This window comes from Drosophila grimshawi, unplaced genomic scaffold (genome assembly GCF_018153295.1).
Source record: "Drosophila grimshawi isolate 15287-2541.00 unplaced genomic scaffold, ASM1815329v1 contig_131, whole genome shotgun sequence".
Lineage (NCBI taxonomy): Eukaryota > Metazoa > Arthropoda > Insecta > Diptera > Drosophilidae > Drosophila > Drosophila grimshawi.
In genome coordinates, this window is record NW_025062826.1 from 263671 (window position 1) to 407849 (window position 144179).

A 144179-nucleotide genomic window follows, 5' to 3' on the forward strand; every position below is an offset into this window, starting at 1 on the left:
CAACATGTGTGTTATAAATGTTATAATGTTATATTACAGAAATAAAATCTAAATACTTAGAGTAGCAGTGTTGCAAAACATTATTTGCTTTATTCAATCAGAAAAAAAACGTTATAAGATTCATTAAGTGAAGGTATTTCGAAAGAATAACTGATGGCAAGGAACAAAATAATTTGCAACATAATATAATGTTAAGCACAAGAAGCTTTAAAAAGTAAAAGCAGTAGTGTTGAAGAACCTTAAAGTTTTATTCATGCCAAGCCAAGGGCATTCAAGCGTCGTTTAACATTTCAAGCAATCTAATTGAGTTTTGATGCAAAAAACGAAACAAATCACAGCTAACAACACGCTTCGGCCAATTGGCGCAGCCAGTGGCAATTAGTGTCTAAATAATGTCAACGCGATCTTCTTGTTTTGCTTTGTGTTTACTTTTGTCTTTGTGCTTGCTCTCTTCTTCTTTGGCCACATGCAAATTAGTTGTCAGGCTGTGGGGCGTATAACGGTTAGCGAGCTTAATCGCTCTAAATGTTAGTTAACAGCGGCAGCGCAGCGCTCAAAAGCTTGCTATAGAATAGACAAGCACAGGCTGAGCACACAAAATGGCTACGTTTGCCAACAGAACGCGTTTGAGACTCGAGCGAAGCGCACGTGCCGTGGAGCAGAGCAGCGTCAGCAGCAGCGAAAAGAGCGAGAATCAGATAAGAAAAAAAAGTAAAAGTCCCCTACAACAGCTAACAAAAATAAATAAATAAAACGGGGCCAACAACAAGTGTGTGTAATAATAAGAAAAGAGAGCAACAGCGAGAGCGCGCTCTCTCTCCCTCTTCATCTGTGTGTGTTCGTGTTAAACTCACCACACTGTGTTAAGTTAAGGGGACACACTCTGCGCTGTCTGTGTGATGTTTTACAGTGTGCAAAAAATATTTGCACACTGAGAACGTCTTGGCGAGAACGCAAAGCCAGTTGCTCCTTGAGTGCGAGTGAGCGAGCATCGCTGCGAGTGCGAGTGAGTCCGAGTGCGTTAAAAAAAAAGTAAACAAACGTGTGAAACCACAAAACTAAAACGACGCCAAACGACAAATGACAATTTAACCACTGTCACCAAATACAAATAAATCAAAACAAAGCAAAATAAGAGAGCAGAAATCAACTTTTTTGTTTTGTAACTGTTGCGTGTACACACACACAAACACAAACGCACATACACATATGTACAACATGTTATCGACTTGCACATGTTAAGATATTTATCTAGACGCCCGCAAATTCAATGGAAATTATAACGGGGAGAATAACTGTTAGCTTTCAGCTTGAGAGAAATGGGAAAAGGGGGAGAGGGACAACAGCTATTTACCGTCGGAAATGACGGAACGTGTCCAAAACCAAATTTGGCAATGCAAAAATTTAAATTCAAATAAAAAATCATTAAAAAAAAACTTTGAATTGCAAATATAAAAAAAGTAGCAAACGTCGTAAAATCAAAACGCTCTTTTTTGCACGCGCCACAAAAATTTCAATAAATGCAAATTATAACTGTTTTTAATCATTTGCGATAAAAACAATAATAAAATCGACACAAAAGAAATAACTAATGCCTTTTCTATGGTAGTGATATTATATACGGCACACCGATGTTGATTATTATTGTTGTAAAGAACATTAAAAAGTGATGACAAATAAATTGGGTTTTTGGGTAAACAAAAAAAAGTTATTCTTTGAAGAAGTCATCTATCAAACAATTATTAGTACGCTAACTATTTGATGTATTGATGAGATCTGACAGCCAAATATCTATATCAACACGACAAGAATATCCTTTATAAAGAAATAATATTGCCTAAAATCAAATATTTAATTTTTTATTTGAGTGGAATGTGAAAAATTCACGCGTACATTTTTTAAATTAATATCCATTTCTTGACGAATATCGAAAACCTGTCCACAAATATTTAAGATTATAAGTTATGCATATTTTTATTTGTGTGCGGCTTTTTTTCTCCCATTGGAACAAACTTGACTAAACCGAAATTTTGCATTTTAATCAGTTGGAAAAAAAAAATAATAAAAAAATTAAATTGTGTCTCCAGTTGCTGGCAGGTTTTTTTTTTTTTAAATCAATAAAACCAAAACAATAAAAAAGACAGCACAGCAAAAGTCAAGAAAAGAAAAATAACAAAAGGACGGCAGATAAAATTATCAAATGAAGCAGCAACAACAACAACAAATGCAACGCAACTAAAAGCAACAACAACAACAAAATTAATAACCAGTGCAGTTTGTAAACGCAGAAAACTAAACCAAACCAAACCTAACCTACAAACAACAACAACAAATCAAAAATAACAATTACTAAGCCAACAAAAACAGCAAGAACAACAACAAAATGTCGGAGAACAGCGACAACAATGGTGACCAGCAAAGCCAGGGCCAGGGGGCGGAGGGGGAGGCGCAGGGCGAGAACAAAATGAAGTCGCGTCTGCGCAAAGGAGCCTTGAAGAAGAAGAATGTGTTCAACGTGAAGGATCATTGCTTCATCGCCCGTTTCTTCAAACAGCCCACATTCTGTTCCCACTGCAAGGACTTTATCTGGTAAGCGAGTAACGGTATTATTTTATAGTAGTAAATAAAATGTAAATTAGTAGTATATTTGTATATATATATAGTGAGAAATCCCTTGGCCATATTACATTCAATTGAGCTAATAAAATAATAACTGCTTTTCCAATCGATCCAAACAGTCTCATAAATATGCTTGAGTAGTTGAAAGGCTTTTCCAATCAATCCAACCAATCGTATAAACATGCTTAAGTTATTGGTAAACATTGCTTAAGTAGAAAACTTTAACCTGAAGGATAAACTGAATTATAAGAGAAAAGAAAAATTAGAAAATTAGTTTTATTTTTGCCTTATTATTCCCTTTACAAAATACATTAAATGAAGCTCAAAACTCAGTTATAATCTCAGTTTCTTAAATATATAAAGCATAAAAACAAATTTAAACTATAAAATTAAAAACCGACAGTATTTTCCTATCAAATCTTTAGAAGCATAACAGAACGAATAAAAATGAGATTAATTAAGATAATTTGTTAAACAAAACAGTTATTCATAATATATTATTTTTTCTATATATATCTTGTATATATACTTTGTGGCATCGGAGATGTCTCCTCCCCAACTTCACGAAAAAAAATGATATTACCCTCTATAAGGATGTATGAAATCAAGACTTAGCATTTTCGCCATCTCTGTTAATTAATATATTTGGTTATTTCATAAAACAATCCGAAATTAAATTCGAACAAAATTAACTGTTTGGAAAGACAAACAAAGATAATTGTGTAGCCCTTCTCTCTCTCTCTTCATCTGCCTGTCTCTGTCTCTCTCTGTTAAAAAGGAAAGCGTTAAGATTTGTACTCATCATAAAAAGACATAGCAAATTCAAACAAAACTTTGAGCAGACAAATCTAACACTTGAAAAGTTTCCAAAGCACTTTCAGTTCATAATGTAAATATTATTCTTATTAATATTATTTATCAAGCTATACCACAAATTATAGAAACAATTTTGAAACATCCAATAAAGAAATTTTTCTACTGTGAACTATTTAGACTTTAGCTATTTTTCTCTCTTGGTTTGCTTTTCTCTGTTGCATTTTTGTTGCTGTTGTTTGTAAATTCCATGTGATATTCTTGAATTTATGTTTCATGTGGCACGCGGCCTGTGGCACTTGTGGGTCTACGTCGTGACAGCAAAATCGGCCACATAACTAAGCAGCGACGACGTAAATCGATATTTTGTCTATCGACAACAACAGCAACAATAGCCACAAATTAAAGCCAAGCTAACGACATTGCAATGGAACTTAACTTGACAAGCACAAAAAGCTAGCATTAACAACAACAAAAAATACAAAGTAGTCCTGTGTATTAATTTAAATTTAGGCAAAGCCCGCTCCTCAAATCTAGCTTATTCAATTGTTGTGCAATGTTATGTTAAGCCAAATAATAATTTTTTGGCAACATTTTGAGTTCAACTTGTGGCTTATAAAACAATCTCATGCGCATTAAGTAGGAGGTACATTTTTTTTTTGTACGCCTGCCATCCAAACCCCAAACAAGCTTAGATTTGGCCGACCTTGGCAAATATTTGCGTACTGTGCCAGTAAAAATGATAACAACAGCATTTTGGCCGAAAACACTTTATATGAAAAAATATTGTTCTTTGTTCTTACAGCGGCTATCAATCGGGATATGCATGGATGTAGGTATTTTTTATTTAATGACTAATGCGCAGTACATAAAAGTCTAAAGTCATTTATACACATTTTATTGCTAGTTGGGGATTGGGAATTATGGATTGGGCTATTCATTTGAAGATTGCAGAGAAGAATATCTAAACATAACCGTCGTGTCATTATGTCTATTCATTTGAATATCAACAAATCATGGTGTCATAACCGGAACAGGAGTAAAATTCTCTCATGCCATATAAAACAAGGAGTCTGTCCTTAACAACTTTAAGTGAAACCAAATTAGTTAAATTAAAGAAGTATGAACTTGTCTGAGAACTTCACAAAGTAATACTATCAGAAATATGATCTATGTACGTATTAGTACTATGTTAATTAATTAATAATATATTTTTGTAGTGGTGCACGAAAGTTATTTATTAAGCAGATGTTAAAGTAGAAACAATGAAATAAATAAAAATGAAAGAGTAATTGATTGGAATTTTACATTTGTCATTCATAGTTTATTTAATAGATGTTAAAGGAGAACAATGTCATTCAATAATTAAATATAACAAATATAAGTCAAATGCAGGATGAATAATGAAATAGTTATTAATTGAAATTATACATTTGATATTCATAGTTCAGCCTAAAAATCACTAAAAAGTGCTTCGTCAAGAGTTTGAGTTTCGGATTCGGTTTCGGTTGCGGTTTTGCCCATTTCCGTTAGCATTTTAATTAATTCACAATTAAATATTCAGAATGAGTGGGCGATAACGTACTCTCAAATGTCAGATGCCTCATCATGGAGTTGACAGCTGAAAAACCTGCAAAATGAAAATGACAAGAAAATTAATTAGAACATTTTTGACTATAGTCAAATTGCCGAGCGACATGTTAACAATACCAACAACAACAACAACAACGAAGTCTGTTGGTAGAGCACTTTGGGGCGTGACGTTAATCATTATTATTATCTGTGTTCTCGCTTAGCTAATTGGTGTACAAGATTAAGGCAATAATTAAATGAATGTCTGTTTAAAATGCGACTCTAATGTTCGATCTATGACCGAAAAAGGAAACAAAGCGCGTAGCTGAGCCATGTGAAACTGATACCCAAAAAGGCCAACAAGCTAGAAGATACATTTCAAGATACTTTGTTGTTGCTGTTGTCCACGTTTTGCTGTTCTTCTCGCCACATTGTGTATACGCCTAGTGTTTTTTGTTGGCTAGCTAATTGACAACTTGAGTTACAATTTTCAACAGACGCGTTTCGGCCAGGTTCAGGAGCTGTTTCGGCTTTTAATTAATAGTGTTGGCTCTTTACCTGCACACGTCCAAAAAGGCATTGCAGCCACGTACACAGAATGTAGCAGCACGGGTAGCAGGGGCAGCAGGGGTGGTTGCCTTGTGCTTTATGCGCCCCAGGTGGCTAACTGGTTTTTTTTTTTTGGATTTTGGGGGCAAGTGAAAATTACCGGCGTGCTTATGCCACGTTATTTGCATAACAGCAGCAGCAGCAGTAGCGCCCTGAGCACAAAATAAGTTGCACTTCAAATACTTTCTCAACTAGAATGAAAACAAAAAAGGTGCTGTTTTATGTTGTTCAGCATCAGCATCAGCATCAGATTGCACAAGTGTTTTGTCTGCGCTGCTTTCAAATTGTTATATTTGTTATAAATAGATAGATGCAGGAATAGTTATCTCTGAAAATGCAAGCTTTTATCTCTAGCAAACAATTGTTGTTTAGCTGCCTGTTAAGAAGTTGATGAATGGGCTTATGCAAACAATGTCAGAGTACATATGAGAGCAAATAATATTATAACAGTTATTGATTGTGCTCAAATAGGCGACAATGACACTAGTTGAAAGTGGAATGCTTGCTGATATTAATTGTAGTAAAATATAGATATAGGTTTAGCTAAACAAAATTTGCGTTTATTATTCGATCTTAGCGTATATTACATACCAATGATAAGGTGATATCTTAACAGTTCTGTTATTGAATACCGTAGAAAATCGATTTATACCGATATTCGAGAAACACTTGGCAGTTATCGATAAAAGATTAAACAAACTTAATCAGCCTTCTGCCCGTTACATACTTCTGCACACACTCACACGCACACAGAATGTCTTTACACATTCAGGGCATAAAAAGCATTTTGCAAAATTTTTCTGTTGAGAATCCTTTTGATTAAAAACTTATTAAGCCACACTGTTAATTCTATATCATATTCTATATTTCGTGGTTCAAATTTATGCTTTATTTAAAATGCTAGTCACGGACTCGTATTTTATCTACGTAATTTTTTAACTCAATCTTAAATCTCTTGCGTGCACTTTAACTTTTTCGCTTGCGTGTGAAATTAACTCGCATAGCAAACCATATATTTTTTGTATTTTATTTTCAATTTTTTTTTTTTAATTTGCTGCGCAATTTTTTCTCCTCTTTTTCTCTAATTTTTTTGTGGATAGCGTGCTTGCTGCTGAAAAGACCGGAGCCGAAAAAATGTGCTTAATTAAAAATTGAAAAAATTCAACAAATAAAAAAGAAGAAATAACTAGGCAATGCAGTTGCAGATAGTGAAGAGCGTAACTGCGGATGCAGCGAGTAGAATGTGAATTTTAATTTCATTTGTTGCGCAAACACACAAAACTGACGAAAAAGCCAAACAAAAAAGAGAAAAAAAAGACAACAGAGCTAGCGAAGCGACAAACAATGCGCAAATATATGAAATGTAATTAAACTTAATTTTACGAATATTTAAAACGCAAAATTAACAAACCCGACAGACGATTGGGCATTGTTCGTTTGCCTATCTCAGAGACTGTAAGAGCTACAATTTGGAATATAAATAGTTGTATTACAGGTGCAGATCAAGATTACTTTATTTTATTGATTAGTGTAATCGATTTCCAACAATCCATATGTGAGTTTCTTATCCCGAATCTTGTTGCTTAAATATAATATTGGTAATCCATAAAAATTAATCAAAATCGTTTGAGAAATATGAACAAAAATTATATATTCGGTTTTATCAAATTACATATCTGGCAGGATGCTGCCCAGTCGAGCTCTCTAGACCAGAACATAACGACCGTTCGCAGTAGCAGGCCTGAAAAACCACACAATAATTTGGCATTAACTAAAATGCATTTAAATTCAAATTGAAAATGATGTTTGCCGTTGTTTGTGCACAAAAAATGCAAATGACCACAATATACACAATAAATATATAATAATATTAATATATATTTATATATATATAATACATGTATGAGAATACATAAACAGTCTTTTTGGTGGGGTTAAAAAGTAAAACATACACACACATAGTCGATAAGCGGCTTGTGGTCAAGGCACTTATAGCTTATGGAATCTGGGTAAAGCGAGCACTAGTTATATTTTGCCTGCTTTGCTGCTTGACAGGCACGTAAACACCAACACAGCCACAAGCTGGAACCCAGAACGTAACGCTTAAGCTGAAAAGTAGTCAATGCACACACACACATACAAACACAAATGTGTGTGTGCGTGCAGGCTTTTAAAAGTCAGTGGCAACATGTCAGCAGCAAGCAAATATTAAATCTTCACCTTTTACATTGCAAATTTGTAATCAACTTTTAATCTCACAGTTGTAACAAGCTTGATTAAAAATGAATTACAAGTTGCAGATAGTACCCGCAACATAATTAATTCTGAAAGCCGTAAAATAACATACCCTGAAGACAACTATTTATCTTAGAAATTGAAACTACGTCGATGAAAAATACGCACTTAGGTGTGGGTGTGAAAATGAGTATACAGAAAATGGTTGGGCTTCTTACTGTGCAATTTGAAAAATATGAAAACTTAAATCAAATTAGAATTTTCTTCAGTGGCTCTCAACTGATCTTGTTGAAATTTTTATTTTTTTATGATGAATAGTATATAAAGTTATCCAAATAGATTAGAAAGATATTTTTGTAAATATGTTTATGACTATATATAATCAATATTTGTGGATATTTGCGGATATATAAAAACTTATATTCTTTAGTGTTGATAGATCGGCATTTATACAAAGAGACAGAAGAACGGATAGACAGACATACAGACAGACTTGTTGAATACCTAACCAACTTGGGTTTTGATACCGATCAAGAATACATATACCTTTTGGGATTGAAAAAGCTTCCTTCTGCCTGTTACATTTCATTTAACAATATCAATATACCTTTTTTAAGCACTCTTATTGAATTCAGCGTATACAAATATGTTATTCAACATTTCAGAACTAATACCCAATGCTAATATGGACGCTGTTTATCTAACAAACCCAAAAGGCTTAACCTTTGACCTGTTCACCCAACCATAATAATTATATTGATTGAATTTGGTTGCAAATGAGGTGTCGTAAATTGCCTTGGAAAAATTAGCATATTGATTAATAAATATTTGCTGTGTTGGCAAATTAAATATTTATGCAATGTGAACAACACCCACACACACACACTCACGCACACAGAAGATCAATTCAATTAGTAGAAAATTAGTAGAAACCGCATTTCACATGTAATTTAAGCAAAAAAAAACAACTAATTTCATATTTGACCTTCTTGCAGGGGTTTCGGCAAACAGGGATTCCAGTGTCAAGGTATGTAAATCAGATGGGAACTCAACTAAACTCATCAAATTGAACCGTTGCAGTCTGCTCGTATGTGGTGCACAAGCGTTGTCATGAATACGTCACCTTCATCTGCCCCGGCAAGGATAAGGGAATTGATTCCGTAAGTGCCTTGTATGCCTTGTCTATCCAAATACAAAATATTAAATACTACAAAAACGCATACTAACAATAGCCAAGTTTAACTTAGTAAGCAACTCAATATTTAGATTTAGCCTTAAGAACTTTTGCGCAGCATTTTTATGTGTGAAAAGCGGAGATACATTCCTAAATATATATATAAATATAATTCTGTGTGCACATATATATATATATATATATTTGCTTTTCATTTATATGTTTTACTGTCAAATTAAAGTGTCACTTTGGGATTCTTTTTACGTTTGCAGCGGGTATTTTAATTTACTTGTAAAGTTTGTTAGAAGACGCCCTATGAAAATATATATTCTTATTCAGCTTCGTAGTTTTGTTGTAAGCAGTACATAAGTCGAGGTCAGCTGAATCTGTTCATTATATCACATAGCTGTGGAACTTTTATGATTACCAAGTTTTTTTAACCACACATATTCAGTACTAATTTTATAATGATTCTAACTTTCAGACAAAGAATCATCATTCTTTCATAGGACTTTCTATTATTGGCTTGGTTGCTTGTTAGGGTATAGACCCTTTCTTGTTACTGTTGTGTTATTTGCGTTGGCTCTAAAAATTCCTGGCAATACTGTCTCGAATGTCCTGTCTAATGTTGCTGCTGTTACTGCGTTTGATACTCGTTTAACAACGTGGCATTTTGAGAATACAGCCAAATTCATATTTGTTATGACAGTCGTCGGCTGACTTCAACCAGCCAAAAGCTTGCCCCAAGTGTCCAAAAGCTTCAGCTGGGATTTCATGTCACACAGTGCACACAAAATAGCGAGATTTTAGATAAAGTCCGCGTTGAGTTCATTTAAGTCATACAGCATGAGCAGTATATTAACTACATTTTGTATGAGAGCAGATTAGCAGATTAGGGAAGTTTCTAAATTATACACATTTTTCTTTTTAAAGTGATATAAAATTTAATTTGTAACTATTAATAACACTTCTCTCACATGAAAATGCTGTTAGATTGCACTAAAATAAAATGACAGCTTTTTGTTAAGTTAAGCAGCTAATCAAACTATGTAGTATGCAACTGAATTTAGTTAAAACATTGGAAAAAAAAAACCATCTGAAAAAAAAAGAGTTTATACTAACCACAATTTAGTGTTAAAGTTAGTACTGCTTATTGTGCCATTGTTCAGCAATGTTTAATTGTCATCGTGCTCTGTTTATTTACCATAAATTTGTATTTGTATTTGTATTTTCATGAACCAATCAAAAACAAAACAATTATTTGTCAAAAAAATCACATCGCTCACACAAAAAAATTTTTTTTTTTAAATTAAACCAAAACAATACAATACAATAAATATATAAAACAAAAATTTCAAACTGTGGCACCGTTACACGCATTAAACAATCAAACAATACAAAAACTGAATAAAGGACTCACCAAAAACTCAGCACCATTTCGAACCATTCACATACGCAGGACCCACGTTCTGTGATCATTGTGGTTCTCTACTCTATGGCATATACCATCAGGGTCTCAAATGTTCAGGTAATGTCAAAAAATAAAATAAAAAAATACTTTTCTTCTATCTGCTCCCAAAACTTCCGCCAAAAACTCTGTCTCTGTCTCCATCTCTTTCTGTCGCTCATTTCCAAACTATCTTCTGCTGTCTCTAAAGTCTTCTATCCTATCGCTCTACATTTCTACTCCTAAGACGCTGTTAACGCGCTGTTAACTTACTGTTAGGTTTGCTAATCGCTTTTAGCTTTCTACTTTTCTCCCTTTCCACCTACTATGTGTGAGTGTGTGCGTGTGTGCGAGTGTGTATTTGTATATATACTGTAGAGTGTTCAACTTTACCGATTCAAATTTAAAACCACAATTGAAACTCAACATTTTATTAAAGAAGAAAATATATGAAACAATATTTTTATTATATAATGGAATCGAATATCGACAAAAAATGTGAGCCAGAACCTGAAATATGATTCAGTTTAATAGCCTAATATATTGCTATTCAATTTTGAGTCAAGTTGTGCCATCAAATGTTATTGTACATATCTATGCATAGCATATCCACTTAGCTAACCAAACTTTATATAATACCCAACCCAAATACCTAATTTTTAAATATAAGGTATATAAAATCTGTACATAGATTATGATTGTAACTGTTATCAATTTATAAACTTTTTTGTGTGTGTGTGTTTTCTTTTGGCACGTGTCCAGAGTTCGTAAACCTGTTCAATCGGTAGACATCCCGATGTGCAGGACATTCATTTACATAATTATGCACAGGACAGCACAGAATGTACAAACTCTATATGTTTGCATATATCTATATATATATTCTTAAGAGTTTTCGTGTAATCTAATTAAAAATTGTAATGTGGGCCTGCCAGCTATGCAGACAGATACTAAAAATTCAGATAAAAGCATTGTTAAAATATGCACGAGAGCACACCAAACATTAGGAGTAATGGGCTTACCTCCCAGGAGGATACCAGAGTTAGGACGGGGAGTTGAGTGGTTAGCTGTTGTATCTTTTTGTTGTTGTGCAAATATTTAATGCACTTGCAGCATGAATGCAATGTTGCAAACTTTGCCCGAGAGCTCAGCAACTATTGTCCTTTGTGGCATCTTGCATGTATATATTGTTATGCGCGGGTGTGTGTATGTGTGTGTGTAGGCGGGGGATATTGCTAAGTGGGTGCTTGTGTGTGTGGGTGTGGGTTTGCGTACTTCGGCCAGAGAAATAACTAAAGTTTAATTCAAAAGAACAAATGCTAAACATTTTTCGTTTCGTTATGCCTCTCTTCTCCTTTATATTTGGCTCTTGCTCTTTGTGCCTCAATCTTACACGATTTATCCATCTTATGACTTTGATTTAGGATTGAAATTGTTCAAATTATTCGAGTTCAGCTGACGTAACGATAAGTTTAAATATGAATTAAGTAAATTTTTGTTCAAAATGGGAATACGTCTTGGTTAACAAAGTTCTTAATATGAACCTATTGAAATATGTCAAATTTATCAATAATACATCACGGAACAATTGTGTCCTTTATTGCTATGGGTAATCGATTTATATCGTTATCGATAAAATGTAATAAATTGGATCTAAAATCTAAAATCTAAATCAACTCGGTTGTTAATCTTAATTATGAATATATATAGATACTTCCTTCTGTCTGTTACATACTTTTCCCTATTTATAAAAGACTTCTTCGAAACTTAGCCAAATTGTATCAAAATTAACTTTTAGTTCTCTAATTAAACTAAACAGTTTATGCCGCTATGCAAAGCACTCAAATGGGCTGCGGTAAAGAGCCAACAAGCAGTCTGTTAGTTGGAAATTAAGCCAGCCAAAGTCAAGTATGTTGCACACACAGCTCTCTGCAGAATGCTCAATTGTGAGAGAGAGGCGCGAAAATCGATGGGGCAACAAAACGTTGCGAGACGTCATGGCAACTATTTGGAGGGGGCTAGTGAGGGGCGTAGCAGGGGCAGGCATGTAAATTGTATGCCATTTCATCATACATTTAACTAACACTTGCAACACGTGCGCCCAGCAAAAAGAAGATAGAGGAGAGCAAAGACAGCTATGCGGCTTCCCTCACAATGCTCACACAATGTTATCAATTATGTGTAGCCTACTTCAGAGCCCCACCCACTGTGGAATAGAATCCAATCCAAGTGTTTAAGCATTGCCTTTGAATCGTTTCTTGGATTGCAGACAAGCGTTGACAACTTTGTTGCTTGCCACATGAAGTTCTACTTGATGTTGTCGTTGTCCAAGTACGAGTTTCTTTTCTATTGTTGTGGTTGTTGTCGTTGTTGTTGTTGCAAATCGGATCAAATATATTTTGTAAGCAGACCAAACACAGACGGGCAGACAGACTGGCAGACAGACAGACAGACAGAAAGACAGACAGGCGGACAGAAGGCGACAGTTTGATAAATATAGCAATCAATTTATCAATGGTCGAACGCTCAGGTTTTATATTTCTTTTACTCTACCTCCACCTGTTGGTCCTTTCGATTTTTATACCCTTGGGCAGAGAGAACGTGTGTTTATTTATTTTATTTTGTTTCTTTTTTTTTGATTTGTCAGCAAGTGTGTCAGACTTATTTAAGGAGAATATATACTGTAATCGAATAAAAGTTATCTTTTCTTTATACTAATTTCTTAACAAAGCCGTATAGAGAAGTCTATAGATGGCAGATGATTTATAGTTCCTGATAATATTTATTTATTATATTTATTTTTGACGATTACTCAATTTATTTATTTTGTTAAATATTTAAACATTTAAATGTTTGTAAACAACATTTTTTTAAACTCAACTTACCGCAATTTATGGTACTTAAAGTAGGTTGACGAACCTGATCAGGAATCGGAAAAGCAACAATTCAAAACCAGAAGCAAACTTAAACATTATTGTAAGACCCAGTTACGGATATCGATATTATTATTCGATATTGTAGCAAAACGGAACCAAATACAGGAAACGGCCGATTAAAATTTGTTGTTGACAAAGTTCAATTTGAGACATTTAAACACAACAAATTTTGTTACAGCTATGTTATCCCCCAATAAGCAGTCAGCCGCAATTGACATTATAGAGTATTAAATATTTGGCTAATATACAACTCAACACAATAACTTGCTGTTCATGTTTCTTGCCGAAGTTTTCTATTTCGCAATCATTTCCCAATTTAATCAAATTGAATGCAGGTGGCCGATGTTCGTGGGCTTTGGGTAGAAAATGTTCTGCTTATTGTTTGTGGGGCAAGTCAATTTGTGCATTTTATTGCCTACGACACACACACACACGTGTGTGGGGTATACTGTGTGTGTGTGTGTGTGAGTGTTAATTTGTGTCCGTTTGCCGAGCGGAAATTGAAAACGAATCTAGTTTGCAGCTGTTTGATTTGCTTGATTGGTTTTTTGCCTCAGCTGCCAGCCAAGTCCCATGTGTGGCTGCTTGAGTTTGTGTACATGTGTAATATGGCGGTGTGTTGGTGTGAGCGTGGCGAGGTACTAACAGCGATACCGCTCCCTTATCAAGCACGCTGTCATAATAAATGACATGGCAATTTATAAATGCAATCCAAAACACTAAGTTAAAAACTTGCCAGCAATTTTATCAGGACACCAGTGCTTAATAGGCTTCCACTTCTGTATCTATATATATGTATATATGTATAAATATGTGTGTGTGTGTGTGTTTGTTTGTTGAGGTACATCTTTGAATTACTGGAAAATAAGCGCTCACACAATTGAAGTTGGGCAATTTTTTGGATGGCAGCCAGAGATATAAAATGCCAGATAGCGCACGAAACAGGACAGACATCAGGGAATGGTTTGGGCAGGAAAGAGGGAGGGCATGCAGTGGCATGCAATAAACAGGCAGCTAAATTTGTTAAGTGACAACCGAAAATGTACAGCAAAAGAAAAAACTTAACAACAACAAAACTTTCGAAAATAAAAAGGAACGCTTGATAAATTGTTGCAAATATTTTGTGTTTAAAATTGTTGAGCGTGGCACGTGGCAAACGAGGCAGCCGCAATGTGCGCCCCCCTCCCCTCCCCCTACACCGAGCTGCCCTCAATGTTATCTAATAAAATTGTGCTTAATATTTCGCAAACCCTGCCACTGCAAATGTGACAGATTGTTGTGGTTGTGCATGTGTGTGTGTGTGTGTGTGTGTGTGTGTGTGTGTGTGTGTGTACGCGCCGCAAGTGGTAACTGACCTGTGCCACATGCGATAAACAAATGAAGTGCTACATACCTCATTATGCATTTTTTTTTTTTTTTTTTTTATTTTTTTTTATTTTTTAAGAAGAAAAAAAAAAAAAAAAAAAAATATTATAAAAAAAAAAAATAAAAAAAAAAAAAAAATAAAATTAAAAAATTTTAATTTAAAAAAAAAAAAAAAAAAAAAAAATATTTTTAAAAAAAAAAAAAAAAAAAAAAAAAAAAAAAAAAAAAAAAAAAAAAAAAAAAAAAAAAAAAAAAAAAAAAAATTTTTTTTTTATTAAAAAAATAAATCAACTGAAACATAAATTTTCTTAACCCAAAAAGTATTTTCATTTTGAACAAACTGTCATAAAATATTAAATTTATTTTAGCCAAGCCATGCCTCATGGTATTAAGCATCTACTACTCCATAAGGAATCTCGCAAATACACATTGGTCTTCTTGATCTGGGCGACTTAAAGAGTTAGTGCACATAAAACGTGCTTAGATGTTGCATCAGAACTATTCCCATTTTTGCTGCAAGGTTAAGTTGCCTTCCATGCTTACTTTTCTTTTCCACCCAATAACTTTCGAGCACTGCCCGGCGCAGCTTGTCGAATCTTGCCCCAAAAAATATAAAATGGCACTTAACACCACCTGTCGCTTTTTTTGGAGAAAGTTGTGCAGCAAGTTTATAGCCAAGGTTGCACAGCAGTTGCAACGAGCAATTCAATTTCACCTTCAAGCAAGTTGCATACAACTGTATTTAATGCAAAATACAATACAAAATACAGTTGCAGTTATGGCCACACACACACACAGTGATGAAGACAGCCTTGGGCGCCCGCCAAAGTATGCAACACTTTTTGTGTGCCAGCCGTAACAAGGCCAAAAACAGCTCGTGCCCCACCCCGTGTGCACCCCTTGTGGTTAAGAGTGTGTATATGTGTGTGTGTGTATTTGCGCTTTGAGCTTTGCACTTGAATCGGCTCCACTTTGTTTGTCCTGCGAGTAGAAGCTGTTATCTGCAAGCAGTTGAGCCCTGCAACAACAACAACAACCACAATAGAATGGCCCAAAATGCGCTTCTAGTTTTGAAGCTGATGCTCATGTATGCGCATAATAATATCATATATGTCCTTGCCTACTTTTAAGAAGACAACTTGAAGGCAAAAACAAAAACCAAAAAGAAACAGAACACAACTAAACACAACAAGCCACAATACTTGTGTGTGTGTGTGTGGGTGTGTGTGTTTGTGTGTGTTTGTGTGTGTGTGTGTGTGTGGCTTTGGCGTTGATGAGTTCATGGCTCTGAGATTGCTCTAAGCTCAAAATAATACGATGCTAGATTACAAGCCGCAAATTATTAAACTCATAGATACCCTGTACTTCATAAGCAATATCCTCAATGGAATAAAGCTTTCATGAATGCAGATTTAAATATCATTTGGTATAAGGTTCTTGCTATGAGCTGACTTTAATTTTCCTAAATTCCACATCTAAAATACCCTGTAATTAGTACTTCATGGCTTTGATATTGTTCCGAGCACAACATAATTATAACTTAACGCATAGATAGTCTGTGCGTGCTCAGCCAACGAACTTCATAAACAAAATCCTTTACATATAAAATATATATTCCTTAATATGCTATAAGTCGACTTTAACGTTTCTAAATGCCACTTATAAAATACCCTGTAGCAATGAACGAGCAAACGAACATAAGAAATGAATGGAAAAGTTCAACATATTCTCTATGTAATCGGATTTAATGTGTATTAAACACATAAAATACCCTAACAAAATAAAAAATATCAGATCGATAACACTTATGCCTGATAAGACAGCTGAAACAGGGTATCCGAAAAATAATAATAAATAATAAAAATAACTATAGTTACTTATGAAAGTAGAGCAAACGCTCTGGGTAATACTTGTGATCTATATGCTTGATAAAACGGTAGCTATAGGTATAAAATTGATTGTAGTTACTTCTGTTCTTGCTAAATTCTAAAATATCGAAAATAGCTTATAAGGGGTCATTCATTTAATTCTGAGCGATCAGTGAATCCTCTGAGAAATATAAGATCATTGCAGTTAGTTATTTGAAAGAAGCTTCACAACAGTTCACAACAGAGTTCAATGTTAAGATTGCCTAGTTGACCCAAAAAAGCAATATACCCGCTAATCTTAGAGCTAAAATTGGCAATAAGCAGGCTTTACCCCATCGTCATTGTCTTTGCCAGGAGCACTTTGTATGCCAGTGTGTGTGTAGGTGTGTGTGTTTGTGTGTGTTCGTGTGTGTAGGTGAGTGTGTATTTTCTTTTGAGTGTCTTTTTTTATGTGGCAGCTTGTTCTTGGAACGGATTAGGCAACAATTGTCTGTCGTTTTGCCATTTGAGGATTTCAGCAGAATTCGGTCGACAGCAAAAGCAAAAAATAAAAACCATAAAAGTACCAAACACAAAAATATATAAATTGTTTTTCATAGATGTTTTTCTACCCAATGGAGTAGAAAAGGAAATGCTATTAAGGCGTTTTATTCTAGCCTTCGATAAGCACTACACAATAATCTCACTCATTGTTTGGCAAAACTTTTGAGTATTTGAAAAACAACTTTAAATTTCCGCTTTTGTTCTTTTCTTAAGAACTCATATTTTTGTTGAGCTAATTTGAGCTTGTAGTTCCAAAAGCACTGTACCCAGAACCCCAAGAACCAAGTATCCATATATAATCCATACATAATCCATAACCATCCGCACAACTCCCACAACTGTCCACCTAATCCATCTATATCTGTATGTTTTAATAATTGTTGCATTTTGAATTCTATTCCTCATCCAAACGTATTTCTGTTTTTTTTTTTAAGTTTTGGCTGTAAGTTTTATTTGTTTGTGCGTTGATTGGTTTTTGATTGTTATTAATGCAAATGCTTTTGGTATTAAATGTTGAACGTTGCGTTTATAGCGAAAAACCTGCGTTCATTTTCCATTAGCTCTCTCCAACTGTTCCAATTCTCAGGCACACCAGATGCCACACAAATGGCACAACGTTGCCTTCCTCTCGCCGATGTTTTGCGATCATTGCGGCTCGCTGTTGCATGGTATCACCCACAAGGGTCTCAAGTGTCGAGGTAATGTCCAACTGAATGCCCAGAGAGACAGAGAGATAGAGAGAGATGTGATGACTTACCCTACTGATTTCTCTCGCTCTCTCTCTGGTTCCTGGTCAGCTTTTGTGTGTGTCTTGTCTTTTAGAGATGTGCGTCTGTCACGCTTATTTATTTGTATACCTTAAACACTTCAAACATAATGTAAAAGGGCCCAATGCAGTTGTTTAAAAAGTATGTATCAGGCAGAAGCAAGCATTTTCGATTCCATAAAGTTTATATATATTCTTGATCAGCATGAACAGTCAAGCCGAGTTAGCCATGTCCGTTTGTATGTCTAAATGAACAAGAGACTATTGGAGTTAACACTTCAAATTTGGAATATCGAAATGTTTATATTTACCGTTTGAAATTCAGAATCCGAATTGGAATCAGAACATATATGTAAAATATTCATAAAACTCAGATATCGTAATTAGTATTATTTTACTTAATTAGAGTTTTCACACTGAATATAATAAAAAAGTTTGGGAAGTTTGCGAACCAGATTCAAAATCAGAAACCAAATTCGTTGAGGCAGATAAAGCTTATTTCACTTCATCGATAAATGCGATAGTTTCTGCGAATAAAGATACAAATCGATTTCCGATAACAATAAAAGATACAATTTTAAAGGTAATTAATTAATATATTATGTAAATATCTGATTAAAAGCAGATTTTGTTAACCAAAAGTTATCAACAATCCTACATTCTATTTACCAGCTTTGGCTTCAGGGTATCTCCTAGTCGAGCTCTCGCGACTAGAACACTTAAACTTGCATAACGTTGTTTTGTTACTTTTCATGTTTTCTTTGTCGTGTCACGCGCACATCTCTGATGACATCTTTTTTTAGCATCTAAGAAAATAACTTCGGGCCTGCTGCTGGTGCTGGCTCAGCTCTCACTTTTTGGATTGCTGCAATTTACAATTAGGAGCGCTTTGTTGCGACTCAAGTGCACACTTGCCACACACTCTCTATATATGTACATGTATGTGTTTGTGTGTGTGTGTGGAGCGCACTTGAGTTGCTGTTGATGTTATTGTTATTGTCCCCATTGCGCTTGTTGTTGTTGTTGAGAAATTTACGTTTGCCACGCCCACACTTACGCCCACGCCCACGTCATATGCCATATGCCATATACCGTTTGTTTGCATACACTCAACAGTTAGTTAAGCACATTTGTTCCTACAATTTGCGGCTGCATGTGAAAATTAATATTGCGTTAATTCTTCTGGCAGCTTATTAGCGCCCGGAGTCTGAAATGCTCTTTGAATCTTAATCATCATACTTATTTTTGCTAGGCATTTTATTGGTTACCCCAAAAAAGATAAATAAAATTATAAATAAGAAGAAAACTGCGCAAAAATTTTCCAAGTCATTTGTTGGACGGCACAAATTGCCGCCTTAATATCCGGCATGGCCCCTTGGCAAACAAATAATTTACTTACGCCTCATTGCCCCGTTCCGGGCAAACAACTACAACAGCAACAACAACAAAAACGACAACAACATTTAGCAACAATAGATAAACAGGCCATTCTACACACACAAACACACACAGATATAGTGGAAACAGGCCCAAACAAACAGATTGCGAATGAGAATGGAAATGTAAATGTGGCAATAGTTAAATCCTCGACAACAATAAGCCGCAGCCATCGCCGGAAATGCCTGTGTGTATGTGTGTGCGCGAGTGTGTGTGCGTAAACATGTGATAGTCATTATCGAGCGCCAGTTGTCTGTGTGTGTTATATGTGTGTTATTTCAACAGTTCAATATCGTTTGTAACTCTATTGCAATAGTGTGTTTTGTGATTTTAGTTTTCGCATGATTTGTTCGTCGTTTGCATTACTGAGTATTTTTTCCAACATTTACAACACTGAATATTCATAAAATTGTTCTTACTAATAAACTAAATCAATCAGGCATATAAGTGGATGATCACATTTCCAATTAATATCTGGCATTATTCTTTAGGTGAAACCATAATCAAAAAAGGTGTTGTTCTTGTAAATCGGTTGAGTTTTGAAATGTAAAAATGTAAGCAGATGCCACAAGCACTTTTTTGGAAAAGAATGTGAACATGAATTTTGGGACAGATTTGTATTTTCATATTTGAATATTGTTTTAATCCAGAGTTCAAACTAAGTTTAAAAAGCCCGGGCTTATGATAATGGCATTGTTATTATTATGTTATTGCATTGAATAATTCCCAAAGACCTATTTTGTTAGTATAAATTTAACATAAATTTCTAAATATGCATTCTTAGTCTAGCGATCAATCCATAATGAAACCGTTGCAAAGTCAATTTTTTGTTTGAGATTGAGAATGATATATGTTGATCATATGTTTAAAATAAGGCTTCTTCATAAATATATTATCATTATTTACATCAACCTATTACATATTGCATATTCAGCCTATCCCTTTGGGCCCATAGGGCATATTAAGTATATATATATGTATACATGAGCCTGCATACGTAGCTACAAAAATAAATAAATAATTTTACGCAAAAAACATCACACACAAAACTGGGGCACATTATGAACACACACACACACACACACTCACACACACATACACACACCTTACGCTAGTACTGTTATTGTTGATGTTTTTTTGTGGCACGCAAAGGGAAACCCATTTTTTTTTATTTTTGTGTTATTTGTTCTGTTATTTGTTTGCCTTTTTGCCGTATTGTTTTTGTTTTTTTAATGCTGTGTGCTGCGAAACAAAAAACTCTTTCATATTTTCATTAAACACTGCCCAACTGACCAGCCGCCTGCCACACCCACAGCCAACAGCCAACCGCCCACCCAGCACATTGCCATCAAAAAATGATTACTTTCCATGCGGCCCGAGCAACAAGCGAAAGTTTCCAAAAGGGAGCAGAAAGAGCAGTAAAAAGAATAAAAAACAAAGAAAAAAATACTTATACGCCACGTGCGCCTCACGCGCCAAATGACGTTGATGCAGGCGCCCAATGGCGCATACTTTTCGCAGCGGGTGTAAGCGGATGAAATGCCCAAAGTAATTTTACACATGACCAAAGCGGCAAAAGAAAAAGGAAACGAAAAAAAAGCAAGCATCGACAACAAAAACAACAACAACAGAAAAGAGACCAACAGCCAATGATGCAGCGCCCCAAGGACCAAAAAGGATGACAACCATAAGGATATAAGTTTTTATATGCTGATGAACCTGCTTATCATAATGACCGGTAGCTGTACTCTTATCATTATTAAAAAGTATAAAGAATAAGGGCAAACTGTTGAACTAAAGAACAACCCAAATGTTGGAATATTTTCAAAATATTGCAAGATTATTTAAATCGAATAACGCAATTTTGAAGCATTTCTGGTTTCAATAAATAAATCCTTTTACATAAGTTATAATATTATTATAAAAACTTTATACAGCAGTTCCATTTTGCAGTTTTTAAAATGTAAACTGCATCGAATCCTCCTTAAAAATATTGTACATTCAATGTTTGTATTATGAAATATTTTTATGAAAATGTTATAAAACAGCATAGACTAACTATATCCTTATTCCTTTAGCAACAAATATTGCAGGCTATTTAAAATCCTTATTGTCATTTCAAACAGTCTTTTAAAAGTTTCTGCCACTGGGGTAAACTTGCATCCGCCCCACAGCCCCATATTTGCATTGTATTTAAAATCACATTTACAAATTGACAACTTTGACGAGTTGATTTTACCAACCAAAATGAATTACAAATCCATTTGCAATTATTTCCAATTGAATGCTATTCGAGTACTATGCACAACCCAGCACAACTCGGGTGCTGCTTCTGGTCGGCTTTGGCTCTGGCATCATCTGGCATCCTCTTCGGGCTCTTCACTCACATCCTTGCAACTTGAGCGATATGTGCGCGCCACAAACTATGCAACCGTTTTTTTTATTCCTTCATACACCATTGCTGTTTGCCAAATTGATTGCGATTGCAGTCGAACTCACAAATTGGCGTTGATTTTGTATCTACTGAGCATTGTGGGCTTATGGGCGTGGCACGGTAGATGAGTTTTTTTTTTATTGGATTGCCACACTGATTGATAACTGGGCGCAGCTGCTTTGCCTACGAGACCATTATTTTTTTTTAGTTTTCTCTCTCAATTTGTCATTTATTTGCACATGGAGTCTGTGGGGTAAGTACTTGAGCCCATATCAAAACTCACTTTGTATGCGTGTCCTGTCTATTTGTGTGTGCGTATGTGCGTATGTGCGTGTGTTTGTGTGTCTGCCTCCTGTTGCTATATATTCCTGTACCGCAAACCTGCAAGAGATACAAAAAAAAAAAGAAAAACGAAATCACTTTCAATCTATTCTGAAACTTTCTCCTGACCGAGCTGACCATCTATTTCAATATGTTTTGCCAAGTGGCCACTAACAAGCGACTTATCTTTATTCCACTACGTGACCTATAACCTGCTCATCATGCTGGATGTGTATTCTATTGCTTTAGCATGCGATATGAACGTTCATGCCCGATGCAAGGAGAACGTGCCCAGTTTGTGCGGCTGCGATCACACGGAGCGACGTGGACGCATCTATCTCGAGATAAATGTCAAAGAGAATCTACTCACCGTTCACAGTAAGTATACGCCTCCGGTTGGCCCTCAAGTTGTCACCAACAACTTACAGCTTGTAAAGCGCTTATGCTTTTAACCAATTATGGATCCACGCCAAGTTACCCATAAGCCTGCCAAGTTTACAAACGCCCAGATCAAAACAAAAATGGAATAAAAAAAAATTATATTATGCAAAGCAGCTGGGAAAGTTTCTGGTTCTTTTTTATGTGGTTGTTTCGATTTTTAAGTTTCTCCTTCTTCCCAAAACTTGGGACCAATTATATTTTAGGTCTGACTTAGCTTTGAGATTTAGAGTCCCGACACAATTATTATTATTATTACGATTTCTACAGCTCTGACTTTTATTAAAATTCTTGTTTATAGTTGGGAGACCTTTTTTTATACTTGTATATGTAAATATGTCTTCGCTGGTTTCTCTTATACACCCATATATTTCAAATCAAGTCTGAATTCGCCGATAAAATTACACAAAAAATGATATTATATGTTTTCAGTTTTGTTAATATTTTAAATTTATTTCCAAAAAATGTCGCATACTTTAAATTCTATAAATGCCATAAATTCCCAGAACGAATTTAAAATTCAAGCGTTGTCATTGCCTTGGGGCAGCGGCTCCTGTCCGTCCCCCACAGTTGAGGGATGCTGGCAAATTGCTTATGATTTGCATTAATTCATTATGAAGCCAAGTCGCCACACAATATGCCACATAATGAATACTAAAAATGCAGTTTGCTAAACAATAGCCTGATAAAGATATGCAAAGCCAGCAGGGGAAGTAGAAAAAGTAGTATGAGGAGGAATGCCACAGAGAAAATGCTTACAACAATGGCTAGAACAATGTCTTGACTTATTTAATACAATTTCTTAATGGCAGTCAAAGAGGGTCGCAATTTAATTCCCATGGATCCCAATGGCTTGAGCGATCCGTATGTGAAGGTCAAACTGATACCCGATGACAAGGATCAGTCCAAGAAGAAGACGCGCACCATTAAGGCGTGCCTGAATCCCATGTGGAACGAGACACTTAGCTAGTGAGATTAAATACATAACTTATTTATTATGTATATATTTATTAATATTAACATATATTTATGCAGCGATCTGAAGCCAGAGGATAAGGATCGACGCATATTGATTGAGGTTTGGGATTGGGATCGCACTTCGCGGAATGATTTCATGGGCGCTTTATCGTTTGGCATATCGGAGATTATCAAGAATCCTACAAATGGTTGGTTCAAGCTGCTCACCCAGGACGAGGGTGAATATTATAATGTACCGTGTGCGGATGATCAGCAGGATTTGCTCAAACTAAAGCAGAAGCCCTCACAAAAGAAGCAGCCAATGATGCGCTGCGACACTCACACACATTCACAGTCCAAAAAGGATATGATTCGAGCCACAGACTTCAATTTCATTAAAGTGCTGGGCAAGGGCTCCTTTGGCAAGGTGAAACAAAACACACAATTGATAAAAGATTATATCTTAAACGTTATTGGAAACAGGTGTTGTTGGCGGAGCGCAAGGGCAGCGAGGAGCTGTATGCGATTAAGATTCTCAAGAAGGATGTGATTATACAGGACGATGATGTCGAGTGCACCATGATTGAGAAGCGTGTCCTGGCACTGGGCGAGAAGCCACCGTTCCTTGTCCAGCTGCATTCCTGTTTCCAAACCTTGGTGCGTATACTTTCTACTTTACTTACACTTTATTTATAAATTATTATTATATTATATATTTAACCCAAACAGGACCGTCTGTTTTTTGTCATGGAGTATGTGAACGGCGGCGATTTAATGTTTCAAATACAACAATTTGGCAAGTTCAAGGAGCCAGTTGCCGTGTAAGTTATCTCTCTCTCTCTATTTCTCTCTCTCTCTCTCTCTCTCTTACACTCCCTCTATCTCTCTCTTCTTGCCTGCCTTAGCTTCTATGCTGCAGAAATAGCAGCCGGTCTCTTCTTTCTGCACACCAAGGGCATTTTGTATCGCGATCTGAAGCTGGACAATGTCCTGCTGGATGCCGATGGACATGTGAAAATCGCTGATTTTGGCATGTGCAAAGAGAACATTGTGGGCGAGAAGACGACCAAAACATTCTGTGGCACACCCGACTACATAGCGCCAGAGGTGAGTTCCCAAACCTTTAAAATTTTAACTATACCAATAAATCACTTTTTGGGAGTATTGTTTAAGCATAAGAATCGAGACAGAAACACGTTTCCACATTTATTTTGGAGGTAAACCAGGATTGAGATCTGTTATTTGAAAATCGGTTGAGTTAAGACAAAGACATGACATTGAAAAGTTTAAATCGTTCCCTGGAAGCACTTTTGAGAGTATAATTTAAACTTAAATATTAAGTCAAATCGCGTTTTCAACTTAAAAAGTAGTTTTAATTTAGCGGTCAAATGTAGTTTTAATCTAAAGGCCAAACAAAGTGAAAAAGCTCTGGTTTTCTTGCAAATTCGATCGTCTTTGACAAAGTTTAAAAATTAACCATTTCTAAATGTGATTTTTAGACCAATACTAATCTCATTTAAGGCAAGAAGTCTCATTTTAAATTTGTACAACTATTTAGATAATACTCTATCAGCCGTATTGCAAGTCTGTGGATTGGTGGGCCTATGGAGTGCTGCTCTACGAGATGCTGGTCGGTCAGCCGCCGTTCGATGGCGAGGATGAGGAGGAGCTGTTTGCTGCGATAACCGATCACAATGTATCCTACCCCAAGAGTCTCAGCAAGGAGGCCAAAGAGGCGTGCAAGGGCGTAAGTCACAAAAAAATAAAAATAAAAATTACGGGGAAACCGATATTGACCATTTAATAAATATATGCTGCTCAATTGCTGTAGTTTTTGACCAAGCAGCCCAGCAAACGATTGGGTTGTGGCAACACTGGTGAGGAGGATGTGCGTCTGCATCCATTTTTCCGGCGCATCGACTGGGAGAAAATTGAGAATCGCGAGGTGCAGCCCCCATTCAAGCCGAAAATTGTAAGTAAATCAAAGCAAAACACAGTCTTAAGCATTACTTACCACAATTTCCAAAAATGAAATTCTTTAGAAACACCGCAAGGATGTGTCCAATTTCGATAAGCAATTCACATCAGAGAAAACAGACTTGACGCCCACGGATAAAGTATTTATGATGAATCTGGATCAATCGGAATTTGTTGGCTTCTCCTACGTGAATTCCGAATACATTGTGAGCCCATAAGCAGCTAGCTAAAAGTTGATAGAAACAACAACAAAATAATACACCGTAAACGGATTAATGGAACCACCCAGAGAGTTGTGTCATCAGTTGATATTAATTGTTATTTAAAAGACATCATTTGTTTTCATTTCATTTGTATTCATAATTGTTATGCTAAGCAAAAGCAATAATTTTGTGTGTTGTCTTAAGTTGTTTATTTATTGCTTAGTTAAATCTTTGACTAATTGTTAGGCACTCATGAGTATTCTAAGTTAACATTCACAACACATATATATACATATTCGTTTAGCTGTATAATCATTGTTGATCAAACTGCAACTCGAAACCAAAAACAAAAAAAAAAAAAAGTAACAAATCATGTGCAATAAAAACTATATTTAATTTAACTACCGTTACCCATACGCTTTTCTCTGCTCGAAAAAGACAATACTGCATCAACTTTCTCGCAGTCACATTTTCATATTTCAATTTTCCTGAGACGAAAGTGCTCCCTTTTCAAAAGTTTCTTAAATTTAGTAAAGTATTAAAGTTGAGCTAAATTTTTTCAAATATATTTAAATATGGTATATATAATGGTTAATCAAACGTCTTATTAGCAAGCATCTGGATGTTAACACACCACAAATTAACACACATATATATATATACATATATATATATATATAAACTTCTATATAGTTCTCTCTTTATCTTTGTTTAGCATTATTCCAGCAAATAAGAGAAGGATACTTAAACGATTCGGGTCAGAAAGTTTTAAACGTTGTTCGATTATAATGTTGGCCCCTGCATTATAATCAAATCGAAATGTGCGTTTAAACAAAATTTTGAAATGAAACAAAAAAAAAAACAACAATATTCACAATCAACTACAGCAATACAAAAAAATACACAATTTCGATTCATTTTACTATTTTTGAGCATAGAATAAATATATCATTGCATACTTACGAGCGTATTTCTTATTTGTGTGTGTTTTTAAATATGAATATTAAATTTCATTTTTATAGCGTATGTATAAGCCGTAGATATATATATATATATATATATATATATATATATATAAACGGCATAGAGTCTCAATGTACCATAAAATAAAAAAAAGATGGCAAACAAATTGCATAGCAATAAGTTAAAGCTAAAATCAAGTTTAAGTTTAGTCTACTACTAAGAATACAAAATCTGTTGCTGTAGCTTTCCAAAGTGTAACTATAGGTGGGATAATATATATATGATATATATATATATATTTATATATATTTATATATATATATATATATATATATTTATATATATATTATCATTGGGTTAAAACTTTAGTACCTATCTCAACAAAAATCTAGCTGCTAAAAATCTACTATTTAACTATGAGAAAAGACAATCTACTATAAGCTTAAAACATATCCATTTATGTGGATATCAAGTGGATGAACTTGAGTTATTAGTCTAAAAAGAATAGAAAAAGAAATGTTTAATTTAATACGAAATATAATTGAATATTTAACATTTTTGTGTAGAGCAACCTAAGCTAAGCTTTTGTGCCTCTCGTTGCTCTCTTTCGTTTCTAACAATGTAAGCAGAAGAAATATACACTACCAAAAATATATTTTAAAAAATCGAGCTCGAATAGAAAATTGATCATATGATAAACTCAGTAGCCAAGCTATGTGCTTAAAGCTAGGGCACAAAAACTAAACTAAAACTAAAGTAGCTTGAATTTAAAATAAAATAAAATATTCGATTAAAATCTAAAGTAATTTATATATAAATATATAATGTATAACTCCGAACTTAAAGCATTTAAAAACGTTTATTTTACAATAATACCAGTCAAAATATATATATATATATATATGCAAAGGCATATATGAATATTATTATAATTGGAGATCAACTGATATTTGTGTGGTTATAATGACTATGACGAGTACCACTTAAAGTTCAAGTTCAACAACAAAATGTACTCTACACGTAAATTTGCTCGTATATTAAATATAATAATATACTTTACATATTTAAATAAATATAGCTAAAACGTATATACTATATATGTATATTTGTCTGTATATTCAGTACGAAACTTAAGATGATTGATTACTTTAATGAATTTCATGGCAACAAAACAAAATTTCCAAGTCTGTTCAAATATTGAAAATATAACTGTAAAATTAACGCTAACATTAACGTTAACGTTTAGATTTAGTTAAATTTACTATTGAATCTATACATATATAATAATTATATATATATATACATATTTATTGTTAGTCTTCATGAATTTTTTAATTTATAGTCAACGTTTTTACAACAAAACATATTTCAATGATTTTTCAAGTATTTTTGAACAACTCATTCGTAAATGTATGTGTTTTTTTAATCGTATATTTAATTATAAACAAAAGCATTAATTTAGTACAAATTCAACTACAAAATACAAATATATAATATATGCATATATACATATATATATCAAATCAAATACCAATCTCGATGTTTGCCGTAAGCATACTACTATATAAACAACAAATACATAAATTCAACTCAATAAATTACTTCAAAAATAAACCTAAACACGATGTTGAAACTATTTGAACGGGTTTTGCGCTTTGTTTTACCACTAAACTAAAACTAATTATTATATCTACAAACATAAAAATAATTGTGTGTGTGTGTGTGTGTGTATGGTGTGCACACATCGTCTATAAACCATATAAAGCTAGGTAGAATATTGTAATCGAGGGAGCTAGACTGTGAGATACCCTGCTTACAGCTTTTGAGTATATTCATTCTTTTTAAAATCAGATTCTACTTGTATTGCCAATTTCTCTGTTCCTTATTCGATCTTCATAAAATTTTTACACCTGATCAATAATATGTCAGCGTATATTATGTGTGGTGTATCTTTACAATTGAAATCTTTTATTTATTTAGAGATCTTGTATTCAAAATTTTAAGTCCCCATAATGGCTAAATCGACTGGACTTTTAATGCTGATCAAGAATATATATACTTTATGTTATCGGCATGCTTATTTCTGCCTGGTATTAAAATATATTATGAAATTAGCACTGAATGAAGTGTTTTATTTGGTGGAGTTAAAGAATCTATAATATTTAATAGAGCTACCCCAAAAACCTGGTCATCCTCCAGAAACGTAGTCGATGCTTTTTTATCACTTTGATTGCGTACAAATTAACATTACGTGTGCGTTAACGATAGATAATCTTATCTGGTCTGAATTTGCAAACAATTAGATAAACAAGCAGCGAACTCATCCAGTAAGTCAGCAATCAGTCAGTCATTCAGTTAGTTAGTCAGTTTGGTTAGTCAGCCATGTTTGGTTCCGATGTCCTCAATTTTATTGGTAGCACCATTACCCGGCCGTCCTCCAATAGCACCAGCCATGGATCCGATGTGCACACAAAGGATGTGTGCATGTTCCAGAGGACAACGCCCAGCGTATCCATATTTCTCGTCTATGGATTGGCAGTGCCCACATTGGCCTCGTTCGGACTGTGCGCCAATTTGATAAATGCTGTAGTTTTCATGCGTCCCAAGATGACACCATCTGCATTCACTTACCTCGCCGCCTTGTCCTGCCTTGATAGTGTTTCGTGTTTGCTCATATTGCTGACGGCGCTGGCTCGCAGCTATTTCTATAGGAGCGGCATGTGGATCGCCTTCGATTATCAGTGGCAGACGCCGCTCTTTGGCATTAGCACAGGTGCTGCGAATCTGATCCTCGCCTGCGTCAGTCTAGATCGTTTCATCTATTTGTGGCGCTTTAAGAGCAGCAGATGTGCTCCGCATTTCTGTCGTCGCAAAATCGCTCGGCTTATGATCAGTGCGGTTTTATTGATATCGGTGCTGACCAATCTACCTTATTTCTTTTGCTTCGTGGTGAATTTGGAGACCGGCACGTGCCACGTCACCGATTTCTACTACTCCAAGTGAGTGGGATCAACTAATTTTGTTTTAATAAAATTCCAAGTCTGTTCAAATATTGAAAACATAACTGTAACATTGACACATAATTAAATTAATGTAACTATTGAATCTTTACAAAATGATTGTATATATTTTTATTATATACATATAAATATACATATATGTATGCATATATGTATACATAAATATATACATTTTAATTATTTTTGAACAACTCATTCGTAAATGAGTGTGTTATTTTTATACTTGTTCAAAATAGAAATCTATAATCTTACACATAATATATATATTATATATACAAAAAGAGCTTGTCGATATCCGTACTGAGGTCCGTTTACTATATACTTTTGTAGATACTATCAGATACACAACTGGTTCTCGTTTGCCCTGTTGGCCCTGCTGCCGGCTGTGTTTCTGCTGATCGGGAATATGGCCATCATTGTAGCCTTTCGTCGCTGGACAAAACAGGGCAAGACTTGCCAGCAAAGCTGTGCCGGTAATAATAATGCGCGCACAACCCAAAAACGCTTTCAGGTAAGACACGTTCTTATATATATCCTCTTTTATATATATATTCTCAACTCATCGGCAGCATCAAATGAAGCTAACAATTAGCATACTGATTGTCATCACTTTGTATATGGTGGGTGAGCTGCCGGCGCATATGACCTCGAGGAAGAGTTCGCTGAACTTGCTCTTTGGCGGCGACACGAGTAAGATGGATGAGGAGATGATGGAGCATCTGGAAGTCATATTTATAACACTGAATGCCCTACAGCTGAGCATGAATATTGTCGTCTATGCGGTGATCAATCCAAGTTTTATGCCCGAGTTTTTTCTCTGTTTGCGTGGCGCTTCCGATTTTTGCTTTCATCTCTGCTGCCTGCCACATATGGCGTTGGCCTGCAAACGTTGTTGCACCAACTGGCGGCAGCATCCAATTGCCGAGGAGTGTGTGGTGAGCAGTGTGGAGCCAGCACAGCTGCCAGCGGATGAGGCACCACACTGTGGCTGCGAAAGTTGGAGCAGCGATTCAGCTTGCCTTGAACCCAGCCACACCAAAGCCAATTTGGAAGGAACTTTCGCTTTTGTCGCGGATGGTGCGGAACAGTGGACGGAGGAGGAGGAGCAGCAGATCGAATCTAAGAGACAGTCGGAGCCAGAAATATTTGCCACCAAGGAGAGCGGCTGCATGCAGCTGGCTGTGCAGCAGAAGCCCGTTGAAGATGCTACTCATCTCAGTGGCACCATCAATATGTGATCTTAGTAGCGTGTGTGTGATTTTTATTTATTTTCAATAAATTAATGGAGTCTGTTGAAATGTAGAGTATTTTATGGTGTGTGTGTGAAATGCATTTTTTTTTGAGTGGATACGGTGGTCGCTCATTAAAGTGATTTTTTTGGTATACCCCTCAAAAATGGTAAGTCTTTTAACATATTATAATTAATAAGGTTCAAAAAAGAATTTTATTTTAGACGAAACTAAAAACAGCAAGTCTTTTGTGTACAGGGTATCTAGCAGTCCAGCACTCTCAACTAGATCACATGGCAACTTTTTTTACTTACATTAAATATGATTTTCTATTGCAAGTGAAACCAAATTCCAAATCAAAAATCAAGCTTGTTACATTATATTGATTTTCATTTTATATTTCAAGCTAAAATTTTTTTTTTATATGTAAATATCCCCATTTATCTCCAGAACAGGCAACTGCAAACATATCCAAGGAATATACGAAACAACAGCTCCAAATAATATTACACTCTATTTACAACTTGCTCTATAACTTATAACTAGACTTATTTACATTTATTTATTATTTTATTAGAGTAATGTGTTTTTCTTAGGTACTTTTGAAAAATCAGTTAAGGATCAGGTTTTACTGTACCATGCTGCAATACTTTCGGGTGTGTGTGTTCTTAGATCTCAGTCTCAGTGAGTGCAAAATCCAAATTGATCCAAATAGAACACTTGACAATTAATGAAGTTCAAATTAGCTTAGCTTTAAGCGATTATTTGCCCTGCAACTTGGACAGGAAATCCATGAGAAATTGATGACGTGTGCGCAGCTCGAGCTCGTTCCGATTGCGAAGAATGTCGCCCATCCGCTTGATGAGATGCTCACGATCCCTCGCCCCCCGCTTCATCTCAATGAGTATCACCTTGTCCTCCTCCCGTGTCCAAGCAGCAGAAGAATCACCGGCAGCAGCTGGCTCGATTGCATTGATGCTTGGACTTGTGTATGCAACGGATGCCACCTGTATATCCTGTTCCACAGAGCAATTGGCCAGCGAGGCGACCACATCCAATTTACAATCCTCATCGCTATCGAATTGTGTGGTGATCACATGCGTTGGCAACAGCTCCGCTTCCACATCCATTTTAATGGCAGCAAACGGCAACAATTCATCCTCTGGATCATGTTTCAGTTTAGCAATCTCTGTGCCGGGATTATGTTTCGCTTGCGCTATGATTTTAATGTTCATCTTTTTGTCTGCTGATTCCTCGGGTGCTGATTCTTTGGGCGTTGACTCTTCGGGCGTCGAGTCCTTAGGCGCAATCTCCTCGAAAGTCGACTCCTCGTGTGTCGATTCCTCGCGCGCTGACTCTTCTAGTGCAATCTCCTCCAGCGCCGTCTCCTCGAGCGCCGACTCCTGCGTCGTCACCTCGAGTTCCATCTCCTCGAGCGCCACCTCCCCGTTCGCCAGCGACTCTTCTTCGCCGATCAGCGTGCGCAGCCGCTTGGCAAACTCAATGGCCGGCGAGGCACGTGCAGCTGTCGCCCCCTGGATAACCACCATGGGCTGCAGATTGTAGCGTGGACGTGCCAACGGACCACCACTAGCAGCACCAGCTGACTGCGGAGAGCGCACCTTCTTGTTGGGTGACTTGCGTTTGTCCGACGGCTGCGGCGAGAGACCAGCAGCAGCGGGCAACGGACTCAGACCCGAAAGCGGTGATAGATTCGAGCTGGTTTGTCGACGTGGCGATATTTCGCCAAAATTAATTGCCGTCTTCTTTGCACTCGGATGATGCGGTGCATGATGATGCTGATGATGATGATAGTGGGTCATGTGGGGTGTGCTGGTGGCAGCATTGTTAAAGCTGCTATTGTAATAGCTGCCATTTAGACGGATGGCATGAGCACGCAATGCAGCATCATCACAGGTGTCCACGGAGGAGCCACAGTTCTCATCCTCGCCCGTTGTAGTCGTCATTGTCGTCGGTGTCGTAGTCGTTGTGTCGATAACCAGGGAGCGACTTGCATCATCTTCCTCGCTGCGATCTGCGGCATCATCGCTGTCCACAGCGGCCGCTGCACTAATCAGCTTCTCGCCGAGCACACGGACTCCGCCGTGGGCACAGCTCAAGGGATCACCGGTCAATAAATCATGGCACTGCTCGTTGTAGATGCTAGCGGCACGAAATGATAGCTTGGCTGGCAGCATTATCTTGGAGCCGTAGAAGATGCGTCCGTTGAGATAACGCAGCTGACACGCAGGTGCTTTTCCCTGCACGGGCGTCTCATCAGGCACATCGTGGAGCGTTTCCGCAAATTCACCGCTGGTGTTGGCCAACATCTCGTGCAGATTCGTTTTCTCCGCCGGGGGCAGCAGTCTGGCAAAAGGAATGGGAAATAAGGATATAAAAAGGTTTTAAAATTAATTATGTTGTACATCTAAGTTAATATTCAGTATCATTTAAGGAAACAAAAAGGAAACACTTGATTGTTCTTAGCTTATCTTAAGCAAATAGATTGCAAAATCGACTCTTATATTCTCTCTAAAACATATCATTTTAGTTACCAAAACAAACATAAATTCAAGTACAATAATCTAGTACAGTTCCGTTCACACAATGATATTCACTTACAGCTGCGGTGGCTTTGCCTGCGGAAACTGCTGAACGAACCAATCACACAGGAATTGATTACCCTTGAGGAGTGGCAATATCCTCGCCTCGACCTTCTTCATGCTGACGCTGGGCAGCTCGGCCAGCTCGCTGAGGCAGGCATAGATTTTGCGTATTTGCGCTGGCTGTTTGCTAAAGTAGACATTCAGCTTGTTGATGAAATTGCTCGCATTCGTAATCATAAAGTACTCAAAGAATTTGCCAAGTTCCGCGGCTTCGGCAGGTAGTAGAAAATTGAGAAATACCTCAGCGAGCTCAGGATAATCGGGCAGTAGCAGTTTTTCCACTTTCTAGGCAGATATAGATATGGGATTGAGAATGAGCGATTGAATATAGCACAAAGTATAGCACTTACCAAATACAAATCACTGACTTTATCCTGCTTGGGATCAAACGTTTGTAGCAGCTGATTGAATCTGTGGCAGTCCTCGAGGCGATCGGACATCAAGAGCGCCTCCTCCACTTTCTCATAAAAGTTGTACGCAAAGGCTGTGAACAAATTTTGATATTTAAATTAGATTCTACTAATGAGGACTGCTCATTTTATGGCCATCAAAAGTTGCGCAAACAATCCGAAAGATTAGCTGCGGATGACAGCTAGAAGAGATGCCACTTGATTGATAGATTCAAGTAAATTACTTGGTTTACTTTTCTTGAGCATAAATTAAAATTTGATAGTCATATTAAACAAAACCTTTCAATTCAATTACAATATTTGTAACATAAAGAATTCAATTTTAAGTGTCGTGTCTCGTGAATAACATTTGGGGCATCCTAATTCGTACTAAATATTTTCTGATTGGATCTGATTGGGTTTTATTCTGGGCTTTCTTCTATACATGCAAATGTTGCACTATTTTTCATTTGAATAACCCCACAAATCTTATGTTTATTTATTTAATACCTTATAATTAAAATTTAAATATATTAAATAAATACATCAATTACTTACTGGCATCCTTGCGATTTCGCTCCTCGGGACTATCCGGCTGCAGCATGTGTCGAAGCATCTCCTCCTGGCGATTGGCTCGCCGATTCCTTGCTTCATCCTCGCAACGCTGTCGCTTCTGCTGTTGTGGTGAACCCGACGAGGAGGATTGGCTAGGCGATTGACTTGTCTGATGACTGTCACAAAACATTCTCAGATCCACAAGCAGCTGCGTGTACAGCTCGAGTCCAAGGAATCCTCTATGATAATGCTGCACAGCTGGGCAATTAGAGTATTTCTTTCGCTGCTGGTGCAGGTAGCTGCCGTAGCAGGTGATTAGTTGCAGGCAACGCAAAGATGGTGCTGATCTTGATGTAGATGATGTGGATAATGATGATTTTAAGCGACAACGTCGCTGAAATTTCTTGCTTCGCTTGTAGATGTAACAATGTGGCCTGCTGCGCTTTTTGCGCTGGCCTGCAGGAGGAGCACTCTTTGTCTTGGTCCGCTCCGCAGACTTTTGGAGCTGCTCCTCGGCTGCTGGCAACAGTTTCCCCGATGCCGGATCAAAGCTATAATTTATTGCTGGCTCGCTGCTTCTCAATTGCCAGCTACGATTCAAATTGACCACATTTTGCGCATAACTCTGTTGGGGTCGAAAGGGCGCCGAGATGCCAGCAGCAACTGTAGAATTGGCGCCAATTTCACCGCCAAAAACGTAATTCACATTGATAATCAGCGATTGATTTGACTCTTTGAAGGATTTGTTGCCACTGCGACGCGGCTTGCTACTGGCTTTTGTAGGTGATCTTCTCTTGTTGGTGTCCCACTGTGTCCCTGATCCTGTAGCGCTGCCATGGGGTGCTGCTGCCTCGCCCACCGCGTCGGGTAATATTAATACTTCGCCCACCGCTTCGCGCACAAATTCCAAATACGACGCACTTGCTGCTGTTGAGGCCCGGCTTTGCAGCTCCTTTTTTGTGCGACGCACGCGTTTCTTGTTGCACCAGTTTTTCTGCAATAATTCAAATTACGTTTTAACGCAAATCAATTATTTAGCGTATATTTTCAATTTCTGCATTTTGTAAACATTTGGATTGTTATTGTGTTATCGATAGCACGATTAAGCAAAAAAATACCAACCATCGCAAACAGTGTTGCGATAGCACTTGCTTTTTGAGAGAACAAAAACATTAGATAAAAATTAGAGAAAAAAAAACAAAAATTACGCTTTAGTGCAACAATTTGTTTAGCGTATAATTAAAATTTTTGCATTTTATAAAAATAAAATATTTATCGATAGCACGGGTAAACAAAAATACCAACAATAACTATTAACAGTGTTGATGGTTATCGATAGCACGAGCTGCTGTAGGGCATACAAAACAAAATATAAGAACAATCGTTCTAAACAGTTGCATGCTTAGCGGTCTTGGCAGTAAATTTAGTTATGATTTGTATACACATTTGAATATCAGCGACATATTTAGAGATAAAAAAAAATATCAATACACCTTATTTGCAGCTATTATGTTGCATATTCAGCTACAATTTAATTCACATTTTAGACACACATACATTCCGCTATTTTTAGCCGTTTTTGCTCGTGAGTACAGCCGCAGCTACAAAAATAAAACAGTACTGGCTTCAACTTCTATCGATAACAAACACATTACACGATACATTGCGTGCTTGTTTTTGCATATCGCAAAGCGTAAGTGCCAAAAAGAAATTAAATTTGTTTTCCTCAATTAAAATAGAAATAACTAATTAATGTTAACTTTTTATGTGCCACTGGGTGCAGCAGTAAGCAGAGTAAAGAGAGAATAAAGAGAGGAGCGACAACAGCAGCAGCAGCAGCAATAACAGCTGGCGGAAATAGCAACAAAAAGAAAACTGACCACGTCACAGAAAATTTGCATTCCGGATATAAGAAAAAAAGCGAAAAAATGAGCAAAGTAACATTTAAAATAACGCTAACATCGGATCCCAAGCTGCCGTTTAAGGTGCTTAGCGTGCCGGAGGCGACGCCATTCACAGCCGTACTCAAATTCGCCTCAGAGGAGTTCAAAGTGCCCCCAGAAACGAGTGCAATAATCACAGACGATGGAATCGGGATTAGTCCGCAACAAACGGCGGGAAATGTGTTCCTCAAGCATGGCTCCGAACTCAGGCTGATACCCAGAGATCGTGTTGGCCATTAGCTAAATTCATTTACCACTTAGCACGAGATTTAATCAGGAAAACAATGAAAAATATGCTAAAAAAAAAAAAATCTTGAACTCACCTCAATGTAATATTTCCAGGCACTGGGCAGGATTTCGGGCTGTTCCCGCGGCGTGCGCACCAGTCCGCCCTCGAAGCCCCACAGGATTTGCTTGATGGGCGGTGCACGTCCATGCTCAAAATAATATTTGACGGGATTGTATGTCGCCATATCGCAGAGTTCTTTCACTTTGACGAACAACCTTCTCGGTTGCTTGCCGTGGAGCAGATCCTTGGCCATGCGCTTGCAGGCCAGGCACACGGGATCTGCACCCTTGCGTAGTGGTTGCCCGCTTGCCTTGATCGCATTCAGATGCTTCTCCAAGCCCATGGCAATCAGTTGATACTCAGCCGGAGCATAAACTGTAAATTGTAAACGCCTTGGCTGGAAGGCTATCCTGGGCAGATATTGTGGGTACATAAAGACCTGGCTATCCAGCATCAGATCCATAATGCGTGGCGGCAGGCGTGGCACCTGACGTGCATGTCCTTCCGTTAAATCCGTTTCCTTATTGATGAACTGCATCATGGTCTTATTTTGTTCCTCGAACTCATCACTATTGAGATCCCGTTCCCATTTCTGGATGAGTTCAACGGCTGTACTTAGATTCCAGCAGCGGAAACTGGCATCCTGCGTTGATCTGTGTTGCAGCTCAAGCAGCATCTGCTTGGGTTGCTCGGCAAAGGAGTAGAGCAATGGATGCGAATAGGTTTGCAGGAAGGATTGGGTTAACATTTGGGTGTGAATGCGTAGCTGTTGCTGGAGCAGATCATGCTGCTCCAGGGTGAAGCCTTTGACAGGGCTACTTGGTGTTGGGCCAGCTGGTGGAGGCTTCAAGTGACGTAGTTGCTCAAATTGTTGCTCGTATTCTGCAAAAAAGTGTTTGCTTATGGAAAGATATTTCCAGCTGAAGTTGGTGTCATAGGGTTCCAAGGCAGGAGCGGGAAGAGGAACAGGAGGAGGAGGAGCAGGTGTTGGAGCTGTAGGAGGAGCAGTCAGCTCATAGTCAGGATGAGCAGTAATTGCCTGCGTTGGAATATTCGCAAAAAACTGTTGCTCCTGGCTGAGATTGGGCAACAGTGGCTGTTGCACAGCATCCAAGTTCGTATTGAATCGCATAGCCGATACTTCCAGCAGCTGTGCCCGCTCCGTCTCCAGTTCAACCTGGCTGAGAAACTTTTGCGGCGTCTCCAGCTCAATGGAGTCTAGGGAGATGCCCTCCTGCAGCAGGCCAGCAAATAGTTCCGAGACCAAATCGGTTAGCTCCTTCTTAGAGATGTTCACATCGCGCAGCTCCTCGGCATCCACCGGCACCACCTCCCCGGCGACATATTCCGGATCATTAATCGGATCATCATCGTCGCCCAAAAAACTATTATCTAAAATATATAAATTAGATATAGATAAAGATATAGATGTATCTTTATATAAGTTTACTCAGTGGCTTGGCAAAGTCGTTGAGGAACTGCATCCACTCGGCATCATTGGCTGTCATATCATATTCGAGGACATCGCTCTGTTCCACATCTGGTGGTACAAATTCCGATTGCAGATCTTCGATTGTTGTCTGCTGCAGGCACAATTTGGAGCGTGTCCTCGTCGCTATGCGTGGATCCTCCGTATTCTTATCCGGCGGCAGTTTGAAGCAACCATCCGAAGAGAACTTGATGGGCGACTCATCGTTGGCGGTGAGCGGTGTTTGTGGCGTGCAAGGATTCGAATCCAAATCGGATGCTGTCGTATTCGGATCATCATCGGACTAAGCAGAGAGATGAGAGGAATGGGAATTTTCGATTTTATCGATTATCTTGCCTAAATAAAAATTTATTTCTCGCTCCACTCACATGGAAATCCTCATTGGTAAATGTGTACTCCTCGTCGTCCTCATCGGAGTGCAGATCCTCGCGTATCAGCGCCTCAATCTCATTTGTAAACGGTTTCTCATTTAAGGGGGGGAAATTTAAGCCTGGATTTCGATTCAATTCTCGCGCCTTTGCACGCGTCAATTTGCCAACAGATGGCGTTTCTGTAATGATGATGGCGCCACGCTGCGGCTGCTGCTGCGACTGTTGTTGCTGCTGCAGCTGTTCCACTTTGGCTGCTTCGTGTCGCTCGCGCGCCATCTCGTCCTCGGCTTTGAGTGTGACCAGCGCGAGCACATGCTCGTTGCGGACGACTTGTCTAACAACCCTGTGCATGTCTTCGCTGCTGATGCAATTCGCTCGGGCAACTTGCCGCAGCCGGCGATCGATCTCCTTGGCGTCTTCAATATTGCACTCGCCAAGCTGCTGCTGCAGCTGCTGTTGTCCTTGTCCATTATCTTTTTCCTTGTCGATGCGTCGTTTTTTGCGCGGCTGCCGGCGAAAAGTTGGTGTCGAGTTGCCGCTGCTGCTGCTATTGTTGTTATTGTTTGTTGCTGGCTTACGTGCGGGCGTTTTTAGGTCGGTTGCATCCGACTTGCGAACACTGTTCGGCATGCTGCACACACATTGAAATTGTAATTTTAACTATTTTCACAATCGGACAGAGTATCAAAACAAAAGCGCAGTCAGTGTGACCACAAATAATATAATAAAAAAAATGTTTGTTGGTGTTGAACTGGAGTTGTTGGCCACAAAATGCCGCCACAGAAATTGAACCAGGGCTGGCAAGTAATATCGATATTTTCACAGATTTTGATATATCGATGGGGACAGTTAAGACGCAGCTGTTCAATTTAAATGCCAATATTAAATGCTTTATTGTAAATAATTAGAGCTATAATTTGTTAATAATTCAATCAACTGCAACTACAAAATGCATTTATTCCCAATACATTGAAATTTGCAAAAACAAAGTCTCCCCGCTTTAATAAAAGTGCAGACTGTTAAGTAACAGTAAGCGAAAAACATATGTTTTTCGCAGCTGTTTTAGTTAACAGATAACTTTATTTGTGCATTTTGTGTTTGTTTCTATTAATTTTTTGTGTAATATCAACTGGATGTGAAGGAAACAATTGCAATAAATGTGAAAAATGCGCATTTGCATGGTTTCTGACTTCTTCTACCCGAGCATTGGCGGCGTCGAGGAACATGTATACAATTTATCCCAAATGCTGCTCGCACTTGGCCACAAGGTGAAAACTAACTAAAAATAGAAAATAAATCTTTGCTAATTTAATTTGTTTAGGTTATTGTGTTAACTCACGCATATGGCGACTGCAGCGGCGTCCGCTATTTGACGCACGGCCTCAAAGTTTATTATCTGCCGATTAGGGTCTGTTACAATCAGTGCATTCTGCCAACAGCCGTTTGTAATGTGCCCATGCTGCGTGCAGTTCTGCTGCGTGAGCGCATCGACGTTGTGCATGGTCACTCTGCGTTCAGCGCCTTGGCGCATGAGGCACTAATGGTGGGCGCTCTGCTCGGAATGAAGGTGAGCGTGAGAGGGACAGAGCGAGAGAGAGAATAAATAATATTAAGATAGTAGAGTGTTTAACATCACTCTGCAGTCTGCAATGTATTAAGCGGGTGCTTGAAGTTGACAGTTGAGGAGAGCGAGCGAGATAGGGTGCTGTACAAAAATTAACGTTAATTGAAATGTTTATTTTTTTTCGGTTTTTTTCATATATTTTTTAATGAAAATTGTTTATTATTTCAGCTCAAAATAATACAACGTTATTATATTTATTAGTTACTTTAAAAACCAAATTGAAAAAAAAAACGAAAACAAGAGAGATGCGAGTGAATATTTAGCTGCAGGGAGAGAGAGAGAGCTGTTAACGCTGGCAGTTTGCAGTTACTAGTACACATAGTCTGCAAATATAATTGCATTAACATTATGCCGTGCTGGGCGTCAAATTAAAGTATCCAAAAGCAATTTAAAATTAAAAGTTTCTTCTGCTATATTTTATATTTTGCACTATGAGCAAGAGAGAGGGACAGAGAGTAGCTCTGTTAAAGTTTGTCTTATGCTAAGCGGTTTTGCCCGTGTGCAAAAACAAAATGTTAAGTGTATTTCTTGTATATGATTGATTTATAACAATAAATTATATTAATATTAATAATGCATTGTCCCATCAACCATTTCTATATCCCAGACAGTCTTCACGGATCATAGTTTGTTTGGCTTTGCGGATTTGTCGGCGGCTTTGACGAATAAACTCCTGGAGATCACTCTAAGCATGGTGAACCATGCGATTTGTGTGTCGCACATTGGCAAGGAGAACACCGTTCTGCGAGCACGTGTGGCCAAGAAACGTGTTTCGGTGATTCCCAACGCAGTGGACACCGCCCTCTTCACTCCCGATCCCTGTCGTCGTCCGGCGGATGGAATTATTAATATTGTGATCGCTTCACGGCTTGTTTATCGCAAGGGCATTGATCTGTTGGCTGGGGTCATTCCACGCTTTAGGAGCACACCCAACGTACACTTCATCATTGTCGGCGATGGCCCGAAACGGGATCTGCTCGAGGAGATCAGGGAGAAGACAAATATGCAGGACCGTGTGCAGATCTTGGGCGCTGTGGAGCATGCTCAGGTGCGGGAGGTCCTTGTGCGTGGCCATATATTTGTAAATACCTCGTTGACGGAGGCCTACTGTATGGCCATTGTGGAGGCGGCCTCCTGTGGCCTCCAAGTCGTTTCCACCAGCGTTGGCGGCATACCAGAAGTGCTTCCGAGTAGTTTAATCCTGCTCGTGGAGCCGGAAATTGAAGCCATCTATTCAGCCATCTTGGTGGCCATCGATAGGCATGTGAATCGTGTAGACAATCCGCCGGAGATGCGCTCCAAGCAGCGACGAGGTCGACGCAAAAAGCATCTAAAGCAGAAGGAGGAGTTAAAGGAGGATGAGGAATCCCAGCCACGTCCAGTTGCAGCTGGTAATTCTGAGGAACCCGTCCTCTGCCCACATCGTTGTAATGAGCTCGTGGAGACGCTGTACAACTGGGAGGATGTTGCCCGGCGTACGGTTAAAGTCTACGAACGAGTGAAAAGGGAACCAGCTTTTACCCTCAGCGAGTTGATCTTTGCCGTTTATCAATGTGGAGCTTGGTTTCTGGCCTTCCTCGTTGTGGGACACTTTACGCTGCTCCTGCTGGAACGTTGGCGTCCTCGCCGCCGCATCGAGGTTGCCCATGAACCGGACAGACAGTTGGATTAGTAATAGTTTCAAATGTATTCCATTTGGGCTTCCAAACATGCCCCAAAAAAAGAAAGAAAATAACTGCCATTTTTATAGTTGGACAATTTTATCAATTATTTAATTAAATATATATATATGACACCTTATTATTTATAAATTGAACCACACATTTAAAATTAATTTAAACCAAAGGTTATTTATTTAAATGCTTTCCGATTTCCATCACTATTTAAATTTTAATTAACTTAACAGCCCGCCAACTGATCTGCTAGCTAACATTACTGCCGCACATAGCGTGCAGTGCTAACGCAATAAGCTTAACATTGTGTTGGCTGTGGACATTTGCGTTAAGTGAAGTTGGCTGCACGTGCGCGCATGAAATCGATATATGCTGCAATGCAAATCGATACATTCAGTTTAAAAACAAACGAGCTGCGGTAAGGTTGTGTGCACGTAAAACGGCAGCGGTGCAAGCAGAAAAAAGACACGATTGTTTTTTTGAAAATTGGCAGCAGCGGGCAACGCGACAACAGCAAATAACATTGCATATCTCAATTCAATGGAGTTTTCGAAATTCCGTGTAAACCCTAAGAGCGCAAAATATTCATAAGTTGTCCCAACTTCCAAGATAAATATAGTGTAACGGTTAAATCCTAAAAATTGGCCAATTATAATAGGAATTGTGTACAGCATCCTTCTTCCTCTTCTTGTTATATATGACATCATTTACGCGCTAATTTTCATGTCCAGTGTGAAGGGGAGCTTAGTGTGTGTGTCAAGCAGAACTTTGTGTGTGTGTGTGCGTGTGTGTGTTTGCTCTCATTGGAATTATTACGCATTGCACTTGTAGCTGAGCTAAAGCTTCCACCTCCCCCTCCCTTCCCATTCTCCATCGCTCGCAAGGCCACGGCGGCCTTTTTTGTAATAACTGTAATATGCGTGCTTTTCCTACTTTTCTCATTCTCCTTTTCGTTGCATTCTTCTTCATTGAGAGCAGATCAAAGCTTTACAAATTACTGAGTGAATTTTAACGGTGTTATTTTGTGTTTCGTTTTTCTTCCCACAATTTTAGCCGCATCAAAAAAAAAAAAAATCAAATTAAAACTCCAATTTTGCACTTACAAACAAACAAATAATTAAACAAAGGCAAATACAATTCAGGTGAGTTGAAGTTTGTGTGGTTTAAAATGATAAACTTAGTTTGGGGCTCAGGTTTCTTCATAACTTTATTTGGAAATGCATTTTTAATGCGCCAAGAAAGTCTCCTAAAAAGGAGTGAGTGTGCGCAGGGGTGGGGAAGTAAGAAACCACGAAAATTCCGCAACAGCAAGATGAAGAAAGTAAAACACATAAATTTAACGGCGAATTACAAAAAAAAAAAAAGCAAAAAAGCGTTTTTTTTTTGCCACGTTGGGAAATCTGTAAATAATGAAACAGCAGACAAGCGCCAGACTGCACAACAACAGAAATAGGGGGAAGGGAGGGAGACACACACACATATACATAAAAAAAAAGTTGCAGTCGCCTCAAAGGAATATGAGGACATCATAATCAAAGGCTTTTATTGCGCCCCAACAAATAAAACCAGAAAACTGTTAACTCAAGGATGGGCGAGGGGGAGTTGTGCGACGCGGGAGGTAGGGGGTAAGTGAGAGTTGCCCTTTTTTTTGTGGTTGGCTCTTGTTATTAGGCCAGGCTAGAAGAACGGCAGGCAAAGCGGCAGAAGAGGGCTAACCGGAAAGGAAACCGGCCTTCAGACCAGACCAGACCAGAATTTGAGTAGGCACGTTCGACCTAATAAAGTAGAGGAAGGGGGTGTTCCAAGGGGATGGAGAGGGGAGGGTGGAAGGTAAGGGCAGCAGCTAGTTTTGGAGTAGTGTTTCGTGTTGGAGGCCAAATCGATTTTTATTGATATTCAAGTTGAATGCACTCTGAATTCGTTTAAGATTTGGTTGTAGGGGAGGGGTTGAAGTAGCTTCACAATTTGAGGGGGTGGCTTAAGCACGGCCCCCACCCTTCCAAAAGCTTATGTCAACCAGCGATAATGCTTAAAGATTAGATTTAAATATAACCATAAATTCTTAAGACATAATTTAATTGAATAATGCCCTGTTTTTTTTCTCCATGTGTATAAGGATATTAAATTGAACACCGAAGAGATTAAACTTAATATTTTTCCCTAATTCATTTTTTAAAAGTAAACAGACAGTTTTTTCTCAAAGTTGGCAAAAGGCAAAAGCCAAAAAATAGAAGGAATAACAAAAGTGTTTTTTTCTTTGCGCTTTGACACGCACTTTCTTGATATTTGATAAGCTGAGCCTGATATGCGTTTTTTCTTTTTTCTCGCCTTCCAATTATTGCCTTTTCGTGATGCTCCTCTCTCTCTCGCTCTTGCTCGCTCTGCTCGGCGTCTCTTCAGTTCTGCTTTTGCAGTCTCATTTTTTTTTGGCTTGAAAACTTGTTTAGCTTTATTTTTTTATATTTCTTTTATATCTTTTTTTTGCTCTATTTATATTTTATTCGTGTTTTATTTGTTTGCGTCTAACACTTTTGACATTCGGTTGTTGTTTTTCTTCTGCTTGTTTTTGGTCTGGTTTTTAAACTTGAACTCTTTATATGCCCATGTCTCTCCCTCCCTCGCTCTGCAAGGTACAAACAATGGACGCTTGATGGCGCCACCAGCAAATGATTTTCTGCTTGTTGAGCCCTTGGTCGAAAGTTAAGTGATTTTGGGTCGAGAGAGCGACAGATAAGCCGCTTTTGGCTTTTTAAAGCTGTTGATGGGTTTCCCTGCAATTTGAACTTATCTCGAGTCTCGAATCCGAATCTAGATCCAGATTTGTTGCCTAGTCTATTATTTATTTTATTTTATCATTCAATCAGGCATTGGAAAGTGAAAAAAATTTAACTTGGGCTCTCAGTAATTAGATTTATATATCAATAGGTTAATTACCATATATGTGTGGGTGAGAAGGTTAATTACAGTTGTGAGCTCAAAATCTCTTTCTTTCTACAATATTTTGTATTAAATTAAGTTTCTTCAGTCTCGGAGTAGAGGTTTCTGCAGAAATAATTATAGCCAGTTCATGGTATAAGTAATGAAGGCAGAAGAGGAAGCATCTGCATTATATGCTCTTGATTAGCTCTAACAGCCAGGTCCAATCTATATCTCCGTATAAGTAGGCTGATCTCAGAGACTAAGATCTATAGACTGCAATACTGTAAAATTTGCATTAATATTGTATAACAACACTAATTTTCTTAACCAAAATATGTTTTCATAATGAACAAACTACTGTCCTTTTACGCTTCCTGTTCTTCTAAACAGAATGTGACAAATCACAATATAAATCACCATATATTTATCAAACCACCCAACTATAAAACTTTGCCCTCTTGTTTGAATATATCACCAAATCATCATCATCACACACACATACATATATAAATATAAATATATATTTATATACATATATTACGACAATTCTCTCTCGCCCACAAATTTGACCTTTAACAACTGAACACGCTTACACCCCTACCAGACCTTTACTCCCCTCCTTTCACGCCTTTTGACGTTCATCAAATTAGTTCATCGATTTGATATTTGGATATAGGAGGAGGACACGTTGATGTCTCCACAAAAAGGTCCTTAAACTCAAAATGCACATTTCCTTTTTGTTGCGCCCAGCGACAAGAACTTATCTCGACTCACAACTGGCGCCACATTTAAAAGGCCATTAAACAAAAACCTACCACAAGCTGAAATATATATATGTGTATAGTATATATATAGTATGAGTATCTGTTAATGTGGGGCAGGCATCGCGGAATCGCGTGCTCGACGCAACTTAATTGAGCTCCAAATGAAATTTCATAATCAACAAAGGCAAAAAAAAACTAAAAAAAACAAAAGCAATGGACAAATTTACGAGTTTTTGGGACACCCGCTTGGAGCCGGCGCGACTATAAAAGTTTATATATATATGTGTATATATATTCGCCTTGTTTCTAGGATGACTCATGTCGCAGGACGGCCTTCACAAGGATTCACCATTGATGAGACAGCAACAAACAACATGAAATTAGCTCTCAACTTTATTCAAATGCTTGTTTTTTTGTTTTTATTTTGTTGTGTTTTGTTACCAGCAATTGTTATTTTTTTTGTCTCGGTTTTAGCTGCTTTGCTCAGCTCAGCTGTTTGGCGCAAATAAGTCTCATATCCTTGACAGCTTATTCAAACATATCCTTGCACCCTCACCTCCTTCATTTTCACATTCAGAGTCAGACAGGCGAAAGGACAAGCAGCTGGTTGGGGCCACTCACAAAGGACACACAAAAATTACGGACATAAAGGGGGTAGAGGATAGTTGGAAGGATATTGCATACTGACTGTTATGTGTCTTAAATATCATGTGATAAGCACTTGGAATCAAGGAGTTGTATCTGTAAGAAGTTAATTGAACTTTCTCGGTTGGAGGAGTTTAAATATTGAATATCAAAATGAATTCTAAAAACAAGAAAAACTATCATAATAATTAGTTGTGAATACATTTCGCTCTGCTGAACATAATTTTCGAACATTCTTCTTAGGTTTTATTCTTTTTACACAGTAGCTGAAATAGATTTAGTTTTAGTATCTCTCTTTTTTGGGTGTATTGACTAAATGTGTGATGTCATCAATTGAGAGACTTTTTTTGTAGTTTTTATGCAAATATGCTCAAGACTCAAGACTGAAGACCTTGAAGCCGACTCGACTTGCTATCGTCATCAACAGAAATGTGCTTCTTATTATGAGTCACTCATTGATTTTATTTCTCATATGATTTGAACTTCTGTTCCATTGAAAATTAGTTTCTTGAAGTTTATTCAAGATTTAAAGTTCAAGTGATTAGTCATTATAAAAATGTGGCAAGTTTTGTGCTTATTGGTTGATTAATACTTGCAATACATTTCCATGCCACCAAAGATGAAACATCATCTATGCCCCAAACTGTGATGACTAATGAGCAAAAAGTTTTTAATCAGATACGATGATTGAGCTATTCTCGGTTTAAATTTAACTTAAATCAAGCAACATTTTTTGGTTTCTATTTAATTTTTTGCTTTTCTATTTATATTTTTTTTGGCGGTGAATTTGATGGGCTGCTGTTGATAATCATATTTGATATGAAGCTCAAGTCAAATTTTTGTCGAAGCATGAATCACTCAATGTGGCAGCAGCTACTATTACTTTGTGGCATGCATCATGTGTATGGAGTTTCCAGGACCTGCCTGCCCTACCTCCATTGGAATGGGCGCGCGTGAGTTTGGCCCTGTGACGCAGATTCAGACGGAGACAAGTACGCAAAAAAAAAAGTAAATGCCTGCAAGCAAACTAACAACTGCCACAGACTGAGGCAGCTGCTGCTGCTGCTTCTTCTACTTCTGGTGGCATTGTCCTTGCTACTGCTGTCATCTGCGAGGGGTGGTTTATACTCGACGTTGTCTGCGCCGCGTTGTTGCTACACTCGAAGAAATTGAGGTAAATATTTTTGTACTGAAAACATGTGAGAGTGTTCGACTAGGAGCTTCCCTGTATTCAGTTGTAGACCAACTTTGCCATACCCTTTTTTCCACTTTAATATGTTCAGGGTATAGAAAAATTTCACTTCTCAAATTAAGAACGAAAACTTTTGAATCAAGCTGATAAAGTGAGCGCTCATATCAAGCTTGACTAAACTTCAGATTGGGTTCTGATCTATTATTGATATTATTTATATATATTTTGAGCTTATTCCAGTATTGATTACTGAAATTTGGGTAATTACAATGAACACTAAACATATTGGTTTAGTTTTAGAACTAGGCTAAAATTACATCAGTTGGTCTTTGTGTAATCCTATATAGTCTTGTACTTGCTCTGAACATAAATATTATTTATATTTGTTTTGAGATTATATCAGTATTTAGCACTTAAAATAAGCACTCACCGTATTGGTTTACTGTGGGAAAGAACTTAAAATGGGCGCCTTATCTATCTTTTATTGACATTAAGACTTATTCGCTGGTCATAGGACTTGTGATTTTTTCTAAGTGCATCATTTACGCATTTCTTCTCATGCCCGGCACTCTCATTCTCCCTCTCTCTATCTCCCTGTCCTCTCCCTTGTCGCTATTGCTGTTGCTGTTGCTTGTTGCCACTCGCAGAAATCATCGTTGCTTCTATTTTTTGGGCAGACAACAGCAACATCAACGAGGCTCTCATCCTTCGGAGCAGAGCTCGGAAATTGGGGGTTGGCAAGCGGCAAGCGGCCTGCGCTTATATTTTATTATTTATTTTCTATTTCATTCTCTATTATGCTTTGTGCGGCATTTCTTCCAATTTACGTTTCTGTTGTGTTCGCCTGTTCGCAGAGTGTTTTTGGATTTCGTCTTTGGGGGCGACAGTCGAGTCCCTTCTTACGAGCTTTGAGTGAAAATTCGCAGTGCTGTCTCAAATATTGAGCATGGCACGCGTGAGTTTTGGGCTTTTGATTGGTGTCGCTTAAGGGTTAACCTTTACTTTTGCCAGATACTTGTAATGTGTGATTAAAATGTGACTTGAAAATAGGTTTTTATTATTGGGTTATATTTATAACCATTTCATGTATTTATATTCTATATTAAAATATATTATTTAAATTATTGAATTTAAGTTTTTAATGAAGATTCAATTCATGATCAGTTAGAAATTTCTTTTTACTGAAGTGCTGAATTTATAATAAATTTCTTTTAAAAATCGCTTAAGTGAGTGTTCAAATCATGATATATTAGAATGAGTTGAGAAAGTTATTATTGCTGTGAAAAATTGAGAAGAAGCCCTAAATGCAATTATATATTATTTTCTCATTTTATCTCATTACTTACTTATTACTCTCACCCACTTAAGCTCCATCCTTAACTCCTTCAAAATTGACTCCAAATGAGCAATTTAGGTGAAAAATTTAAATTGAATATCTTTATTTCGAAATCATAAAAGAAATTGAGCTGCATTTCCGACGCTTGTGGAAAAATATGAAATTTCCGCTCTGTATTTGTGCAAGTTGCAAGTGCCAAAAAAAGAAAAAGCAGATTTTTGGATGCTGGTTGGGTTGTTTGTCTTTGTATATATCTTTGTGTGTGTGCATTTGGCCACCCATTACGAACTGGCTCCATTTTCGGGTTTGTTGACTTTTGCCTGTTGCGATTCCCAGAAGGCAGGACGCAGAACTCAGCACCGCAGGCGCCATTTGTGAATGTTGAAAACCGCACGCGTCGCCAACAATTGATACGGTCTGGTCGTGTGTCCTGATCCCAGATCCTCATCCAGATATCATAGAACGGCGTCAACGCCAACCAATTACTTCACGTTCTGTAAACAAACAAAAACAAACAAACAGCGTACGAGGCACATAAAAATTAATTTCTCGGCGACGAAATTGTTATTTTGCGTGAAATTTCACGACACCGTTCCTAATATCAAATGCGGTATAATATCCTGCGGTGCACGAATGTCCTGCCTGCAACTGCATTTGCTGCCTGCCTGCACAGTGTCTGCCAATAAAAACCACCCTTCAAAAAGGCGCTGTCCGTTCTGCTGCCTACCCTCAAAACCAACTCGACTCAGGCTACCTTTTGTTTTTGCGATAAATTTATACGAAAATTACCCACATTGGCTCTCTTTTTGTTCTTTGTTTTAATTTATTATTATTTTTAGAGCATGGAATTGGGCATAAAGTTGTGGGAAAGTATGTAACAGCCAGAAGAAGGAAGCATCTACGAACCCATCAGATATATAGTGCATATTCTTGATTCATGATAATAGTCAGCTCTCCTATAAATTTGAAATATCGTAGGCATGTTAGGTATATTTAATTTTATTGATAACTGCAACCGTTTTTTAAATAAATCGATTTCCATATCCATACCGTCGATTCTAATTAATGTATAATATATCCATATATACATATTATTCATGAACAAATCACTATCAGCAAGTATTTAACAGCTAAATACAGGGTATCTCCTAGTCTAGTTCTCTTGCATTTTGTTTGTCGGATTATTAGCTGCTTTTTCGGGGGCGTCTGCCTTGCGTGACTGGCTTGGCTTTGTTTGTTTCCCCTTTGGGTTGATCCTGTTTCGCTTTCGTATGTCACATCGCTTGCATTCTTGCAATTAACATACTCGACACTCCATCTACCCTCCCTCCCCCCCCCCACTCTCTAAACAAAGTGCTTGAGTGTTTGACATGGCTTTGAAATTGTTTTTCTTGTTGTTTCAAGTTTACTTTTTAAAAAGCGTAAACAGTTTAGCTTGACGAGCATCGTAAAATCGTAACTCAAATGGAAATAATTGCTTTGTTTTGTCTTGGTTTTTGTGGGCTGAGTTTTTTCTAGAAGTGAGGAGGGCTCTGTTGAAAATTGCATTGAAAGATAATTGGCTGATTGTTTTTTCATGTATTATTTATTTAATTTATATCAAAACAGTGCAAAAGTGAATAAAATCAAGATGTAAAACTAAATTTAAATTTAATATTAAAGTTACAAATATTAAGTTAAAATAAAATAATATATAGTTATAAATTAAAATTGCGAATAAAGATTGTTCTATTGAATGCTATTTTTCCTTATTTAAAGTCTCGTCTTTCCCCACATACCACAAATTTAACCAACTGCCTAACCGCGCCTCATAAAACACCACCAACATTCCCACACCCTCACCCATAAGCACACTCGCACACACACATAAATCAATAGCACTCACAATTGCAGTGACCCAGTCCATTAGTCCAGTATCCATTATCCATTAGCCAGCAACAGAATTGACCACAACTAAATTATAGAGCCTGAGCAGCATTCTGCTGTGTTTCTAGCCTGGCTCGGGTTTCTATTTCCCAATTATGAATACTTAGTGAGAGAGGTTCTCGGTTCTGTTGCGCTACTTTTGTTTTCCATACAACACAATTGTTGCTCAGCCACATGGAAAATTGGCCATCGTGTTCGGATCTAATAATATTGTGGACTACAACACATTTTCTAATAGCAATTTTAGATGGATGCCGCTTTTGTAGCCAGCACATTTAATTTGCGACGACAGGCAGCCAGTATTCACTTTACAACCAAGCCTGCCATGTCAAGTGCCAGGTTAGCAAAAAAATCGAATAATAAAAAAAATATGTAAGCAGTCACAAGCATAGAAAACAGACTTTGAAGTGACGAAGTTGAAATACACTTGCTTGGGTTTTTAAGTGGTAGGATATGCTTGAATTCTTGTCAGAAATGTTTAGAAATATAAAATATATCTTTAATCAGGCTCCGAAAGTTTCTCTGGTTTCTTTGAATTATTTTATGTTCATCAGCCCTGTATTTAGAACTGCGGAGTATATCTGTAATATGTAATACGTAAGTTGAAATCATACATTTCTACATGGTGACATAATAAAATAAAGAGTATGTTCAAAAATAAAAGAGTATCTTTAAAAACGTGTTTATTGTTCGGTTTCCTATTTTTAAAGCTTAAATATTTTTTCTGTATGAATGTTGGAATACGGAATACTTGTAGCTGTTTTATCGGACGGTATATTTTTACAAAACTTGAACTGGAGTTATATGATATTAATAGTGAGAAAAAGTCGAATATATGCCCAGATTCATGAAGATAGATTTAAAACTGATGGACTAGTTTGTAAAGCAACAGACAAACGGAAAGAGAAGAAAAAGAATATATGTACTTTAGGGGCTTGTAGACGTCTCCTTACCGTTTCACGCTGCACAAAAAAGTTATGATACTCTGCAAGGATATAGAGAACAAAAGAGAGCAAAGGAGAACCGGAGGCGCCACAACATGTGGTATGAATACATGTACTCTTGCTCATGACATGTGGACATGAGGCATGGCGCCAACAGTCGAGTGTCCAGTTTAGAGTCCGGGCGCCACTCAAATTGCGTAGAATCGAGTTCCTGTTTGCCCATATTCCGTCCCCTCCTTCCCGCCGTGTCCAGCTGAAGTGTTGCAGCAATTCGAGTTGCTATGTTGGCTTTTCTAGTATTGATTTGGCGAGCATTGTTTTGCATATGGCGGAGGAGGCTTCGTCTTGGAACACTTGACTCAAGAAAGGGGAGCAGAAGAACTGAGAAGTGAGGGGGAAACTTGTGTATCAGCAAAGCAAAACAGAGAATTCAAGGCCTAAAATTGGCTTATCAGCAGATGCAAGCCTTGGCCCTGACTGATTGCAAACGAAGTTCAGGTTTTTGAGATCTGTGTTGGCTTTGGGTTGGGTCTGGGTATACTTGGGGCATTCGTAAATCCCAATTGGTTGGCAGCAATTGCAATCGTTTGCGGTCTGCAATTCAGCATAAATGTAAAATATGGGTGGGTTGGGGCATAAAGAGGGGGAGTCATATCGAATTCTCTGCCTGCCGCCAGTTGTGGAAACAGCTGTGCACACACACAATACACACCTTGATGATGGTTTCTGTTTAGAGTCCTACCCTCTTTTTCTTTTTGCCTTTGTGTACTTTAAATTTAGCGTGAACTTTTTTGCCGGCAAAAAGAGGAAATCGCTCGCTTCTAGGCGCTAGGAAAGTGAAAAATCTACACAAGTTTTTTTTTTTTTTTGTATTTACGTCTTTTATATTTGTCAGATTGTGTGGGACTCTCAGCTCGATGCTGGAAATAATCGCAGTGAATGTCGAGTTGAATGTGCCACACAGTGTGTTGTATTGAAGAGTTGCAGCAACTTGTCGAAAGAAAGAAGGTGTTTGGGGTTGCAAAGGGAGCAATATTAAATTGGTTTTTGTTTGACGCGTTCAACATATGATAAAGCTTTATTCAATACAAAGCATTGGCAGACATCAGTTCCAAGTGAAAACATATTAGAAGGGTCTTTATTGAGTTTGGACAGTTGGCAAAAGACATTTGGAAACAAAAGAAATTTACGAAAATATAGATATAATAAAATCTGTAAATAACTTAAGGAAAACTTTGTGAAGTTTAACTCAGTTGTAAAAAAAATTTAAAGGCACATGGAAAATTTAAATTCAAATGAAAAAGGCGTCTGAAAAATGTTTGTTAATTGTAGAATATACACAATAAAATATTTCAGTTATGTGCAGCTCTTGAGTTGCTAAAATGCTTATAATCGATTACAGCAGAAGTTCTCAAATACTTCAAATCGATTACAGAGGAAGTTCTCCTTTTAGCTGCATCTGTCATTTGCAGTCAAGGCTTTGGATGTCATGTTCTACAAAGCCACAAAATAAAGCTATTATTATCTGCTAAGCAAACCACACGAGTTGTCAGCTAACCACAACAATGTCCAACAGCAACAACAACGACAAAAACTATGTCCCAGGATCTTAGCTCATACTTCAATTGTCGCACACACGCACCCCGCGCGCACACACACACACGACCCGCTTCAAAAGACAAATGCCAATTGGAGCTCAAAATGTGAGCTCATGTTTCGGGTATTTTGTTATGCTGATAAATATCTCAATATATATATATGTATATATATAGATAACAGTGCTTCTTGGTCAGCTGACAGAAACAGAGCACACAGCAAAGCATACACACACCCACACACACAGCTCAATTAAAATGACGTTTGCCAAGCTAAAAACGAGCTTCCGTTTTTATCAAGCACAGTGCAAGCAAAAAGTATGACGCCAAGCAATCAAAATGAGGATGACAATTTAACAGATACATCTCTGGCTGCGTAGTCGTCGCAGCAATTATGTAAGATTCCAAGTAAATAAACTTGCACCCTTCCTTTTCCCCTTTCCAGACTTCATTTACAAGAATTAGAAAACAAGCCTTTTATTAAAGGCTAATATATTTTTTTGGGCGCGTCACGTGATAATATTTTAGATATATCCGTTTATCTGTTTTGAAACATAAGTTCTCGTACACATTACGTACATCGGGTCAATTTGGTATAAGGTATAAGCCAAATATAAATTTATATTTAATATTTGTAGTCGCGATTTAAACACATTAATTATTGGAATTTGTGTCATATATAAATATTTTATTGACAGGACTCGTTTCCGTCCTTTCCTCAATGCGTCAATCCTTTTTGAATGGATCCCCACGCGAAAATGATGAACTTTTCACACCTTAATGGGGACTGGACTGGTCGGACAACAGTCCCCAGTTGGCTTTTAGGCTGGGTCTCATTTATAACGGTTAACGGTTTACGTTTCTCTTGTTTTTGACGTCGTCCACCTGCAATGCCATAAAATTTTATAGTCCCTGACCATAAAAGAGAGACATTTGCTTGCCTTGCCACCCATAATTAATTAGCAAATATGTTTTATGGCATTTTATGAGCAAAGTCGTTAATTAACAACAACAGCAGCAACAGCAACAAAAGAGTGGTGTACTTATTTATTAAGTTGAAAAAAAGCCAACAATGCTAAGCGCATTGTTTCAATTTTTATTGAAATTCTTTAGGAATAATGTATGAATAATAAAGAGAGAGAGAGGGTACAACCCCGCTTATTAAATTGGGTTATACTTGTGTGCGTTGTTTCTTGTTGTTATTGTTAGTGTTATTGTTATTGCTCTTGCGCGATTATAATTATTATGCAGTTAGCCAAGCTGATTATGGCTTACTGAGTAGGAATGTTCATTACCAATGTTTCATAACATTCTTAGGCCCTCTTTAAAATATATGAGGGCATAATTAACTTGTGCAAAAGTATAAGGTGTATATATGTTAGATGAGCTTCAAGCTATTGAGCTGGCTGCATAAGCAAGACGATCTCAGAGAAGAACTAGTGCTAAGTTATCGTAACTCGTAAATCGATTATAACAAAAGTCTCAATTTTAGAGATACAAAATTTCTTATATTGTTTGGGCATATCTCGATATAATATTGATCATCTGTGAAAATTTCATCAAAATCGGCTGAGAAACAAGGCAGAAAATCGTATCGTTTTACAACAACAAGCAACATACGAGATGTGTTCAAAAAGTATCGCGAATTTGGAATTTTCGCGGGTTACGTATATTCGAATTTAGATTTTTTTGTAGCGTTATGTTGGTACTCATGTCTCTCACTTATGCCGACAAGCTCGGCCATTTTGAATGTTGACAGCTGCTTTGCTTGCACGTGTTTTGGATCGTCTTCGATTTTTACCTATTCAAAAAAATGGATCAAAGAACCTGTATCAAATTTTGTGTGAAAAACGAAATTAAGTGCGCGGATGCATTCCGAATGTTGATTGTGGCATACGGAGAAGCTACCTTGGACCGAAGCAACGTTTATCGGTGGTACAAAATGTTCTCAGAAGGCCGAGAAGATGTGAACGACGAAGAGCATGCCGGACGCCCGAGCACTTCAACAACAGACGAAAAAATTAATGGAGTGGAGAAAATGGTATTGGCCAATCGTCGAATCACCGTTAGAGAAGTTGCTGAGGAGCTAGACATATCGATTGGCTCATGCCATTCGATTTTTATCAATGATTTGGGCATGAGACGGGTCGCCGCGAAATTCGTACCAAAATTGCTCAATTACGACCAAAAACAGCATCGCATGAACATTGCTAATGAGATGTTGAACTCTGTCCGCGACGACCCAAATTTGCTCCAGAGGGTCATAACTGGTGACGAATCGTGGGTTTATGGTTACGACGTGGAAACCAAAGCTCAATCATCTCAATGGAAGCTGCCGCACGAACCAAGACCGAAAAAAGCGCGCCAAGTTCGGTCGAATGTGAAAGTTTTGCTGACAGTTTTCTTCGATTGCAGGGGCGTGGTGCATCATGAGTTCTTGCCACAGGGTAGAACGGTCAATAAGGAATATTACCTGCAAGTTATGCGCAATTTGCGCGAAGCAATCCGCCAGAAACGCCCGGATTTGTGGAAGAACAAAAATTGGCTTTTGCACCACGATAACGCCCCTGCTCACACATCGTTGCTTGTGCGCGACTTTTTGGCCAAAAACAACACACTAATGATGCCGCAGCCACCGTATTCCCCAGATCTGGCCCCCTGTGACTTTTTCTTGTTCCCTAAACTGAAGAGGCCCATGAAAGGACGACGTTACGCTACGCTTGACGAGATAAAGACGGGATCGAAGGAGGAGCTGAACAAGATAAAAAAAAAAGATTTTTTGAAGTGCTTCGAAGATTGGAAAAACCGTTGGCACAAGTGTATAATATCTCATGGGGATTACTTTGAAGGGGACAAAATAGATATTCATGAATAAATAAATAATATCTGAAAAAACACAAAATTCGCGATACTTTTTGAACACAACTCGTATACTCAAGCTCAGACTCATTCATATACTCATATTCATATCACAGAAATATCCCACACACTAGTACTTAAATATATGTATAAACCAAATGAAATGGGGCATTGCCCATGAAATTCAATTGTTTAATTGAATGCTGCCATCCTTATATAGTTGATAATAAGATAATGCCTCAATGTCAATTTCAATTTCACAGTCAATCGCGCAATCCCAATTGATTTCTAGGTTTCTTTCTATTATGTTTGGCCTTCCGTCCGCTCTCTATGTTTTATTAAAACTAAACCGATTTGCTTGGCGAACCTTTCTCCTTCAACTGACTTCTTGGTTTTAACGTATGGAGCTCCAATTTCCTTCCACTGGGCGGCTCACTTTGTTCTAGCGGCTTTTAATGATGGTCTTGGTCTTGGCCCCAGCTTATTGTGTAGTTGGCCACGTGCAGAGCTGTTGCGCTAGTTGGTGGCAAGCAGGCAAACTCTGGTAAACGGGTTTCAAGTCTTGCCACATAGCCACCACGTATGCCACCACAACGCAATTGCAATTAGTCTGGGTAAAGTCGTGCCTAACGGTAAAATGTTACCCAGCAATATCTGTGCCACTGCCACACGTATGCCTATCTACCTACCTTATGCAACCTATACCTCATAATCGCATCTCACAAAAAGAAGGAAAAAACAGTTCGTGAGATTTACAACGATAATGTCGGCTCAACTGATAGATTACAAGGCCAGTTTTTTTTTTGGCCTGGCCTAATCCAAACTCAGCTTGAAATTTTTTCAGTTGGGAATCAGAAATGGATTCTTTATGTTTTGATTGCTTGTTTTTGTACTGATAAATATTTTTAATCGCTTCTTTTTTCTTCCTGCTTATTTGCAGATTAATTGAATTTGGCTGCTTTGAACAATCGATTGGTGAGTAAACACATATATCTATATATTTAACATTTCAGATTTTTTAATCAGTTGCTATTTAGTGGATTGCGTCCATTGCAATTTTGGTTGAGTTTATCATTAATAAACTTGTTAAAAAAAAAAACTAAAGTTTCACAGTATTACTTTTAAGGTTATTTCCTTCTATATATAAAATATCTTTTATGGCTTACAACTCAATCAACCTGCCACAAGTTGAAGTCGCACCTTTTTAAGACTGTTTGTGGCGGTTCCATTTTTGGTTAGTTCCATATTTGTATACCCTTGCAGAGGGTATTATGATTGCTATGAGGCTTGTAATGCATATTGTTGATCAGCATTAAACGTATGAGTCTCTTGTGGCTTCGTCTGTCCGTCTTTCCATATCTATAGGAAGGAGTCCTTCGATTTTGAAGTCCCTCAATGTATATTTATTTATTATTTATATTTCCATACCGGCAATATCGGATTTCTATTTCATATAGCAGTCATATGAAATATGCGTCGAAAGATGAGCTCTTATATCTAAAACTTTTTTGTTTTTCCAGCTGTCTGAATTAAACTCAACATATTTTTATATTCTATATAATTAAATTTAATATATATTTATATTTAATATATATTTATATTATATATATTTAGATTTCGACACATTAACTTCGTTCTTCTGCAAGGGTATCTAATATTCGGCTTGCCTAAGCTCCACACATTTCACTTATGTTTCTCACAGATCTGGTTGACTATATCGCGATATTGTTGGCTTCATTCTCTCTGCTGTGTGGCTTACATCATTTTATTCGCATTTGAAAAAGACTTCATCATTAACATCAATCTTAATTGAATAATCATTTACGCTTATTCGCTGGCTGCATTATAAGTTCAGCGAGAAGTTGCCAAGGGATTTCTCACACTCGTCTTTTTCTTTCTCTCGCTCTCTCTCTCTCTCTTCACTACCCTCTCCTCTGCTGATCCCTGTGCCATTTATTGCTTATTATTTCCGTCGTGTGTCAAGTTGACCGTGCAACAAAACTTAAGTAGCATGAATTATGCGCCAGTCTAAAGTAGTAGCAGCTACAACTGTTATATCTGTATCTGCATCGCTGTCTGTCTCTTTTTGTGTATATTTTTATCTGCATCTCTGCAGCAGTAGTCAGTGTTGAGCAAATTGTGGGCAATCATTGTCAATTTACAATGCATACACAAACGCTTGCCTTCTATTTGTGTAAGAAAGTAGGCAGCTACAGTGGAGACTGCCGCAGTTAAAGCCACTGTGAGACTAGAGTATTTTGTAGATGACCGGATAGTTAAAGTTAAATATATATTGTACAATTTAGAAAAAATATGTCTGGTAAATTACTACTTTTTTTTTATAAATGCATTTCTGAATAATAGAATGTATACATAAAAAGTAAAAAAAACTTAAATATTTTGATATAATCGATTTAGCACAAGCCTTTCTAATTTTAAGAAAAATGTTTTCTTATATTTTGAAATTATTTCCAAAAACAAGAAAAAGTTAATTATTTTTGCGGTGATTTTCATTCCCAGTCTGATTCGAGTCGAGCTTCGCTGTGCTCGCACAGCTGTAGTCGCCTGTGGCTGAGCTGAAAGCACCTTGAACTACAAGCGAAGCTCTCAATGTGCAGTTCAAAGCATGTCGCTAACGGTGACGTTGCAGCGCTAGCTCTTGGATAGAGGGAGGGTGCTTTTTAAGGGGCACAGGTGAGGAACTTGCTTATCCAAGCGCTGAGATCAGAGACAGACTACAGTTGTTGTCGTTGTTGTTTGTATATGAACACTCGCTGTTGGGGGATCAAGCGCTTTTATTTACCTTGTCTGCCTTTATTTTTTCTTTCTTTCTCTGTCTGTTTGTCCATTTATTTTTGTCACTTTGGCTTTTAACTTGCAGTTTTGCACTTTGTTTTATTTTCGTTCATTTCTTTTCTTTTTTTTTGTTCTAAGGCAAATTTGTATGTTTTGTGCGTTTGCTTTGCAACAGCGTTTTATTGCTCACATTTATGCATAAATAAATATAAATGAATGGCAATTTGTTTTTTGTTTTTCGGGACGATCATAAATCCAATTGCTTGAATAAACAGTAGAACCTAATGGGAGTAGAGGGGAGGGGTGTGAGTAGCCCAAGCGGGGTGATGAACCTCAAAAATTGTTGACAGCTGTTGTGTTGTGGCTGCCAGTGATTAATTTTCATGTGGCGACACTTTACACACAATTTTCAACAAAATTTACGGGCACAATTGTATTTGTTGTTTGTTGTTGATCGTGTTGCACGATATTTCCATGAATACACACATTGAATTGACGAAATGCTTGTGGCATTAAATTTTAGTGCGAGAGGATTGAAAGGAATTGAGCTGCAAGGTTAAATTTGGTAATTCGTGATAATTCCGCAAGAAACATACACGAATACTCTTATTTATAGCACATACGTAATATTATTTTATTATGGTTTTACTGTTTAGTTCAGCCATAGCAATATATATAGAAAAAATCGGACAATGTATTTGAAAGGTAATACACTTTTTGTATAATTCAATCTTTTTATACGCATTATCATTAACAAGTTATGCGGCGCTTTTTAATTCTAAACCATTCAAAATACTTTCTATTTTTTCTGGCTTCGTTTTAACCCAAAGCACATCTTTAGTCTTGTAATTTGATGTATGCCCCATAACTTAACCCACTTACCCACTGACTAGCGGGCAAGTGAAGTAGAAGCGGCAGACGAGGAGGAGGAAGGAAGAAGCACAATGCATGCCACTTGATAGTAAGAAACGAATGGATAAATACTCCATTCAAACCAAGACGCTGCTTATCGCGTTTAATGCCGCATATCATGCACTTGGAAGCGACAACCACCTACACACAGTTTAAAGACAATGCCAGGCACTCCACAGGGAATCCACACAGTTTCGGCCCATTTGGTGCTCAGAGATATATACGCTCGCATATATATATGTGTGTGTGTATCTATTGGACGCGCTTTGTCCAAGATGCGTGTCAATGTTGTTGCCAAACGATGTCATCAGCTATAGTTTTAGTTTTGTGCTCCGCATGTGACTGCAATTTAATGTCATTTAATGGGAAGTGTTGGCTTTTATTCTCGATGTTTATCACAAGATCTCTCAACATAATGTTGGCTACAGAGATAACTCTGACTGACAATCTCAATTAGTAAATGCACTGAGTGTGTCGACTGCATCGCTCTCTGTTGACCTGACCCAGTAGTCAAACTCAATTATATAATTGGCCTGTCTTCTAATTGCAATGCCAAGTGGAATCCAAAGCAAGACTGCTTGCTTTTCATGTCATCGCCAATTAAATGGGAGGCGTGCCCCAGTTCGAATGCAGAAGCGCCACCTGGCGTGCCATTAGCAGAAATTACCTGCATTCTTTTCTCCTTTTCCTTCTTCACCCACCCCCTAATTATTATCCGCTTTGTGGTCTTGTTTGATTATCAAATTGCTGCATGCAAATTCTTCTGACCATGTTTTCTGCATCTAATCGCCTGAAATGATTTTAGTTGTTTTTTCAGTCTGCGTGGTATTTGTTCTGCATGGTATCGAAAATGGGTAAAAGGGGTATATCTATACCCCTCTCATTATCGATAACAATCGATTACCGATAGCATTAAGAATCACAAAAAAATATATATACATGTATACATATATGTATATCTTTCTAGTTGGATGCTTATATACCTTGACATTATATTGATCATCTACTAATATTTTCATTATAAGCTTAGAAACATAAAAGAAAACTGTTTGTGGATGTCAAGTATTCTTGACGTGAGCATTCCTACTCGTTATTTTGCTTGTTCTGGCTTCATATCATTGTACAAGGTCAACAATTGCATAGTTGATAGTCGGCTGAGTACTTTTGAATGACTGCTATAACAGAAATTATATAAAATGTGTAATTTAATAATGCTCATAGTTGTGCTCTATAAATTTGTGTTTTCTACTCGTCCGGAACGCTGACTGTTTTTTTTATGAGCTGTGAAACTCGAGCTGTTTTCTGTTGTTTGTGCCACATATTATGAATTCAATTTTAATTCGACTTTACTATATATGGAAAATATAAACATATGCTAAGCGTTTTATATATGGTATACCATTTTCCTTACCAACAATATTAACTTTATTAAAAAGCTACGTATTTGGGTATACGATTTTTAGGTTAATACACTTAGAGACATTTGCTGATTTTGGCAGTACCAAATTTTGCTTTGTGAATTTAAATTTAAATATAGATAGTGATTCTCACTTAAGAGGTGAAAAATCATAGTCAAAATGGACTCATTAAAAACGATCCAGCTTTGAACATTTAAAATATCGACTCAGAATTGTTTGAGCGCATAAGTTGTTCAATCAGAAGCAGAAGATTGAATACTGGCTTTATTCAGGAGTGGTCAGTATCAAAGCTAATTAAATGTATAAGATACATCTCAAACGTTATCCGCAAATAGACTTCATTAATTTGCATTTGGTCATTTTATTGTGGAAATTTATGCTGGTTGCGGCAGTGGCGCCACGAAATTGCCCCAATGCCCCAATAAATATATATATGAATATACTATATACTTATGGGGGCGAGAAAGACCTATTTTTTATCTGTTTTGTTTAATAGCTGACCTCATTCGACGCGGTTACGCGCGATTTGAATTGCTAGAAATTGAAAGTGACAGTGAGCGCATAAAAAACAAATTGCAAGCCAGTTTTTTTTTTAGCTTTTATTATAACAAATTGCAAAATGCAAATATACCCGATCCCTCCTCTCATTCCTTTTGCTATTCATTTAGCTTTGTAATTTGAGTTAAGAAACCCGGAAAGCATATATATCTTACGGACTTCAACGAGTCAAGTAAGACATATAGAGATGGACAGAGAGGTAGAGGGTGAATGACAACATATTAGAAAAAGTAAACACTAAAGACCCAAGAAATGGCATTCGATTCTTTTTGGGTAGGAACAAGAGATTTGTACAAAGTAAATGTGTAAACAAAACGCTCAAGGCTCAAAAGGGGTAGGAAATGTTGCAAGACAAAAGCATATGGAAAAGCTGAGAGCGAAGAACAATAAGAGAAGTTTGACATGCTATATAAGTGCCCCGTAATCGAACATTTTTTATAAAAATATATTACAAGTAAATAAACTCTTATTCAAAGGTGGAGACAATACTAAAAGTTTTAAAAAAGAAATCGAATCAATCTACCCCTTTTGTGCGCAAGTGCGAGAGCATTGTATAACAATGCTTTGGCGGCTTCATTTAAATGCAAATTGGCAGTTAATTACAGCAGAGTTTAAATCCATTGGGCACTGGGCTGCAAGCCCCTCGAGCTCTGGGCCCTGTCAAAAAAAGGATCGAATGACGAACTGTGTCAAGCTGTGCTGGAGTTTTTTGAGAAAGAGATACAGGGAGAGAGAGAAAGACGAACAACAGCAGAAGCGCGGCAAATGAGACTTGAGCAAGTTGAACTTGAGAGCCATCGTTCAGTGTCATTAATAATAATAGCAGAAGAGCTTTGTCAACATCAACAAAAAAAAAAAACATACACAAACTCCGCTGTCAGCCAACAATTTTCTACGCTCGAGAGTTTAATTGATAAAAGTGCAAAAGGCAAAAAATAAAAGTTTTCATTTGGGCTAAAATTGATGGCCTGACAAAATGTCATCATTGAATGCTAAACAAACACTCGAAACATGACGGCGCTGTTGATGCCACAACAACAACGATGTGGAAGGCTTTGCGTAGCAGGCCATGAAGGCAGCCACAAGCTACAGCATGAGGCATAATTGTGTCTTAAAGATGCATAATGAGCGCGGCACGCGATATTCATTGGCAGCAGCCATCAGTTGCAGCAGCAGCCCGTCGCATTTACTGGAGCACATCATCAATGTGTGTAATCTGGTTGCATGCCCCTTCGTCTCGTAACTCAATGCCTGTCAATGAGGTGCTAATGGAGCTAAGGCTTTCAAAATGCTGCCTGTCATCGCATCAGCACCAATCCGCGAAACCCTCAACGTCTTTCAAACACTACAACTAACAATAACTTTGATGTACAGTTAGTATGGAGAATGATGGGGGCCAAAGTAAACCACAAACATGATTTATCAGTCATCAAGCAACGAACGATAAAATGTTGTCTGCATCTGCAGCGAAGTGCATCTTTGTGAAGAGTTTAAAGTTGCAATTACCACTTCATTTTCTCGAGTCCCTGCAGCCCGTGTCTTGTTTTGGTGTGTAATCAGAGAAACCATTTCCATTTATGAATAAATTTCCATGTGGTTTTCTGCTTATTTTCCAGTTAGTTTTAATTAAGTTTTCCAAGCGAGAAAAGACTGGGCAAAGTTAAAGAAAATTTTGTATTGGTTATGTTTCTTGGAATAGTTTTCGAAATATTAATTTTTCTTAACATCGAGTTCAAGTTTAATGAGTTCTTAGCATTATTATATTAAAAATGGTTAAGCACCATGTTCATATACTATTTTTTGGTCTATGATTTTTACTTGATTTTCGACTTAGAATCAAACAGAGGTCAAACCATGATTAAAACACCCTTACTTTTGAAAATCCGTTGAGTTTTGACAAAATTATGGCACTGGTATATATTTATATATATTCTTAAGCAGGATCAAAAGTCAAATACATTTTGTCTGTTTGTATGAATAAGTCGATCGCAGAGACCATAAGAGCTAGAGATTTAATCGATTACAGATAGCAATAAAAGGCACAAATGTAAGGACTTAGCCCTCATATTAATTTATAAGACATTCATACATTATTGATCCAGTTTGAAAAATTCATCAATATTGTTTAAGAAACTCTGATATTGTTAACCAAAACTTATTTTCATATTGAGCAAATGGTATATTCTAGTCGAGCACTCGCAACTAGATCATGTTCTGGTTTAATGAGCAGTAAATGTTATAATTTTCATGTTATATTTAAGCTTTAGCCTACATTTAAACTAAATTAATTGCAGCTATTAAATTTGAAATTATAAAATAAACGTCACTGATTACAATACAAATGAAAATAAAAAAACACCAACAGACAAGCAGATAGACAAGCCAGAGTGTGACGTTGTTCGTTGTGTTCATTGTCCACTTTTTTTCTGAACGAGCACAAAACAGTTGGAACAACTTGGCTTGGTGGATGCATTGCGAGAGATCTCTGTGTGGCAACCAGTTGCTGTACAAAGCTGGCAAAATGATTTGTGATGTGTATTATGCCGCTTAATGCTGACATATGCGATTATAGACACAGATACATACATACAAAGATACTCCTGCCAGCTTATGAGCTCACACAAATTGTATCTTTGACAATGAGTCGCCTGTCAGGCTTAGACAGCAGCAGCTAACCAGATAAATCTCTAAATTGATTAGCTTCGATTCCATAAATACAGTGAGCTCAAATAATTGCGATCCATGTTTGCCATGACGTCACAGTCACCTTGAAACTGCGCTCGTAAATTAAATATACAACATCAGAGATACAGATACACAGAATATAATACACATACACATACATTTGTAGCACGCTTAGAACTGTGCTCTCTGGCGTATTAATTATACCAGACATTCAATTTGAAACATGGCAATGAATGCTATAAGGCTAGAATTTCGAATACAAAATAGGCATACGAATAGAAAACTTAATTTTGCGCTGCCCCAGAAAGCGTATTTATTCTTATAAATCGTTTGAAGCCAGCACTGAAAGTGGGTAAAGAGTGGGTATAATGAAAACTCATTTACTCATAAAATAAAAGTCATAACTTTAAAGATGCGTTGGATTTTTTGACACCGTGACATATTATGAACTATCCGTTAAAAAGTAATATAAAAATTAAAATAACTAAATATGTATTAACATATTTATCATATTACACAGCAACAAGTGCAAGCATTTACGAATTCTCTCGACTGGTTTCAATTATTAACAATTGTTAGTTGCTGTTCGGTCGTCTAGACCACTCTTACTTCTCTTATCTATTATACGTTTTAAGTTTATTTTTATTTTTGTAGTCTTGTAGCGCATTAATTCTTCGGCCAGCACTTCTATTCTCTTTGCATCTAAAGCGCAAAAAACCAGTTCAACTCTGTTTTTTGTTTTTTTTTTTGGCGGCAAAATGACAGAGCACGTGGTTCGTTGTCGGACTGACTACCCGTTACCGGTTTCAGTTGCTATTTCTGCTCTGCTGCTGTTGCTGATGTTGTTGCCACGATGACGTAGCTCTTTAAAACAAAAAAAAAAACAAAAACAGAAAAATACACATGTGGCCAAGTTGCGATCTCGCAACTCAAACGGTCCATGACCAATACAGTTGTTTAAGTGCGCAATCGCCGCTGCTGTTCTCATTGCTTTTAGTTGGGGTCAACGTATTCGAGAAATATACATATATATATAAAAATATTGCTACACTCAGATAACACAATATCTAAAAATGTACTTGAATTAAAAGCGGCAAACATGTGAAATTGGTTTTTTAATAGAACATCGTTTATTAAATTATCGAACTTAATTAATTTCAAGTGTTTTTTTTGCGTGCATAATTAAAAGGCCATTATGATGAGATATGCGTGTGTATGCGAAATGTGTTGCAAGTGCTGTTGCAAGTCGCAGCATCAAGAGTACTTAAGTAAGCACTTCCAGCCTGCCTTTTTTGCCCTGGCCTTGACTCGAATTGTGCCCCTTTTTTTTTTGTATGTCAATCAACAGAAATTCATTTCGACATCTTCGGGTATTCGCACTCATATTCGTTTAACGTAGCGAGTGTGTTCATTTGAATATATATTCAAGATTAATTGAGGATTCTTGTGTTACAAGAGATTCAAATTGAATTTAATGATGCAAACTTCAATCTGAAATGTTTTTGTGGAGAAAAAGCTAATAAATCTATTGCTTAATTGAGGAAATATGTTCAATGCTCACATTTCCAACTAATTGCTTGTAAATCTTGGGAAATTATGTGAAACTTGGGCAGGGGCAGGCAGAGAAGTTAACCATACTTCTATAATATATATAATTCTAGATTACAGAAAAATGTTTACTGCATAAGATTATATATTATGATCTATCTATTTATTAGATTTGTTAAGTAAATCTTGTTTTCCCTAATGGTGGCTTATTAGAATCTCAAACTTGAAACTCGTTTTCTTTATTAGTTTATTATGATCTGTAGATAAATCTTTTGTTGAATGAGTTAAAATCACATTTACTAAATTATTTGGAGATACGGAAATTTATTCATTTCATTAATTTTTTTATAATATCAACTGGAAAGGGGAAGACGATGGACTCGGTTTCATCGTTGCAAATCGAGTTGAGAGTTTGCAGATAACGCAGCTGGTGACAATGTCAGATAAAGTCAGATAAGTTCATTTTGATGAAACACTCACCTGTAGCGCTATGGGATTCATTTCCATAATGTCGGCTGCCTCTTTGAGTGCCTTCACCGCATCCCGTTCCCCATTTGCAGCAGCCACCTTGGCCATTGCTTCGCGACGTGCCTCCTGCTCCACGGCCATGGCACGTTGCAGGGACTCGGGCATGTAAATATCAGTGCTAGAAGCGTGACTTAGATATATTAATTCATTGAATATATATCAGGGTGTCAAAACGATTACAGATTGAAAACAGAACCAGTTACAGAAATCGATATTATTAGTTAATATACACTCAGAAAAAAATCGGCCTTAATTTTCGAAATTTGCCAAGGGAAATTAATTTTTTTCTGAGTGTAAAGTATCATAACGAAACCGATTACCGATAAAACCACTCTGATATAAGCACATGTATATTTGGTAAACTCACATTTCGACACGCTCGACGCGTATGCCCCAGGGTTCGGTGGCGCCACTGCTATCCAGAGCGCCCTTGATTTTTCGTGATAGAGTTTTTTTGGAGGAAACAAGCTCGATAAGCATATAGCTGCCCGTTACATTCCTGAGCGTTGTCATTGCCAGCAATTTGCAGCAGGACGCATGATCCATCACCTGCAAGACGACATCGAGGGGATTTTTGATTCTGTAGTAGACGACAGCGTCGACACTGATCGTCACCGAGTCCTTGGTCAATATATCCTGCGGCGGTACATTCAGCGACGTGGTGCGCAAGTCCACTTTCGTATACGTATCCACACAGGGCAGCACAAAGACGACGCCGGGACCACGTGCTCCACCGGCTCGAAGGCGACCCAGGCGCAGGATAACCGCTCGTTGGTACTCCTGCAGGATGACCAGGCACATGAATATCGATACCGGAAACGTGATCAGCATTAGAATATATGAGAGACCTATGAAAACCAATTCCTGTGCACTGCGCCTCCGATTCTCAGCTGTAAATTTCAAGTCATGTGAAATTAGTTGGCTGAAAGTATTTAAAAATGTTAGTTATTCACTTGTTTTAACATTGCGATGCACGTTAACTATTCGACTCGAATCGCTGCTAGCCGAATCATCTGTATCCACATCTTCATATTCCGATTCAGTTTTCTCTATATTTGTTGCAGAATTTTTCCTCATTGTTTAGAATGCTCTACGTGCTACAAAATTTAACAATATGTTAACAATAGTTTTTGGAAATATATTTTTAACTGTTGACAAACTTGACAACGTTGTGGGAAGAAAAAATCTCTAGTCCATAATACAGATTTATATTACGATACGCATAATACTTCCTCAAATATTCTTTTTTTACATTTCGTAGCACTAACAAACTTTAATCAACTGCATTATTTTATTTTCATATATTTGCTATTTTTGATTTGTGCAAAAAGTTAATAGAAATGTCATTTCCTCGTCCGACATCAAATATTTGACAGTCCACTCGAGTCACGTTTCTTGGTTTTCTCTCTGTCAGCAAATTGTTTTGATGTGCTCAGAATGTGATATCAGCTAGCGCAACAAAGTTGTAAAGTAAACAAAGTATTTTTAAGGAGATGCTCGAATCAGACACTATAAATTAAGAAGAATGTTCTAGTCGGGAGTGCTCGACTAGCAGACACCCTTCGTATATGTTTAAGCTGTAAAACATACAATATGTAATTGTTTTCAAGTTTCTTTTCAATCTCAGCCTAGTTCATTTCTTTCAGAAACAATAGCCTTGCTGAATAATTTATAAAACTTCTATGACGCATGCCGTTTCAAATATTTTCTATTTCAATTTAATTAATTGAAATATATTATAACCTTCAAGCAAATTCAAGTAGAGCGGCTAATGGAAAAAACATGCAAAAGCTTCAAACAAACAAAAAAAGATGCCGTCGAAAACAATTTAAATATTTAATTGTACACATATGTGAGGGGGGATCGAAAATGCTTCTTTATTTTTTACAAATCGCACAAAATGAAATTACAAATAAATTAATATAAATTATGAAACAGGTGATTAGTTGCGGATCGTTTCGTTATCATTTTTTATATATCGGTGTTGCTGCTGTTGTTTTGTTTGGCTACATAATAAATGCATTCGCTTAAGCCACCGAAATGAAATTGAAATTGATGACAAATTTATTGGGCATCACGAATTAATTAATTAGCCGCTCATTTGTTTGTCTAATTTTATATTAATTAATCGTTGCTCAATGCGCTCTCTGTGAAAATAAATCGGCGCTTTTTGTGGTTTTGCAAGAATTTGGTATAAATTGCTGTCTATCAAAAGTGAAACGGGAAACGAGCTGGTTTTTTTCTGTATTTTTTTAGGCTATAGCAAACAATTTATGAGTTTACAATTTGCATATAAAATGAAAAACTGGGTGGTATCAATAAACCTGATAACAAATTTGAATAGATATATGTTTCTACCGTGAAACCATTAAATATGAGAAGGTATAACAAACTTGTGCAAAAGTATGTGACAGGCAGAGGGCAGCATCTACGACCACATAAGATATATATATATTTTTGATTAGCATCAACAGCCAAGTTGATTTATCTAAAATGTACTAAAATTCAGGTTATCTCCTACTCGAGCTCTCTCGATTACAACTTGATATTATATATTGCATTCATTTTCAATTTGAGTTGAACTGACTAAGCTGACTGTAAACCAGAAGCGACACCTGATCTGCTAATTAATATTAAACACACACATATAATACTCACCCGTCTAAAACAAAGGTCCACAAATTGCCCAGCCAACAAATTAATTTAATGAGTTGGCTGCTGCCAACAACAAAGTGTCATGCATTCAACGATCGATTGATCCATTAAATTAATTGAGTGTAGTGTAAACGTTTTCCCAGACAAACAGATGATGTGTGTAAGGTATGGGGAAGGTGGAGGGGTTTGTTACACACACGGCTCGTACTTTATTGTTGTTGTAAACTGCATTCAATATTTAATGGGGTTTGGTCAGCAGCAGCTGTTGCAAGTGGCAAGTTGAGAGTCTGGCGCTAACGAGCATTGGACTCTCCTCGCCAGACTCCTTAATTGATGTCATGTGTTATGCACCCAATATCGATGATGCAAATGGGGAGTGCCGAATTGTTTTGCCGGCTTGCATTCGTATTCGTGGCGCTCTCAGCTGTTCAAATATCAACGATGTTTTTTCCAATAGATCACAAAAATTCAGTAATTCAAATAAGAAAACCTTAAGAAATAAAAAATCGTGACTAATGCACAAAAATTGATTGACAGGTAAAGCTGTAAGCAAGAATAACAACAATAGTATACTGAAAAGTAAATAAACCATTTGTATAAACTATTATGAGGAGAGACCACATGTGGCACAATATTTAATTGCTATTTTCTGCTGATGGCCAACAAACAAGCAACGATAAGTGGCCAGAAGAAGAAGAAAACAAGGTGTGTCAAGAGAGAAAGGTTTAAACCAAAATCTAGATTTGAATAAATATATATATATATATATTTTAAGGTGGAATAAAAACCGTTCACAATTTAAACAAAAGGTTTTAATAAAAAAAAATTTAAAATTAAATACAAAATATAATAAGAAATGAGATTAAATAAATATTAAAGGAAATAAAAAAATAATAAATATAATAAAAATTAACTAAATTATATATTAAATAAAATGAATTATGTGTAGCATATTTTTATTTTTATTTAAATATATTTATTTCAAAGTGATTGTAGGGCATTTTGAATAGTCATCAAAGCTTAGTCCTCGAGTTCTGTTTTGGCTGCTTAGCTCTTGTTACATTTTGGCTCCGTGCACTCTAATTAAGTTAACAACTGTTTCGGCCAAAAACAAAAAGAAAAAAGAGCAACAGCCAAAACAGTGCAGTAATTTTTAATAATTTGTAGAGGGTATTACATTATTGTCGTGTAGTCTGAGACGCATTGAGGCAGACATCTTCAAGCTCGTAAGCTTGTAGAAGAAGAATAGATTCAATATAGCCTAGTTCGATCATCTGCCTGAACTGGTCTGTTAGTTTAGCATTTATCTGATGGAACTTGACACATATTCGTCCCTTTGCTGCAGACAGTACATATGTCGGAACGGATCAGAATATTATATCTTATAAGAAGGGTCGGTTAAAAGCTGAGTTCTGGTTTGAATGCGCTTAATTAAGCTTTTCACACTTGTGCAAAAAATCATCTACATCGGACAACTATAATATATAGCTTTCATAGGAACAAAGTAATTTACCTGTCTTCAAAAGAGTATAGAATTTTCGGCTTGCCTCAGATTGCGGTTCTCTTTTGTTTCTCATTTTTCTTTAATTATGCTGCCGCTAAAAAAAAAATTAGACAAAATGCCGCAGTGGCTTTGGCTTTGGTTTGTTGCCTCGGGTTGGGATTGGAAATCGGGGTTTGGTTGTGCAACTGTTGCATAAGGAATCGATTGGACAATTAGCGTGGGCGTGGAGGAGCGGTAGGGGAAGGAGGGGGAGTTGAAGGCGTCGTGATGACAACATCGTCACCTGTTATCAGCAAATTGCAAATCCAAATGGTCAATTGCAAAACCCCGTCTAGCGCTAAAAACTGGTTCTGATTTGTGTACAGCAGCCCAGCCTCAAGGGGTACAGTAATTACTGTCACAAGGGTGATTTTCAAGTCCCCCACATTTTGCAACAACAAACGACGAAAATTACTCATGACGTCATTGCGAAACTCAATAAGCAACTTAATTCATATTCAAGCCCAATTATCACACAATCGAGCCGATTTTGCTTTCGTCGTTTTGGCCTGCTTAAATAATTGAGGAAACGAGCGAAAACCAGCTGGAAAAACTATCTATCAATTAAATTGAATTGAAAAACATTTATTTTTTAATAGACTGCGGATGCACATTTTTCAATAATTATCCAGCATTGAATAATTTGAGAGTGTTTTTACTTACTTAGCTTTTCAAAGTGGAGTAGTCCAGCGAGACAATTGCTCAATCGGTTTTAGTTGAGAAATCGCAGCTGGAAACAGTTGAATAAGTATTCATTATATATGATTGAAAGCGCTGCTCGAAACAGTTGAATAAGTACGGAAAATCATTCATGTTGTTAATGTCACAACACTATTTGTATATGTAATTAGTTTCTGTGATTTAGCAAGAGAAAAAAGCTCATGCTTGAATTTAAATTGATATTTTTGATGAAATATAAATTCCATTTTTGTTAGCCAAGTTAGTTAAACATGAGTTTTATAAGTTTCATTTATTTAACAATTAAAATCACAAATTACAACCAAGCTCAACGTATTTGTCTTCCTCTCTAGATTCAAATCAGAATATTGTGGAACTCGACAAAGCAGCAATGCAATTTGTTTTCATTCGACAAAGAATAGAAACTTAATTTCATGTTGACTTTTGAACTCGACTCGAGAGAACTTACAACAACAATAGTTTTCATCCAGCTTTTGGTGTATTACCTAATTAAAGTTGAAGCCAGCCAAAGAAACCAGAAGAAAAACAACAATTCAACCCTCACCATTTGCATGGCAAGCACTCGATACTCAAAAAGTCATTGAATTTTCACAGATAAGTTTTTCGTGTCACTTTTCGGTTTACATCAATTAACAGAGTGTCGTTAATCTGTAAATGGGTTGGAAACAACAAGTGTTCTTACCCTCTATCCCTCTCTCTCTCTCTCTCTCTCTCTCTCTCTCTGTCCTTATTTGAATTTTTATTGTTTTTTTGCTACATTCCCACGGCAAATCTCGGTGGGCATCACGTAGTTGCCACTCAAAATGGCACTTAATGAGTTTCTAATTAATTTTTTTACCCCTCCATAAAAAATTGGAAAGGGGGTAAAATCAAGTTGTGCTTAATTGTGTAACAGGCAGAAGGAAGCATGTTAGATAAAATGTAGCATTAATAGACCAGTCGATTTATTTATTTTAGATACTATAATATATATAAATTCTCGTTTACCATAAAAAGCTCGATAGTATTTCATTTCATCGATAAGTGCATGGCCTTGCATAGCCTTGCAATTGATATCTAAAATACTCAGACATAATATTGAGCAGCTGTAACACAACACAGATATTGGCTAGTAAAGCTGGCAGCAGTAAGCCTTATTTCTTAGGTAGCTGCAGGGTATCTCCCAGTCGAGTTCTCTCGACTGCCTGTTATTGTCTCAAGTGCATTGAACTCTATCACGAACTTAAAGCAAGAGTAGAGTATGCGGAGGAGAAGTGAAGTGGGCAGAGAATGGAATCATGTTTGGTGTCAATGTCGCACAGTGGCAAATTATGTTGATTGAGGCGCGACAATCAACCCATCCCTCCTCACCCCTCTCCCACGCCCTCATCATCAGTATAACGGATCCATAACTCATGAGCAATAAGCACTTGCAACAACAACAATAATCAATGTAAGCGTGCGTGCAGCAACTTGTTGCAGTTACAACTATGAGGGTCAGAGTCAAAGTTCAATAAAATCCAATTAAACTGGCGCAGCAACTGCCACCCTCATTCCCTCCCCTCCCTCTCCCAGACACAGACCCGCAGACCTTTCAACGCCCGCTCGTAAATCTCAATGTCTGGCAACCTGCCTGCCCCAAAATTAAAGTCTATGCGACGACCTGCAGCCAAGTTGCAAGCATTTGATTTAATAAAGCGCAGGCAACGTGAACTTTCACCGCCGTCGAACTCAGACTTTTCTTTCATTTTCTTTTTTTGCCCCCAATTGAATTCTTTTGCAAGCAGCATTCATTAAATGCAATCTGATGCATGCCGCATACTGCTGCTGTTGTAACTTGCTTGGTTGCGCCTTATTAATAATATGCTGCGCCTTAATTCACTTCTTGCTATTTTTAGCAACATTTTATTGCACTGCGCCAAAATGGCAGGCCAACAACTATGCGCTTGAGCCAAGAGGTCAATTTATGTATTCTTATTTCCTTAACAAGAATATAACCCTCTTTCTCTACTCCCTCTTTATCCGATTTTATGACATTTACTTCCGCCGTCGGCACTTGAGAATTATTTAACTTGTGTGCCTTACTTTCTGGAATGTTATGAGTCATAGTTATAAAAAGTTGAAGTGAATGGAGTGAATGGGTCACCGAGTACTCTGAATAATATTCATCTCAATCTGCTCATCATCATGATTATTCATTTCAATTTGGTTTACATTCGAATCATAAGTACGTGACATCCAAACTAACTGCTGTGTTTTGTCACTTATTTAGGACCTGTATTTTTTCCGTATTCATTTATGTGCACTGTCTAAATGTGTGTTAGCATTTAATAAGTGTGTCTTGGGCATATTTTTATGTGTACTTCATTTAATGACCCAAAAATATATACGTGCTCAAATAGTATAGTTAATCCGAATAGTAAAAAATTGTGTACGTTTTTTTCACTTTTTGCTTTTATTGTATATTGACATTGAGCACATCAAAGTTTAAAAATTCTACAGTAAGGCTATGGTTATAATATTTTTATTGATAGTATAAGGGATTACTTAAGTTGGCTTCCAAAGCATTTCTATTTTTCCTCTTGCGTAAGGTCTTCTAACGGTTTTTTAAGTTTATAGTGAAATTCAGATTTCGCCAAAGCAAACCTTACTTAATTATTTTTCTATTTAACTGTGTGATATATGAAGTGTATATATTTAAAGTATATTTATTCCTTTCAAAAAGCCACCCTCACAATATAGTTTACCATTTTGAAGTTTAAAGATTCCTGACAGATAAATGTGCTGTGCAGTCTCTCCTAGATCAAACCATCTAATCTAATCGCTGTAATCCTTTCAAGTCTTCAGTAGGCATATCTTTGTCATCCATCACTTTGCAACAGCAGCATTCACTGCACACTCATCTCACACTATATACACACACAACACACACACTCAATTCAGTTGCATTATTTTAATTTTGACTCACGTCACTTGAACTCGAGACGACGCCCTCCACTCGAAAGTTGCATGCCCCGTTGTGCTCAATGCTTGCCGCTTGCTGCTCGTTGGCTTTGGAAACACTATCACAACAACACATCATTTGTCAAGGCAAACAAATGATGTTGCATGTAACCTTATCATCTCATATCCGTTGCAGACGGAGCAAACTACACAATGACAGCGCCGCTGGACACTGATGAGTGTTGTTAGGTGCGGAAGGGGTGTGGGGGGAGTAGTTGGGCTACGTTGCAACACCTAAGGTCAAGCGCTAAGGTTAGGTTAGACGTTGTGGCAAAGAGAAAGCCAACAGACACCAGAGAAAATGGACAGCAGACGGACAGGAGACGAATACAAACCTTAGACGGCAACTTGCTACCCAATGGACAACAGCAGGATACAACACTCACGCAGGACCCACACAAAAGACACACAAGTTGCCTGGTTGACAATGGCTGCTAATGAATATACATGGCGTCGCCGGCACTTCCGCTTTAGCTTTTGCCTTGTACTCTTTTTTTTTATTAAGGCTACTTTGCTATTGTTGCGCAGTTTATCAAATCAAAAATGAACATAAAAATAAAAAATATATATTTTGGCTTCGGTGCTTGCACCATATTTGTTGCACTGTCCTAAAGCAAACTTATGTTTTAGAAGCACTTACAGTGAAGTTTAGAATGACTGCGAGTATTTCTATGCTCCTAATAATGTGTTTGTTATATTTATAAGAAATAATTTCTAAATAAAAAGAAAATTCTTTAAATTAGAAAGGTTTCATTTGTTTTTTTGTTCACATATGTTTTTTATTAGTAAGAACTAAAATATGGCGTTTTCCGTTTGTCTTAGTGTATTTTGTTTTGGTTTTGGGCTTTGCCATGCCAAGGAACTGCTCTTGCCGCATATTGTTTATCCCCAAGTTGAGTACACGCCATGTGTCGTCAGCGATGAAGTTGCGCAAACAACAAGCGGCAAATTTATTGGGAAAGCCAACAGCGAACATCATCGAAAATTGTCTCCCAGGGCCAAACGACTCGATGTTTCATGTTGTGTTCCATCTCCTCTCCTTCCTCCTCACCCATGGCCAGTCTGAAGTGGACATGAGCGTGTCTGTGTCTGTGACATTGACGCCTCTAATGATCAACGTCGTCGTCGTCCGGTGGTCGCTTGTTGTAAACTGTTGAAACACGCCTCCCACTCCCTCCATCCCTGCCCACACAACCCCTACCACTTAATGAATTTATGTTTTTTATTTGGGGAATTTGCCATGCGGTTCCGTTACATCTTTGGCCAGTGCCAGGCATTGTTTATCCCATTTAAGCTTTTAATGGCAGACGCCGCTGCAAATTTGTGTTTGCAAATGGAGCAGAAGGCGACCAAGCGAACTTCCGGCCAGAGTTGTTGACGTCAGTATAGCAAGGGAGTTGCCTGTCTGCGTGTGTGGGAGTGTGTGTGTACAGTACTGTCGGCGGTTTTACTGGTTGCTAGCGGCACTTAACCAAACCGAGTTTAGCGTAAGCAGATGTCAGCTGAAGCACAATTTGGCTTAGAGGGGGGAGACTATCAAGGAGTTATTTTGACTGGGTGTTCAATTCTATTTCCTCTCATGAGATGAAGGAAAAGTTTTAGCTGCTATTGGTGCAATATGTAGTGGTGTACAGTGAGCAGTATAAGCAGTATTTCCACTATTTTATACATGGACATTTTTAAGTGAAGATTTTAGAGCTTTAATTTACCTTGTCTACTCCCCAACTTAATCACTAATCCCTTGCTGCTTTTTCTCTACACTTGCAGAAATTTCCTCGACTCATTTGGGCACAAGAAAAGAAAAATAAAAAAAATGAATATGAACAGAAGACAAAGTTCATCACCGCTGATGCTGATTGGATGCATGCTGTTGGGATTGCTGCTGCAGCTGGCCACACCGATTGGGGCACATGTGCATCCCGTGTTCACATACAAGAACGCCTCCACGCAGCTGGGTCAACTAGTGACGTCGGACACGCTGGTGTGGGAGACCTACGATCCAAATAGTGCCAATCAGTTGCAATCGGCTGTCGAGGGTGGCAAATATCTGACGGAGGACGAACACTATCCGATCTATGTGTGTCGAGTGACCATCGATGGTGTGCCCACCTCTGGTCACACCGAGAAGCGGCAGCAGCGTCACGTCTGCGTCGCCGCCCTCTACAAACACAGCATCAATGCGAACTTCGATGTGCTCCTGAACAAGGGGCATTTGGGCAAGATTGCCTGGAAACGTTGGCGCAAATATAATATTGGTGTGCCCATCGGCGCCATTCGCATTGCCGATGAATCCTACATTGCTCGCCATCGGGCCACTGTCCACAATCCGCCGACTGCCGATGGCACTCAGCTGACGACATCGCATCACGGTGCTGACTACAATCTGGGCAGACTGGATGTGTTTGGGCTCGGCAAGATCAAGGTCGTTGAAAACGAGCACGAAAAGACCTATGAGGACGGTGAAGTACTCGTCGAAACGGAGCCCATTAGATATGAGCTGCGCGGCATCAAGCTCGATAGCCTGCGCACCTCTCTAACCGAGAACATCACTGAACTGGGTAAGCCAAAGAGCGTATTCCATATTGGAAAACAAAAATTGACCAGAATTTTAGAAAAAATATTTCTATTTAAGATGAAATGAAAACCTTAAAATTTAGAAATTCACTTTCTTAACAAAAAAAAAAATTAATAATAAAAATCAAATAAAATAAAAAGAATAAGCGACACAAGCCTAACTCGAATTTTAAATTACAATTTTCAACGTGATTGCCACAATTAATGCAATTTTCTACATTCAAAAGCAAATGGCATACTGGAGAATCGTGGCGACACCTACGACACCATGGAGAAGGTGATGAGCTACAGTTTCGATACGATACAATATTGGGGTTCGCATGAGGGCGTTGCCAAAGGACTACAAACCAAGGTCTTTGAGAAGAATGTTGAAACACCGACGGAGATCCATTGGGCATTGAAGCGTGGTGAGAAACGGCACGAGAACAAGGCCGTCTACAGTAAACTCTGGCCGGGCACGGCCATCAATGTGACACTGCGTGGCAACTATGTGACCCTCTATGCACCCTACACAGCCAAGTTGTCGGCCTTCTACGATGACAGCGAGAGCGTCTCGCGCAATATTAGCGCAGAGGTAAGTATTTCTTAAAATTATAAATATAGAGGTTCCACAACTGATCTTATTTTCTTGCCAGGTTACCAAAAAATACTTGAAGGATGTGAAAATGGAATTCAGTCCCGTATATTGGATTGAGAATGGTACAATGGTGCCGACAACAACCACAACATCAACCACATCGACGACGACAAATCCAACTACGACAAGCACCAGCACCAATGAACCGACGCCCATCAATGAGCCACCGTTGGTCCGCTTGGAGCATTTGGGTGAACAACATTCTGGGCCCGATTCGCTGGAAAAGACGCTCAGCGATTCGACGGCAACCAATAATAATGAGATCGGCTCGAGTGATGCGCCCGAGAATATGTCCAGCAAGGATGCAGCGCTCGCTGGCTTCGGTGGCATGGCCGACAACAGCGGCGGCGGTAGCAACAACAAGAATTTGGCGACTAGACTCGCTGTTGCAGCAGCCACATTCACATTGACGCTATTAAATCTGTAGATGGGGAATCGATGGCCGGGGCCAAAGCAAAGGGTCTCCCAATTAGCATAGCGTTTAATTGTTGTTGTTGTACCTGTTGTACCCGTCTTTGAGAGAATTGTGTGTGGGTGTTCATTTTGAGTGTTAGAGGCAAAAAACAAAAGTTGATATTTTTATACTTGTCCCCCTATGGCTGCTTCTTCTTCTACAATATATATATATGTATACATATATATAGCAAAAGCAAATTGAATTTTAAGCGAAACACAAAACATTCCTAAACTTTGCCCTCACAAAAGGAAATGAATCAAAAGTACATATATATATATCTATGTATACACACATCAATAAATATATATATACATATATATAAATATATATATATATATATTCCAAATTTTTATAAACTGCTTTGCATAGTTTTTTCTTTTTTTCTCATTTTGAGCTTCTTCATTTTTTTATTGGATAGTAGTTTCGTTAAGCGCATTCACAATAAACTGTAGTAAAATAATTAATTGAATGATCTGGCGATGATTTATAGGGTTGATATATATATATATTAATATAATATATACGTTCTACGATATAATGTATATGTCTAAAATGTAAAATCTATGTAAAACATAAGTTTATATATACATATATATATGTATGTATTTTATAATATATATATATATATATATATATATATATATATAAGTGAAACACACTCCAAATATGTAAATTAGTGAATAGTTATTTTCTTTTCTGCCTGACGCCTAACTTTAGCTATATTTTGCTCGAATTGTCCCGTTAAGTTAAGCATACTCATTTATGTATTTTACTTTCAAATCTCTTTTTTGAAAATTGGAAATCCAAACGCAAAGAATCTCTGAGAACTATATTTTCGTTTAAAAGTAAAAAAAAAAACAAATAAAGCTTGTAAATTGACATTAATTGAAATCCAGTGTTGACCTTTATATAATTATATATTTTAACAATTGGCAGCTGAACAACCTTCTGTACTTTTCATAATTTCAAACACTTTAATTTTAATGGTTAGCCTTTGATTTTAACATTCTTTTCATGCACTGTACTTTACCGTTTTATTTGGTTTGCTCAATCATTCAAGCAATAATCAGCTATCTAAACTTGTTAAGTGAATTAGCATCGATTTTAAACATATACAGCAAACGAGTTTCTAGCAGCCAGTTGATATTAAATTGCTGTATTTGATATGCTTTGATATGTTATGTAAACAATCGTTTGCCTTGTATTTTACAGAACTTGACATTCATTAGTTGAATGCAGATTGATGGATGGGTTTGTGTCGAACACGAAAGAGGCAGCCACAATTCGGCTGTGATTGAAGTAAATATATTAGCCTAGAGGCTTGACTGAGATGAGAAACTGCCAAAAATTAAAATTCACATAGTCAGTTAACTTTCCAACTTGGAAATTCTTTTGTATGTTTTCTTTATCAAGAAGCACAGCTTGAACCTGAAGCTAGGCCGACACTTTAAGCGTTCTCTTCAGACACCAAATAACTTTGCTAACTATGATTTATGCACGACACAATGCGGCATTAGCCACACATTTATTGTCCAATTACAACACCTGCAATTGTTCAATTTTCTTCTATTATATTTTATTTATTTCTTTTGTTGGCCGCGAAAACACGTACGTATTTATCCAGCTGATATGCTGGCGGATAAGCCTGCCGCAGAAGTTGTCTATTACTCACATTGACTTCACGGCCAGCTTAACGAACAGATTGTTTAGACCGGCTTTTTAAGCCACTTTAATTGCCAACGGGCTGAATTATTTTTCGTATTTGTTATGTGGCTCTCTTTTGATTTAAATAGCAAATTAGCGAATGGAACTGCCACACTGTCTGCGACTGGTGTTGACTGCTTTTTTTTTCTCCTCGATTATTATGCAAAGCACGTCTGTGTGCATGTATGTATGTGTGTGTGTGTAGGTGTGTACGTTAACGCGGTTAAGTATTACCACGATTTTTTATTACATGTCAATTTATTTTGTTTTATATTTATATGCACCGAACCCATTGAAAATTGGGTGTACAGGGTATAATGAAGTTGTGCAAAATAATGGATGAAAGGCAGTAGGAAGGATCTCCGAAATTTTTTCAGTTGAGTCGATTGAGTCTGTTAGGTTGTATTAACAAGCTGATCCCAGCGGCTATAGATGTTAGTTCAAATTTTATATATAAGTTCTCGTTATCAAAGGAAGATCAAGTTTGCCGATACCCTATGAATCAACATCCAAACGCAATAAAACCCACTCTTTTAAAGATATAGGTTGATATATAGTAGATGTATGTATATACTTTGACATAATATTGATCATCTGTAAGATGGGTTGAGAAACACAAATATAAAAGGATTTTCAGCATTTTCTGCGTAATACTTATAATTGGCTAAAGACTTGGGTGTAGGGTATTTCTAAGCAGAACTCTTTCAACTAAAGCACTTTTAAACAATTTTTTTTTTTAGTTTTGCGTTAGAAAACATATTTTGTTGAATTTTTTCTTTGTGAGAGCGAAATATATTTTTAAAGCGTGACCACATTTTGAAGTCGATGGCGATGCCGATGTCTAAACGGGTTCCCAGCTGATGGCAATTGAACTGCTGTTGCTTGTTGTTGGGGGGCGTTAGCAATTGGGCGTGGCTGCTGTTCAGTGTTATGGCCAAGAGCCCGTGGCACGTTTCACATTTACTATTGCAATCTGAATGCTGAACCACTTTTGGGGCGGTCAGCGAAACACAACGCTCAAAAGTTGATTACCCTCTGAACTCGTGCTGAGAGAGCGTCCAGTTCTCATTATATGGTCAATGTTGCTATCCAAATCGCGAAGTTGAGTTGCCAAAAGGCAGTTTTTGTAGAGTTTATTTTCTTTGCAAGTCTGGCTTTTCTAAACGAGCAACATTTGATATGCGCTTCCATTTTAAGATGTTAGTGAGCCGTTTATTTCCACTACCGAATAACTTTATGTTATGATTGCAGCTGGTAACCTTAAATAATCTTTAATTCATGAAATTGTTCAAAATATTTGTTCGCTTTTGGGAATTGGCCTTATGCTTTTGTTAATTGTTTGTTTATTTATTACTGATTTCATTGCTGTATGTTAATTGAGTCTAAAAAATACGTTTGCAAACACAGTTGGAATTAATTAAATATGCGTTTGTTGCATTTGCCATTGACTTTATGCATACATTGAAAACAATTTCAGCACATTTATCGCCACAGAATAATCTGCATATATTTTGAAATTCCGTTGGTGCTGCTGGAAAGGATTGGGTGCAGGTTGGGTGAGGATGGGGTGCATCGATGACATGGGCAGTCGCTCTGCTCGGCTGGCGCTGGTCTAAACAAAATTGTATGCATCGCTAAACTGAAACAAAAGCAAAACTGCAACCCTTTTCACGGCTCTGGGCATTGATGTGTTATGTGTGTGTGTGTCTGTGTGTTAACTGAAATTGTTAACTGGTGCCGGCTTTTTCCAGCTTTTTGCAGACCTTTATGCATATCGGCGTGCAATCTGTTAACTGCATTGAGGCGTGACTCATTCTCTGTGCATATTAATGAACTCGAGCTGCACTTTGTGCAATATGCATGCAGCTACTCTGACGCTTTTTACGCTTCATAATTTTATTCATTTTTTATCCATTTGCATTAATTTAGCTGACACTTTGTGTCCCTTTTAAGTTATTAGGATAAGAGACAAGTGTGTGGCCAGCAGCAGTTGGGATAATGCATTCGTGTCCATTGCAGGTTATTTATTGCTTTTGTGATTCACATTGACATCCCCGTGAGCACTCGGCTTACCCTGCTTGAGGGTTGATGTAGGCATACTGGTTTTTGCTGTAACAATAACGAAATGCCACCAATCGGAAATAGTATGATGCAAATTTTTATTAGTTAAAAGGGTTTTTCGAAAGTTAGATAGTAATAGATTCACTCGAAGTTGTCGTCGCTGTAATCCGTATTGCTTGCCACTCTAGAAACTTCCTTGGGCACCTCCTCGTCCACTCTGGACAAATCCTCGAGAGTTTCCTCGTCTACCAAAGCCGATGGTATAACCTTCATTCAAACCATTTTGGAAGCCTCCTTGTGAACCACTTCGTACACCTTGCTGACCACCCGGAAATCCTCCTTGGCCGCCCCGAATAACTCCTTGAGAACTTCCTCTTTCACCTTGCAGGCCACCGATGTTGTTGATGTAATTCCCATTCAGGCCATTCTGGAAGCCTCCTTGTGTACCTCTTCGCCTTTGAACACCACCTCGTCCGCCTTGTGTGCCACTCAGACCGCTCTGGAAACCTGCTTGAGAACTTGCTTGAGAATTTGCTTGAGCACTTGCTTGCCCACCCTGGGAACCGTCTTGAGTATCTCCTCTTCCACCTGGGAAACCTCCTTGGGAACCTCCTAGTGAAGTTCCTCTTCCACCTTGCAGGTCACCAATGTTGTTGATGTAATCCCCATTCACGCCATTCTGGAAGCCTCCCTGTGTACCTCTTCGCCTTTGATCACCACCTCGTCCACCTTGTGTGCCACTCAGACCGCTCTGGAAACCTGCTTGAGAACTTGCTTGAGAACTTGCTTGGGCACTAGCTCGTCCACCCTGGAAACCTCCTTGAGAACCTCCTCGACCATTCTGAAAACCTCCTTGAGACCCTCCTCGACCATCCTGGAAACCTCCTTGGGTACCTCTTCGACCATTCTGGAAACCTCCTTGAGAACCTCCTTGAGACCCTCCCCGTCCGCCTCTCAGTACTTCTCGCAGTTGGGGAAGATGTGCGGCAGTGATGGCGACCAACGTAACAAGCACAATAAAAATTGAGATACGCATTTTATTTTCTTCGACAAGCAGTCAAGCAGTAACATAGACTGACTTGTCTTCTTTGGATTAGCTAGTGCTTATATAGAAGAAATGGTTGGAAATTAACGAAAACACTACAAACTGCACACATCACATTCTATTGTTCAGTTTGTGTATCTCTCTTTATATATATATAACAATACTTTTTCTACGCGTGGTTAAAAACAACCCAATTACTCAGGTGGTTTGAATTTATTCTTTATTTTTTGCTCAGAGTTTCTTTTTCACTCATATTTGAATCACTCATAAATAAAACTGCCAGACTATTAGAAGCTAATGAAGTTAGTGGAACCCAAAATTCTCCCTATTTGCCTATTTCATTGAACTGTAACTTACAGAAAACATATTAAAAGTATATATCCAAAGCTAAACATATAATCAAATGCTTGATATGTGATGAAAAATGCATTGCGAGCCGATAGATATGCCATAATGCAAGATAAAACAAAATCTACAGTTGAGCAAGGCTACAAATAAAAATCAAAATATTCAATGTGTATTTTATCGAAAATTTTAGTTTTAACAATACTTTAAAAGTCAAGGATTACAAATAAAAATTAAATTTTAAATGCAATTATTTTACTGGACTTTTAATATTTAAATGAAAGATAAAACCGAAAAGTAACAGAAAACCAAAGTCATTTAATATAATTGACAAAGTGTCGTATTTGAAAAGTTTATGACGCCTCCATGTAGCATGTTGCACTAGATAGCTGCTTTGTCTGTGTCCATTCTCCACCCATCTCTACCCTCTTACCCTTTGTTTCCGCTGTGTCACGCTGCGTATGAGTAACTCAAATTTCACTTTTAATTGAGCGAGCAGCGAGCAACGTTGCGCAAGTGCTCTGGCTCCGACTGGTTGGATAACTAACGACACCTCAGAGAGTGAAAGAGAGAGAGAGAGGCATTTATATGGATGGCTATGTGGCTGTGGGTGTGGATAACGAGGCACGCCGGAGAGAATTGACATTCGACGCTCTTCGTATGGCCGCAAAGAGTACTGCTGTACAGTGGTATAAAAGTGCGGAGCCTAAAGTCAATTATATAATTTATATTATACTCGTATATATATTATTATTACTACACACTACAGCCACACATTTTATTCAGGCTGTCAAACGGGAACGGGATCTGTACTTTTACAGGTTAAAATTTAAAATCCCGAAAATTGTAAAATATTATTTCAGAACCAGTTTCAGGAAGCGATGTAATTAATCTTTATATTAGCATTACAGAACCAAATAAATATTATTAACACTTTTTTCATGAGGTACATTCCTATACATTAAATCATTTAAACATTTAATATATTCTGATTTTGGTTGATGGTTTTTGTTACACTGTGCTGCACGCTTGGCCTCAATATGACGACAAGTCACACATGGGGCTGCTGTGCGAGCTGCTATGACGTCATTACCTACATACACAAGCTACCCACAAACAGGCCAAGCACACACACGCACACACACACACACAAACACATACATGTCATACAATTTAGCCTGAAATGGGAGCTGAGACTAGCAACAGTTTGATGTAGTAACTTCCTATCCGACTCGCATTACTCGCAAAAAGAAACTCTCCTGAGAGCGCCATGCTCGGCAATTTGGTGTTATCCGTGCGTTCGTAACGAACTGCTTGCCGTATAAATAGGCGAGTGTCCTGGCAAACAGGATACAGTCTAACGAAAGACTTGCTTGCGTACGTGCCACAGATAGAGAGAGAGAGAGAGAGAAGCCAAGCAGCGGCATTCAACAAATCCGTTCTCAACATACAACAGTTTGAGAGTCATTGTATTGTGCTGTACTGAAAAATCATTGCATACTTTCGAGCAAGAATTTTGAATTTCTGAGTGTGCTGTGTGCGTGGTTTGTGCGTGAATTTCAACATTGCACTGCGTGCTAATCAAACAGGAGTGTAGTTTCGTACCAGGGCAATATGCAGGACGTGCACAATACTGCACCGAGAAGCAAGTGGCTACTGCTGCTCTTCTCCATGCTCCTAAATGCGGTAAGTATTTGGGTTTGGGCAGGGGCAGGGGCAGGGCAATGGTCAATGGGAAATGGGATTATATTATCAATATCAAATTTGCCGCCTGTAAATGTGTATCGAGTTATCAAAACAGCTTCAACAAATCTTCTTTTTCATTTTTCTCCCCCGAATGTGTCCGAATGGACAAGAATGGAATGTGTGTGCAACGGGGCGTAATTCATTTTCTGTTAAATCGCTTTTCTTTTGCCTTTCCTTTTTGTTTGCAACACTCGCCATTCTTTGTTCAGCGCATTGAAAAATGTTTATTCAAACAAACCAGATTTCAATTATAGCTTATTTTATGAGGAAAGTAGGAAAGCAGAAAACTAGGAAATTGCATCAATAAAATCGGTGCATTTTCTGCTAAAGCTATTCAAATAATTAAATTCTCATTCTAACTAGGTCGTGAGTAAATTGAATATAAATTCTTTGCATGCTTTAATTGGAAGCTGTGATTTTTAGATTTATATTATGTCCTTGGAATTAAAATTCGTGACAAAGCTTTTGCGCATTTATCTCGTCCGAGATCCTTTCTGATCATTTATCCTCTTCGACCACCCTGGGAGCCTCCTTGTCCACCTTGCTGGCCTCCTCGGGAACCCCCTTGGCCACCTTGGCTACCTTGTCCTCCTTGTCCACCTTGCTGGCCTCCTCGGGAACCTCCTTGTCCACCTTGCTTGCCTCCTCGGGAACCTCCTTGTCCACCTTGCTGGCCTCCTTGGGAACCTCCTTGTCCACCTTGCTGGCCTCCTCGGGAACCCCCTTGGCCATCTTGGCCACCTTGTCCTCCTTGTCCACCTTGTTGGCCTCCTTGGGAACCTGCTTGTTCACCTTGCTGGCCTCCTTGCCCACCTTGTCCTCCTTGTTCACCTTGCTGGCCTCCTTGGGAACCTCCTTGGCTACCTTGTCCTCCTTGTCCACCTTGCTGGCCTCCTCGGGAACCCCCTTGGCCACCTTGTCCACCTTGTCCTCCTTGTCCACCTTGCTGGCCTCCTCGGGAACCTCCTTGTCCACCTTGCTGGCCTCCTCGGGAACTCCCTTGGCCATCTTGACCACCTTGTCCTCCTTGTCCACCTTTCTGGCCTCCTTGGGAACCTCCTTGACCACCTTGTCTTCCTTGTCCACCTTGCTGGCCTCCTCGGGAACCTCCTTGGCCACGTTGATTACCTTGTGTGCCTTGCTGGCCTCCTTGGGAGCCTCCTTTTCCACCTTGTCCGCCTTGGCCACCTCGCTGGCCACCAGATCCTTTTCTGGGACCTTGAGCGGCAGCGATTGCCACCAATCCAACTAGCACAATAAGGACTGAGATACGCATTTTATTCTCTTCTTCGACTCAAGTATTGACACAGACTGATTTGTCTTCTTTGGATAAGCTAGTTCTTATATAGAAGAAATGGTTCGAAATTGACGCAAACACTTCATAACAGATGCTAATTGTAAACATTTCATTCTATTGTTCAGTTTGTGTATACTTATTTGTATATAACAATTATTATTCTGCACGTTTTTAAAAATAACCCAAAGGTGTTTTAAATTTGTTTTTGAATTTAAGCTCAAAGTTTATTTTTCGTCATACTTGAATCATTACGTAAGAGTATAAATTCAGCCGCAAAGTTATCAAAAGTAGTTAATTAAACCTAATGATTTTCCCAGTTTTGCCTAAAACCTAAAACCGATTTAACGTTTAAAATATTGGATAAATACTAAATTTAATGTGTTGTTGCGATTCACATATGATATATATATAAATAAATCTAGAGATTGAAGAGTTGGCCAAGCATGCAATTGGATAAGAAAATAGTGCTCAATGTGTATTTTCATGGCAGTTTCAGCCAGAAAACTGGGTTTCAACTGAGTTCATGGCATCCCTTAGTCGATCTCTCTCAACCTGCTCTTTCTTACTTGTCCTCAGATGTATTGTAGGGTTTCTTTTCAAATACATATTTGTATACCTTGACCCATTGAAAATGAGTGATATTATATACATAATTATAATTATTATATCGTACATAATTGCATATTATTTTATAGCTTTTACATTACAGTCTTTGTACAACGGTTCCAGTGACCTGCTACAAATGGTATTCTGCAAATGTTTTTAACTGTCAGAAGAAAGCAATTTCGACTTCATATGGGATATATATGTTTTTGATTAGGACCAACAGCCGAGTTGATATAGGCATATGCGACCGTCTGTCCATTTAAACAAATGGATCTCAGACTCTATAAGAGCTAGATACTTCGAATTTTTAAGTTTAAAAAAGGATACATTGGATTTTTTTTTATAAATCAGAAACAGTGTGATAGAAATTTTTATTAGCGAAAAGAGTTTATCTAATAATTGTCAATTGATACACTCAATAGTCGTCGTTGTAATCATCATCCTGGTTGCCTCCTTCTTGAGGGCCTCCTCGTCCACCTTGAGGGGGTTCTTGCGGCCTATCCTGGGGACCTCCACGTCCACCTTGCGAGTCACCTTCGGGACCTCCTCGTCCACCTTCTTGGCCATCAAAATCGTAGTTATAATCCTCATTCGAGCCGTCCTCGAAGTCTTCTTGAGGGCGTTCTTGCGGCCTATCCTGGGGACCTCCACGTCCACCTTGCGGCCTATCCTGGGGACCTCCACGTCCACCTTGCGGCCTATCCTGGGGACCTCCACGTCCACCTTGCGGCCTATCCTGGGGACCTCCACGTCCACCTTGCGGCCTATCCTGGGGACCTCCACGTCCACCTTGCGGCCTATCCTGGGAACCTCCACGTCCACCTTGTGGCCTATCCTGGGGACCTCCACGTCCACCTTGCTGCCTATCCTGGGGACCTCCACGTCCACCTTGCTGCCTATCCTGGGGACCTCCACGTCCACCTTGCTGCCTATCCTGGGGACCTCCACGTCCACCTTGCGGCCTATCCTGACGACCTCCTCGTCCATCTGGCGGACCTCCTTGAGGACCTCCTCGTCCACCTTGAGGACCGCCTTGTCCACCTGGAGGGCCACCCTGCCGACCTCCTTGGCCACCTTGTGAGCCCCCTCGTCCACCTTGGCTCCTACCCCGGGAACGTCCTTGGGCACCTCTTTGGCCACCTTGTGACCCTCCTCGTCCACCTCGCTGTCCTCCTCGCTGTCCCCCTCGCTGTCCTCCTCGCTGTCCTCCTCGTTGACCTTGAGCGGCAGCGATAGCCACCAATGCAACAAGCACAATAAGAATCGAGATACGCATTTTATTTTCGTCGACAAGCAGTCAAGCAGTAACACAGACTGACTTGTCTTCTTTGGATTAGCTAGTGCTTATATAGAAGAAATGGTTGGAAATTAACGAAAACACTTCAGAACAGATGCTAATTGTAAACATATCAATCTATTGTTCAGTTTGTGTGTGCTATTTTTGTAAATAACAATTATTATTATGCACGTGTTTAAAAATAACCCAAAGGTGGTTTGAATTTGTTTTTTTAATTTTGGCTCAGAGTTTGCTTACGTCAAGCTGAAAGTAATAATCCAGGGTTTTATTTTTAATTTATAAGTACATGTTCAATTTAATCATTTGAATTGATTTACGCCTAAACTGAGTTTTATTTTCCAGGTTTAAATGACGATTGGTTGTCATACAAGTATTATATTCTATACTAAAATAAGAGACAGTTAAATAATTTAATATATGTTAGCTCCTTCGATTGCATAACCCTCAATTAGGAAATGGGAAACATATTCACTTACTTACTTAAGATTGCACTTCGAGTACAATTTGTACTTGAGTAACTTGCAACATACAAGTGCAAGAACTGTGGTCTTTTTCACCTAAATTGTTGGCAATATTTCAGTAGCCCACAGTGCAAACGCCTTCGCAATGTTGTTATTTATATGTGCCACGCCCCCCACCCCGGAGAGCAACAGCAGCTGCAACAGTTGCCAGTTGTGTGGTTGTCATGGCGCTGGTCCATAGGCAACCACTTCCCTAACGGCTCTTGCTGCCTGGTGACACGTGCCACCACTGCTCCAAAGAGCAATTTGTTTCCCTTTTCCTCTCTATACTTATTTTATTTTTTTCACTCATTTCTTGTTTTTTTTCTCACTTTTTTTTGCAGCTTTACAATTTATGTGGCATGCTCGACTTTCTCTAATTTTGCCTGTTGGCATTCGTTGACATTTGTCAACGTTCATTCCTGTGGTCGTGACCTGTAACCTTTTACTCCCCCTCCTCCAAAGGTTCCGCTGTCATTCCATTCCGTAACCCTATCCTGTCAGCGCCCATGACAACTGTCTGTCCGTCATAAATGTGTGCGACAGATTATAAAATTGTTGTCACAAATAATTTTCTATATCATAAAGCATGACTGAATGCGTTGTACCCCTTTTCCTCTCTCTCTTTCTCTCTCTCTCTCTCTCTCTCTCTCTCTCTCTCCCTCTCTCTCTCTATCTCTGTTTTGCGTCTTAATTAAAATGTTGTCATTTTATCTTGCATACGCGATGTAAATTTTGCTTGGCGACACTAATGAAGTGCGCGCAAGGAATGCATTTGATTGCAAAAATGCTCGCTTTGCTTGGCAGGACACAAAAGAATGTGGCAAAAGTAGTTGGCAAAAACTCGGCTAACACTTTCTACTTTTAAGATAAAGGGGATGGTAGTTACGAAGGGAAGGGGGAAGTCTGCTGGCTAAGCAGCTTAATTGCGGTGGGCTTATGAGCGTCGTTCAAATATGTTGAAATGGTCGAAATATGTCCTAGATTGTTTTGGCTTTGCTTAAGTCCTGAGTGGATAAAATCAATGAAAAGTGTAAAGTTGTATGTTAAGTAGAAATTCACTCTCATTATAATTTTAGTTATAAGCTGAAGATATAAATTTTCCTATCTGTTAAGCAAGTTGAAGATTACTAATAGATAAATTTCACGTTTTATTAATTGAAACATATTTTTTATTATTATAATTATATATAATATATAATATATATGTATATATATATTTTGTTTTTTTTTTGATTGAGTTGTATACTTGGTTCTCCATGATTTGTAGATTTTCTCCTAAAAAAAGCAATCCTTTGTTGGGGCAATAAATTTTACGCATGTTAAGCAAGTAGAGTATTTTCTCAGTTAAACTGATTTATCAACATGATTCGCTGACATAAATCAATGTGATTTCTATTATAGTGTGTCGATGCTGTCTGTCAACGTGTAATCTCTGAGACTGACAGCTGCAACGACGTCATTTTGATTTGCAATAAGCACAACGAACAAATAAACATATACATATATATTGATAGAAACGCATTCTGAGTGACGTATTTCCCAGTTGCTATTCACTCTGCGTCATTTCAAATGTTGCAACGTGGCAACAGTAGGTCGCAGGAGCGAGATTGGGCTTGTGCACATAACGGTCTCAGTACAGAACAGCTTATCATCATGAGAATTATGTTGCATTACTGAAGATTCACCGTTCTGTCATCGACAGTTGTGCCGCCTCCTCTTACGGGATGCCAATCTAATTACACATGTGTGTACGATATACATACGAGTGTCCCACATATAATTTAATCAAAATATGCCTTTTTCTCCTTGTGTATAAAAACAAATATTCGTTATCTTGTGCAAAGTACAGGCAGACACACACTCACACACACACGCACACACATCTGTATATATAAACGACAGCATTATTTCCTGCCTCATAAATAACGAACTGTGTGCCACACGTAATTGGGAATTCACACCTGAAAACAAACAGGGGAGGGACGGGCAACTTTTGTAACAACTTATATCTCCACCTATTCCCCTCTTCCTCACTGCTTCTCTTTCTCTGCCTGTGCCCAATCTTGAACTAGACATTGGACAAACAGTGCTCGACTCAAAGTTTGTGTTTGTCTGGAAAGTTCGTCCAAGATTTGGGCTCCGAACTTTATGTAAAATCATTGTTCAAATACTGATATTGATTAGGCGCCGAATTGCACACAAAGTGCTTAAATTCATTCGAGTTGATTATCTCAAGTTAATCAACTGAAAGTAATAAATTGAAAGGATTATATTGTGGAACTTTTATGAAGTTTATTATTAGTAATCGTTGACTTAAAACATTAAATATATTATAAATTACAGCTTTGTTTGGTTTTTTGCTCGCCTGTGAAAAGCTTATGTCACATATCTTAGCTTTATTGCGTTTGTTCAAGGGCATTAAGAAAAAATAAAAATAATATTAGAAATAGTTTATCATTCTGTATGCTCTGAATTTCTTCAATTTAATGAGCTCTTTTTCAAACTATACAACATAATAACCATATTAAATACCTTTCGCGAACTATGAGAAATGAAAAATAAAATAAGGCAAAACAGATTTCCCTCCCTAAGCGCTTTCAGCTATGAGAAATAAAATAAAAATATAGTTTTAATACAAACAACAATTTTTCAGCTTAACGAGCTTAACCTGTAATGAACAACTTCTCAACTATGCAGCATGGATAATAAAAAGAAAAATTAGCTATTTTTATTTCATTTTTCCGAAGCTACTTATGCAAAGGAATTCAATCAGCTGCCAAACATGACCCAAACAGCTTAAAATTTTGCTTTGCAAATAGGAAAAAAAATCGCGGAAGTAAATTAAAAACGCGTGAAATCATGTTGACAAAATGGGGAACATGAGAAGTAACTGAAATAAGTAGCAGCATTACGTGAATAGCTATCAATATCGCATGCTGCTGCTGCCTGGCAACACACAAGCGATAGCGACTTGGGACATGCTACATGCCACATGAGGTGCTTTACATTTTTGATATTAAAAAGGTCGAATTTTTTTTTTATTTTTATCTCAGTACACCCACGCAAATTATACACAGTCAGACGAGTCTCTTGTCAAGTTTAGCAGCGCACAGAAAACATTTGTTACTTTTTTATGTGCTTTTTTGAAAGAAAAGAAAAAAAACTGTTGCATTCTTTCAGCTGTTACAAAAATAGAAAATAGGGAATCGCGTATTTTCCGGTGAATTACGCTCAAAACCGATTCTAAAGATTAATTTTACGTTTTTTTTTTTTCCGTAATACAACCAAGCCTTCCAATCTGTTACGGCTTAAAGAAAAACCAATCAGTAAAGGAAAACTCAAAGAAAACCCACACATGCGAAGCAGTTGCTGTGCCAAAAAAGTTAAAGACGCCAAGGCAATGTAAACAGATTCTAATTGAAAACTGTTGAATTCATCACCTTGTGGCATACACTGGAGTTTGTGTGTATGTATGTGTACATGGGTGTAAATGTGTGTGTTGCACCGTTGATAGCTCAATGACTTTCCGAAGTTTATTACGACAACGAAATTGAATTGGGACGGCGATTTTTATTGATTGTTGTGATTTGATTTGCCCTAAAGAAAAAACAACAATTGGGGAAATGCTCCTTATTTTTTGACTGGGAAAGTGGCTTATCCTCCACAATCAATCACTAATGCGTGTCTGAAGAGATCCACTTACTGTCATTAACCAAATTGTTTGTTGCCTTTCCATGCCACTCTGGCATTTCGCTGGCTAGTGTGTATGTAATTGCTGCCACACCCACCAACACACACCAACACACAAACGCACCCAACTAATCGCCCACATTCAGCAGGTCTCGTCATGTAGATTTCCATGTGGGCCGTTGGTTTTTATGAAAAAGCGCATCATGTGTGTGGATTACATTCTGAATGGGTAATTACAATCACAGCTGGGTGACGATAATGTCCTGGCGTGTCCTGGCATTGCTTTTAGCATTTATTGTCAGCCGGAAAATACCTGAATGAGTTTTACAAAGATACAATGAAAGTAGATAGCGAAAAAAGCAAACAACCTTTTATGAGGATTATATTATTTATCCGAGAAAAAAACATTTTAACAGCAAGATGCCGAATGGTGAACTGATATTCCTTTTAAATGATTCCAAATTGGTTCGACTTTCGATACTACTTAATATTATCGTTTCAAATTTTCATACAAGAATTTATTCACATTAGCCTGGCCAAAATTATATGTATATAATATAATTTTGCACTCCCCCGCCCTCTCTTAATTTAAGATGAAAATTATTCATTTGAAATCGTCCCAAACAAAAAAGAAAAATTCTTAAGCTAAGATTTTCTAGTAGAAATAATCCATTCTTTTATTTTAGTAACAGACAATTTGTGAACAATATTAATATCATTCTCAAAGAAGCTTTCTAGATAGACTCTTAAAAAATGCCCAAAATATAATCCCTTCAAAGGAAATAACCCAAAAATTAATTATAGTCAAAATCTCTAATAAAAATAAAAAAAGGGAATGACATTACAGTACTGTACTGTGTGCGGGATGCGGCAATACCTTGAAGCAGATGAGGAATCCTGTAAAGGTTAAAGTACTTAAGTTTTAATGCTACGCAAAATATTTATTTAAGAAAAAGCAAAGCCAAACGAAATGCGTCATTAAATTGCCCCAAGTAACGAAATAAACAACAACAAAGATGGAGCATGTCCAGACCGCCTCAGCAATAATAAAATTTGCTTGTGGCAGGACACAAGCGACATAAGCGGATCAACAGGCAACACCCAGCAGAGCAGCAAGCAGCAGCCATCAGAGAGGGGCAAATAACTGTTGTCGACAGCTGGACGCTTAAGCTGGGCGCTTAAGGACGATGGCATCCTTGGCCCCAAGCTGATTAGTGAAAAATACGTATTAGGGCCAATTAGCTAGGGAATAATACGAATTCAAAGGAATCGAACAAGTTGAACAGTTCAATTGTTTTCTGGCATATCCCCTCAGACTTTCGCTCACTTCCACTTGGCGATAATTTTAATTGAGTTTTTTATTTCAGCGTTTTCGGCATTTTAATTTTAATTAATTACATTTTTTACTGCGAAACGTGGAAACAGAGAATGGACAATAGGACAATAAGGCAGAAGGACCTGATCCTGGTCTGCTCTCGACACTTTCAAGTCTTGTTTATAATTACTCTCGTGCAAATTAAATAATAAATTATGATTGAATTTTCTATGCCCCATTGTCAAGCAACAGAAGCATAAACTTCAGACAAAAATGTTATTTATTCAACAAACAATTTTAATAAGCTCTTTGTGAGTACAAATTAAACATCCGACCATTTTTTACTATGTAAGGACTGTGTAATGTTTTGAGTTTCTGGCAAGCACTTTATGGGAATATAATTTTCACTTCAACATCCAGCCAGAGTGGCGTTCCCACTCTGAGTGTAGTTTTATTCTAGAACTCAAACCATGCTCAAAAAACCACGGTTTTCCAAAATCAGATCATTATGGCATTGAAAAGCATTGGCTTTCTTCATTTGCTATTCTCTGGCATAGAATTTTAATATGCACTTCGAGCCCGAATTGCATTTTCAACTTTGAGTAGAGTATTAATCTAGAGCCAGGTTTAAAGAGCGCCGGTTATTGAAAATCTGATTACTTTTCACAAAGATGTGGCATTGGAAAGTTTACACTAGATGCTACTTTGATTGATAAAATTAGTTTCTTATTTCTATTACCTTGAATGTAACATAAACTTAAATAATAATTAATAACAATAATTTGAGATATAGAAAGCAGTTTTTGATAATAAATTTTAAATATTTAAAGAGACAACTTCTCTAATTTTCTATTCCTCACTCTCCTCCCCCCATCTCCCTATTCCTTCCCCTCCCCTGTCTACCCACCCAGTCGGTATTCAGTAAAATGAGACAAAGTAACGAGGCAAACAATTTTGTCAACGCAAATTTTCTGCTGGGAATGCTTCGCGCTTCATTTATTGTCACAAGAATTTTTGTGTCGAAGAATAGAATAGTAAAGCAAAAAATGCGATGCCACGCCCTCACGCTCTTGTTTGTTTAGGATGTGTGGAAGAAAGGCGAGGGGAGGGTATACTAGCTGTGGTCAGAGTATTATTTGATGACGTAAATCGGAGTGCTTCTGGAATGCCAGAGCTTAAATTTTTGAAATTAAATTTCTGTTGCATGCTTTTCTGAGTTTTGCCCAACTGTCGTTTAAGTATTCGGCGTGAATTGGCAGTTTTATGTGCTCGTTGTTTATTTTTTTTGTACTTGTCGCGTTGTTCGTTGTTTGTTCATTCGCTTTGCAATCTCCGCAGTTCACATGAATACGTAAACACAAAAAGGACGCCAGGACACGAGGAGTGCTAGGAGTCGAATCGCGTTGTGTTGAGTTAAGCCTGAAAACATGCACTAACATTTTTGCATTGTCATAAAACGATTTACGATACGACCACTATTCACGACTATATGGCAATCGTTGGCGATATGGCCATAATACCCTTTTACCCAGGCACATTTTGACCATCATCGAATGGCAACAGAGCAAACAAGAGAAATATTCAATTTGTTGCATGCATGATTTGTTTGGCAGTTATTGCTTATTGTGTGGAAATTAATTTGCAGTTAAGCAGGATTGACATAAATAAAACACAATTAAATATGCCTTCTCGTTTTAAGTGGATAATAAGTGGCTTATGTGAATGTTCGCTTTTTCTTATATTATTTGTAGTGTGTTTTTGTATTTATTGCTAAAAATATTAAAGACAAACGTAGAAACTAATTTGTCTGCTGCGAACCCATTAAAAATGCACAATAATTTTAATATTGTTGTGCAAAAGTTGTGTAAGAAGTAACGAACTAATATCAGCAAGTCTACTATTTATTTAAGAGCTGGGCTTAGTATAAATCTTAATCGAGCTCTCTCGACCAGAGCGTTCTAATTTGTTTCTTTTCTCTTACTATAAAAATAACCTACTCTCTCCAGGAAGCCTTCTATTTTTCTACTTTCTCCTGCGACTCTTTATGATATCACAAGAATTTAAGTCTGCTTTCCTTTAAGTTATTAGCCGAATTTCGAGCATATTTCTGTTTGTCTCAACTTTCAATAAGTCGCATTCTTGCCAAAAACTTTCCAGCTTAGCAAATGAATCGAATAGCTAAAGGATATCATTTAGTTGATGTAGCAAACACCTTGCAGGCATTATTCCTCAACGCTAATATGAGATAGAACTTGGCATCCAAGCAATGTCTAAACAACAACAACACACACACACACACTCACACTTGAGTGCACATAAGTAGTTGTCAATTTCTGTATGAGATTTACGGTGCTTGCGCCTCCGGCGAGCACATCATGCTCCTGCTCCGCCCATCTCCCCCATACCCACATCTGCTTCCCTTGTTAAAGGCGGCTGCATTGTCTCTGCTCTCGCAGCAGGAAACGTCACACACACGCACACACATACGCGTACATAGAGTAAATTCCCAAGCTTCTTGTTCTTGACTTTATCCAATTCGCCTGAAGGCTTCCCCCCCGCTGCCTCTGTGTACGTGTGTACTAAAAGCTAAATATTATGAGTATAGCTTAGAATTGGCAGCACACACACACGCACACACACACACACTCAAACGCCCACACACACAGACACTCAGTTGTGGAATGCCAGCTAGTTGTTTTTATTTTGAAGTAGCAGAAGAAGGTGTGAAAGCAGATATGACAGGCATTGAGAGGATACTTAGGATACTTGTTGTTAGCCTGTTGCAAAGCGGGATTAGTTTTCAGCCTCGGACAGACGAACAATAGTTAAGTAAACTACATTCAAGTATCCACTCGAGTATCTTTAATAGACTTCGAAAAGAGACAACTGCGCTTAAGAAGCTCTTAATATGTGCATATACAAGAAATTATTATCAAGATATCAGACATTCGAAAATCTTAAGAAAACTTAATATGCTTTCAAGTCTTCAGCAGAGATACCGATACATAAAACGCTAAGTAATATACATTTACCTATAGTTGTAATCATCCGTCCAATCACTATTATGAACAGTAACTATGATTTTAAAAACACTAGTTTTCGATATTTATGAAGCTTGATTATTTCGAATCAGGGTGTTTAATCGAATTGTATTTCGGTTCCGTTTCGTAAATTGTAAAAGTTTCGGTAAAAGGTTTGAATAAGTTTTTCAGTAGTCTGCTCTTAAATAATTTGTTGAATTCCGATTGCTATTCTAAATTTCAATCGATAAATAATCGATAAAAGTCATGTTATATGCGTTTGTTGTATCTTTCGGAATAATATTTATATAAAAACTGCTCTCACTAAAAAAAATACCTGTATAAGACTTATATATTTATTCACATTTCAATTTAGAATCTCTGAAAGCATTTTAATATCCCAAATGACGACCTTCGAGGCGGACTAAAAATAGCGTTTTGCATAAACTTTATCTCTGGCAAACGCAACAGTTTTGGGATTTATGGAAATGTCAGAGCATTAAATAAATATGCGATAATAACCGTTAACCGTTAACCGTTATTGCTTAACCGTTAACCGTTAATGTGGTGCGCTTGAGATGCTGATAAATGGCGCACAAAAGTATGCAGCGAATAAAGCAATAAATTTAACTAAGCTGGCAGCTCTCTTTGCATAAACTGTCAGTTGGGGAGGAGGCAGAGGCAAAGGATAAGAGAGGTTGTTGTGGGTGGGGGGACTGTTATTTAAAAATGTGGGCGTAAATGCGGCAAACATCGACACATTTCAAAATTAATTTAGCGTAAGTAATTGTGGCAATTGTGACGAGAGAGCCTCCGCTCTTCAGTCCCTTTGCTAATTGAAATGTTTTCCAGCGTGATGCAAGTCGATTCTTTTGTAAACCCCTTTAACATTTCTCCATTTATCCATTTCCGTATTTTCTTTTCACTTTGCAGGCTGTACAGCCACGCGCATTTAACGTTAATGCCAGCGAGGATATTGGCAATGTGTCGCCCTGCGAAATGGAGTCCATAATAAATCAACTGATGAATCCCGGTCCGGAATATCAGCTACACGTAAGTTACACTCACAGGCAAAATCCTGACAAGGCAATTACAACTGACTTTAAGGGCAGCAGGTGTGCACACTTGCAAAAAAAAAAAATTAGAACAAGTAAATCCACATTGGCAAAGAGATATTTTTCAGGGATTTTTAAAAGTTATTTTCTTGTCAAAAAAATATACAAATAAAGTAACAAACTTTAAATTACCATTTAATATGCAATCCACTTTCTTGCAACCCGGGCAGGCTTCTGCGTTACGCAATCAGCTGAAGAATCTGCTCCGTGAACGTCAGCTGGCAGTGGGCGAGGAGCAGCCGCTGGGCGATTATGCTGACTACTTGGATGAGGACAAGCGTTCGGTGGCCGCCTTGGCCGCTCAGGGATTACTCACACCTAAACGCAGTCTGGCCACACTGGCCAAGAACGGACAGTTGCCGACCGCGGAGCCTGGCGATGATTATGCGGATGCCGATTCGGGTGAACCCAGCGAACAGAAGCGTTACATTGGCTCCCTGGCCCGTGCTGGTGGCCTGATGAGTTTTGGCAAACGAAATGTGGGCACACTGGCACGTGACTTCCAGCTGCCCAATGGGAAGCGTAATATAGCGACTATGGCTAGATTGCAAAGTGCCCCAAGCACTCATCGTGAGCCACCGAAGCGAAATGTGGCAGCTGTGGCACGTTACAATTCGCAGCAGCATCAGAATCATCAGCGCAGCAATGGCGAGAAACGGAATCTGGGCGCATTGAAATCATCGCCGGTGCACGGCATGATGCAACAGAAGCGAGAGGATGTGGAGATGGCCCTGCTTCAGCCAGCTGCTGCAGCTTCTGCTGCTGCGCCCGACTATGCCGATCCCATGCAGAGCTACTGGTGGTATCCCAGCTATGCCGGCTACGCCGATCTCGACTGGAATGACTATCGACGCGCCGAGAAACGATATCTGGGTAAGTATCTTTGACGTCTGCTCAAGAGGAAGTCCTCCTAGTTGTACAACTTGTAGCCTTGCAGAGGGGATTTTTGATTATTCTTTATTCAATTTTGTTATGAATTCTCTTCAACATCTCAGTGTCCGATTTAAGTAGAGTTGAACTTGAAACTTGAGAAGTCGTTTGTGGAAGAGGATATTCAAATCCTAATCATAATAATCATAATTGTAATACATTGAAGGAGACTTGACGAGCTCACATATTATATATATATTTTTAATCAACAGCCTAGACAGTATATAAACCCAAGACTCATTAAAAATGTTGAAAAGCTTCTAAAGAATTTGAGCCAATGCTTGTAATAGTCCGAGTTAAGCATCACCGACTCTAAAAAGTATATATATTCATGATCAGCATCAAAAGCCGAGACAATTTAGCCATGTTCCTTAATCCATTTTTATCTAAAGACAGTAAATATCAACTCATTCAATTATCATTTAATTTTTCTATTATTGAAATAATGGTTCGAGAGTTGTGTCTTATGCAGAGTAGATTAGTATGACTAAGATTATAGCACGAGTCAAAAATGGTGGCTGGGATCTGTTCATATAATACCATACATTTATTACACATCTACTCGAATATATAGAAGGAAAAGTGTTCATTTCATTTGTGAGCATTGCATCTGCAAGGCTATTAAATGTGGACTACGGCCATATGACGTAGTCGGTAGTAGACCCCCTTGCCCCCTTTGAGCACCCTGCACCTAGTTAGTGGTAATGCGGTACACAATAGATATATTTATATATATATATATATATATAAATATATATGCACTTGAACGATCAACAACAAAAGACACCTCCAAGGATCCCGAATTGTTTGGCATTGAGCATGGCAATGAGGCAACAAATCTTGCCAATTTTCCGGACTTGCAAATGGAGCCGGAGCAGGAGCAGGAACAGGAGCTGGAGAGGGAGCATGAGAGGGAGCAACCGGAGCAACCGCCAGAGAAGCGTCACATTGGAGCCGTTTATCGTTCCGGTTTTCTGCCCAGCTACCGTTATTTGCGCAGCCCCACAATGAACGGTGCCGGGGGGCGCTTTAGTCGCTCGGGACGTGCCAGGCAATTTGTATGAGTAAATGGCGATGGTTCGATGTGTGCTGCATAATTTTATAATTTCCTTTGGGTTTTAATTTTATGATTGCATTTTTTTTTTGTTCGTATTTAAACTTGTTGTGTGTTTTTGAGTTGGAAAACTGAGTCTGTCGCCTGCAGAATGTCGAATGTCGAATGTCGCCTGTCATTCAACAACAGATCGTGAATGTAACTATCAAATGTGGCTATCCATAAAAACTACAAAACTATTCTCCTATATCTCTAAACGTACTCAGTTTAGTTTTGACTTCTGCTTATTTTTGTAGGCTTGCTTATGCTAATCTTTTTGTTAGTCGGCGTTAGTTGAGTTTTCCTATACTTTCAAAGAGTTCTTACGCAACTTAGCATTAGATAATCTCACAAAAATTCAAACCTGACCCAAAAAACAAATTTTTGTAACTTAAAATTACTCTTAGCACACGCATAAGTGTATATAGAAATGGAATGCAGCATTGATTTCCTCTTTGTGCATAACGAGCTGACAATGTCAAATTTGTATCTTCAATTCAGCAGTATTGAGCTCTATTGTGCAGTTTTCCATAATATAATCGCCAATCCAATTTCTGTTCACATTTCCGTTAACACACTCCTAATACAATTTCTGGCGGAAATTCAATTTTCCGTATGTTGGGGATTCTGTATATCTGATAATCGCATAATATCCGGCAGTTTGTTTGCCTTGCAGAGCCCCGGAGTTCCTCAACCGTCCCCCCTTCTCTTCTAGGGCAATTTATTTTGTGTGCTGCAAAACTTTGTAGCTGTCATTTGAAATGCGCTTTGTATTTGTAATTCAGCGAATTTAGCTGCGTCAATGACAATAATTCAAATAGTTAGGCGAAAAGTTTTTGCTCGAAGCTCATCAGATTTGTTGGTAATTTAAATGCCCTTTTGTGCAACAAAGTTTTACTGAATGGCACTTATTGAGAAATCCATTTAATTTCTACCTTCAACGATTTAATTGTTCCTGGGAACAGTTGCGACCCCAATGTGTTGCCTACATTTATGCTGCACGTGGAAGTTTTAGCGACGGATTTGTAAAATAACGTTGCCTACTTTTGGGCGGCTGAAGAAAAATATTATTAAGTGAAGTTGTTGCAAAATCAATTTAAACTTACCTTTAATTAGTAAATAAAATTCAAAATTGTTATATGTGTTGATGCTGTTAAATTTATATATATATGAAATTATATATGTGCGTATGTAATATTTCTTGAGTAAATTGTAATTCAGCTTGGTTCATTGGCATGTTATAAAAATTGGCATGTTTTCTGTATATTCTGTGTTTTAATTTCCTTCTCTTTAAACTATTACTTCGTGTAGGACAGACAGAACATAGAAAATGTCAACTAGTTGCATGTGTTCTACTAAAACACAGCGAGAAACTAAACGGAAAGCCAAGTGTATTTTGTATTGTCTTGTACTCTTCTAGATTTCGTATATATAGATGTATTTTTCATATTATGTATTTCGAGCGAGTCTTGTGATGAGAAAGAGAACTAATTAAGTTGTGTATGTGTGTTTGGTGTTTTTTTTTTTTTTATATTTTTGGATAACTGCAGGTCGAGTACTACCCCCAACACGAGCGACTGCGTCAACCAATCGCAGCCGTTTGTAAACGTTGTTTCCTACCCAATCGACCGATGATGAACTGGAGCAGTGCTGGCATACGCGGTAGTCTCTCCAAATACTATACGGATCCCCTATCTCGATCCTCCACAGCAGCCACAGCTGCTCGCATGCGTAGCAGCAGCAGCAGCATTTTGACAAACTCCCTGCCAAGTGGACACCACAACAACATTAGCAATAGCAACCGGAACCGGATCTATCCACCATTTCATGCTTGGGGCACCCCGCCACGTATTACAGCACTGCAACGACGCGTCTATCGACGCAACGGTGAGTCCATGGACAATTATGAATACTAAATAACAATTATATATAACAAATAAATATATATCTACATATATATATATATATATCAAGACAATATTTAACAATAATAATATAACAATGATGAGTTCTAACTTATACACAGATCGATCGTATGAAGATAATAGTTAATATACAATATTTTCGATGTAGTTGTTTATTAACTAAAACCCACAGATCCACATAACACACAGAAACACACACCTACACCCCGTCACACACACACCTGCAGCACACGACAGCTACACAGGGCAAATGCAAATTGTAATTCAAATTTTGCCGTAGTTCGGTGCGTATCTGTATCAATTCAAATAAATAATTAAATATATCTATAAATATATAAAATTGTATTGATGTATAAATGAGGTAACTGATACCAGTGCAAAGCATAAAGAACATTTAATATCAATAATTACAACTAAATCATATCTCCTTTTACTATAAAAAAAAAACAAAATACAAAAAAACAAAAACAAATTAGTGCCAATGCCGTACCTTAGTAGAAATTTGAAGCTCTTTGAAAGTCGCCCCAACTAATCCTATTTTAAATTCAACTCCCTACAAATATTTTATTACTCTACCCACTCGATGAAGTATTTGACAATAATAATACTATTTACATTAACAAAAAATCCAAATGTTTTAGCCTGTGTTGTGGCACAAAATTATATAAATATATAGTTTATATATATATAAACTAGATATCATGATAAATAAGTACACGTATACACCGATGGATGTTGGAATGAAAAGAAAAAAACTGCGTCAAAGACAATAATTAAGAAACTTTGGTAGAAAAATTCAGCAAATCAGACAATAAATGAATTGACAATAACTGAGACGAAGCCTACAAATATATATATGAAATATTTATAATAAACAATTAAATATTTCATTCAACCCTTTTATTAATACTTATTTGTTATATACAAAAAAAACCAACAAAAAAAGACGAAAAGAAAATAAATTGAAAAGAGAAACCGAATGTTATAAAACCTAATTAAAAAAAACATATTCAATGTGCGTAATTATAAGTCTGATGTTGTCAATAATTAACTTATTATATGTTTGTTTCCGATTTCAAGTATTTCAAATGCAAAATAAATATATTGAACTAATATACATATATATATATATATATACGAATATACATATATATACATATTTACTTCGTTTAGAGAGAATGCTCAAAAGGCGACGAAAAAAGAGGCGCTGTAAAAAATGATAAACACTTATCAATATGTTATATTTCTATATATATACACTCTCAAATTATAAATGTATGAAATACTTCTTCGAAGAGAATAGATACGAATACTAACGATACTAACAAATATATATATATACATACCTACTTATTAGCGGTTTGCTCCTAAACTACTGAATCAACTGTTGTTTTATTTTGTGGAGTGTTGGCTTAAGATAAGTATTTGTATTTTATGTTATTTTATATTTATATTATGTAGTATTTTATCCTGCTGAAGAGAGAGAGAGAGAGAGAGAGAGAGAGAGAGAGAGAAAGAGAGAGAGAGAGATGGAGAGAATCCTTTAATACTTCATTTTCTTTTCTTTTTTATATATGTTATTTAATATATTTATTTACACACAATATCGCGTCTCATGTCTTAGATTTTACAAATAAATATATTTGACGCCTCTGAATGCCGTGTTAAACTATATAATATTATAGCTAAGCCAATGTTGAATAAATAGGTATGTGTCTTCGATTTACATATGTATGTGTGTGTTGTGTGTGTGCCTCTGCTGTATTAATTATAATTAATACTTAAATATACAACTAAATCAAGTATCGGTTAAGGGGCAGGGGCAGGAGCGGATGCAGGGGTCAACTCATGACCAGTATTTGGCTGCTTGTCCCTGGGCGGGCAGTGGATGATTGTAGGCACTGGGCACCACATTACCATGGGCTGCGGCAGCCGATGCATAATCCGTGGTCAACTGATGCTGGGCGACCGCATGGTGAGCGGCTGCCGCATTGTAATTGGCCGCCGCCACCGCCGACTGGTTGAGATGATAGGCGGCCTGCGACCAGTTCGACGGCGACTCCAACTTGGCATAATTATCGCTCAGATGCAACGAGGGCGAGATCTTTGATACACTGTCCGCGGTTAGCTTCGAGAAGTCGTCGATGCTCAGTTTTGAGTAGTCTGAAAAGGGAGAAGAATATAATGATAGAGAGAAAATATCACAGAGAAGGCGATATATGGAGAATAAGTGAGGGATCTATTATATAGTACGAGATGGGACGGTAGTCGCCAGAGCTGGAGGAGAAAAGGAGAAAAAGCGAGGTATTTCTATAGAGAGTAAGATTTGTTAAAAGTCAGAAAATGGAAACAGTCTGAGCTTATTTTTTTGCTGTATAGAAATTGTTTTTGAATGTTAATGAAAAACACAAATTATTGTAATAATTGCACAAACTGTGTTTCTTATGTGATTTAAAATGTTTACAGTTGATCAATAATATGCCTTGGTATATAATATATTAATTGGAAGGATACATCTGTACAATTGTGTCATTTATTACTATATGAAATCTTTTTGAACTTATTTTCTTAATGTGAAGTCTCGAGCTTTATAGTCTCTGAAATCGGCATGTTTATAAGGACAGACAGTCTTATGTTGATCAATAACATCTTTGTGGGGTCGGAGTTGCTTGTCTGTTAATGTCACCATATACTTTTAATAGCAGGAGTTACTTTTTTAAGACATGGTAGCAGTAAAAGAAGATCGAACAGATAAATGTTCTAAAGAGGGACTACCTCCAAGTTCTAAAATTGTACCCACCTTGATGATAGTAGTTCTGGCTGGGAAAGTGTCCGTGTTGCGCAAATCCACCCGGGAAGCCGTGTTGCGCTGCCGCACTCTGCACCAGATCGTAGCCACCCATTTGGGTGTGATGATGAGCTGCAGCCGCCGCTGCAGCAGCGCTGTGAGAGCTGGGCGCATGGGCGGTGGTGGTGTGATGATGATGATGGGAGCCATCGGTCATGCCCGCCGAACCACTGGCCGTGGTGCCGGCGGCGGGACTATAGCCCGCCATCGAACCCACGCCGAGTGGCCCAAAGCCAAGTGGCGCAGCCGCACCATTGCCGCCAACACCAAGGCCAGCAGGCACCCCGGGACCACTGCCATTCATGGGCGACAGACCGGAACCGGAGCCACCCGAGTGTTTGCGAAGACGGGCACGTCGATTGGAAAACCACACCTGGATGCGTGCCTCCGTCAGACTGGTGGTCTGTGCCAGCTCCTCCCTGGTATAGACATCCGGATACTGGGTGCGGGCAAAGGCACGCTCCAGCGCCTCCAGCTGCTCGGCGGTGAATGTGGTGCGGGAGCGACGCTGTTTGCGCTTCAATGGAATGCCCGGCTCCGATTCCGTATCACTGATGTCCGAATCACGGCCTGGAAGTTGGGAAGACAAAAGAATCTCATGAGCATCACAGGCACTTTGTTAAAAGGCTACTAAAATTATAAACGCCTCGTAAGAGATCATAAAAATTGTTCACGCCGCCAAAGATATTCAACTAAATCATATTCGATGGGTGGCCCACCAGCGATGTGAATCGAGTGATCCACAAAATGTAGGGGAATGTGGGAATTTTGGGAAATAGGAATTGAGAATTGAGTATTGGGTATTGAGAATTGGGAGTGTCGAAGTTCAGTGCGCGCCATTGCGTATTAATTGAAACGTCAGGGAGCGCAACAAATCTGTCAAAAGAAGCCGAATATCGCACCACCAAAATAAGAAGAAAAAATTGAGGGGGAGGTCGTCATAAAAGTCAACCACAGCTGACAAGTGACACAATATATTAAATTACACAAGCCGAAGATGATCGGCAAGTTGTCAACGTTCCCACTTTGGACTCTTTGGGCTCTCTCTGGAGGAGTGCGCCAATTAACTCCGGCCTCTGTTTACCAAAAGGCAAATGTTGCCGCCGAAATCGGGCATGAAGCGAGGCATGGTAAGTTCTCTGGTTGGTTAGCTCGGTCTCGGTGGCAGGGGGGCATGCCAAATTATTATTTGGAGTGCTCATTACACAATAAAGTGACAGTGGGGCAGGGAGCTGGGACGATGTCGCTGTAGTTCAAAGTGCGGGGCATTATTCAACAAGATCACAAGACCATTTTTCAAAAAGAGTTGCCAGCAAACACACACATTCACAGAGAGGGAGAGAGAGAGAGAGAGAGAGAGAGAGAGAGAGGGAGAAACATAAAGAGAGAGTTGAGCCTTTCTTTGTCCTGACACCGGAAATAGTTTTCTATGGTTTCGATTAATTCGTTGGTCCTTGATCGCAGGCCTGTGTGTGTGTGGCACAGTAAACAGTTTAAGAATTGGGTTAATTTTTTGTGGTCAGTGTAAAACGCATTGTAATCTTTTCCGGTCTATCAAAGTTGATAATTATTAATTGATTTACGGACTTAGGCTACTTTAATATCGTCTGTCTGATCAATAGAGTTAATTTATAAACAGGAAGTGTGAATAAACTGTTTGCGGGGATATGTTTGTGGTTTTTATAAAGATGACGAACAATTTGTTCCCAAAAAAAAACTTTTGGTACATTTTTTCTATATATTTATTATTATATAATATCTCTATGAGATCAAAGAGTTTTCGAGAAAATTGATTTAGCTACAGATATCTTAGCTTGCTTATATCTAAATGTATTCTTTAAAAAATCTTAATTTCTTTAAATTAACTTTCAAATCCCATTCAATTCCATTTCCAGAGATGACCAAACCTTATCATTTGCATACCATTTTCACAGTCCATTTTTAAAGATGACCAAACCTTACAGGCCCATTCAATTCTCTGTTTCTCAATGAATACAACCAGGCTTAAGCACTTTGACCCTACACCTGCATAACTAATCAATGCAAATAGGATTTGCCAAAAACCAATTTCAATGCAGCCAAACCCTCGACTTAAAGTTCAAAATTTCTGGCACGCTTATAAAAGCAAAAAAAAAAAAAAACAATAAAAATAAAAAAACAGAAAAACAGAAAAAAAACAACCTGCGAAAGTTGAGACTGAAATCTTAAAGAGTGTGGAACGCCCACGGTTTAGTGGCTTGAATACGAATATTCACATGCGTATTAAACAAGAGAAAAATATCAAATAATATATGAAATATGAAATACAGAAGTCGACTATTAATCTTTCAACACACACAACAATAAAACTTAATTATCAGAAACGGGTTCCCAAAAAAAAAAAAAAAAAAAAAACAGAAAATAAACTGCAGAAGCTGTTCAATAAAACCGAACGAAATGTGAGAAAAACAAAAGAGCAAGAGATAGAGCAGAAAGTGCGAAAGAGAGAAGTAGAGCGAGGCAAAAATCAATTAGTTTTTAAATGTTAAACAATTTATTAATTTGTTGTTACTACCAGTAAAAAAAGTAAAAATAAAAAAGAGGCACAGCTAAAAACAATCCAACAATTTAACAATTTATAAATCCAAAGGTGGCCTCCAGAAAAGCAAAGATGAATTTTTTGTTTTTTTTTTGGCACCACTCTGGCTACCGGTAGTACTCTGTGATCTGTATGGTTTTTTATGGCTTTCTTTTCTGAGCAAATGATAAATTACTGTGTGGTTTTGTAATCCGTGCGAGGTATCGATCATTTTCAACTGCATTTCCAAACAGCAGGTAGTAAATATGGGGTACTGGGGAACGGGGGAGCAGCTGGTAGCTAGTGGAGCAGCGCTGTGTGGTTGCCAGTGTGGTGCAAAAGCCACCCATTCCAATCCACTATTGATGGACAGTTGAGACTTATGTCCAAGAAAAAGGGCAAAGATCAATCGACTGTAGAATATGCTCAAAAAGAAAAACAGACCATAGATGAAATTCTTCAGTCATCAATCAACAAGAACCTGACACAATTTAAATTGCCTGCATATAATATATAAATATATATATATATGCCTTCCAATCTTTGGTATTGCTGCAATTGAAAAAAAGACCCATACAAATGCTAAGTAAATGAAATTTTTGTATTCAATTCATTGCCCCCGGCTATGACATTTTATGCAGCTCCGAGCTGAGCAGTTGGAGCTGAAGCTGAAGTTGGAGCTGGAGGTGGAGATGGAGGTCACTGTCAGCTGTCAGCTGGAGACACGCGCGGTATTCTGTCACCGACCAGATTTGGGATTTTCGAGTTTGACTTTCATGGCAAGACCCATAACCAAAGCCGCATAACATGGCTTATGTTTGAAGGCTTAAGATTCTTGTCAGCAAAAGGATTACAGGAGCATTAAAAATATGCCACTTTTATTTGGAAATTTAATAAGCGTTGAGTTTTGTGTTTTTTTTTTTTGTTCAAGTTTATTTTATTCTTTTGCGTGTCTTTTCTTTTATTCGACGTTTTTTTAATTGACTGAGCTTCGTGCAAAGACCTTGAAATTATGAATTTTGATAATTGATCGAGCAAAAAATCTTTTACCTACTTTAGAACATACAACATTTTTGAATATCAAACAAAAAGATTCAAAATCAGTGAAGAATAATCAAGAACTTAAAAAAAAATCCTAGACTATATTTGATATGATTTAATTGCCTACTTTACCGTATCAATTTACCTATCCTAACCTCAAGTTCATTTTCATATAATCTCAAATAGGTACTTTAAAACAAAATTAGACCATATAGAATATGATTAGTTTTGATTATTAATTTCAAATAAGTTCGATCTTTATCTCTTTTTTTTTCCAAATAAAAATATTCATAAACTTAAGCTATAATATCAATACAGTTACATTTGAAAACAAAAGCATGTTTGATATGAATATTTTCCCTACTTTATTGTATACAACACAATTTCTGAATATCAAATCCTCAACTATTTCGACTTTAAATAAAAATATGCATAGACTGAAGCTATAATCTCATATCGCAAAATGTAAAATGTTGTAAAAACAATGCCTGCCTACATCTGAAAATCTTTATATCTAATTAAAAAAAATGACATTTTTCCAACCGTTGAGAAAATCGAGTTTAAAGCGGTTATCAAAAAGCGTATAATTATATATATTTAAATGCTCCTACCAAGTATATTTCACATAAAGTATCTTAAGGTCGATTAACGCCCACGCAATATGCAAAGTGATTTCAAATACAAATGAGGAGGGAAATATATATACATATATATATATATAGAGAGAGAGAGTGAGAGAGAGATGGAGATGGAGAGACATCATTTAATGCCATGTGCAATTCAGCAGAACATTTAAACTAATTTACAAAATTGTTAACAGACGACGGCAGAGAGCAAAGATTGAGAAAATACCAAAAATTAGTTATAATAATAATCCGGCGGCCAAAAAAAAAATTAGTCGATTGTATAAAATCAGCTCCCGCTGCTGAAGATGCCGCTATCGATTCAGAATGAAATGAAACTAATTTAAATAACAATGCGCAGCAAACACTTGATCAAAACAAATCCCCCCAAAAGCAGATGAGCGACGCACAAGATGCAGAATACATGAAAGACACAACGCAACAGATACAGATACAGATACAGATACATAAACAGATAGTAGGCCTTGTTGGGCAAGTTGGCTCTAAAGTGTGATAATACGTTAATAAAATATTTTGTAACTCATCAACACGCTGCGAAAGATGCTCCGCTCAGCGGTGCATCGAGAGCGGCGCGGCTCGGCCAAGGGGACACACTGACAATGAGATCAAATGGAACGACGCAGGACACCCTGCTGGGCATTAAAGATGCCGCCGCTGAGCGGTGCATTTGATGTTTGAGGCGCTGCTTTTGTTACGTTGACACTTTTTTCGGGCATGAACGCATTTAATGGCTGCACCCCCTCCATCTACCCCTAGCCATAAGCCGAACAAATGAGCAGTCGATGAGCAACAACATATGCATGATCGAGGGCCACAAACACAGTTCGTGTGAGAAGACCGCACACATATACATATGTACATGCATGTAGGCATACTCCTTAAAGGAGCAGGGACATTTTTGCGCAATCATTGCTCCTCTCACTCTCTCCCTGTCTGTTTATCTGTAGTCTCATTTGTCATGTGACACTGCAAGAATACACAGCACTCTCTTTCTCTCTCTGCTTTACTTCTATATGTTCTCTCTCTCTCTCTCTCTCTCTTTGACGTTAGGGTACAGTCGTTTGTCTCTTTTGCGGCCATTGCGACTTTGAGCGTTCTTTCTTTTTTTTGCTAATAATTGAACCTGTTTGTATTTGCGCATGTTTTGGTTAGGTTTTGGCCTGGTTCACTGTGGCCGCATTGTCTGGGTTGGCTAAAATATTTAGTAAATAGCCCAAGGGTCCATTTCCCACGGCGGCATCCTTGATGCACGGCATTATTGATCCATTGTCCATTGTCCATTTACACTAATTGCCACAAGTGTGTATTTTTCTTGACTTTTGACTTTTGATTTTTTTGTCGGTGTTTTGGCATTTTATTTCTTGCTGTTTGTATTTTCGTTTCTATTGCTGTTTGCTACTTTCTTTGTGGAGTGGGCCTTGAGCTGACATGGGTTTGGCCCATTATCACGCCAAGAGTAATACAAATCGCACGCGTATCTATCAGACACCGGGTCGGCTATTGTTAATCGCGTTTAGCGTGGGCGTTGCAACATTTATCGGCGACTCTGTTGCAACTTCAAAATGGGGGCGTGCTCAGAGAAAAAGATAGGTATAAGTCAAAGATCTGAAATTATAGCTGCATAATTCTTAAAAGTGCGATCCCGAAAATTCGCTATAATTTCGGATCGGAAGATAAAGATTTGAAATTATAGTGGAATTGTTCGTAAAACTGCGAGCACGAAATATATATAAATATATACATTTGATAAATAAATATATATGTAATATAAATTCTGATCTTTAATCTCCTATTACTAATACGCTGTACTTTCCAACTTAGGTAAACAAAAGTGTATTTTTTCATTTCTAAAAATCATACAACTTTATTTCAGTTATAGTTGATGTATAAACTATACCAGTGCCAAAAATCACTGAAAGTCAAATCGAATTAGTTTTTGATGGTAATTTCACTTCTAGATTAATGTTACGTCTAAATATGCAGACATGATTCATCATTGTAATGTAATGATTACAGTTCTGTTTTTTTCCAAAATAACCTGACCTATGACTAAATGCTAATTTGTTAATCATGGAATTTCCAAAAAAAATGACTATTAAAATTTTTAATATAAATGTAAAATTGTTGTAAAATTGCCCTATTATTATGAGCTGATTTCTTAGTCTTCTTCTTTTTGTGCCTTATAAAATATTGAACAATAATGTCACAGCATAATGCAATACACTTTTAATTGGTTATTTTAGTTCAAACGCTTCTCTGTCGGCATCTATAAATGAAAAACTATCAATGCTCCTAATAACATCTTTATAACAATCTTTTTTTGATGAATTTTCGAGACAGCTGCCCCAACCCTCCCCAGTTTTTTTGTCACCTAAAGAGTTGGCTCCAGTAGCTGTTAGCTGGTAGCCATGGTTTGGATCGGTTCAGTTTCGGTTTCGGTTTGGTTTTCAGTTGCAGAGAGCCAGTGAGCCAGTGAGCCCCCACACAAAAATCTCATTTAGTGTTTTGTTCAGTTATTATGATTTGATATTCCTCTCTTTTTTTTTCGTCGCAAGAAAGATCAAAGTGAGACCGACGCAGCTAAACACAGTCAACGACAATGAGCCAACTCTGATTGTGTGCCCCAAACAGAGAGATAGATAGAGTGAGAGATAGAGAGAGAGAGAGAGAGAGAGAGAAAGAAAGGGAAAGATGTGGCCCTGGGTTGCACAGTTGTATAAATTGTACAAAATCAAAATCAAACGAAATTATGAGTGAAATACGAGACGAAGAAATATATATTTAATAATGCATAATAATTTATTTTTTTTTTTGGGCTGCTACAGTTGTTGGAGCCCACATCCCTCCTCTCTCCACAGGCTGGGCAGGCGTTGATTACAGGCAACGGCACCGACCAAGTCGGATTCGTGCTCGCACTGTGAATGTGACTGTGAATGCGAGTGTGAATGTGAATGTGCATGTGTCTCTGTGAATATTTTGTTCCGTTTGTGCGTCCGCAGGATGGGCTTCAACTGACCAGGCCAAGCCAAGCAAACATAATGACGGAGCATCATTACGATGGAATTGGTATAGGGATAGGGGATATGTATAGGGGATATGGATAGGGGATAGCGGTTAGGGGATAGGGTTTTGGGCATTCTGATGATGATGGGAGGGCGTGTGCTTATTATACGCTTCGACAACATAATGATAGCTCTTGTCCTGCTGCAAGTTATATAGATTATATTTAGTAATTGGCATTTGTACGATTGGAGCCACCATTTGAAAATAGTTAAATGGCTTTTGCATACAGGTGCTGACAGGGCACGGCTTGAAACGAATAAAGTGTATATCATGAATATAAATTAAGATTGGGCGATGGGAAAAATAAATGGAAATATAAAGAGACGCTGCAGCTTAATATGTAATATGTCTTCTTATACGCAGAACGTATTAAAAATAGGTAGACAGACAGATGGTATATATATTTTTAATCAGCAGTCGACTTAGCCGTGTTCGTCTGACTATCTGTATAATCAAGTCTATCTCAGAGACTATTTCATCAATATTAGATAAGAAATGCAGATTTAATTAACTAAAAAATATTTTCATATTGATAAAACTACTATCAGCAGGACTATGAAACACTATAGAGATGTAGAGAGCATATAGACTACAGAGATATATCTCTGGGTTCGCGCTGTCTCTACTACATCATTCATCTACTTGCTAGAAGTAGAAATATGTATAAATTTAGCTCTTTTAACAATGTGAAATAATAGTAAATGAACTAAATGCTGAAACGCAATTTCAAACTGGATTCATAATTTAGCTAAGACTATCATATCTTATTATATATCATATAGCATATCTTATCAACTTCAGTAACATTCTGCAGCTAAATACCTGATCTTTTAACTATGCAACAACCTGTGTTTTCAAACACCTACAAAACTATTTGCCGCACAGCATGCCCCGAAAAAAGAAGACCAAATTCAACGCCAATGTCATCTCAACAAAAAAGGAAAAGAAAGAATGAAAACAGTTGCTTTGAAGTCCGTTCAACGTTGGGAAACACCCAAAAGCAAGGAGTCAATATTCATTGAACAAAAATGCAAGAAAGAACGCAGTCAAGGTTACAACTCTGGCCGAATACGCATGTCACCCACTGTGCTCTATTGTGCTCTGGTTTTGAATGTTGTGACAGCAAATGAAACGGCGAATATCACAGCAAATGTCTGCAAAAATGCACAATTGGCAAGAGAAAAATTCAAATGACAACTTGTCAGTTAAGGTACAGGAAAATGGTTCGTCTAATGATGCAACAACAACAATAAATACAACAATAACAATTCTCTAGATTCGATTTTGAGTCGTCAAAGTTGACCGAGCCGAGACGAGACGAGCCGAGCAGCAAACAACGAAGTTCGGGCAGCGTCGCTTTGACCCCCGCCAATCGTTTATCGAATGACTTTGCATATTTAGCATGATTATTGGTCCGAAGTAGGAGACGAACTCGAACTCGAACTCGATGTCGAAGTCTCACGGCAAACCGGGTTATTAGCTCTGGGGAGAATCTGAATCCGAGGAGGAGGGGATGAATCTGACATCTATCGATACTATTCTCGTGTACTTCTTTTGATTCTCAGGTGTCATCATCTACACCTATTTTGTGTCTGATATTGTTGTTGCTGTTGTTATTGTTGTTGTTGTACGAACGGATCGTTATCGTATCGCATCTATTGTAATATTTTGAGCGGCTTTGATTTAAGTTTAAGTCGCTCGTTCTAAGACGATCAAAGGCATCGTTGCCGACGCACAGACACCAAACAATTTTTGATTTGAGCAAGCAACAAATGATTTGGGAATGATTTTTCAGAAATTACAACCCAAAACATATCAAATAAATGATCTCTAATTTTTGTAGCACGTTTCTTACACCATAAACGAGCAACGATTCAGTTTTTTATTTTTAATATTTCATTTGTTTGTTTTTTTTTTTTTTTGGCAAAAGATTCATCGACTTACCGCCCAGTATGCCATGGATCGTATAATCCTTGCGTCCATCCTCGCTGCTGCGATCGTTGCCCCTCAGCAGACGACTGATCGATGATGTTGACGGTGGATCCGCAAAGCCCTCCTGCATAAGGAGAGAGAGAAGAAAAACCTTATCAACTGGGATCGATCTTGTAAATAGCATTCATATAGCACTCATGCTCATTATGTATTTTGTGTGTTATCGGAAAATGAACACTCCAAAAGGCAAACAGACACACACAAATCCAATTAAGATAAGCGCTAGCCGCGTAAATATTTCTGGGCTACCGGTGGTTGTGGGTCCGCTCCTCCCCTTCCCCCTATAAATTATACATACGTTTAAGGCAGTTAAGGCAGTCGGCTTCGGCCGGGTCTTTGGCATACGGATTTACACCTGGGCACTTTGGAGCAGTGACATTAATTCCACACTTGCTGAACCAGCTGCCCACTCTTGCTGCTACGACAATTTTCAACTCTCCCTCTCCCCCTCTCTCACTCTCTCTCTCTCTCGCTCTCTCTCTCTCCCTCTCTCTGTAGCTCTCTCTCTCTCTCTCTCTCTGTCCCACTCTATATATATATATATGTCTGTCTGCTGTAATCCAATTAGGAGAAATGTCGGAGTTGTCACGTGTTTGTTCTCTTAAATACGACGACATATTCACAGGTGTGAATCTTAATGCACTTAACTCGTCTATTTATGCGAAACACGCAAATTCTACGGGCACTGTAAAAATTACCGCTTAATCTTTATTAAGCTATGCAAAAGTCAAATTTTGTAAGTACTTATAAATATGGGAATCTACGTATGTATAAATATAAGCATAGATCATATGTCGAGAGATTTTAAATATTCAAACATATTTGTTTTTGAATCGCTTATATTTTATGTACTTGCTGTAGTTATTTATTTAATTGTATTTATTTATTTGATTTGATTGATATGTATGTACTTAAATATTGAATGTTATTTATTGAATTGAAGTTAATATTTTAATATTTGCCGTACTCAAATATGTGTTTCCTTTTTTATGATATACCATTCGAGTGCTTTTTATCCATAGAATAATATAGAATTATAATAATTACTTTCCTTAATTATTTTGATGCTTAATTGACATCAGTCTGAAAATCGAGTGGCGCTTAAGCAAGCGAAAAATAACATTTTTCGTAATTTCCAAGAAAAAATATGAAATCGAAATCAAATCAAAATCCAAACCAATTTCTCATGCAATGCAACAGACGAAAACTGTCAGTTTTCATTAGAGAAACAGACGTCGACTTCAGATCTCTGACTCCACGTAGCAAGTTGTAAGCTAATCGCTCGCTGCAACTGCAACTGCGACTGGGCGACGCTTGATCTCTTTAAGAGTTGCAGCTGCTAGCGTCTCAAATGGAGTGGCATGTGCCGCAAACACTTCTTTCTCTCTCTCCCTCCCTCTCTCTCTCTCTCTCTCTCTCCCTCCCTCTCTCTCTCTCTCTCTCTCTCTCCCTCCCTCTCTCTCTCTCTCTCTCTCTCTTATTCCTTTATGATTATTAATAATCACATATATATGCTCTCAGTTGTTGGGCATGTAGGTGCCACTTGTGGCACCTCAACTGGCTGCTGGCACGGAGAGACTGGGGGAACTGCGCTTCACTTATGCTTTACTTTGCAGCCGGTTAACTTGGCTAACTCGGGCTACTGGCTCTTATTTCTATTGAATGTGTCATGAGTATGACAACAACAACAACTGTTTCAACAAAAACAACAACTCTTGCAACAACAACAACTGTTTTGATTTTCATCTAGACTTTTGTTGCGTTATTTATGGAATCGGGATGGGGATGTGGATTTGTGGTTTGCTGTTGTTGTTGTCTGTTGGTCAGTTTGCCTACCGGTTGCTGCTTGGAATGTGTGACAGCTTATCTTGTAGCAACTGACAACTGGTTGCCTGCCGCGCCCGATGCCCCATGCCCCTCCCCCTCTCCCCCCCTCCCCTATCCCCACTCTGTCTGTGTGCCCCCGACTGTGCGACACGTATTTTTGTTTTTTATTGCGTGCCTCGATTTGATTTCTGGTAACACAAATTCAATTGAAATTTAATTAATTAGTTGACAGTTGGATTGACACTTGAGCGCGCTTTAAACAAAAAATATTTTTGTTTCTTGATTCTTTTATTGGGTCTAGCATCTTGCGTGTGTGTGTGTGTGTGTTTGACAGGTGTGATGACCCGATCGCTGTTTTATACTGCACATGAAATATACATACTTCTCAGAACTCAACAGTTTTCGGGATTGGGATCGTGTAAGCTTGGGCTTAGAAAGAGTTGGGATAATTTGCAAAATTAATTTTCAACGACTTAGTTTAATTTTTCTTATTTTTTCTTTATATCCAACAATATTTTTTAACTCGAATAAACATTAATTATATTAATTATAAGTTTAAATAAGCACTGTTTAATTGTTTGTAGAACTTGATTTGCATTCGATTAAGCTTCATTTGTTATATTATTCTTTTTTGCATATCAAACACTGATTTTGAAGCCCAAATAAGTATTGTTTAGTTGTTTGTATAACTCAAAATTAGCATTTGCAAGTTTCAAGTTGGAGTTTGTGTATATATTTCCGACCAAAATTCGTTACTGACGATTATTCAATTGATTTATGCAATAAATACAAAGCTGAATCAATCACGAACATGCAAAAACAGCAACAACAATTACCTGCCTCTAAGCCAGACTCAGACTTAAGATCAGGCTTAAGCACTGTCGATCACGAGTAAGGAGAGACGGATATACAGATGGACGTAAGGACAGCTGGACGGACGGACAGCAAGAGCATAAGAAATGCGGATCCAGGCCGATGGCGTATTCTAATTTAGCGTGAAGCGCACCTGGAGGCACTTTTTACGCCTACTGCCACAGCACGACACACATACAGACAGAGAGAGAGAGAGAGAGAGAGAGAGAGAGAGAGATAGAGAGAGAGAGAGAGAGATGCAGCTTCAGATTATGCAACTGTCCGTGTGCCAATGCGAGTATCTGGGCCCGATCGCATCGATGGCCATTTGAATTGGTATCGCCACATAAACTGTAACTAATTGCGGCTTCAAATAAAGACCAAAAGCAAACCATCCGCCAAAGAGCCAGAAGGGAGAGAGAGAGAGAGAGGGGGAGAGAGATAGAGAGATACAAAGAGAGAGAGAGGGGCAGAGAGGAGATAAAGAGGGGATTGCTCTTCTCAGATCAGTATGGGTGGCATCCGCGAGACATTTGGTCTCCCTCTGGGCAACATTGACGTAGGTTCATACAAAAAACTGTTTTCAAAATTTCGCTGCGAGGCTCATTTTTTGTTCGCTTTTTGATTTTGACGATTTTCGGCAAAGTTTTGAGTTTTGTGTGACGCCCCTTTGTGACACATTAGAAATTATTACAAATAAATACAGGCAACATTAACTGGGAAAAAAGCTAATCAGCTCGACTAGCTGATAGCTAGCTTTTAAATCGAAATTAAGTTGGCTCATATATTAGATTACTCAAAGTACGTGGCTAACAAAATCAAAAATTTCTTCTACAGTCTTAATGAAATTTTTACAGTTAATCAATAATATGTCTGGGTATATTATGTATCAATTGGAAGGCTGTATCTTTACAATTGTGTCTTGTATTAGTGTTGAAAATCGATTTGTATCGCTTGTTGATAAAATGAGATAAACTTGATCTGCCATCTTGACTTCTTCATATAGACAAACACGCGGACATGTCTATATCGATTCTTCAGCTTATGCTGATCAAATATATTCTTATTGGTATATATATATACCTTATGGGATCGTAATTTGATATCATACATGGATATTACAGACTACAGAGATTCGCAGAAATAATTCTATATAAATATATATACATATATAACTTTCTAGTCGCTGGTTCGATTCTTTAAAGTAGCTGGTTAAGTAAGTCCAGTATTCTAATTGGGGGTTGGGTTTTATGTAATGTTTTTAAAATTGTTGCAAGTTTTTTATTTATATTTTATTTATTTTCTTAATTGAAAACAAAAACAAAGTTTTGCAGGGAATTGAATTTGGTCTAAGCTAACTAACTATAGACAAGTATCTGTTGCCATCTGCAAACCCATTCAATGATTACCAACTGTATTCTATATACCGTTATATGCAACACGAGCTGCATGTCAAATTTCAGCTCAGACAAAGCCTGGCTTGTAGCCGCCAGTTTAAAATGCGTGTCAAACCGGAAGTTAGAAGTGCTTGCAAAAGGGCAAAAAACACACACAAAACACAAAGACAAAAGCGAAAAGGAAATAAAAAAACATAGCTTGTTAGCCTCAAGGATGAAACACACAACGACAACAAAAAAAATAAGCAAAGGCGGCCAACATGAAAATAAAATCCGTTGGCGTTTTAGCCGACTTTCTGTATGCTTTAATCGATTTCTTGACGGTTTGGGTGGCATTGCGAGCATTTGTCGTCGCCGTTGTACAACAAATTTGTCAATCGATGAATGTTTTGGCCATAATGGAAAAAATACGGCATATGCAAAAGGCAACGTGCCACAAACAAAGACAGCGGGCGGTGCAACAGCTCAGACTTGCCGCTACAGGAGTCCGAAGTCGTTGGGAGTGTGCCACGTGACTTTTTGGAAAACGGAAGTAAGCCGAAATATTCTATTTACTGAATCTGAATGGAAATAATGCGAATGCGGTCAGAGGCGACTACTGGGCGACAAATCCTTAGCCCATTTATGCCCAGCACATTTTATTGCTTCCTGCGCAGGTGCTGCTCCGAGAGAGAAGAGAGAAAATAGTCGTCTCCCTTTGTTCATCACTCACCTTGATCAGTTTCTCGCGTATCTCCCAGCTGAATATGCCCGGATTCTCTTTGCGCAACTCATCGATCCGGCCTTCGATCTCCGGCGATGTCACCTTCGGTTTGCTGCCACCAATCACGCCCGGCCGTATCGAGCCCGTCTCCTGATATCGATTCAGTATCTTTGAGACGCATCCGTGCGAGACCCGCAATTGTCGGGATATCACACATGGCCTCACCCCGCTGGCCGCCATTTCGACAATCTTCAGACGAATGTGATTGGGCAGCGGGCGACCATTGATGAAGACTCCCCCGAGCTGATTGACGCGTCCCTGACCTGCAATTGCATCGTTCATATTATCAAATTTGACAATCGAGTTTTTAACTTCATTTTGAAATTCGGTTAGATTTGGCGTTGGAAAGTTTAAACTTATTCCTATAACATAACCATTTATTTTGAGCCCGAATGGCGATTTCAAATCGAACAATGTTTGACAAATTTATGGCAAGGGGAAAGGGGGTTTTGAAAATTCATAAATTAAATGTTTTTGGGATGAAATGAGAATCTAGTCGGAATATCGTTTCGAATTTTAAATGCAGCATTATTCTTGGCGCCAATACGTTCTTGTTTTTGAGTTATAGAATTAGGAATATTGAGCCTATCCCTAAAGCACTTTTTGGGAGTATAATTTTAACTTTTAGCCGTAAGAGCGTTTCTAACTTTGAATGTCATATAATTCTAATAATTATAAAAATAGCGTCGGAAAAGAAAATTGGCTACGTTTTGAAACAGTTTTTAGAACTGTCCCATTGTGTGATTTCTATATGTACAATTTTTGCCTGAATTTTGAAAGAAAATTGAGAGAAGGTAGTATATGAAAGGTAGTATTGAAGGGCATCTCAATAATTGAAAAATTGTAAATAGTAATTGTAAATAGTAAAAGTAATTGACATCTCATCTTGATTAGGTAAATCTTTCACTATGTGATTTTTTAAGGAGAAAATTGAGTTTCCAAATTGCAAGATAGTATGAAAGGTCTGAAAGGAAGAGGCCGATCAATTAACTATGTCAGTTATTTTGGGGTAGAATTTTTGCCAGAATCTTGATATAAAATTGAAATTCTAAAATTCAGAAGTATTAGTAAATAAATGTTATTTTGATGTCAATCCATAAATAGCAAATAGTAAATAATAATATTGATTTCTTCTCTCGATAAGCTTAATCCTTTCAGTCGAACTCTTACCTTGAAAAGGATAACCGGCGAAAAGCGGTCGCAATGAGTTGGCACTGGACATATCCATTTGTAGTGTGTGTTTGTGTGTGTGTGTGTGTGTGTGTATTGGTGAGTGTGTGTTTGCTTAGAAACTAAGTGTGGAGCTGACTGAAGCAGATACGACGAGCAAAATGGACCACAAAACAAGCAGACGCTGAATTGGGTCACAATGCGGTCCCCAATGGGGCTCTGATTGCACACACAACAAGACGAAGAAGAAGGAGAAGGAGAAGATGAAGAAGAAGAAGGAGCAGAAGCAGCACAAAAGATCAACAGTATCAATAATAATAGTACACAAATTCACATGCTAAATCATAGAAGCACTCGCGATTTCCGACGGAAAGGAGTTTGAGATTTGTTTTTGTTTTTTTTGCGCGCGGGTTTTTTGTTTATGTTGTTGTTGTGCTGTGTTTCGTTTCTTGGAATTTTTGCGGCGCGCTGAACGCTGACGCGATCAAACAGCACGAGACTTGCAAAGCAACTAAAGGCATAAATTAAACGAACGGCGACGCCGGGCGACGAATGCGGGCCAACAATTCAGATCGCGGCCCATAAACTGGTTTCCACATGCACACGCACACAACACACACAGCAGAGAGAGAAGCAGCAGTCGCAGCAGCTTTCGCGTCCGCCCTTTTGTTATTGTTGACAAGGCGCCACAAATATGGCAACGATCAAATAAAAACTTCAGCTAACTCTCTGTCGGTCTCTCTCTCTCTCTCTCTCTCACTCGCTCTCTCTCTCTCTCGCTCGCTTGAATTGCTGTGCAGAGTTAACGCCTCTCTTTGACTGAGCTGCGCACGCTGATTGGCTGCTTGGTTTTTAGTGGGGCGGGTTTTGCTGCTCAGCGCGCTTTGATATCAAACAAGAAACGACAATCAAAGAAAATCAACCCCCTTCCCCCAACCACGCCAAACATCATCAGCGATCTCTGTGCAGCTGTCAGCTAGTCCTTGTGTGTGTGTGCATTTGTATGTGTGTGTGTCTGTGTGTGTGTGTGTGTAGAATATATATGACTGACTTTTGTCGTCGGCAGCCAATTAAAGCGTGAAGGCTGCCGGCGGCAGAGAACTGAACAGGACACAGGACACATGGCCACCGTTTTTACCTCGTGGCAGGCAGCATTATATTATCAATCGTTACGCTTGACATTTTAGCACCCACACACGTGTGTGTGTGTGTGCGTGTGTGTGTGTTTTTATGCCATTATGCCCGTTCATTTGCAATTTCTCTGGCTTGCTAGCACCCAGCAGCGAGGTAGTGAATTACTTCTGATTACCGAATGCATTCCGTATGCACACAATTGTAATTCATTACCTAGTAAGGCATTTATATGCAGTGTTGTATGCGACAGCTTTTAAAGTCAAGCACAAACTTATCTTCGTGAAAGCTTCAATGTCTTAGATATTTCTTATATTATTTCTATCTTTGTTTCTAATCTGTTTTATTATTTTCCTTTTTAATTAATGCGCTGGCTCAGCTTTTTTATTCTAATTTGGACAGACTTCTTTTTATCGGCTATGCAAGTTGCTACCTTCAGCAAAGTAATACAAAATATAGATTACGAATCGAATTTGTAATGGGTTCTTTTCGCTGCTGGGTAGTTGGATTAGGTCCAAGAGAACATAGCCTGTTGTTGCCCGCATTGTTGTTTGTCATCGTCAAGTTTTATGGGGGTTTTGCAAGGCTTGCCTTATCCTGCAAAAAATAAAAAAACATAACTGAACAGAACAGAATTTAATACAATAGAAGTTCATGCCTATTTATGACCACCCTACTCTAACCCAGACTCTCTCCCTCTCTCTCCCTCGCTCTCTCTCTCCCTCTCTCTCTCTCTCTCTCTTTCTCTCTCTCTCTCTCTCTCTCTCTCTCTGTCTATGCAGCATAGTCAATTTAGTTTTGTATTTATGTTTGTAATACAATTTGATGGGGTCGCATTTGGTGCAGAAAAGTTTGTTTTCATCTTTTCTAATCATCGCCACAATCAACAATCTGCAAGACTTTTAGCACTGGTTGCGGTTTTATGATGTAACTATTTTTGTTTTGTTTTTGTTTTTGGTTTGTTCATTTTAATTGAGAGCTTCGAAAACATGTATTTTTTGTGTAAGAGCTGTCTACAGGGGGTAGTCGGCTCATTGCATAATACTATATGGTTTTTTTTAAGAGAAGAGCTGATTCGTCGAGCTAATCTGGTTTCCCATGCTAACTCCAAATTGGGCTAAGCTGGCACATTTCATATGAACTTTACAACTAGTTTTCTTTACCCTCTTTAACATATTTTATTTGATACATTATTAGGATTTTTTTGTATTCAAAGCATTCTTGGCAGTATTGATCATTAGCTATCTATCATCATCTATCTATCTAATAATACCTATAAACATATTGCACTTTCATATACGAGTATATCTCTATCTGAAGTTAACCCCTTAAACGAGTAATTAGATCATGGTATAATACTATTTATGTGTTTTCCTTGAATTATTTTAAAGAGAAGATCTTCAGCGTGATGTTGATCCTACACTAAAACCGTATTGCACTTTTATATATCTTCCCTCACTTCCTCCTCCCTTCATTTGGTTTCTTGCGAGTCCTAACGAGTTTTTCTATATACTCGTACATCACATATGTGTTAAAAGGGGGTCGGTTTTCAATGCAACCCTCAGCTGCAAAAGTCAATTTACCAATATACAAACATAAAAATCTATCAACAGCCATTAATTGCAATCGATTTCGTTAAAGGAGAGAGAGAGAGAGAGAGAGAAAGGTCACACCTGGTCTACAAAAGTGGCAAATGGAATTTTTTTTTTTCATTTTCAATTGTAAAACCGAAAAACGAACATGAACAAAAGCCAAAAGCAGCGAAAGGACATCATCATAATATGAAGAATTAAGCGTGAACTTTACGCATATTAAGGATACGCACACGCCGCCTGCATCTGGCCAAAAACCAATACCCGAAAAATGGCCGTTGCTACTACATAGGTGTGGCTCTGTGTGTGTGTGGCTGTGTGTGCTATGTGTGTTGAAGTAGACCAAAATGCAAATGTGCTCCATATAGAAATGGATATGAAAATGAAAATGGAATTGAGGCTCAGCCTGAAACTGAGCCTGAGCCTGTCAGGCTGTTCAAACAAGGATTAGAAATCAGGAACAGAGCTCTCCGCTCTTCAGCTCGCCGCTAATCAGCATAAAATTGGAATGCTAATGAAGCGTTATGCAATGCATTTGCCAGGATTCGGAGTTCAAGTTGTTGCAAGCACTTGAGTGCGCCCGTATACATGCCTCAGCTGCATGCCTCCGGTGCCAATGCAAATGAGCCACAGGATATGCCATTAATTTGGTGTTGGCCACTGCTGCTGCTACTGACAGCGAGAGCAAAGCCACAAAAACTTCGCCAGGATAAACATGACAAATTTCCTAATTTGCCTATTGACAGTTTTCAATTACTGGAATTTCTCAAGCGTGCAGCTTCTGTCTGACATTGACCCTACACCAGCCGATAAACAGCTAAAAAAAAGAGACGCAAGAGCTAAAAATTTGGTTTTATCCTTATTCTGTCAAAAGGAAGTTGCTTTTGCCATGGCTGTTGTGTGGGCGTTTTCAACTGACGTACGGTTTAACTTGGGTATTTAATCATAATTGAGCTGGGGAAATTGGATTTCACAACGGAAATTAATTAAGTGGTTGGGCTGACACATTGAAGAGATTTAATGTATGTTACTTGTTGTGAGATTATACATATCATTAGGATGTAAAATTTAAATTCTATATTTGATATTGCATAAGTCTATCTATATAAAAACCTTTCATTTTAAAAGGTTTCAGTCTAAAATCTTTCATAATTTAATACTACTTTCCCATATATGACATCGTATTTCGCCTACATAGTAATTTCTATAAAATCCCACCATTATTTCGAGAGAATTCCTTCTGCATTATTCCATTCACAGTACCGCCCATATTTTTTCGCTCGAAACTCAGTCTTTAATCCTTTCCCAACTAACCGTTAGTTGGCTCAGTCAACAAACTCCGTGTTACAATGAAGTTCCACTAACTGATCCATCAAAAACCGTTAGACAACTGTCAACAGAAAAACGAAACATTCACGAGTGTATTCACTACGTATTACAATCTCTATCACCAGTAGCAAATGCAACTGCGAGCAAAACAAACAAAAAATCGTAAGAGAAATTTCTTGACTCAAGGCAATAAGATCAAATATTGAACAATCCCAAGGTGAGACAAATGACGGATTGCTCTTTCAGCTGGACATGAGAGGACAAGTGAAAATTAGGAAGCCAAGACACATACACACGCACACACAACAAACACACACACACACAGCGGACAGACAATTGTCAAACAGTTTTCACTCCTTCATGCTAAATTTGCGAGGCAAACAAAATGAAGTTGAGTTAAGTTGAGTTGAGCTTAGTTCCCGCAGGACCCTTGGCATGAGGCAAATACCAAGCAGATGTGCAACCAGACGACGGGGCGCTGTTGCACAGGGCGACGGTAGCACAGCAAGTGGCAAGTGGCAAGGACATGTTTTGGCTACGCGTTTCACAATTCAGTAGTCATAAACAGGGGGTCAAAAAGATTTGTTCGTAGCATTTCTTTCTTTTTGAGTTGTGTTCCAGTTACAGAATTTTTATGGTTTCTGGTTCTGAGTGCTTGAATGAGTTTGAGTGCCAAATGAATGTACTCAAAGCTATAAGCTGCAGTGATGATGATCAGCTATAGACAGGTTTAATGCCTCAGACTCTTCAGTTTTGCTGGCTTGGCGACATTTTTATTTACAGCCCCCTTGTAAATCATTGGCCTGGGTGCACTGCATCCAAAAACATGTGCTTCATTTCAGCTGAAAGACTGATTTCCATTCACATAATAAAGTCTTTGATTTAAGTGCTACAATTTTCTGTTTACGGGACACTAATTGGAGGGCTTTGTATGCCTAATCTTAGCTGGAAACTGTCTGCAGAGAGTGTGAATGTTACGATTTCACACATTTTGGCCCTTTTTTAGTTTTGATTTTTGCTACTTCGTGTAAATCATTTTGTTTAATTTTATCTATTGGTTATTGTTTACTTTTTTTTTGCCTGACATTTTTATGGGATTTTCTGACGATTTTGTAAGCTTTGTTTCGTTTTACAAATTCACAGATATTCACCTTTAATCTTTCAATTAAAGTGTGGAAATTTATAGCTATAAATGTTTCTTTTTATTCTGTTTTATATTTTTGTTATAATTGATGAGTATTCAAAAAGTGTTAGCTCTATTTCAAAATATATCATATTATGGAGAGGAGTATTTCACTATAAGTCGACTTTATTATTGCATAACTATATATTTAACAAGTTAGAATAATTTAGTTGATAATTTAATTTTTATAGTCTATCAATAATATATTATATATCAAATGTGTCTTTATTGGTATAGGAAATACAACACTTCGAAAAAGTTAAATAAACTTGATCTGCTTATTGTATAGAAGAATTTATATTCTAGATCTTATAGTCTCTGAGGCTTGTTTATATAGACTGAGAGACAGACATCGTCTTTTGATACTGATCAAGAATATATTTATTTTATGAAGTCGTAGATATTTCCTTCTCTTTGTCACACACTTTTGCACAACTTTATTATCCGTTAATTCGGAATTTTAATTTCTCATTTTCTACTCTATCAATATTTATACCTTCATTTATAATTTATATCTGCTGCCTCAACTAATTAATTGCTTAATTTGCCACTCTTCGTTTTGCTATCGAATTAAATATACATTTTGTGGGCGTTGAAAATCAATTCGCACTAAGCCAAAAACCAAATGACATTTGGCCATTAACACATCAGCTAACTGACGACATCATTATTTGTGATTATGGTATGTAAATGTCGTATCCATCTTAATATCTTAAAGATGCGCAAGTTTAAATTTCCGTGTTGAGGTGTCTCTAATTTAATTAACATAATTTGGCAACACCTTTTACCTTTTTTTTGTGGTTTAAGATTGGCGACGCCTACAAGAGTTTAGTTAACAGCTGAGCAAAGCTACAGTGTTTCTGTATCTATATCTGTGTGTGTGTGTATCTGTTTGTGTGTTTGTATTTAGGCTAAACAGCTCTGCTAAAGCGATTGGCTACAGATACAGGATGCATTCGCATTGACTAAGTTGGCGTATCAAATCGATCATTGGCACAGTTTGACAACTTTATTTGCCGGACAGAAAACTAAACAAACAAAGACCACCACCTGTCCACAGTTCCAGTCGGAGTCGGAGTCGCAGCCGGAGACGGAGTCAGAGTTCTGTCTGAGTCCTGTTTAAGTCCCAGCGTAACACTTACAATTTGTAATGGGCTCTAATCATGCGACAAAAATTTAGCTGCTGCTGGCTGGCATTGTGCGCATAACAAGAAGACCTACCGCACCGTTGCCCAACAGGTACCTCTCTCTCTCTCTCTCTCTCTCTGCCTCTCGACTTCTCTCTCTCTCTCTCTCTCTCTATCTCTTAGTCTATGTCTGCGTTTCTTTAGCCTGTTTGCGGTTCCGGTGTTAATGGTTTGTTAGTGTCCTTGTCGCCTGGCTGTCTTCCAACTCATAGCCTACACTCAGAATAAGAATCGCCCTAAAATTCAAATCATTTCAAACATTAGAAAGTTTTTCTTGTTTTTAGGTATCATTTCCAATAAAATAAGAAAACATTTTTCTTCAAATTAGAAAGGCTTGTCTTAAATGTACAATCCCAAAACTATGTTGTTTTGTTAATTTTGTATAAATCTATATTTATAATATACATATATAATATAAGTAACAGTGAAGCTATTATTAGAATTCTACAATGTACACCCATAGAAAACAACCCCCTGAAAATTAGACATTTTGTTTCTCAATTTAATAAATATCCACACTGACATTAAGAGATGCAAGTGCTGGTTTTTGGACAGCCAGGAACCCATGGCAAATTTCAAAATTCAGGTCGATTTTTCTGTGAGTGTAGGTGTCTCCCGTCTGGTTCTCTCTCTGTCTCTCTCTCTCTCTCTCTCTCTCTCTCTCTCTCTCTCTCTCTCTCTCTCTCTCTCTCTCTCTCTCTTTATCTGGCTGTCACCTGTTGTGAGTTAATTTTTACAGCCAACCTACAGCACCCCCGCTAGCCCCTCTGTCTGTCTGTCTGTCTTTCTGACTGTTAATTTAGTTATCTTTCGCAAAGATTCAATACAATTTTCACCGGAAATTGACAGTTGGCTGCGTTTTTTGGTCTTCGGCGTCTACAGATCTTTGATTTAGGATGCACTCTTTAAAAACGCATTCGGCTGCATTTACAGCGCTTTATGGCCCCACAAAAACACAAAAAAGAAAACATAAATCTGCAAAAAATAAATCGCTGAGCGGAAGGAGGGAATGGCAGGTATCTTTAGCAAATTACTCAACACTCTCTCAGACATTGATGACGCACTGCCTCCAGTCAGCCACTCTGACAGTCTTCTTGCTGCCAGCTTGTTGCCAGCCATTAAATAAATTATAACGAACTGCCCAAAGAGAACGCCCTAAAGCTATTCACAACAGACAGAGATACAAAGAGAGAGTGATACAGAGAGAGTGAGAGAGAGAGAGAGAGGGAACGATCTCTCTGTTTAACCATTCCGCATTGTGGCCAACAAATTGAGCTCAGAGACTCGGAGGCATCTCCTCCACATGTGGGAGACGACATGCAGTCTGCGGCTGCTGCAATCTACCTCAATCTGTTTACCCCCAAAAGGAGGGCAAGGGCATGGGCAGGGGCAAGGGGGGTGTGTGTGTTACACGTGTGTCAGCAGCTTGCACAAAGCGAATGCCGCTTCGAAGTTTGCCCCGAGTTCCTGAGTTTTTAATTTATGTTATTGATGCGTTGATATATGACATACACTGTGCGAAAAATTATGACTCCAAACGAGAAATGAGTGGCTAATTGTCGAGGTAATTATAACTAATTGACTCATTTTGCCTAACTGTTCCTACTGTTAATGAATGCTTCAGAGTTAGCTGGTATACATATTTAAACAGAGCATTGTCTTTTAATGGAATAGTTTTGGAATTTTTATCTTTTTTTTATGAACAAAAAGTAGATGAGTAATTGATATTTATATTTTAAAGATACAAATATATATTCTTGATTGGGTCGTGGTTACCCTTTTTCCATTTTTAATAATAATATATAATATTTATTCAATTGTTTCTGCACCAACTTGTTTCAATTGAATTTCGCAGCTAATCTTTCACTTCTTAATTTTTTAAAATAACTATTGAACTGTTTTTACATATCTTTAATTACTTTTGATAATCTTATCCAAAAATTCTTGAAAATGTTGTACCTTGCTTCAATTAAATTTCGGAGCTCATATTTCACTCTATTTTTCAGCATAATCAAACTCCAACATTTCGCTTAGTGTACTTATCCACCTTTTCTCAGGCGGGGGCTTCAGCCTGCTGATTGCGTTGCGTGTGCGTTGTGGGAAAATGCGTTGTTGCATGTGCCACAGTCAACCAGACAATGCAATTCGGCAATTTCGCTGAAGGTTGCACAACAAATTCCCTTCTCTCCCCTTGCCAATCCGCTGCCCCTCGCCCACTTCAGCAAAATATAAATAAAAAATAATTTGTTTGGCAAGTATTTAAAAACGAAGCTGAATGAGTTACGGATTTGCAATCGCTTAAGTTGAGTGCCAATCTGCATGAGACCCTCGGCAAAGGGTCCCCGCCCTCTTGCCCCTGGCAACAGTCATATAAACAAATGAACATATGTAAAATGCATGCTCGCAACGCCGTAAAAGACAAAAAAAATAAAACGCTGACGTTTTTAACGACTTGACACACAAAGATACAGCCTTAAAGGGAGTTGGAGAAAGGAGCAGGAGGTGGAGCAGGAGCAGGAGCATCAGGAGGGGGAGCAGCAATACTGACTGGACAAGGTGGCCGACAAAAGTCACTCAGAGAAGCCAAAATACCAAAAACTGCAGCCGAGCAGATCTGAAAAGCTCAAAGCTGTAAATGTATCTTCTGTAGATCACAGCTGGAGATGGAACTGAAGCTGAAGCTGGAGATGGAGTTAAAAGCTAAAGCTGAAGCTGAAATGGCTTTGAAGCGCACATTTGCCAAAGTGATCGTAAAAATGCCAAGCCAAATACCTTGAGCACGTCAAGCGCGGCAATTAAAATTGAACTTTTATGTTACAATGACATATAGCCAGTCAGACAGACAGTCAGACAGAGATGGCCAAGTCCGTTTTTGGCCAGACTTTCAAATGAGATGCGATGCAGCATATTTTGGGCTAGGGCAGTGCTAAAAAGGGGTAGGGGGAAGCGGGCGCAACATCAAAAGGCCAAAAGCCGCTAACGCACTTGCCGGTAAGTGGGCTAAGACACGCCAACTGCATCTTCGGGCCAACTTCCAGCAACTGTTCAACTGTCGTCGAGTTCAAAGTTTTCTGCTTTTTTTTTGGTCGCCGGACAATGCAAAAGAGGCGAGAAAGGCCGGCTCAAAAAGACATGCAGATTTTGTTGTTTTTTTCAAGTTTCACAATTTAATTGCAAATAAATTGAGTTTTTGGTACTTCATTTAAGCGAAACGCTTAACACACTCACACTTACACACACACTTATACACACACCTTTCCAGCCGGCGGATCCATCAAAGTCGGGAACGTCTGAAAGTTTTTGTTTTTTTTTTTACGGGCTTTATGTTGGCCTCAGTCTCCGTCTCCGTCTCAGTCTCAGTTCCAGAGCCAAAAGCCATCGAAACGAATGACAAATGAAATTGAAATTATTCTCTTAAAGGATGACTAAATTTGCACATTTCCCCTAGACTCTAGTCCTAATGGTTTGTATAATGTGTAATGTATTCCGCTTGCATTCTTTAGAGTTGTTAAATCTTTTACCAATTTGTATGTGAAGTATTTCTATTTTAGCATTCGATTCACCCATCAGTTATTCACGTTGTTAGCCATTTGAATGGGCATGAATATTGATGGAGATTGAGCAAAAGATAAGAGCACATTTTATATATATTTATTTAAACACTATATTTTCTTTTATAGTAATATAATAATCGATTACCGATAGCAATAAAATACACAATTGTCAAGATTTAGCCTTGCAATTAATTTAAGTTATTCCCAGACATTTTATTGATCCACTGTGCAAAATTTCATTAAGATCGAATAAGAATCGCAAAACATATTTTCATATCTCTCAGTCGAGCTCTCTGGACTGAAGCATTCCAACTTCTCTTGAATGCCTTTAGATTTGAGAATGATTTATAGCAACATAAATATATAAAGAAATAGGTGAAAAATAATTTAGCTCGCACTTTCTGTACACAAATAGCAATTTGTGTTCAGTTTTCACTTGCTAAACATTTAATAATTGTTGCTTAAAAATGGTCCCGGCAACTTCAAAGCAATCGCATTACAAGCAATTACAGAGAATTCTGAGAAAAATAAAACAACAATTAAATGCAAAAATGGCGCAACAAATCAAAATCGAATTATATATCAACTAAAGATAACATGCAGCTTAATTATTCACAGTCTCAGACAGACTCTCAGTCACTGCATTAAAAAAGAAGAGCTTCCCAAAAAAAAGGGCAGCCGCTTTATGATTTATTTTGGAAAAGTCGCTTCGTTGTCGGCACGAGTCGTCTTTTTTTTTTTAAAGCTTAACGGCAACTTGGCTTGATGCCACAATTATAACTGAAATATGGAATCGTCAGACCCTGTTGATAAAAGCTAAAGTTCAAGCCAGACTTTGACATGTGCCGCTCACCGTCACACTGGACATAATTGAAAATCACGCTGTCCAATTGCCACTTGAAGAGCGAGCTGCGAGTAGGAAAAATCAACAAAAATGGAAATTGTGGCCAATCGATTCGGATTCGATGTGGAAATGCGACTTTAATTAGAAGTAGAATCAGACAGAAAAACTACAAATAGCAGCCAATGTAACCTCTCTGTCTCTCTCGATAATTATTTATTTTCCCATTTTCACATGGCATTTGCTGGCGATAATTTCGGGAACGGTGTCGGTGGCAATGCCTCTCTCAATGCAGAACTAAAATGCATTACGAAAATCCATTTACTATGGAAAATAAATCAAACGGGAAAGCGACGCAGCCGAGCAGATACAGTTCATAGAGCATAAGTCCATAAGAAAAGCCAAAAACAAAACCAAAAAACAAAGTGAAAAACTGCCTCGCATGCGAGTATTTATTTGTATTATTTATGTATTTGTATCTGTATCTGTTTCTGAATGTGGTACTCTGCCTCTGCCACTGAATGAGCTGCTTTGCATCATCAAAGGATTGATTGCATTTCGTGATTATTTGGTTTATGACTCGACTGACTGGCTGGCTGGTGTGAAAAATGGATGGGGGTAGCAGGAGGGTGGATGGACATGCTAATATTTCAATGTCAAATTAACTATAATCAAAACGTGATAAATATGTGAAACATGTGGGGAATTTATGTTATAAATGTTGCCATGCATAATTGAGCATGTTATCAAAATCAGAGAGAGGGACAAAGAGAGAGACATAGAGAGAGACAGGGGATAGAGATAGATCCAAGTATTACATACATACTTATATGCATAAAGTGATTACAAGACAAATATGATACTTTTAAATTGTATGGACGTGCTTGTACATTAAATTATAGTTTTTTGGAGTAGCAGGAAAACGATCAGAATTAATAATCATAATGATTAGTAGTTAATCCATTTAAGGCAGTAGATAAGAGCTACTGAAAAATTCCGAAAATAAGAATGCTGTCCGCTTTCTTTCATGTGCTACAAAACTGTGCCTTATTTGATTTAACTATTTTAAAAAGACCTTCCTTTAAATATGAAGATATTAAGTAAATTTTGAGTTAGAATCCTCGCTCACTTCTGATATACTTCTCTCCTCTTTTCGCTTCTTTGGCGTAACTTGGTAGCCAAATGATTCACGTATCTCTTCTTAATTTGTAAATTTAAACTTTCCTATAACACCTCCCTGTAAATATAAATATATTAAATAAACGATGCCTTAATATCTTTTTACTATCCCTTCTCATCTCTTATCATCTCTTCTCGCTGCTCTGGCGTAACTTGGCAGCCATTTAGTTCAGCTGTCTATTAGAGCAATCTCGACAATCAATCTGAAGCAGATTGATTTGGTCTGGTCGGGGCGCAACCCTTTCATTATGCAATCTCAAGTGCAGGCGTTATAATTATAATCATTGATATCACACCTTGCCACAGCACACACACACACATACTCTGTCTCTCTCTGCCTCGGCAATGTTACAGTTGCAGGTGCTAAACGAATTTTATGGCTTGACGCCACGAGGAAAATCAACAAGAACAATTGGCGCATAAGCCAAAAAAAAAGGAGTTTGGCACGCCTACAGCTATAAGAGCTATCCGAGACAGAGAGAGAGAGAGAGAGAGAGAGAGAGAGAGAGAGGGAGAGAGAGTGGGTGCTAATCAAGGATCAGCGATGATGCCCATCATCATGGCCAGAATTAGCAGGAATGCGTTAAACCCTAAGGGCAATTAATGTTCATCTTTATTATTTTCAAAAGAATCCGCCACATTTCAGCGAGTGAGTTTTGAGTGCAGCTCAAATGTTTTATTTACGATGTGGCACAACCAAAAAAAAAAGAATAAGAAGAACAAAATGCGATGCGGCCTGTTAGAATTCACACTTCAACGCCAACGCCGACGAAGAAGACGAAGAAGTTGCCGCCAGCGGTGGCAAGAACGGCGTGTGTGTCCTGTTTGCCATCGACTTTGTCGACATGCCGACAAAGCGCCGCCGAGGACCACGAGAGGAGAGCAGAGCAAGAGGAGAGAAGAGGAGAGGAGTGAAAGAACCACAGATCATGCACATAATGGCATCCTTTGTTGTTTCGCTCGGGCCTCGCCCCGCGACTCGGCCACAAAAGTCAGTCAAAAATTGTGCGCCTTGAGCCTTACGCCTCGAGCATCCTTCTCGCATGTTATCCTTTGCCGCGTCATGCGCGTGCCCGCCCGCACAAGCACACTCAGAAAACCACACACTCAGAATTAAGTTAGACTGCACTAGATAGAATAAGAGATACCCTGCAGTCAGCTATTAAATACAGAGTATGAAATTTAAACTAAATAACAAATTCTGCACAAATGTGAATTTTTTCAAATTTAAAAAAAGGATATTATCCTGGATGTTGTTTTCTATTTAAATCGTAGAGCTGTATCGTTAGCATATTTTTTACATATATTATTATTGTAGCAACTGTTACACACTCAACCACAACTTCAGTATACCCTGTTTGACATATTTTAGATGATTTCATTGGATTGGTCAGCGAGATGATTTTCGATTTTAGTTATTACCTGGATCTCTGAACTGCTATTAGTTTATAGTGGTGCATTCTGTATTTGGCCAACTGGCTCAGCTTTGTGGGCGTTATCGGATCACACATTATTAATACATTTTTAACCGCTGCGAAGGAGTGATATATTTGTACATATTACTCTTCTCACCTCGAACTCAAACTCGAACTCAAAGTCGAAGTTGAAGTCAAACTCACAGCTGACCGAGTAGCAACTGTCTCTGGGAATTCTCTGTGGCCAAGTAGCCGCTCCAATTAATCATCTTTCGCTGTAAGCCTCTCTATCTCTCTCTCATTGTCCCTCTCCCTCTCTTTCTCACTGTTTCTATTTGATTTGGAGTTTTTGGGCTTTAACCGTGCCGCCCTTTTGTGGTAACATTTGCTGTGTAAACAGTTGCGGTTGAGTTTTAATTTAGTTTTCTCGTTTCAGCCGCAACTCAGTCTCTGTTTTTAGGCCCAAAACAAACAGCTGTTGCTTTTGGCCGGTCGAGTAAGCTGACATATGGGCGTTAGTGGTAATTTTTCAGTGGAGTTTATTAGGAACATTTTTCGAGAATATGTGCCACAAAGACTTCAGTTTATCTTTTATTTAATGAGCCATTTTATAACATTTATAACATACGATTGCTGGGCATATATTTGATATGACTGTTTTCATTTATGAAATAGCTTCTCTCTGGCATTATTATAGCTACCTGTTTCATTATCAAGCAAACAATACACAACAAAAAGTAAAAGAACTTAATTCATTTCAATTTAAAGTAGATTCTAGGTTGTCACTTAAAAATGTATCGCTGGAGCTAAACTCTTTAAAATAATAGCTAAATACCTAAGTTACTTTTTCACTCAGCTCTTAAAATTCCGCACAAGAAAAATGTAAATTCCCAAGTTTTTTCTGCAGCCATCAGTCAAGTCAATTCCTTTTACTTTGTATAATATTGTAGAGGGCATTCTAATTTTGTTGTGAAGCTTGTAACGTTGTCTTAGGCTCTACAAAAAATATATATTCTTGATCAGTATCATTAACAATCTCTTTTTGCTTCAGGTAGCACACTTTTTACCTTGCTAGCCAAAGTTTGTGCACATAGTGCAAGGAAACAATAAACTCCCATCTACAAGGGTATGTCATCTTCCGTGTGCCTCAATGCTAGCTTTTCTATCTTGTTGTGCCACATGCTTCGTTTGCCAATGAATTTCCAACTTGTAGGCAACTCAACTCTGTTCGCTACTCTGGCTGACAGCTAGGCAAATATTTCGTCCTCGCCCAGAAACTTTTTAACATTCCCACAAACAAAATTCCAAAGACAAAACCAAATAAAATGAGTCGAAGTAGAACGTTCGATAAATATAAGTAACAAGTTAAAACCTTGTCTTTTGACTTTGTATATGGTTTATTTCGTATTGAAAAACGCGCAATCAAATTGAAATGTGTAGAGAGGGGAGGGGGAGTGGGCATGGAAGGGGGTGAGGGGGTGGGAAGGTGGCAGTGAGTACTCAATGAAAGTGTAAATATTAATAAGCGGCTGCCGACAAAGGCCGCCACAGCAGACCTGAAGACCCAGACAAAAGAGACTCGAAGCCAGAGCCCCAAACCAGACCCCGCGGCCCCACCACTTGCCGTTCGAAAGTTCAATAGCGAACCATTGAGATATGCCACTGTTGCCACTCTACACTCTGAAATAAAACCGCGTGAAAACTATAAAGCTTTTCTTGTTGTTTTCTTTTCTATTATTAAGAAAAGCATTTCTGAAAAGCAGAAATGCAAACTCCGATTCTTAGGAACCATCCTTTCTGAAATTCAGAAGCAAGTAATACTACTTACTGGCTCGTCTTTTATATACTATAGAGTTCATAAACTATGTATAATTTTTGTATATATGTGCAATCTTTAAATACTAATGCTTAATAATAATATAAGTAAAAAGCTAAAATACGATTTTAGAAGGCCATACAACTTCAATTTTCAAAATTAAACATCCAAATAATAAGTTGGGTAAAGTTTGGGGCCAAAATGGCGATTTTTTTGCTGAGTGTACATACGTAGATTCGTCAATGCCGCATATACAGATTGAGATACGTAGATACAGATATACAGCTTGAATATGAACAGTAGCAGTTTGGGTTGTCATAAGTTTTGAGCGATTGCCCTGCAGGCGAAGCCACACACACAGCGTGGCGGCCAAGCCGAACAATAGCACCACAATTATTGCCAAATGGTACACACACTTACACACACACACACACACTTACACATAGACACCCACACACGAATGTAAGTCACATAGAGATACTTTTGTGCGGCTGGCGAAACACGTACGAAAAAGAAATATGCGCAACTTGACAATTGCTTAACACGCACAGTGGCAACAATAACAAAACTTTAACAACAATTACAACTACAACTTTTTGTTGTAGTTCTTGTTGTTTCGTTACCAAGGGCAACAACTGCGCTTTTTGTCCATTGCGGCCACACGCGGCGTATGCGCAACATGGCCAAAGTTCTGCGTCTTTGATATTGGCCGCCCTCAAAAATGAAGTTAACTTCATGCACTACCAAATTAACTAGCCTCTTTCTTTCTCTTTTTTTTTGCTCGTGCGAAAATCTTTTAGCCAGCTTCCCATCTGCCAGCTGAGTTGAGTTGAGGCCATCTTTTTCTCATGGATACTCATTATTTAATGTTTTGCCTTTCGCATTTTACTTAATTAACTAAGACAATTGCTTGGCAGTAATTAAATGGCCAATAGTTTTGGGGCTAGTTGAGAAACAGCTTGTGTTTGTGGGGAAAAATGTGTGTAGAGTGAAATTGTTGTACTTTATACATGTTAAAAGGCAACTATTTTATGTATTTATTTATTTTACTTGTAGGAAATAATAATAGCTTTAAGAGAATTATTCAACACTTCTTCTTTTTGGTTTTCCACTCGTGTAAAAATAGAAAAATTAAAAACCTACAAGCAAATCCATTAGTGGCATTATCAATGTGTTCTTTTCAATTAATCCACATCCATATTTCCTGACACGATTAGAATCTCTATTTTCTACCCTTTTCACTTGTGGCGCATCCATCGAATTGTTTTTTTTTTTTAAGCATTTGCAAGGACACCATTTTTCTTTTCCTTTGTTTTTTGTTCAAGAGAAAAGTATGCTGGCACCAGAGCAAAAAAAACCTTCAGAACTTGTTCACATAGTCTCTGATTCATGTGGCATGTGTGTAGTTGTAGTGGCAGGCATGGAAAACTCTGGTTTTTCTTTGCAATCTTTTACTGTCAGTGCATACTAATTCGGCATTTTCACATGGAGAATTTGGGTAAACATTTAGAAATGTGATACCTGAACTATTTAGGTTTTGAAGTAATTATTGTTAGATTTCTATTATAGGAATTCCTATGGGCAACATATCATTCTCCTAACTTTTGTAGTTTACTTTATGAATTATTGAATTTATCTTCCACATAATAAAAAGGGATTATTAAAAATGGACCTTATTTTACATAATAAGTATAGATGATTGGGAATATTCATCGTTAGCATTATAAATATGAATGAATGACTTTACTCATCTTTCCCTTATCTTGCATAATAAATTTAGATGATCGAATCTACTTATCTTTCACTTAATAAACATGGATTATAACAAATATTTCTAATGTTACATAATAAATATATATATGTGCCTTTCCTAATTTTCCACATAAAAACGATTCTAATAGGCAATTCAAGCAAAAGATGTGATCTTCATAAATATGTACTTGAGTTGATTTATAGCAGTTTCTATTTATGGTCAAGCTGCCCACGTTGCAAACAGGAAACATAAAACTCAAACAGCAAAAAAAAAAAAAAAAAAGAAAACAACTAAAATAAGTGCCTGGGAATGCCTAGGAATGATAAATACACAATAAACAACAACAAAAAATACTAGTCCAGTCATGCCGCAAAATTCGCATAACTTCAAATCAAGCGCAAATACGAGCAAATATAAATAATTATAATGGAGTCCCCAGATCTCCACTTAGAATCACTCTTAGAAGTCAAATCTCTCCCTCACTCATTCATTCTCTGTTACATGCTCTCTTCCTCACTCCTTCTCGCTCTCTCGCTCGCTCCTTATAATGCAGATCACTGGAGGCGGTGCTATATTAAATTGCAGCCATGCTATGCACACTCATTGGTTCGCACTCTCTTCGCACACATACAAGCGCAACGCAGAGAGCAGTGCGCGAGCATTAGCAGCCGGCGCACTGCTCACACACGATCGAACTGCTGTCTCAACTGCTCACATGTTGTGTGCGAGTTATTGCCAGCTCGCTCGCACTTGCCACCCTCGTTGCGCGTGGGTTTTGCTTGTTGAGAAACTTGTTTTGGTTTGTTATTGTTGTTGGTGTTAGTGTGTGTGCGGCGCTGCCGCCAACGTCTTCGTCTGTGAAAATTCTCACAAATTCGTTTTAGTCTCGGCTGCTGACCGTTTCAAAATCAGTTTCGTGCTGTCAACCCAACGAGCAGCATCAACAGACGTAAGTGTTGCGCATGCGCAAATCAAAACAAAACAAAAATAATCAACTCTGATCACCGAAATTGTATTAGAAATTAAAAAACAAAAACAAACTCGAGCAATTTGTTAAGAGTGCTAAAGTTAAAGTGTTTTTAAATAAACAGTGCAAATAGCAAACGGATTATCTATCGATATATTATCCACACACATATATATATATATATAACGACAGTTATGGCTGTATCGGCACTCAATATGACACCTTATTATGCTGGATATCCCTTTCAAGGTAAGCTCCTCTATTACCAATTACCACAATTACGACTACAAAACGTCAAGAAAAAAAATAAATACAAAAAAAATATGCACAATCATCATATGGGGCAGCACTTTCCAAACCCAGAGAGAGAGATCATTACCCCAACTATAACAACAACAAGAGCAACAATCATGATCAGCTTTTTGACTTATTGATTGTGATCAGAGCCCAGGCAACATTCCTTCCAGTCAGCAGCAGTCAGCCGCAGACTTTGCAGACTTTTTGGCGCGTTCTTCCAGTCTTCCAATCTTCCCGTCTTCCAGTCTGGCATTTCTTGACTGTTGCTTGTTGCGGCTCCGCTACTTTGATCTTGGCTCAGCGTCTGCTGTTGTATGCCTCACGTAGCAGCAACGTCAGCGCCCCAAAACGTTGAAGCTTTGCCTCGTTTTTTTTTTCTTCTTCTTCTTCTTTTTTTTTTTGGTAGTAACGATATTAGCTGGCACAGCTGGACGTGTGTCTGTCTGTCCCTCTGACGATCTGTCTCTGTGTCTGGCTTATGGATTATTAGTTTGACTTGATTGCATGGGCTGCGCAGCTGCAACAGTGATAGGCATTTTCCATGCAACAAAAAAACAGAAAGATGTATAAAAAACGATGCGATTTATTGATCGGTTTTTCTTTACTTGTTTTTCTTTTTTTTTTGCGTTTTACCCACGCAAATTGGCAATTTGCGCTTTGTTATGTTTAATACAAAAAAATGGCAAACGAATTGTTTTCGAGAGCGACTCAAAACTAGAAAACAATAGCTGCAAATAAATCCTAGCATCTTAAAATGTTCATAATTGGATTACTTACTGACGCTCAATCGGGCAGCGGGCAAAGGGAACAAAAGCTAATTGAAGATCACTTCAGAAAACCTATTCAAAATTGAGCCTAGAAAGATTTGTCTGACAAAGGTCTACATAAAATGCTGAAAGACTTGAACTGAAGACCGTACTCAAAAATGTACAACTATCTTTGCTACAGAACACTTGAGTTAATCACATTATTTTCCCGATTTGCATTCCACAAAAGTTAATTGAAGATCACTTGAATAAATGATATTCAGAATTGCACAAAATGTTGCATCCAATTTGCCAGACTGAGCCAGACTTGAACCGAAAACCCTACTTAAGATATTAACAACTATCTTGCTAAAAAAACACTTGAGCTCATCCCAGTATTTTCCCCTTATTTCATTGTCATCGTGCAGGACAGGGACGCGTCAATCAGCTCGGTGGCGTCTTCATCAATGGTCGCCCGCTACCCAATCACATTCGCCGCCAAATTGTGGAGATGGCCGCCGCAGGAGTTCGTCCTTGCGTCATTTCGCGGCAGCTGAGGGTTTCACATGGCTGTGTGTCAAAGATACTGAATCGCTTCCAGGAGACGGGCTCGATACGACCTGGTGTAATTGGTGGCAGCAAGCCCCGTGTGGCCACACCAGATATTGAGGCACGCATCGAGGAGTTGAAGCAATCGCAGCCGGGCATCTTTAGCTGGGAGATCCGAGCCAAGCTGATCGAGGCGGGCATCTGCGATAAACAGAATGCTCCATCGGTCAGCTCCATTTCGCGTTTGTTGCGCACCACTTCGGGCTCTGGCTGCGGATCGGGTTCGGGCTCGCACAGCATCGATGGCATCTTGGGCGGCGGCAGTGGCTCCTGTTCCGCGGGCAGCGAGGAGGAGAGCGAAGATGACACAGAGCCCAGTGTGCAGCTGAAGCGGAAACAGCGTCGCTCGAGGACAACCTTCTCCAACGATCAGATCGATGCATTGGAACGCATCTTTGCACGCACCCAATACCCAGATGTCTACACACGAGAGGAGCTCGCCCAGAGCACGGGTCTGACAGAGGCACGTGTCCAGGTTTGGTTCTCCAATCGTCGTGCTCGTCTCCGCAAACAGCTCAACACGCAGCAGATGCCGGGCAGCTTCCCCACCAGTAACAGCAGCAGCAGCAGCTCCTCCTCAGCTGCCGCCTATGGATCCACCAACATGGGCATGAGTCTCTATGCCGGCCAATCATGGCCAGCCACGGCGCACTATGAAACACAGGCTGGTTATGGTGGCTCGCTGGCCTCCATGTCACCGGCCAGTAGCAGCAGCGGCAGCTCCTCTGCCGCCCACAGTCCCACAGTGGATAACCAGACCCTCTCACACTCCCACTCCCAATCCCAGTTGCAGACTCATCAGCAACAGCAGGCACAAATCTCGAGCAGCAATTTTATGAGCAGTGCTTATTCCGCATCCTCTGCTGCTGCTGCTGCAGCTGCCTATTCCATGCCGTCGCCAACAGTTGCCGCTAGTTCGGCGGAGCAGCTGCGTTCCCAGTTTGCCACGGCTGCGGCATCCGGTTCGCATCATCATCATCATCCTTCGTCCTGGGATAGCTATAATTTTGCCGGTTCCTTCTTCCCTAGCAACAATCACATGGGCGGCTATCATCAGGCCGAGCCGAGCAAGAATTCCATGGTGCCCAATCCTGCTGCTGCCTATCCCTATTTTGGTTTTTAAGTCTATTATCCAACTCCGATCTTCTCCAGCACCTGCTCCAGTTGTAAGTTCTAAGTTCTTTCGTTTGTAGCTGGTTCTATTCTCCTATTCTCTTTTATCTGCAGTGCCTGCTATATTTTTTGATCATCAATTAATTCAAAAGAGTTTTGTTCGTTAAGAGCCTAAGACTGTTCATACTTAGTTTAAATGTTATGCTAAGAATTTTTACTAGAATTTAAATGATTCAAAATACATATGAAAATAAATAAAAATTATATAAATACAAAGTTATCTGGTTTTTTAAATGGTATTAATTTTCAAGTTGGGTTGTTTGCATCGTTTGCTTAATTAAGTCATTTAAATAATAAATTATATGAATATCAAATTATCTGTTTTTTTAAATGGTATTAATTTTTATGTCGGGTTTCTTATATCGCTTCCTTATTATTTTCTGTAAGTGTGTAAGAATCTAATTTCTTCTGAGAAATTCCACATTCAATATTAGAATCATTATTCGAATATTATGTGAATTTATTATATATATATACACAAATAATATTATAATTACTGAAAGACTATTCCAGACTATTTAAGTATGCCGAAAATTGATTATACATATATCACATCATTTGAGTTTTCGAAGATAGTCCGCTTAAGGGAGAATATATATATATTGCCAATAAGACATTTAAGAATGTATTTCAAGTACTATAAATTTTCCAAAACATTATTGATTTTTTCCATCTTGTGGATTATTATATAAAATGTCCTCAGCTGTGTCCTTAGCTGTTCCTAAATATGTCTAAGTCTGTCATCTCATTTGAGACAGCATAGAAAACGAAGCGTCTGTCTCTGGATACAATATATTTATTTCCGAATACAATGCGTACATACACCATTACACTAAGGACATTTGCGAATGTGCCGCAAAAAGGACAAACGTGTATCAGGACCACACAGGCTAAATTGTGGACATGTCCAAGGAGCCACCACAACAGGTTCAAGCCCCGATCAGCTAATCCAACAAAATCAGACAGAAATTGTCCCCTAAACTGACAGTGCAACAATAAAGGACTCGATGTGTGTGTGGGTGTGGGTGTGTGTGTGGCTTCCCATTGCTCGACTGGATGAGGGCCCATAAAGAAGGCGACCTTATGAGCTGACAATTAAACAATTAGAGACAAACAGCGACTCGATAATACGAAAATAATTTACAGTATTCCTGATTGTCTGTCAGACAACAAAAAGAAGAAATAGAAAAAGATAGCCGACTAAATAAAGCAATTCACAAAAGAGAAGAAGAGATATGAGCCAAATATGAGGCGACCACCAACGTGAGTGGTGTTCCTTTCAAGAAGCCGCATCCTACTGCCAAAAGATGAGAAGCCCGAGCCGATCTATGAGCAAAAACACAAGAACATGGGAGTGGACAAAGCCATTGACAAAACGCCAGGCGGGTAGAAGGGGAGGGAGGACGGAAGAGTAGTCTCAAGTAGTAGGTCCTATTATACACTCAGAAAAATATAGATTTCTTATATTAGCTTTATTGTTACTTATATTGTTATTAAACGTTAGTATTTTAAGATGTCACATATAATTATTTTACATAGTCTATAAATTGATGTAGCTTCAATTGAACTTTCTGAGAATGAGGCTTTGCATTCAAATTTTTAGAAAATGAAAATCCTTCCAATTTTTTATGTAAATTTTCTAAAATTCAATTCGATTTTTCCTGAGTGTAGTAGTAGATGCTGCACTAGTCTAGTTATGACTTTCTTGGGTGGCTACTGCTCATCATCAATATCTCTCTCTCTCTCTCTCTCTCTCTGCGTCTCTCTGTCTCTCTCTCGGGGAACCCTCAATTATGTTTGCTCAGCGGGCGTCGCACTTACGCACCTAGAATGAATACATATTCCACTGATGCTGCTCGGCGAGTATCTAAATGAAAACATCAATTAGTTCATATCGCTTGGGTCCCCGTTGTCTGCCTGCCCTAGGCTAGGGCAGGTCCTGGGCACAGGATGATGCAGGACGACGACGACAGGTTCGCTCTCGCTACAAGGGTGATAATGTGTGTCAACTGTGACAATCATAATGGATCGCTGCCCCGGGGTGCCACACAGCACAGAGGACACTTGGTGCATACAGTAGCCCTGCGGCTTCATCTTTGACTCGTCCTGGGCCACCAACTTGGAGATTTTATACAAATTTAATTTGTGTGGCAAGTTGAGAGTAGCAGCATCTTCTTCTTGCCTCTGCTGCGGCACTCTTAAACACAACTGTTGAAAGCCACTGCCGACCTTTGAGCGCTCTTTGATTTATGCGTTTTTGATAGCTCGGCCCAAGATCGACTGCCAACGCAGACAGTAGCATGCGAATTTTATTTTTCTATATATTTTCATACATATATATATTGTTTTTTGTTTTTTGTTTTTTTTTTTTGTGCCGAGCAAACTTCCTGTGTGGGCCAAAGTGCTGTGAATGCTGAATACTGAGTGAATTAGTGTTCCACTCTCGGGTGTCCGGTAGCTGGCGGCAATGTGTAGACGCTTTGTCTCCCATTGCCACATTTTGATTGATGATCAACATATTTTTTTGCCGTGATCAACCAGCGCTGTTGTTGCTGTTGTTGTTATTGGCGAAGGCGTTCCTAATGCGAATTGTGATCGGCTTGAGATCAGTGCCTAGAACCGCAAATGTGGGAAACACTTTTGCGACTTGACTAATAAAAATATTGAAATTAAACTGGTTAAACTAGCAGATGCCGTGATCGTGAGTTTAGTTGGTTGAATATACAAATACGTATTTTATAATGCCATCTTTATGAAATTTGAACAGTTGTTCATTTATATGTCTGTATATTTTATATATATTAATTGGAACCTTATATCTTTAAAAGCGTATCTTTTATTGCTACTCTTTAGCTCTTATAGTCTCTGAGATAGACTTGCATATACAGACAGACAATACCTATATGGCTAGATAGATTCTTCTGTTCAAGCTGATCAAGAATGTGTATACCTTATGAGGTCGGAGTTGTTGCTTTCTACTTGTTACACACATTTGCTTAAATTCCTTATAATTTGTTATTCATTTTAAATGCGTTCGGGCTATATAAAAACATTTTAAAGAATTATAAATAAAGTTGTCTTTGCTTTCAAATATTGGAATAGTTTCTTAACCTGATAGATGCTTCAAGGCACTCCACACTTGCCTGGGCACCTGCTTGCGACCAAATTGCATGTGTCCAACGCGAAGTGCAACCGCTAATTGCCGCCAATGTGGAAGCCGCAGCAAAGTAAATAAACATGCATGGGAGCAATATGACAGGCACGGACAATTTACAAGTGCCTGATGATGAACTGATGAAATTTTCCGCCAATTTTTCACGTACTCATTCGCTCATTTAAACCACACGCCAAAAATATATATAAAAAAACAAAACAAGACAACAAGAAAACAAAACAAAGCACATATAAATTTATCATATATTCATTAAAAATTATTTACGTTTATTAAATAGCGCAACCAGAAA

At 38.1% G+C, this 144179-nt stretch overlaps 11 protein-coding genes across 21 annotated transcripts; 7 read left to right on the forward strand and 4 right to left on the reverse strand.

Annotated features, from left to right (window-relative positions):
* The first annotated feature begins 2087 nt into the window (after positions 1–2087).
* Positions 2088–26590, forward strand: LOC6568865 (protein kinase C, brain isozyme). 6 transcript variants are annotated; one of them, XM_032741017.2, is made up of 15 exons: positions 2355–2589; positions 4238–4264; positions 8844–8875; positions 8929–9008; positions 10436–10550; positions 22389–22517; positions 23390–23546; positions 23613–23961; positions 24018–24191; positions 24264–24355; positions 24440–24641; positions 25093–25281; positions 25366–25506; positions 25577–25717; positions 26430–26590. In XM_032741017.2, exons 1-15 carry the CDS (start codon positions 2384–2386, stop codon positions 26445–26447), a joined length of 2052 nt encoding a protein of 683 aa, XP_032596908.1. In that variant the 5' UTR covers positions 2355–2383; the 3' UTR covers positions 26448–26590. The 6 variants fall into 6 exon arrangements, with proteins under 6 accessions (XP_032596911.1, XP_032596908.1, XP_032596909.1 ...); XM_032741018.2 differs by lacking the exon at positions 10436–10550 and adding an exon at positions 17768–17879; XM_032741020.2 differs by lacking the exon at positions 4238–4264 and having other exon boundaries at positions 2088–2589.
* Positions 26591–29002: 2412 nt separating this feature from the next.
* LOC6568896 lies at positions 29003–30992 on the forward strand. Its single transcript, XM_001995371.3, has 3 exons — positions 29003–29676; positions 30028–30208; positions 30267–30992. Exons 1-3 carry the CDS (start codon positions 29060–29062, stop codon positions 30933–30935), a joined length of 1467 nt encoding a protein of 488 aa, XP_001995407.1. The 5' UTR covers positions 29003–29059; the 3' UTR covers positions 30936–30992.
* Positions 30993–31339: 347 nt separating this feature from the next.
* Positions 31340–39304, reverse strand: LOC6568895. The gene is made up of 7 exons (XM_001995370.3): positions 38626–39304; positions 38219–38540; positions 36803–38160; positions 34540–35530; positions 33943–34076; positions 33549–33877; positions 31340–33293 (listed from the first exon to the last, which is right to left on the reverse strand). Exons 1-7 carry the CDS (start codon positions 39256–39258, stop codon positions 31688–31690), a joined length of 5373 nt encoding a protein of 1790 aa, XP_001995406.2. The 5' UTR covers positions 39259–39304; the 3' UTR covers positions 31340–31687.
* On the forward strand, positions 36311–36801 carry LOC6568894 (ubiquitin-fold modifier 1). Its single transcript, XM_001995369.2, has one exon. The coding sequence runs from the start codon at positions 36465–36467 to the stop codon at positions 36717–36719; it is 255 nt and encodes an 84-aa protein (XP_001995405.1). The 5' UTR covers positions 36311–36464; the 3' UTR covers positions 36720–36801.
* A 448-nt stretch (positions 39305–39752) lies between the features above and the next one.
* LOC6568892 (phosphatidylinositol N-acetylglucosaminyltransferase subunit A) lies at positions 39753–42052 on the forward strand. 2 transcript variants are annotated; one of them, XM_001995367.2, is made up of 3 exons: positions 39753–39896; positions 39950–40195; positions 40860–42052. In XM_001995367.2, the coding sequence occupies exons 1-3, from the start codon at positions 39795–39797 to the stop codon at positions 41922–41924; spliced, it is 1413 nt and encodes a 470-aa protein (XP_001995403.1). In that variant the 5' UTR covers positions 39753–39794; the 3' UTR covers positions 41925–42052. The 2 variants fall into 2 exon arrangements, with proteins under 2 accessions (XP_001995403.1, XP_032596808.1); XM_032740917.2 differs by lacking the exons at positions 39753–39896; positions 39950–40195 and adding an exon at positions 40455–40766.
* Positions 42053–43041: 989 nt separating this feature from the next.
* Positions 43042–78172, forward strand: LOC6568890 (protein unzipped). Of its 2 annotated transcripts, none has more exons than XM_001995365.2 (5): positions 43042–43067; positions 57046–57080; positions 76197–76987; positions 77231–77577; positions 77639–78172. In XM_001995365.2, the coding sequence occupies exons 3-5, from the start codon at positions 76243–76245 to the stop codon at positions 78065–78067; spliced, it is 1521 nt and encodes a 506-aa protein (XP_001995401.2). In that variant the 5' UTR covers positions 43042–43067; positions 57046–57080; positions 76197–76242; the 3' UTR covers positions 78068–78172. The 2 variants fall into 2 exon arrangements, with proteins under 2 accessions (XP_001995401.2, XP_032596927.1); XM_032741036.1 differs by lacking the exon at positions 43042–43067 and adding an exon at positions 47084–47427.
* On the reverse strand, positions 66318–67703 carry LOC6568891 (stomatin-4). Of its 2 annotated transcripts, none has more exons than XM_001995366.2 (4): positions 67504–67703; positions 66918–67440; positions 66503–66668; positions 66318–66449 (listed from the first exon to the last, which is right to left on the reverse strand). In XM_001995366.2, the coding sequence occupies exons 1-4, from the start codon at positions 67625–67627 to the stop codon at positions 66351–66353; spliced, it is 912 nt and encodes a 303-aa protein (XP_001995402.1). In that variant the 5' UTR covers positions 67628–67703; the 3' UTR covers positions 66318–66350. The 2 variants fall into 2 exon arrangements, with proteins under 2 accessions (XP_001995402.1, XP_032596928.1); XM_032741037.1 differs by having other exon boundaries at positions 66503–66680.
* A 3874-nt stretch (positions 78173–82046) lies between the features above and the next one.
* LOC6568889 (protein argonaute-2) lies at positions 82047–82898 on the reverse strand. Its single transcript, XM_032741108.1, has one exon. It carries the CDS (start codon positions 82896–82898, stop codon positions 82047–82049), a length of 852 nt encoding a protein of 283 aa, XP_032596999.1.
* Positions 82899–84640: 1742 nt separating this feature from the next.
* Positions 84641–101817, forward strand: LOC6568763 (neuropeptide-like 1). 3 transcript variants are annotated; one of them, XM_032741136.2, is made up of 5 exons: positions 84641–84938; positions 97660–97779; positions 98012–98714; positions 99555–99835; positions 101415–101479. In XM_032741136.2, exons 1-4 carry the CDS (start codon positions 84867–84869, stop codon positions 99833–99835), a joined length of 1176 nt encoding a protein of 391 aa, XP_032597027.1. In that variant the 5' UTR covers positions 84641–84866; the 3' UTR covers positions 101415–101479. The 3 variants fall into 3 exon arrangements, with proteins under 3 accessions (XP_032597027.1, XP_001995397.1, XP_032597028.1); XM_001995361.3 differs by having other exon boundaries at positions 84644–84938; positions 99555–99829; positions 101415–101817; XM_032741137.2 differs by lacking the exon at positions 99555–99835 and having other exon boundaries at positions 84645–84938; positions 101415–101531.
* Positions 101818–103397: 1580 nt separating this feature from the next.
* On the reverse strand, positions 103398–120185 carry LOC6568762 (protein gooseberry-neuro). Its single transcript, XM_043214498.1, has 5 exons — positions 119944–120185; positions 118723–119036; positions 113887–113998; positions 104590–105207; positions 103398–103952 (listed from the first exon to the last, which is right to left on the reverse strand). The coding sequence occupies exons 1-5, from the start codon at positions 119999–120001 to the stop codon at positions 103636–103638; spliced, it is 1419 nt and encodes a 472-aa protein (XP_043070433.1). The 5' UTR covers positions 120002–120185; the 3' UTR covers positions 103398–103635.
* Positions 120186–138084: 17899 nt separating this feature from the next.
* On the forward strand, positions 138085–140809 carry LOC6568761 (protein gooseberry). The gene is made up of 2 exons (XM_032741053.1): positions 138085–138139; positions 139362–140809. Exons 1-2 carry the CDS (start codon positions 138085–138087, stop codon positions 140663–140665), a joined length of 1359 nt encoding a protein of 452 aa, XP_032596944.1. The 3' UTR covers positions 140666–140809.
* Positions 140810–144179: the final 3370 nt, after the last annotated feature.

Bases quoted from the DNA above. Each gene is read 5' to 3' on its own strand.
- LOC6568865 (XM_032741017.2), top strand. From the start codon at position 2,384: ATGTCGGAGAACAGCGACAACAATGGTGACCAGCAAAGCCAGGGCCAG. The intron at 4,265-8,843 runs GTAGGTATTTTT...ACCTTCTTGCAG, and splicing joins CAATCGGGATATGCATGGAT to GGGTTTCGGCAAACAGGGAT. The intron at 23,547-23,612 runs GTGAGATTAAAT...ATATTTATGCAG, and splicing joins TGGAACGAGACACTTAGCTA to CGATCTGAAGCCAGAGGATA.
- LOC6568896 (XM_001995371.3), top strand. From the start codon at position 29,060: ATGTTTGGTTCCGATGTCCTCAATTTTATTGGTAGCACCATTACCCGG. The intron at 29,677-30,027 runs GTGAGTGGGATC...ATACTTTTGTAG, and splicing joins ACCGATTTCTACTACTCCAA to ATACTATCAGATACACAACT. The intron at 30,209-30,266 runs GTAAGACACGTT...ACTCATCGGCAG, and splicing joins CAACCCAAAAACGCTTTCAG to CATCAAATGAAGCTAACAAT.
- LOC6568894 (XM_001995369.2), top strand. From the start codon at position 36,465: ATGAGCAAAGTAACATTTAAAATAACGCTAACATCGGATCCCAAGCTG.
- LOC6568895 (XM_001995370.3), bottom strand. From the start codon at position 39,258: ATGCCGAACAGTGTTCGCAAGTCGGATGCAACCGACCTAAAAACGCCC. The intron at 35,531-36,802 runs GTGAGTTCAAGA...GAATTATTGCAG, and splicing joins CCTGGAAATATTACATTGAG to AAAAACTGGTGCAACAAGAA. The intron at 34,077-34,539 runs GTAAGTAATTGA...ATTTGTTCACAG, and splicing joins GCGAAATCGCAAGGATGCCA to CCTTTGCGTACAACTTTTAT.
- LOC6568892 (XM_001995367.2), top strand. From the start codon at position 39,795: ATGCGCATTTGCATGGTTTCTGACTTCTTCTACCCGAGCATTGGCGGC. The intron at 39,897-39,949 runs GTGAAAACTAAC...TAATTTGTTTAG, and splicing joins TGCTCGCACTTGGCCACAAG to GTTATTGTGTTAACTCACGC. The intron at 40,196-40,859 runs GTGAGCGTGAGA...TCTATATCCCAG, and splicing joins GCGCTCTGCTCGGAATGAAG to ACAGTCTTCACGGATCATAG.
- LOC6568891 (XM_032741037.1), bottom strand. From the start codon at position 67,627: ATGAGGAAAAATTCTGCAACAAATATAGAGAAAACTGAATCGGAATAT. The intron at 66,681-66,917 runs GTGAGTTTACCA...AATATATCTAAG, and splicing joins CGCGTCGAGCGTGTCGAAAT to TCACGCTTCTAGCACTGATA. The intron at 66,450-66,502 runs GTGAGTGTTTCA...CATTGTCACCAG, and splicing joins TGAATCCCATAGCGCTACAG to CTGCGTTATCTGCAAACTCT.
- LOC6568890 (XM_001995365.2), top strand. From the start codon at position 76,243: ATGAATATGAACAGAAGACAAAGTTCATCACCGCTGATGCTGATTGGA. The intron at 76,988-77,230 runs GTAAGCCAAAGA...TACATTCAAAAG, and splicing joins CGAGAACATCACTGAACTGG to CAAATGGCATACTGGAGAAT. The intron at 77,578-77,638 runs GTAAGTATTTCT...TTTTCTTGCCAG, and splicing joins CGCGCAATATTAGCGCAGAG to GTTACCAAAAAATACTTGAA.
- LOC6568889 (XM_032741108.1), bottom strand. From the start codon at position 82,898: ATGCGTATCTCAATTTTTATTGTGCTTGTTACGTTGGTCGCCATCACT.
- LOC6568763 (XM_001995361.3), top strand. From the start codon at position 84,867: ATGCAGGACGTGCACAATACTGCACCGAGAAGCAAGTGGCTACTGCTG. The intron at 97,780-98,011 runs GTAAGTTACACT...CAACCCGGGCAG, and splicing joins GTCCGGAATATCAGCTACAC to GCTTCTGCGTTACGCAATCA. The intron at 99,830-101,414 runs GTATGAGTAAAT...GGATAACTGCAG, and splicing joins CGGGACGTGCCAGGCAATTT to GTCGAGTACTACCCCCAACA.
- LOC6568762 (XM_043214498.1), bottom strand. From the start codon at position 120,001: ATGGATATGTCCAGTGCCAACTCATTGCGACCGCTTTTCGCCGGTTAT. The intron at 119,037-119,943 runs GTAAGAGTTCGA...ATGCAATTGCAG, and splicing joins CGCCGGTTATCCTTTTCAAG to GTCAGGGACGCGTCAATCAG. The intron at 105,208-113,886 runs GTAAGTCGATGA...CCCAACTTCCAG, and splicing joins GATCCATGGCATACTGGGCG to GCCGTGATTCGGACATCAGT.
- LOC6568761 (XM_032741053.1), top strand. From the start codon at position 138,085: ATGGCTGTATCGGCACTCAATATGACACCTTATTATGCTGGATATCCC. The intron at 138,140-139,361 runs GTAAGCTCCTCT...GTCATCGTGCAG, and splicing joins TGCTGGATATCCCTTTCAAG to GACAGGGACGCGTCAATCAG.